The sequence below is a fragment of the Eleginops maclovinus genome, chromosome 6 (assembly GCF_036324505.1).
Source record: "Eleginops maclovinus isolate JMC-PN-2008 ecotype Puerto Natales chromosome 6, JC_Emac_rtc_rv5, whole genome shotgun sequence".
In the NCBI taxonomy this organism is placed as follows: Eukaryota; Metazoa; Chordata; class Actinopteri; order Perciformes; family Eleginopidae; genus Eleginops; species Eleginops maclovinus.
In genome coordinates, this window is record NC_086354.1 from 13,897,270 (window position 1) to 14,018,942 (window position 121,673).

The following is a 121,673-nucleotide window of genomic DNA, read 5'->3' on the forward strand; positions in this document are numbered from 1 at the left end:
CACGTTACGAGTACAAGTCTCCTCCCTCCCAAACAGGGTGAATTGAGTGATTGAGTCCTGCCATTAAAAGACACAGTAACAGTCAAATAACAAGTAGTGTGGCAAAACAATTATAAAGATCTTCCTTTCAGTCTTGCTGTCAAACAGATGACATCTTCCAGTGTGTGAGTTCCAGTGTGTGAGTTTTTCTCAAAGCAATGAGGTCCTATTGAGGGAATTTCCCAAAAAGGATTAAGAAAATAACACAAAACAATAAACAATAAAAACCAACATGCTGAGTCATGGTTTAAATCACTTGTCTTTATTTGGACACAATGTACAAAAGAGCCGATGAGAAGAGTGTAGTATTGTGAAACAGCACCAAGGCTTTTGATTGGTCAGTGAGCTGATGAATTAGTTGTCCAGTGTTTTGCTGCACTCTGATTGGTTATTGAGGTGATGCCACTCTATCTCCGTGGGAGCTAGATCTCCATCAGCTGGTCCGTTCCAACAATCACCTCGTTAGTCCTCTCAGCTGAAGAACACAGAAATGTATACATTTTACAACCTAGATATTATATATAAATGTTCATGCTGATCTGAGGGTTTAGAAATCCGTATGACTCACACTTATGAATCATTATAATATAAATAACACATTTAAGTTGTGGTCAACAATAGTTAAGTGAACAAGCATGTTGTGGAATAAATGATCCTGTCTTTTAGCAACCTGTTTTTGGGACTCTTGATGTCAAATTTTTCCAAGTAAATCCACAAGTATTCAAGAAAGACCTTTTCTTTCAATTTGCTTAAAATATACAGATGACTAACTTTGTGAACTTTAAGGCACTAAAGTGTTTACTCTTTTGAGACACCCTTTAGGTAATTTCATACTTTATCGAAAGGTAATCAATGGTTGCCCTGACCGTCACCCCTGAACCTCACAGAAATAAAAAGATGATGCTTTACACTGAGTCTGCCAGCATTTCTCGCACTCGCCCTCAACCCAAAGCTAGTTCAGCATGAGGAGAGCAGCCGCCGCTCCTCCCTCCATCTCCGAGCATCGTTGCTGGTCCAAAGCAAATGGTGGCAGGGAGAAATGTTCCATCCACACAGACAGGTTTTAGTGTGAAGGAATCTGCAGCTCAGAGCGAGTTTATGCTCTGCTGCGTGGAGGGAAGGACAAATGGAGCATGGGACAGCAGGAGAGGGAAGGGGAAGGAGAAGGAGCGACTGGAGAGAAAGGGAGGAAGGGTTACACATTTTCTGTCTGTCGATCCATCAGCTACCTATACAGTGTTTAAATGTATAAGGATGATATGGGTGGAATGGAATTTATAGTTTAAGTCTCAACTTTCAGGTATTCTGGCTCTTTCACCACCATGTTATTTTTGATTGATTGGTTTTGTCTGGCTCCATCCACAGAACATAGGATATTATTGAGACACCGGATTGAAATAGTCTTTTTTTTGTCTTTACTGGAGGATTTTGTGTGTTTTGTGTTGATGTTGTCTGTTGTGTAACTCTAGCTCCCGCCCAAATGAACACTAAATTAGAAATTGAGCTAACAAAATACATTTGATGGTCAAGAGACATTGTAAAGAAGTGGAGGGACTGTGTAATAATCTCTTCTATACATCTCTAATGTATGCGCACTGTTTTTAACACATGCATGTGTGTATCATCAAATATCATCAAACCACCCAGAGGAGAGGTATGTATCCTTTAAAAATCAACACCTGACAGACCTGTATTTTAGTATAGCGTGCGTGCGTGGCTAACTAGCAGGGTGGTCTTAGTTGCTAACAGCTTCAGCAGTTGAGTGGGTGTGTAATGTCTTTCGCAGCTTATGGTCAGCCATCTAGATTAGTAGCGAGAGACAATCCCATGCTTTCTTACAATACCGTGTAAAGTCAACAGCAGGGCAGGTTTGTGTCATTAGAGAAATATATTACCTAGATTCATCTGACCTTACCTGTGAAAAACCTGCTCTACTGTTGATGGACAAACTGTCAGATGGTGGTTCCAAAACAAACTGATGAGGCCTGATTGGGAGAAGTTCAATTTTTTTTCATCTCGTCAACTAATCATAATTGTATCAAAATAGAAACTGTAATTATCATTTGCTGACAAGAACAATTACATCTATTCTGCAGGCACATGACAGCTGCCATACAGGATCTACGATCCAACATTATCGTAAAGGGTGAAAAGTTTCAAATGTTTTCTTATTTTGACTTCCCTCTTCCTGTGCTCAAGGTGAAATTTATTTTGATATCCTCCATATGTGTTGGTATGCGCCAGAAAGTGATTGCCAAAACCACATTTCTATAATTATGAACAACTCAGCGATTCATGAACCTTTATGGTATATCCTCTCTTCGGGCGTGGAATTAAGGTTGTTCTTCTATTGCTCTTTCTGAGGTGCCTTTTTTCTTTCCTGTATCCAATTTGAGAATAAAAGACTGCTGTATGCTTTACATAGTGCAAAGCCCTCCGGAAAAAAACCTGTGGGTTTTGCTTTTTTAAATAAACTTGACTTGACTCATATATTATATACAGCAGATCCCTTTTAAAATGTATATTTAGGGGACAACAGCTTTTTATAAAATATAATCAAGGAGAGAAAAACAAACAGAGTGTGTGTGTGTGTGTGTGTGTGTGTGTGTGTGTGTGTGTGTGTGTGTGTGTGTGTGTGTGTGCATGAGACAGAGACTTCCTGTCTGTAAGAAACACAGAGGATGGAACATTGCAATTGTGTAACTGAACTTTGGCTGTACAGTGTAAGAAAAACAATTATTCAACCAGGGTTCAATTGTTCAATAACATGAAGTAAGCATCTTGTGGCTGGCCAGCGGGAAAACAATTGCCAAAAAAAGCTAAAACGAGATCCGTTTTGATGGAGTGTTCGCACACTGAGCGCTGCAAAAGGTTTCAAACATTTTTGGAGGTGAGTTTAGCTCAAATTCACACTGTTGCTACTTAGAGCACCCTGTTGTTCACTCAATTAGGCTGCTCAGTCTGGTAGCTGAGTCTTTCTCTATATGTGTGTGTGTGTGTGTGTGTGTGTGTGTGTGTGTGTGTGTGTGTGTGTGTGTGTGTGTGTGTGTGTGTGTGTGTGTGTGTGTGTGCGTGCGGGTGTTAGATGTGGCTGGAGGCTGCGGCTGTTGAATTCCGGGTGGTCCTGTTCTGGCCCTGCTCTCTAACCTCTCCATCAATGTGACACACACACACACACACACGCACGCACGCAAACACACGGACACAGCTAGCTTTGGGGACAAGAGGATTAAGGGAAATAAAAAAAATCTCTGACAAATCTCTCTATCACACAGACTTCAGAATTAAGGAACTCTCCTGGTTGGCCTGAACACTTGGCACTTCCAGACAGATCCCACACACATACATGAACACCTTATCTGATTCAGCCGAGGAGAAGTGCCAGGGGGGGCTTTAACATACAGTTAAATACGGTTTATGTGTTAAGTTGTTGTGCTGAATGGTGTTATAACACGAGGTGTTTCTGTTTCTTTGCTTATTCTGTCCTTTTTTCAGTCTCCACTTAATTTAATTTGGCAATGCAGAACTGTTAACAGCTGTTTGTTTTTTTAGATTTAAATGCCTAAACCTAATACTGGAGCATAACACTCACTTTTTACATTTTACATTGTGCATTTATATTTCTTTTAATATTCCAATCTATATTTTTATTTCTATTTCTTCTTTGAGATGTCTACACTTTAGCAATGTTTATTTCTTCGTTTTTTTTAAATTAATTTGTATGCATGTTTTGTATTATGCTGCTGCGAAACAAACATTTCCCAGTTTGGGATTAATAAAGTAATTCTTATCTTATCTTAAAATGCACTTTCAGCTTCCCTGGAGACACAATAGTTGAGCAAAGCATCATGTACTTACCTTTTCTGCAAGAAGAAATTAAAAGAATAAACGTAACTAAATATTTTGGGGGCATTATTGTGTGTGTGTGTGTGTGTGTGTGTGTGTGTGTGTGTGTGTGTGTGTGTGTTTGTGCATGTCTGTCTATGATAATGGACCCACCCTCTGGTTCGATCCGCTGTCCATTCCCCACCAGACAGTATTTGAGGTCTGCTCCTCGGCCGATGACAGCATTACTGCAGATCACACTGCCCTGGATATTACACCTGGAAAACACAAATTACATTATTATAATTCACCACTTCTAGTATCGGGACTCCCCATGGAGTCAAAAATTATAAAATGGAATAGAAAGTTATCAGCTTATGTGCCTTTGAGCCGTGTGTATGAATGTCTACGTCGGTGTTCCTTTTATTTATTTTTTCTATGAAACGTTGTGTTGACTACCTGCTCTGTTCTGTACAGCACTTTTGTCAACGTGGGTCTCTCATTACTGCTCAGAACACACATCAACATTATGGCCACAACCGGTGAGGGGAGATCACAAGAAGGCATTGTTTCATTCATAGGCGTCACACCTTAAAGGTTAGGAATCGCTGTGCTGCAATAAACCCGTCCTTCATAACGTTTTGATGTTCAGTGTTTGTTTTTATTTGATGGTGTTAAATAAACACATTAATCAAAGTGAGTCATTCACTGCCACTCAACAGTTTTTTAAACCTTGCATTGCTGAATATGAGCCTGTGGCACATTTCTGAAAGTTCACAAACCTTTGAGTAGTTTAAGATGAATGTTTTGCTGGGAGAGGTTTGCTAGTTTCAAAACGGGATTTTCCGACTGCTGTTTGCTCTTTTAGCCCACTGGATATTCAAAGATGTTTACGGTTCAAAAACTGTTTTCTTCTGCGTGCTTATGCACACAAACAAATGGGCCTGTACACAAAGTGATGAACATCCATACTGGGAGCTTCCCAGCACAGCCACAGCCTTCTACTGTTGGCAGGTGCCATACTGGGGGTCACAGGGACAGTAGGAATACACTTCCACCTGCTCTGAATACTCAAACATCTCGAATCTACTGACCTAAATGATAATAGATTAGCATGTATATTATAGAACAAATGCAGCTGATGGTGTGTGCACATGTGTGTGTTCAGACATTGTTGGCCCTGTGCTGCAGTCCCACCTGAGCTGGCAGTGCCAGCCCACGGTGCATACTCGCATTCAGCCAAACCATCACCATAAAATTCTTGGAGGGGAGACACAGACAGTCCTGTGTGTCCTGTGTCAGCTAACCGTGGAGGTTGTGTGTGTCTGTGTGTGTGTGTGTGTACGTTGGTTAGAGAATGTGTGCTTCAGTAGCTCAGGGAGCCCGGTGGAGAACACATGTTGGTCTTGCCCAGGCAGTGACGCACACACACTTGGCCCTCTACACCTCACACACAGACAGGTTTGTATTGGCCCATTCTATTCAGGTGGTTAGGCCTGGAGGGAGAGGCAGAAAAGAGTGTGTGTGTGTGTGTAAGTGACTACCTAGGAGGTGGTGGTGGTAGTTGGTGATGGGAGATTACACGATTCAGAGTTTTGTAACATTAGAGAGAGAGAGAGAGGGAGAGAGAGACCACCAAAGAAGCCTCGGAGCAGAAACACCACTAATTACTAACACCAGGGCTCCTCCTTGCCATGACCCCCCCATCCTCCCTCTCACTCACACACACACAAACACACATACACACACACGTCAACCCCCACCTCCTGTGCGAACCCCCCTGTAAAGTTGACCCTTACTATCCCCCTTCCCAAACACGCAGCGCTTTGTCAACAAGTTCTGGTCAGCTCCAAACAAAGAGAGCAGAAATACGAGGGGTTTCTGCGACATGGCCGGGGTCTGCTAATCCCCTCACACTGGCTCTTTCTTTCCTTCTTTCTCCTTCCTTCTTATGTCCTCAAAAAAAGAAGAAGAAAAGAAAGAATTGCAATTTCTTTCTTGCGTGCTAGCTTGCTTTCCCCTCGCTTCTTTCTTCCCCTCTCCCATCTCTCTCATTCTTTCATGCCTTTGTGCGTGCACCTACATGGACATGATGAGGGTCCCCATGCTGGCTGGCTGGGGTCCCTGAAAGGCTTAAGAAGAAATGCAGAGAGACAGAAAGAGAGAGAAGAGATGGCGTTGAGGCCTTGATGGAGAGAAAAGAGAGGGAGGAGTAAGAAATTGAGATAAAAGAAAAGGAGCCCGTGAGTGAGTGCATTAAAATCCAGACTCGAGGCCAAGATGAGTCTCTTTCCTCCGGGGTTTCTGGCTCAGACACCGAGCAGATCAATCTACATGCTAATTCTACAGTGGCTACTGTGCTTTCTGTGCAAATCCTCTTTAGTAGTAACAAAACAGTCAATTTGGACCGCTTTAAGTACTTGCTACATTCGACAATCGTGATGTGCGATAACGCGGCGGATCATGATGCGTCACGATTCAGACCGGGGCTTTTTGTCCTTCCTATGTGAAATCATTATTTGGCAACATATGTGCCATGACTTGCCCAGGTTTCCTCACCAAATTTGGAGTTGATTTTCTGTTTAAAATACGATGCAATGAGGTAGATAAGTCTTAGTGCTGATTTAAGAAAAGGAAAGCAGCAGGTTTGTAGAACTTTAAGCAGATCATTTCTTAGCTGGTTTTCTGTATAGCAACATTCACAAAGCGCCAGAACATTTTAACTTTAATATGTACACTAAAACAAAGGCAATATTTTCTGAAATCTGCTTTATTTCCAATAAAAAGAAAACCCAAAGGATACTAGAATACCAAGTATGTTTAGTACAAAAGGATGTACAAGAACATTTCCATTTGATTGAATGCTGCAGCCATAATGTAAAAACATCTTGGGTTTGAATAGTTTGATCTAAATATGATGTAGCCAACCTTGAAGCAAATGAAAAAAGGAAAAAGCAGGAAACTAAACTGCATGCAAACGTAATAAAGGACTTCATAGATTGAAATTGAAACATTCTCTGATGTTTGATTGACGATCACGTTGATGAAGTGGATATCTTTATCAGTCCAATGCTGTTTACTTCCTTCCTAATGATCAAATAACCCGGATATTGGATGTTGGAAATCACCTGTCAAACCCCCATGGTGTTCAGCGAATGTCATAACCAGTGGGAACTTTGGTATAGGCGAGTAAATTAGCGGCTAAATAAAATATATTGATGTTCTGTGTTTCAGTTCAACAGCTCCATGTTTGTTTGGAACTGGTCTCTGGCTGGTTGCACACCAATAGATGCATTGTTAACTCAGCGCTCCCTGTTTGACCCCATAGAGCACGGAAAACAAAACCTGTTACACCTCCCGTCAACGGACGCACACATCCACAAGCATCTGCCTAACGAACATCAACGTTTGCACATAGAAGCATCTAGAAGTTCAATGGAAAGCTATGCAGGGAGTAGAGAATGAGGCATACCACTGCTTTTATATGTGAGACCAAACAGTGTTAACAAAGAGGGAAAGGTTTATGGTGTTTAGGAGAGCGAAGGGACACGTTCTTTTTCCTGGAAATACTATCACTTTTCTCATTTTAAATCTTCGTTTACTGAATTCCTGCTTCGTCACACAACCGCAACTGAACACCTAACAAAAGATCAAAAGTGAGGATCACAACTTTAATTCATAAACATGCCTCGAAGGTGAAATTCTTTTGCACTTCAAAGAACATGTTATCAACGAGTGTGTGCAAGTGTGTGTGTGTGTACAGATGCGTGTGTTCTCACCCCTCCTCGATGGTAACCCCGTGCATGATGATAGAGTTGGTGACTTTGACCTTTTCTTTGACAGTGGTGGAGTTTCCGATGGTCGACCTCTTTATGGAAGTCTTGTCTGCTACCTGGCACATTGCTCCGATGATGGTCTCGGATCCCATCTGCGGACACACACAAACAGAAACATTACTCAGACATGATTACATACACAGGGCTTCTGTAAAGAGGATCAAGTGTGACTTAGAAAACGAGATAAATAATGAGCTCTAATACAGGACAATTAGGAAAACTGCTTATTAAATTGGAAATGTGCATCGACTGTGATACTTCTACTGTATTATACTAACCTGACATCTCTCCGAAAGGACAGCGGTGGAGTGGACGGCTGGCTCCTCAAACAGCTTGGGGGCCTTAAAAAATACAAAAGACAGGGAAGCATGGGATTAAAATAAAGAAAGGTGATTAAATAACCTCTATGATCCATCAGTAGTAATTGAGTTACATACACAGCATTCAAATAAGCATACGATTAATTAGAAATGGCAAAAGCGGCATTAGGTGAAATAAGAAAAACTGTGACATCTGCAACAATGAAAGGAATAATGTTCAGTATTTGTGGAAAAATGGCATTCACTGCAACCAGAGAATGTTTGGTTTATTTGTCTATTTGAAAAAATACTCCCTCAACCAAACTCAACTTTCAATATGAACTTAGTATCAACATTATAAACAATATCCTGTTGTAGGGGCAAGCTTATGTCGGACTCACCAATCGGTTTGCCTCTATGTAAGCAGCTAAAGTGTTGACGCGGTAACAGAGTCCCTCGTCTATAATGTGAACGTAGCAGCGGAGCTTTCCTCCGTGGTAAGCATCGCTCATGTCGCCGCGGTGGTCGTTCCAACAGGAGCGCTCCTGGGCCAGCTCCAGGAGAGGCTCGTCTCGGGAGGAGATGAGGAGCTCTGGACAGGAAGAGTGGGTCAGGAGTTTATATGATGACACATACACACTGTTTGTGGGATTTTGCATGCAAGTTTTATGGTATATACATAGCTGTTAGCTAACATGACAACGCTGAAGACCAGTGAACAAGTCCCAGAGCTATTACGTTGTACTTGTGTGGCTGCTAAACTGGTTTTCCCTCTGATGTTGACATATGCACTTCCTTTTTCTTTTTCCAATGTTTTTTATTGAAGAACAGGCACAATCATACAGACATACTTGAGACAATGAACTTCATCCATTTTCATTTTTTTTGGAACAACCCATCACCACCCCCTATCCCAACCCCACCTTGAAAACCTGTAAGAATACAAGTTGGATCAAAGAAACACATTGATTCCACGTTCAAATATAAAAAAAAGACAAAAACAGTGACAAAAAATGATTTTAATATAAATAAATAAATAAAATAGCAAGCAACAGATGAGTAAAAAAAGCTATGAATAAGAAAATATATAAAAATAAATAGAATCAAGAAAGTTATATTTTGTTAGGTTGGGAATGTTTAGAGGTTGTTAAAATAAACTATCACGCATGGCCATTTCTTATAGAAACGTTCTACCTCTTAGGGTATATTTTACATTCTCAAGTTTCAGAAAAAATACTACATCTTTAAGCCACATAGAGGAAGACGGGGGCTTAGGGGTGACGTATGCATTTCTGATGGGTAACTCACCATGGTTTGTAGAGCCGTCATTTGTTTTCAGACTCTGATCCTCTGAGTCATCTTTGTTATGTTGACAGTTTATTGTTTTGGAAAACTGCTTCCGCACTAAATAAGGTACCAGCTCTCCACGGATTGAAGAGATGGACCTACGATCCAAGAAGAGGAAAGATTAAATACGATTTCAATATGATGTCAAGCATCCTACACAACAGAGCTACAACACACAAGCCATACCACAGGCCATGATCCTGGTTTAATGTGCTGTCATTGGATACAGGTATGCTTCCAGTTCATCAATAGGTGAAGAGAGTGCAACGGTAAGTGAAATACTAAATGAGATAGTGAGAAAATGAGTTTGTGAGGAAGCTACTTCCTGTGTCCTTAGGTAGAAAATAGGAAAAGACAGCTGAGATAGTTAACACATTTTCTGTAACCTTGCAATTACGTGGCTCCGCAATTTCCGTGCAGTCACATAATTGCATGATATAGCGAATGCGATCGGTAATCACTTCCTCTTGCTTTGCTGCCATTTGTGCTCAGCATCAGAGGGAAGGGCCAAGGTTGTGCCAGAAACTGAAAATAATCCTACAAACATTCATATGTTCAACTAGCACAGTTCAACTTCACACTACATGTCAAATCCACAGGACACTAATGACTTTAGGAGGGGAATTTAACTGCATCAGACTTGGTAAAAAAAAAAACGTATGGTAATTAAGTCTGAGCATTTATCTGGGGGACAATATAAGTAGGATTATCTTTACAGCAGTGATTGTGAAATCTTAACGACTGTTGGTTTATTGCAAACAGGAAGTCAACTACTGCATACATATCATTACTATAATTGAGTTGATTGTTAGAATGGCTACATTTAAAACGCAGTAATGGAAACAAATAAGAGTGAATGTATAATGCCGTTATTGTTGCTGAACTAAATTCTAGTAAAAAAACAGGAAATTAAAATTAGCACTTCAGCTTATGATGACTTCAAGTCTCTCCCTGCGTAAACCATGAGGTAACTTCCCCGTCTTCATTTATTTTTCCTCCTCTTTGCAATGTGCTGTGCTCAGTGTTCCTCCCCACCATCCCACACCCCTCCTTTCACTTGCCCTCGCTTACTTTCTTTTAAAAAGGGAGATTAGAATTTCCATCTGAATGACAGGAGAAAAACAACAGTTACTCTGTCCATTTCTCTCCTTGAGCAAGAGACGGAGAAAGAGCATGGAAGAGAGAGAGAGGAGCTGTTAAAAGAAAGTCCAAGAAAAGAGCTGAAGAAAGAAATGAGTCATCTAACAAGAGAGATGATATATGGCGGCGGCGGAGGGCGCATTAGTGATGTAATGACGTAAGATTTACATCTACATCTCTTTGGTAAATTACAATATCGAAGTTTACCATGAAGCGTTAACCATGAGCAGAGGAGAGTGTTGAGGGAGTGTATTCGTTGGCTTGGATTTTTGATTTATTTATGTGTCAACCTAAATGAGACATCTTAAACCAGCCTTTTAAAATGTTTCATAGACACCACAAGGCAATGCCAGATTTCTACAAATCAACCTTTAGCCAAGTATTCACTTTTTAAAATGGGACCATTTCCCAAAAAATGTCCAGGATACACATGTTGGCAAAGTCTCATCACCACCCTGTTTTAAGGAGCTTGGTGCCATGCTGTTTCTTAGCTCACAGCCTTGTCTGTTATGAATCTTTATCTACACCCGTCATTATCAAGAATGCTTTACATCAGGCTTTTAATGCTGCCTCAGATCTCCTCCTCAAGTGTGCCGAAAAACCTTTTATTATTAACGCTAAGGAAAAGATAAGTAAGAAATCCTCAGGCAGAACATGTGACTGCTTAATGTGGGTGTGGCACAAGGTTTCACGATACATCTTTGTATAAATACACAGTGCAGTATTTTAGCAATATCAATGTATGTCTTATTAGTGGCCATGGAGAGAAGTTGCTCCATTAATGTTCCTTAAACACTCATGCTCCCTTCAAACACTGCATCATCATTTTTACTTTGGAGAATAATGGCTGTTTTAAGCATTGTTATTATCATATAGATCCTGTGATTCTTCTAACCAGTGTAACCATGCCTGTATTGCCCAGGCGGCTGCAGAGGGCTTTCTGTGACACTGCTTCACTTCAGAGGCTAAAGGCCTAACAGCCTGTCTCTGTGGCACATAGTAAAACAAATTAACACCTCGCTAGAATACCCTGCTAACAGGTCCTTTCAAAGCCTTACGCACCATGTTACCACGTTTAACACTCGCTACAGATTACGCAGCGAATGTGAATCTCAGTTGGACCGTGAGGGTTCATGTACACACATTGAGTAGACATTAACGCAGAAAAAGAGAACACTTGGATAGGCAATTGTGTAATTGTAAGGTTGTTTAATCACTCACTTGTTGTCAGCGAGAAAGTCCACCACGGCTTTTTTCAGGCAGTAGAGGTGAGCGTCCACGAGGCCAGTTTTGATGTGCATCCTGGGATGTCTGCAGGTAAGAGGAACAAAAACACAAGTTTAGAAAGACAGGAAAATTAAATCAAATGTCACTTTTGATAAATTCATCAGGTTACATTGCTTGGCAAAAGATCCCAGCATCAAAAAAGTTATTTTAAACACTAAGCTAGAGAAATCCAACAGTATTTTCCTCAGATTATTATTAGAGTTCCAATGCACTGCAAACTTATATAGTACCAACTTCATGGCAAACAGTCAAACAGCCTGTTACTACTTTGAGGACAATTTCCTTTATTTCTTTTCATCACCTGCTGTTTTTATGTTTTGCTTCTCATTTACTGAAAGCTTTTATTTACCTCTGCTTTGCACATAAGACAGGAACATTTGATGAAAAGCAGACACAGCCATGGGCTCACATAAAAGTCAGAGAATAGTGACATCTGTCTATTGTCCTCTGTCAGCTACCGTAGATGTGGCTGCTGCCATGAGACAGGTTTATGTTGGGGGGCCACATGCGCACAGACACAGTCACCTACCATGCATTCAGTCATTCACACACATACACACACACACACACACACACACACACACACACACACACACACACACACACACACACACACACAGTTTGAACATGTGACATTTACGAAGCGAGAGCCAAAGAAAACCATTTCATGGTCGAGGTTTCAATAAACAAATCCACACTCACCCCTTCATCCTCTCTGACCTATCCTCCTTTTCCTCTTCCCTTTCAATTATTACATAATAAAAACTGCAGGGAGCATTGTGCCTAAAAGGATCATAACAGTGCTTCTACGTGTTTTAGTCCATTTACCACATATCATACACCTTCCATTACTGCCAAACATTTTTACAGCATGCTGCGGTGATTTAGACTCTCTGAGTTGTTAAAGCTGATTAATATGAACAGTCTGTGTCTCATTACCACACAAATACATAGTGACTTTGACAAGATAAAGGCAGTGGTCTTCATATCCGAGCACACTCATTCATAATTTCATACTGACATCCCTAGACATCTACATCTGAAATGCATTCAATGTGACGGTAAAGACAATCTTTGGGTTAGCCAAACGGTCTACATTGTTCTACGAAATCTTGTATGGGTGTTTGACAAGGTTAGTTTCTGGTACATGTTCAGATCATTTGAAGCTTTGAATAGAAGCATCTGCATTTATGTTTTCCCTCTAAAATAAAAAGTTTTACATTCATTTGTGACCTGTTTGTGACCTATACTTAATGTTAAGTTCCAGAAACCTCTCTAATGTTCCTGTGTTTCTTTCCTGTCACCAGCACTGGTGTAACAAAGTTACTTGATGTAGAATTGTCTACCATTATACAAACAGCTGATATTGAAGAAAAAACATGTTATACTGTACGTAAACTTCAATATATCTGCAGGGATTCAAGATAGGATATCAAAAATGGCATGATATTTTATAAAAAGTGAATGATGCCTAACATTTTTTATTTCCGCTCCTCTAGCTGTACTCTGCTCATTTCCTTCCTCTATCTTTCATCAAAAGCGATTTTTCTACAATTCTTCTTTCTACTCTGTGGCCTCTCTTTCCCGAGCCTGCCGTATAACCAGAGTGACTCAGAGGATTGCCTGGTCACACATATTTTACAGCCAGATGCTGAAAGCAATAAATCAAACGGTGTGTGTCCGTCTGTGTTAAGCTATTTTATTAAAAAGCATAAAAACACATGTGCCTGCACGCACAGACACGCTCTGTGGGTGTTTGTCAAATGTATTTATTCATACAACATTTTCCAGGTGTGTGCCTGCGTCTGTGTATCGTGGGCTTAAAGTGGAATTTATGGGAACACCCAGCATGTGACATGTGACTGTTAGGCACCTGCGGGTGGGCAGGAGAGAGAACCGGGGAGAGAAAGAGCGAGCAAGAGTAGGAACAGGTGCCCTTATGAGTGCAGGGGTGAACTGTTGAAGACAGGTATAAGGGAAGTAAAAGACTCTTTCATTTGGATGTCAGCAGAAGCCCTGGTTATTTCAAGCTAGGCAGGCGCAGAGAAATGGCAACCAAAACTATTAATGGGACATTTTGATGCAGAAAAAAATGCAAACCAACATTTAAAAAAAAATGTCTTATTCTAAACTATGCCACACCCTGTTTTTATGGTGTCAAAGGACTTCTTTTAAGTGGAGTGAAAATTGCTAGGTGACATGCACGAGGACAATGATGGAATCTCAAAGTATAGGTGCTGAACCCTTTGAGAAAAGGGTTAGGGCAAGGTGGGAGGTCCCCCAGAGGTTGTGGTGATTAGACATGATCTAACTCAGTCAAATTACTCATTAAATACCTTTAATGAGTAAGTATAAGTATAACAGATTCTGAAAAAAAAAAAAACGGACCACATTTTTCTCCAAAATAGCATTACATCCACATTGCAGCCATCCCCAGACTTAGCATGGAACACACTGTCTGAGGTCAGGAACACACCAACACTGGCCCTACTTGCACTGACATAAACTATTTTATTCACTGTAATACTAGGAAACCCTACGCCCTTTTATTTTACAGAAATATTAATCAAGAACATACGAGTCAACTAGTAAAACCAAAAACCAAAACATTTTTTCATTGAATAAAATGATTAAGCTTATTAAAAAGAAAGGGATCACAACTTAAAATTCAATGTATCACTTCTAGCATGGGTGATGGATGTTTCTTATAAAAATCCATACCCTTCTTATCAACAATCCTAAACTACCTGAACCAACGTGATGAAATAGGATTTTTATATCAGGAATCTATTCACTATTGGAACATGTCCTTGTGTTTCCAAACACTGAACACTGGCCACATGCAACTTTATTAGTGTATACTTGCAGAATCCAACAACAGCAAACATCTTGCATTTCCCAAACAAGGGTAAACATCGTTCCTTTCCAGCAGCCTCATGTGATTTCTGGTTGCTGTGAGTGCTATAGAGCTCTGTGTCGATGTGAGCAGGAATTTAGTGCCTCTGCAGGCAAGATGATTCAACCGTTGGATTAATGACGGACTACTAAAGTACCACCACAGTCCTCAGTGGGAGAGAGGAGTCTCATCTCTCTCGCTCTCTAACACAGACACAGCATAATGTGTTATTTAGTTACAACTAAAAGCCCACAGCGGATGATGACTCAGACGCAGCAGATTGACTGTTAATACCCTCATTAGTCCGGTTTCCACTACAGAGCCAATCGGGCTCAAGAGCTTAGGACTTATTCAAGGCCTGCAACTATTGCTTCCAAAATACAATGTGTGGGATTTCCTAATATCATGCTAGTCTGAGAGAAGATTCTTTAATTGAGCTGACTCACATATTTGAATCTGCTTGTGTATTATGGTTAGTCTTGACTGACCAGCACAAGTATTTAACATTCAGAAAATGTGTTTCTTTCCTAAAATCAGATCTTAAATTGCATTAATGTCAAACAAATATTCAGCATGTATATGCAATTGACGATGATACAACATTTAAAAATCTACAATTTCTCATATTTGAATAGCTCTAACCAGCATGTGCATCCTTTTTTGTTTGACAATTGGTTGTTATAATCAACGTTTTAATTGGGTAATCCTTTATGTTAGCATTCTGAAATATCCCAAAAGTTTATGACAGGCCTACGAAAAACGGAAAATTAAAACCAGACTGACACGTGTGCCAGCATTTAGATCAACGTCTGCCTAAAGCCAAATGATTTAGAGGTTCTGACATTTTCCCAAAACTATAACCAACCAGCAAGTAAACAAATATTATTGAAAAGCAGATGCACACACTCTATATTATAATATCAAATAATAGTCACCATCTTATGCCTTGGCTATATGGGCATTATATATGTATATTGGTGGTACTTGTAACATTTAGTGCAAGGTGCAGTACATCCTTTATTCTATAAAACACTGATGTAATTTGTTTCTAAAATAAATTGTCCTTTTGTTGAACTGCAACGGAAGTTATTACATTTTTGGAAGGCATTACATGTGGATTTGTGTTGATTAGGTGGGTTTTATCCACTTCGTCTTGTGCCATCATTGCTAACAGATGCAAGTCAACTCCTGGTCCAATATCTTAAAAAGGTCAAGGAAGTTAAGATATGCGACTCAAATATGTGAGGCAAGCATTTCTAGCTGCACTGCTTGGATGTTTAAATAATGATGGGAAAAGAATGGATATGGTTTATAATTGCTAACTAATTACACTAGACGAACAATGACTTTAATTGAATATTGCTCATGATGCTTTTCATTCTGATTTTGTCTATCAACATGCAGTCAACTATTCCTCCAGGCCGGCGTCCACGAGCCCGACAGGTGAATCTGTAATATACGAGGGGAAGCTCTGCTGGAGACCTTTCACCCGGGAAAGAGATTTCCAGGTCAGTCTATATCTCACATGTGCAGAATATTTTTCAGCTAACAAATCTCAACCATATGGATACAGTAAAGAAAGACGAGAAAAAAATACACAGGAATGATGGAATGAACAAGGAGGAAAAAAAAAAGATGGACTGTTCGAAGGGTGCTCAGTAGAAGGGAAAAATGGCTAAGGGAAATAAGCTAGGACGAAATAAAAATAAGAAACAATATTTTGAAGGGTTTGTGCTATGGACGCTTCGTAAGTACAAAATAAAAAAGTGCTGAGGAGAATGGAAAATAGTATTATTTAAAATGTAAAGCAAAAAATATTGTTTGGAGATTTAATTTCAGGATGATACAATGGACGGAAGCTCAAAACAGTTTCTGACAAAATAAAATGAAACGCTCTTATTTACACTTTTAGCGAAATATCAAATGAAACTGGTGAGCACATGGAAAATACAAATTATAAAAGAGACACCTGCAGTGCACGCCATGTGCCTTGACGAGGTGACCTTTGACTGGATGATACTGATGTGCAAAACAGTCAAATCCTGTAAAATCTACCCAGCGGTGGGTTGTAAAAATCCAGGAATTTATTCGGGTATTACCTTGGGCGGTAATCAAGTATGTGAAGAGAGATTTTATTTTTTAAAATCTGTTTCATATGGTAGAGTGACATGTGTTTGTATAAGTGATCAGAGGATATATAAACGTCATATGTCCTTCAATGTAAGCAATAAATGTTTAGTTGCGGGCTCGTGTTTCCATAACACCGAAGACAATGTGTCAGTGTTTTCTCTCCATCAATGTCTACCTCAAGGTCGCGTTACGTCTTTCTGTTAATATAAGCATTTGTGTGTTTATATATATATATATATATATATATATTTATATCTATATCTGTGTGTGTGTGTGTGTGTGTGTGTGTGTGTGTGTGTGTCTGAAGATTTCTCTGTGCAGGGAAGCATGCAAGCAGCTGCTCGGGCCCCACTCTTATTGGCCAGAATTTACAGTGGCTTTGGCTCCATGAAGTATTTACGAGCTTCTAAAACACCCGCTCTCACACATACATGCACTTTAGGACTCAGAAACAAAAAACCTACCTACAAAACAGAAACAAAAATACTTATTTCTTTTCAATTTCTATATATCAATGTTATTAGCACAACCGAAAAATAAGTTTACCTACAATGTACTGGGGTTGAGAAACATGCCTTAGAGATGGATATCTAAAAGCCTGTAGACATTAATCCATTTATCTGCATGGATATAAACTAAAATAAATAAATATTATGATTTAATTTGGATAAACCCACTCTCTAAACTTTTTTTAAATGACTTACTTCCTCATGATAGACTTCCTGATGGAGAGTCCGTCCTCCAGATCTGCCTCATTGGCCATGAACAGCAGCCTCTTCCCTGAATCATCCACTCCCACAAAGTCTCTCTGTTCAGCTGGGAAATGAATACAATATTTAATGTCAACTAAAAAATGGTATATGTAAATAAGTAGTCTAACAGTTATGACACATTTAAACATTTTAAACAACATTTGTGTTACTTTTTAAGAAGACCGTTTCCTTTATTTATTTTTCTGAACTAAGCATTACTCACTGAAATAAAATATATAAACATATCAGAAACATGTCACATATGTCTTGTTTACAGTAATTAGGTTTTCCTGTTACCTGTCTTTTTCTTGCCCTTCTGGCCTGGGACGGTCTCTGTGAACTCATGGGCTTTGCTCATCAGCATGGCCAGTGTTGCATTGTGGGCTCTGAAAAGATCAACTACCTCGTGAAGCGCCACGTCCGTTATCAGGTCACAGCTCACCACCAGGACGTCCGTCTGAAGAAGGAAGTGGAAAAACACATAGAAAGTCTAGTTAGACTGACATTCAGCCCACTTATTTCCCTCTATGAGACGTCAGAATCAATATTTTATACTGGATATTTCAAGGAGTTTCCAATGTAATCCCTGCTTGCACGCATGCACCATAGAGTGAACGCACACACAAGCCCCTAAAACACCAAAATGTATGAAATGCAGTTTGAAGAGCTAGTCCTGTTTACAAAGTGAGGTTTTTTCACTCACAACAGTCATCTTGGCATGCACCTAGACTACACAGAAATATATGTGGCGACAATGCTCCACATAAAAACCTCAGGACACGAGAGGTTGTCTGTGTTGTTTTTAATATTCACAACAGAAACTGGCTCAGAGCAGCATTTTGAGACAAAAGACATAAAAGAGAGACGGACAGAGAGAGGGGGGGATGAAAAATATCTGTTCTTGGTCAACAGTGAACTCTTCCAACCTTAGCATTGCCTGTGTACAAGCCAAAGACACGCACGCACACACAGTCTCTCTCCCTCTCCCTCTCTCTCTCTCTCTCTCTCGTGCGTTAAAATGACTTATACGCTGATGACAGCGAGTAATAAATCCTGCTTTGTTTCAATAGTTTTGTTTAAAAATCTATCCTCAGCTGATCCATTCTTTTAAGGTGCTTTATAAAAGGTTTGAATATGAGTTGCATTATCATCCTTTAGCTGCATAAATATCGCTATATACCGAGTGACATCACAGAAATGATTGCAAACAAACCCTCATCATTTGTCAGAGAAGAGAATATTTCTTAGCCTTTTACCCCCCAGAGACATCATGAACTCAAAGTCAAAACTATTCACAGCATCCCAGCTATGCAATAATATGTAAACCAATCTAGGTTTTAAAAAGTATCTCAGTGTACAGCTTGGGAATTCCATAGACATATCCCTTTCTTTACCACCAACGACACAGACCACAAAACAGACATCAATCCTATTAACTGGCCTCCATGGACAATACATGTGTGTATGTGTGTTTCTGCATGAGGGTGCGCCCACATTTGTGTGTCTGTGCGCAACATCCATCTGTCTGTCCCGTGATGAAGGCTGTCAGCATAAGAACTAATCCCTCCATTAGCACCACAGTAGTGACAGAGACATCTTTACTCTGTCTTTGACAGCGGAGACAAGGAAAAGAAAGAGTGAGAGAATCACGAAAAAAATCACAGGAGCGAAAAGTCAACAACCACTTTCAGAAACAAAGAAAAAAAAGGATAATTGGAGGTATAAAAAAAACAAAGATAGAAGTGATGAAGGAAAGACTCAAGAGAAAAAGGGATGATGGGAGGCAACGCAATCAACAAAGTACTGGCAAACACTGAATGCACCTCATTAACCGAAACAACAAACAAACAAAACAAATACTCAGTTTTCTAGATTCATAATCTAGATTCTTAAAAGTTCTGATAATTACATAAAAAAGAATCAGGAGCAGTTTGTACACTTGTAAAGCAGGATTAAGGGTTGGGGATACTACGATGTATTAAAACACTGATTTGTAAGTAATGAGCACTGTGAAGGTTGAAGAGCTGTGTAGAGTTTTGTGAGTCTGTGTGGATAGGGCTGGTATCAGTGGGGTCAGGGGTCATGTAGTTGACCTCCAGGTAACTCCCAGCATAACCTGGTCTGGACCCGGCGACAGGAAGCTGCCACGGCAGAGCTGGAGGTGTCTGCCGGGGATCTGCTGACACTGAGGCAGAGACCTTTCAACTCTCTCCTCCCTCTATCACACACAGGCAGGCTCGCACACATGTTCAGAAACAGAGCACACAAGTATGCGCGCACACACACACACACACACACACACACACACACACACACACACACACACACACACACACACACACACACACACACACACACACACACACACACACACACACACACACACACACACACACACACACACACACACACACACACACACACACACACACACACACACACACACACACACACACACACGACAGCAGAGTGGAGTCAGCTGGAGAGACACTTTGGCCTTTCAGCAGCCAGAGTCTCTGGACAGGTCAGGACCACACACACTGATGCACGCAACCACACACAGAGAGACACACACATTTCCCACTGGTCCAGAACTACTGCTTACACACCCACTATAATACTTATAAATTCTGGATGTGTGGTGTTTGTATCATCTTTTGTTGTTTTACCTGTTTTACAACGGTAACATATCCCCTTGTATAAAACCTGTTTCATATACAGCTCCGGAAAAAATTAAGAGACCTCTCCACATTTTGCTCAAATCTTTATCTCTACATGTATGGCAGCCATTCCAGTGTGTGTTGAATTCCAACACAGAGAAAAATTGTCAGCGGTTTATAGAATACAATACATTTAAAAAATCATTCAACTCAAAGACATACCTATAAATAATAAAATAAGAGAAAATGATAATGTTGAAGTGGTCTCTTCATTTTTTCCGCGGCTGTATATCAACTCACATCAACCACAGAGAAATAAACAAATAAACTGGCCATGTATATTAAGAGATTTTTAGATGGTTTTACATGTTCCAGTAAGGCGCCCATACAACTCATATTTTATTATTTTTAAGACCGTAGTGCATTCTCACAACCATCTGATCCTTTGTGTAATGCAGATCACTTTTACAACAGTGTCCAAACTGTCTCCTGTCACAACACGAGTAGGAAATTTAAAATATTGTGCGTCACAGGAAGGAGAAAAGGATGGATGGGCTTGGAGAGCAAGATGGTTAAAAGGAAAGAAATCAAAAGAAAACATGTCTCATCAGAGTCTGTTTGCTGAGTCCCTCTCATATGAAAAGCTCCATCTCTCAGTCCTCTCTCTCTCTTCACCTTTTGTCTGGAGTCTTACGGGCTGACTAACACATGTAGACCGAAGGTGTACCTTTGAATCTGCAGCACTATTCAACATGCGGTAATTCTAGCCTGCATGCACTCATTCCGCCAGGTGATTAAGCCTGAATAATAAAACAAATGTCAGAGTGGCTTTAAGCATACAAAGCAAAACGTGTGTGTGAAGTACTCTTTTCACTAGTGAGGCTTATTGTGAAAGACCTGAGATATAAATCAGGCACATCCCCGCACTTTTGTGAAACGTATCTGTTTGAAGAGTGAACAAAATAAAATATGCTGCTTGTAATCTCTCTTTTCAATAATCAAGAGGGATGACCTGCTCTGCTCACCCACAGAGTACGCAGGTTCCTGTAAGCATTTTGTTTGATAGGTTACACCAAATCCCCTCATGGGAGGTGGTTTGTGTAAAGAGATGAGTGAGTGTGTGTGTCTATACTGTACTCATGCTTCAGTTTGACAGTTTGAGTGATCTCTGTGCTGGGATTTGGCAGACCATGGTTATAGTTCCTCACTCAGCACCCTCCAGTGTGTGAGTGTGTGTAACTCAATGCCTCTAATCTAGCTGGCTGCTCAAAGGATTAGGGACTCGACTATTCTCAATGGGAGCATGCTAGAGCTAGTCCTGTTTGAGTGTTTGTGTGTGTGTGTGTGTGTGTGTGTGTGTGTGTGTGTGTGTGTGTGTGTGTGTGTGTGTGTGTCTGTGTGTGTGTGTGTGTGTGTGTGTGTGTGTGGTTATACTATGCATCCATCAAAATACTCTTGAGCAGAGTAGCAAAGAGAATAATGAATCTGTACAGGCACATTCAAATGCCAGGTTAAAAAACATTAAACTCACTTGTCAAAACAAAATTTGGATTTAAGTTTCTGATATATCTGCATTCAAAAGCAAAGCCCACAGAATTTTCTGTGAAGAATGTAATGAGATGCCGTGTCAGGAAACTCGTGTTTTCAAATGAACGTTTGATGTGGTACGCTGGAAATAGACCAGCTATCTGGAAGCACATTTCAGAGATTATTCAACTGAGATGTTGGGTGTGGGAATCCATTAGAATTTTAGGATTTGTTTTTGAAATGTTTAGTTTTGACAAAAAATCATCTTTACCTGGTTTTATCTGAGGACTGTACATTTAATGAACCTTTAGAAAACTGCCTTAAAACATCTCCCCAGGAGATTATTAAATAGAATCGACTTTCTTGACTAGACTTGTCTTTCTTCTTTACTAAATATGGGATATTAAATGCACACCATTTTAAAAAATATCTGAACATACATAGCGGGTATAATTGTGATTCTCAAGGTCATTTTTGGGCCTAGTAATTTTACTATTAATTAGAGAGCTATAAAAAGTCAATATAACTCAGCCAACTCTAGGCAATCATTAATAGCTAAACAATAAACAAGAGCAACCCCTTCAGAAATACATCACCTGTTTTAAACTACAATAAAACCTTGTACAAACATGTCTCCGTGCTCTCAGGAGGAGGTCGGTCAGAAACATGCCATACACTGAGGGACGATATGAAGGAACAAACCCCGGCACAAATGCTGCACAGATGTGCATGACTACAGGATGAGAATAAATGGTGCACTGGTAAACTGGCAGCACGGGGAGTTTTAAGTCTTAACCATGACCTCATCTGTTTAGAGAGAATCGGATGAAGGGAGGGATCAGCAGGCATGATACAGAGGGGGGTCTGGAAATTGGGGTTGGGGGTCATGGATGCCATGTCGGCATGTGTAAATGCGTGTGCCGGTGCATGTTTGTGTGTATTTTAAAAAGGTGAAATGAGGCACTGCAGCAGCCTTGACCATTCGGGGGAGGGAAAGGCACGGATCAGTGGTCACCCAACAGAACACACAACGCCCACCTGAACCTCCCCCTCACTCTTTGTCATTTTTCTTCTCCTCTAAAATCTCTCCCAATGTTTTTCTAGGGGGTCGACATTACAAAAGAAGAAAGTCCCTATCATTTTGAAACACTGGTTTGCAGATCAGTATCTATTGGTGAATCGGAGAGTAAAATGTATTGTCGGGCTCTTCCCTTCCACCTCATAATGAAGCAAAACTCAGTTGTTGTTCATAATAGAACTTTACAATGATATCTTGTTCAAATTGAAGACATACACATTTACAATAATTAATTAACAATGCTGGAACACTTGAATCTTTTTAAGAACTGCCACAATTTGTACTAATGTTTTCCGTTATCGAGGTAAAACCCGATTAAAACTGACCTGGATGAAAATGGATACAATTAATTCTACAAAAATAAACTTTTTTCTTTACAACGACTTATTTAAACTCAATGTTATAAAAATAAATAACAGATTTTATTCACATCATCAAGCCATGAGAAATTGAAATAAAATGTATTTGGTTCAACACTTAATAATTGTATGTTTAATACAAACACAAGAGATTCAAAATGCCCACTGCCATCCTGAGACTTCACATGGTGAAATAACCTGTTTAAAACTATTCTGTTGCAGAGAATTCGACTGGCATGACGTTTGCTACAAGGCAGTAGATGGTCAAGCCCCCTCGTGTGTTTATACAAAAGATACACACACCTTGATCTTCTGCTGGATGTGTCTGAGAGCGTCTGCCGTGCCCATGTCTCCATCTTCCTGGATGCAAACCACATCCAGTTTCATCTTCACGTCAGGCTTCATTTTAGGGTCTGTGCTCATCATCTTCTGAACCTCTTTGGTGGTGATGACGATCACCTCTGAAAAACAGTTCAGAAAAATAAGTATTAAAAAAGATATACAGAAGATAGCTTCAATATGTGAAATGAATCAAAGCTGCAATGGTATTTATATTTCACGGTGGGGTGATACCTTTCTTTGTTTTTTACATAAAATGTATGTTAAAAAGAAAACGTCTCACTCAATAGCAAACCTTCAAAATAAAATAAAACACATCACATAGCTCACTAATTATGTACACTACATTTAGTTCCAAACACAAATACTTTTTTTTATGATGTTTTGAGTAAAATGATCTTGACCTGCATGTTTAGAGAACTACATTTATTTGTAGAATAACAGTATTTCCCTCGGATCCTTTCATGGAGGAGAGAATTCATCCGGACCAACGTATATTCTTGCAAATAATCTACATTGATCGGTAAACATACTTTAAAAAATCCACAAAAGATGTGTATTTACATCCTGAACTTTAAAATCAAGCTAAGACCCCTGTCCCACTTCTTTTTTTTTAAAACAAAGTTGGTAATAACATTAGCAGACCACTTTATGAATCCAGAACATTGCCGAGTCCGTTTGGTTTTATTGGCTTTGTCTACATAAAATGTTTTCTACCGGGCATTTGTTCACTCTAGCTGTGTCAGCCTAGTAAAAACCAAATTGCAGGGCTTTGGCTAGCTGGCTGCACACAGTAAACTGTTGGCCACACAGGATGATTATGAATAGAAAGATAGTTTTACTTAGGCTAGTGAGGACCTGCAGGCTTTTATAACAAACAGCCCTGTTTACTGGCAAGAACAGCATACTGCAACAAATCCCTTTATAAGCCCAGAGTTTCTGGACCTACTGCATGCTGCAGCACAAGAGGCAAAATCTGGACTGTAAATCTAGGCAGGAAATGCACACCTGACAATGGCTGATGATGTGATGACAAGCTGGTGAAAGTATGAAAGTAAAAGCAGCACAGTTATAAACTTGTTTAATGCAGTGAAAGGAGCAATGCTGCCGGAGGAAATTGGAAAAAGTACTTTCCTTTTTCTCTAAGAACCAAACAGCACAGCCTTTACTGACCATGAATACAATAAAAAATACATTTTTACTTGGGGTTTCAAACCAGTATTTGTACTTATACAATACTTATGTTTGCAATGAAAAACAGTTATATTCCTTATGTTCGAATATGAAATGATCTATTCTCTTAAAAGTACCACTTTCCACATCAATGTAAACACTTTGAGAAGCCCCCATAACTGACACTAGAAGTAGTGGCTTTATTTCTGTTTATTCCAATTTAATTTGGAAAGTAACCATGCATACTGGTTCTCTTCTGTATGACCCCTGTCACAGGATGAAGAGCTAGGAGCTAACAAGGCCGAGACCTTCAGATCAAATTAATGTGAAGCTCTCACAAGGACATTTTACAGTATCAGACCAGGCTGCGTATTTAGTTGAAAGAAAATAACATTCCAGCCATCTTTTATCCTGTTAATCAAGCTCAGGGTAAGATAAAGATCTCACACACATACCATAATGATGACAAAATGAAAGACGGAGAAAGAAAGATCTAAATTATTCCTTAATTTGCTTTTGTTTTCACTTCGAAGTCCTGCAGTGTGAACTCACACATGTGTATTTAATTACTCTGGCTGCTCAGGTGGGAGGAGAGCCGGTCAGTAACAATGTCCCTTCCTTAAGGGTGCCAACTAATAGGAGTGAGGCTGATATCAATCCAAACACAGGCTGTACACACCAACACAGAACCTAATAGACATCATAATTCTTAATGTGGCATTGTAGGGACATTTTTGTTCAAGCATCCGTAGCTATGGTAATCCTTTCAAAAATACTACTATCGTCGTGTTCAGCAGCAGGGGTAATTAAGAAAGGTGTAGCAGTAATGGTAGAAGAACTTTGAGCTCTCACCTTCAAAGCCCACCCTCTCCAGCAGGTTCAGCGGGTACCACATGAGGGGCTTGTTGCCCACAGGGAGCATTGGTTTGGGGGTGTTGTATGTCAGATCAGTCATACGAGACCCCCCACCAGCCGCCATCAAAACCGCCTGGAGCTCCATGATGTCTGCTGAAAACGGCTAACAGAGGGAAACACAGATGGATTCAAGTTCTTCTGATTTGCTTTAAACAGTTTGATCATTCAGAAGTTACATTGCACAATACAACTATGCACACGCATGTGCTGGGAAATGTTACATTAGAAACAAAATACATTTATACATATGAAGGCGTTCAACAATTTGTAATGCCAAGCAAACATTTCCAATCGTGGCCTAAATGATTTCTTTAAAGATGATTTAAATAAAGAAAACAAACTCTTCTGCACTAGAAAACGAATAACGCCATTGTGGCATGTTATATACAGGAGTAGATGGATAAGGATTGCTGAGTGAGGAGTGATGCAAATAGATGTTTTCACATTTTGCTTTATACAGTTAGATCCCAAGTCTTTGGTTCTTATATCAGATCTTTGTTAACTTTGTTCATACAAATATTTATATAAAATAGAAAGTGGGCTAAGAACATATTAAATGAAGGTGTGTCCTACTTGTCAAATGAAACAATGCTGCATTGATTTGGAGTTATTTGGTCACATGATATGAAAACCAGTAAAAAAACCGTTTGAATAAAAATAGTAAATTGAATACCAATATTCATATAACATAGAAGAAGCTCTTCAATCCAATATAAAAGTGTGTGTCTTTCAGAGTTCTTCAGTGTAGTAATAATATTAGGTATGGGTCAAAGGGTTGCGTGATATCCAAACTAATGTAAAGAAATGTAACTGTTCAACCAAAAATGCTGAATTATCAGTAAAATAATTATATATTAGCAGGTGGACTAAAGTTCCTGCTTGGATAGGATATTTAAACAATGCTGCATTGAGTTAGACGTTTTACTTTAAAACTTTTCAATAAAAACAGCTGCATTTTAATAACAATATTGGTATACAATGTAAATATTCAAAATTAAGAAGTGTGTATTACATATAGGCTATAGCGTAGTAACACCATTCTGCATTGACTTGAAGTCATGTGCACACATCACATGGAAGCTATTGGAAACATACAATAGTTAAGTAATACGTTAACACGGAGGTATAGAAAATAACAGTGATTTATTGTAATGTATTGATGGTTCCTCAATTAAAGCCTGTGGTTGAGAGAGGGCTCGGATGTGAGCTAACGGTCCTCTGACTTCTCCATTCTGACTGACATGTATCTGTTACATAGGGTTGATATGTTCAAACCACACTTCTAACTGAATCTTTACCACGTGACATTAACAAACAGGGGAAATTGTCATGCTGCCTCGATTAATAAATTAACAATAAGTTATCTATGTACCTGTCAGTGATTCCTGTAGATCCACAGCGGCAGACGCATGTAAAGTTAGCTGCTGTCACTGTTATTAGCACTTAGCTAACGACTAGCACCGAGCAGCAAACGATACTGCTGCTATAAAGACAGCTACCGAGCAGCTGGACACGTCTTCTGAATAGCAAACACCAACACAGATAAGCGTTGGAAGCAGAAGTAAAATTTCTCGTTAAATTATTTCACAGTTTACGTAAAAAGAGCCAACAGCTAGCTTCGTATGATGACACCTGGGTAGTTTCAGTGAAATGGGTCCGTGTAGGAAACGACTTCTTCTGTAAAGTGGTTCCTACTGAGAGGAGAGGAGCAGATGGTGCAGCGCAGGACAGGTTTGTATTTACAATTATCATTTGCTCTCAGTTTGTACTTTTAATTTCAAAATATTGAAACTACAACAAATAGTGGAAAGAATATTACAGTTGCAGTACCAACTTAAAACAAATTACAAGTCAAATTCATGCATTTGTGCAATTTGAGTAATCATTAGTCAGCATTGTCAGTGTTATATTATTGGATCATAATTAATTATTTAAACATATAAAATAAACAAAGGAAACTAATACCAACATAAAGACACATTTAACAATCTATTTCTTGATACTAGAAAATCGAAATACCTATCACTTACATGCTCACATCATAAACAGTTTAGCATCACAATCTGGCACATCCACACCGCGCTATCACCATCCAACACAATCAGTAACGGATAAAAACATAATTCCCATTAGCACCAGTTATATGGGAGACTAATCAGTTTACACAACTTTACAGTAACAATATAAATATTTTTTTTATGACTTTTACTTATTATTTATAAAACACATAATGATAGAAAAGGTTTTGACTGAATTGGAGTGGAATGTTTTTTTAGGATTTTTTGTTGTCAATGATGATGTTTAGATACATGTTTAATACATCACATCATTTATACATTATTATTATTTTCAGTGAGTATTTGCAACTGAGTGACTGCTATGAAAAAAAAGTACACATGCTTTATTTTGACTCTCGTGACATTAATAGAAGTAATTACTTGGGTGCAACACACACACACACACACACACACACACACACACACACACACACACACACACACACACACACAGATAGATAGAGTGGTGTGAGCTGATTAGCAGCCAGAAGCCACCCAGCTACTCCTTCAGACTTCAAGCTTGAAAACTCCCAATTCACAGAGCTAAGACGTAACAGCAAATTGAGCTTGGGGAATGTGGCTTTGGTTTTGTTTGCTCTGGCCAGGAGATGAGCTTGACTGCTAGTTGCTGCCTGCGTGAAACCAGAAGAGCAGGATAAAGGAGGGAATAGGAGTCATTAAAAAAGGATGAAAGAGACAAACATGCTTGTCTATATGTTTTTTGTCCAAATGTCAGCATATGGAACAAACACAATAATGTTAGAAAGAGCATTGCAGGTTGAAATGTTAAAGGAAGAAGATGAGGAAGTCGAAATACGTTTGAAAAATGGTTTCCTGAAAGGTGGTCCTAAAGTAATTAGGAGTTGGGAGATGAGTGATCAAAGGGTAGACAAACAAAAAGAAAGAATAGAGCAACATACATGGAGATAGATCGAGACAGAAAAAGAGAGTTAGGTTTTATTATAACATTACACGAACAGCTGATGATTTTAAGCTGCCGGCTCAGTTATGGTAAAGACGCATACTCAGCTTGAATTATTTTAGGAGTGAACCATTCAGGCAACTTATAGCTCTTTCTAAACGATGTGGTGTACCCAGCATATTTAGCACAGAGATAGTATACATCCATTTTCAGCTGCTCATCATAGACTGTAGCAGTCCGTACAAAAACATACCCTGGAAGAACAAACGTTCTGCTGTTCAGTAGATTTATCATTAAATGTGTTTTTTTTCAGTGTAAAAATCATTGAAACTCATTAGACTCTAAGACATTTTCCGGGTTATTTTGATTTACATACATTTTCTAAATGGTTCTTTATAAATTGTCCTTATGAAGTTCACCAGGAGATTTTTTCATAAAAATGTAAGCTCATAACAAAGTGAAACAAAAACCAGATGAATACATTTCATTGATAAATAATTTATAAATGAACCTACAATACATTTTTATGTAACAGGTTATACTTTCCAACATACTCAAGCTACAAAAGGTCCTTTATTGTGCTGGACTGGGTTTATTTTACAAGTAATTAATGTGCATTTCCTACTCCTGCCACTAGGTGGTGTCTTTGCTTTGGGGTTGGGTTTAACATTTGGGCAGTCATATTGAAATTCATGATAGTCATGTGACACTTACAGGAAGTCACCTGGAATGCTTTGTTTATCAGACCAGTTTTGGCATGGTAGTGTGAGCAGCAGCTACATCTTATTCCATCCTCTTTTGAATTCACTTTATAGGAGCATCGCCTGTGAGTATCTTTGCAGGATATTGTTAGTGTAATTACTTGATGTGTTTATTTCTGCATATTTTTGTAATTTCAGCGAAGTAAGAGCAATTAATGTTTGACATGCGGTTTCATATATCCAGCTAGTCACTGTAGTAACTTTCTAGGCTTGTTGTAGGCCTTATCTTTGGGGATGTGTATCTGATATCTTAGTTATTACATATTTTATGCTGATTGTGTATTTTCTTTCTTTCTTCATTTTAGTTTTACACCTTTTACATGCTGTCAGTTTGAATAAATCTACCAAATCTGACCGGTGTGTGATGGGAGTCATCTGTCTGTCTAATTGAAGAAGGGGAACTCTTTAGTGAGGGCAGAACAGTAAAAAGACGGACTCAACAGTGATTTCTACCGCAGTGAGTAAGATATCCAGCCTGTTCTGCATCTACCAGTATCAAGATGTCATTAAGAGAAGAAAAGAACTATGAAACAAGGTCAGAGTGCTCACGCACATCAAAATTATCAAAGCGCTCTGTGAGATCTTCAGCTAGCTTGCAGGCTGCATTGGAAGCACGCGCAAAGGCAGAAGGTGCACGGGCGAGAACGTTACATGCACAAAGGGAGATTGATGTTAAAGTAAAAAAGGCTCAGCTGAAAGTGGAGGAGACACGTCTTGATGCCACATTGGAAGCCATACAGCAAGAGAAGGATGCCGACGCCGCTTTTGCTGAAGCTAATGTATGGGAATCGGCAGTGGATCTGGCAGCTTTAGGGGAGCTCACTGTTCATGATGAATACCAAGGCTCATCCTATCATTCAGTTGAGAGAACAGAGAAATATGTTCAAGAACAGTATGCCTATGTGAAATCTAATGAGCGCACAGACGATCCAGAGCAGGATAAAAAGGTTGATTTTACTCCCTCAGCAGCTGTTAACCTCAACTCTAATGATGATTCTCAGAGACATCATGAGCTACCTAGGCAAAGTGAGAAGCAACGTTTATCTGTGACAGCCACAATGCCAACTGCAACAGCTGCTCATTCAAAACGGCCGCCAGTGCAATTCACACCAAAAAGAGAAAGTGAATTTATTGCACCACAACCAGCATCTGAACCAAGGAACCAATGGACACCCAGACACGATACAGCAGGTTACAGCTATCCATGGGGAGGAGAATCCACTTCTAATGTATCAGTGCTAGCAAGGTTCTTAGCTCGCCGTGACCTACTCACAGCTGGACTCACGAAGTTCAATGACAAACCCGAAAACTACTGGGCCTGGAGGTCCGCCTTCTCTAACGCTACTGAAGATCTGGGTCTGAAGCCTAGTGAGGAACTTGACCTGCTGATTAAGTGGCTTGGACCGGAATCTGCAGAGCATGCAAGGAGAGTGAGGTCGGTTCGAATCAACTACCCTGGTGAGGCCCTCAGCATGGTCTGGAGAAGACTAGAGGAGGTTTATGGATCGCCAGAGGCCATGGAGACAGCACTCTTTAACAAGCTCGAACGGTTCCCCAAGTTCTCCAATAAAGAACCCAAGCGGCTACGTGAACTAGGTGATCTTCTCCTGGAGATACAGGCAGGCAAGGAGGATGGGTTCCTGCCTGGTTTGGCTTATCTGGACACGGCGCGAGGCATTCATCCGATCCTGGAGAAATTGCCATTCAACCTGCAGGAGAAGTGGATGGTGCAAGGTACAAGGTATAAAGAAAGACACCACACCATCTTCCCACCCTTCTCAGTGTTCGCCGACTTCATTCGTGCAGAAGCAAAGATGAGAAATGATCCAAGCTTCGCTGCTGCAGCGCCCAGCAACACGCCCAGCAACACGCCACCTAAGTGGGAGAAATTCCCAACAAAATCAGCTAAAACCCCTATAGCTGTGCATAAAACAGAGGTTGACAATCCTGCCAAGGGTGATGAGACCAAGGGTTCAGACAACCCGAAGAAAGAGTGTCCCATACACAAAAAGCCCCACCCCCTACCTAAGTGTAGAGCCTTTCGAGCCAAACTGCTGGACGAACGTAAGGCCTTGCTAAAGGAGAATGGCATATGCTTCCGTTGTTGTTCCTCAACCTCCCACCAAGCTAAGGACTGCAAGGCTATCATCCAGTGCTCTGAGTGCAACAGCGATAGGCACATTGCAGCCCTTCATGCCGGCCCTGCACCATGGACAACAAAGCCAGCTAGCGGCCCCTCTGAAGAGCATGGCGGGGAGGGAGAGGAATCTACTCCGGCTTCAGTCACTACCTCAATCTGCACTGAGGTCTGTGGCGACAGCGCGGCAACCAAATCCTGTGCCAAAATCTGTCTCGTCTATGTGTATCCTAAAACCAACCCGAGAGGAAGACAAGAGCATACGCCATCCTAGATGACCAGAGCAATAGGTCACTAGCCAGGTCAGCATTCTTTGAGCTGTTCAGCATAGCTGACAACACTTCTCCCTACACACTCAAAACCTGTGCGGGTGTGTCAGAGGCTGCAGGCCGCAGGGCAAGGGGGTTCATAGTGGAGTCAGCTGATGAAAAGACCAGTCTAGCTCTGCCTACACTCATCGAGTGTGATCAACTGCCTGATAACAGGGCAGAGATTCCTACGCCAGCTGCTGTGAAGTACCATCCACACCTGAAATCCCTAACCTCCAAGATACCTCCCCTTGACCCGAGGGCCGAGATCTTACTTCTTTTAGGGAGAGACATTATTCAGGTCCACAAGGTCCTTGAACAGCGCAATGGCCCCCCACACGCTCCTTTCGCCCAGCGGCTAGCCCTCGGCTGGGTGATCGTAGGGGATGTGTGTATTAACGGTGCACACGTACCCTCACCTGTGAACACATACAGAACCTACATTCATGAGAATGGGCGTCCCAGCGTTCTGTGTCCCTGCCTCAACAAAATTGAAATCAAAGAAAAGCTCAACCACACTTGTCAGTTCCAAAGTCCTTCAGCCTCAGAGCGGCAGTCCTTACCAAGTGACAAAACGCGACTCATGGGGGAGTCCATCTTCTGCCACACAAAGGACGACGACAAGACAGCACCTTCTATGGAGGATCTTGCCTTCCTGAGGATTATGGACAAGGAACTGAAACAGGGTGAAGACAACAGCTGGCAGGCTCCACTCCCCTTCCGAAGCCCACGCCAGCGTCTGCCAAACAACCGTGAGCAGGCTAGGACCCGTCTCGCTATGGTCACCAAGACACTCAGGAAACACCCTGAGAGGAGAGAGCATTTCACTGAGTTCATGAGCAAGCTCTTCGAGAATGGACATGCTGAAGTGGCACCACCCTTACCACCAGATGAGGAGCGCTGGTATCTACCGTTCTTTGGGGTATACCACCCTCAGAAGCCTGGACAGGTGAGGGTGGTATTCGACTCCAGTGCACAACACCAAGGGGTGTCCCTCAATGATGTCCTCCTCACAGGCCCAAACATGAACAACAGTTTGCTCGGGGTACTGCTGCGCTTCAGAAGGGAGCCAGTGGCCGTGACGACTGACATCCAGCAGATGTTCCATTGCTTTGTCGTACGTGAGGACCATCGGAACTTTCTGCGCTTCCTCTGGCATCGCAATAATGACCTGGATGACGACGTCATTGAGTACAGGATGTGCGTACATGTCTTCGGAAATAGCCCGTCACCGTCCGTAGCCACATACGGGCTCCGAAGAGCTGCTGCAGAGGGAGAGAGGGAGTACGGCGTAGAGGCGAGGCTGTTCGTTGAGAGAAACTTCTATGTTGACGATGGCCTTCTGTCTGTCCCTTCAGAACAGGAAGCCATCACTCTTCTTCACAACACTCAAGGTATGCTGGCCCTCTCCAACCTCCGGCTTCACAAGATCTTGTCGAACAGGGTGGCTGTGATGAGAGCCTTCCCTCCTGAAGATCTGGCTAAGGGGATGAAAGATCTGGATCTCAGCACAGACCCCATTCCCATGCAGAGAAGTTTAGGGGTGAGCTGGGATGTTTCGGAAGACGTATTCACCTTCCAAGTTGCTGATGCAGAGAAGCCTTACACAAGACGTGGGGTCCTGTCAACTGTTAACAGTCTGTTCGACCCACTAGGTTTCGCTGCCCCTGTAAGCGTTCAAGGAAGGTCCATACTGAGGGAGCTCACCACAGAGTCATGCGACTGGGACGCCCCTCTCCCTGAGGAAAAGTACAGAGAATGGAAGCTGTGGAGGGACTCTCTGAAGGAGCTTGAACAGCTCAAGATTCCGCGCCAATACACCTCCATCTCTCTCCGTCAAGCATGCAGTGAGGAGCTGTGTGTATTCTGTGACGCTTCCACCATTGCTATAGCTGCTGTCGCCTACGTGAGAACAACCGATGCAAGCAGTAATGTTGAGGTTGGCTTCATGTTTGGCAAGGCAAAGCTTGCTCCACGTCCAGAAACAACAATTCCAAGGCTCGAGCTGTGCGCTGCGGTCCTGGCTGTAGAGATTGCAGACGTGATTGTGGATGAGATGGACACCATCTTTGACGCTGTGACCTTCTACTCAGACAGCAAGGTGGTCCTAGGCTACATTCACAATGAGTCAAGACGATTCTACGTCTACGTGAGCAACAGGGTGCAGCGCATCAGGAGGTCAACAAGCCCTAAACAATGGAAGCACGTGCCCTCCAGCCAAAACCCTGCAGACCACGGCTCACGATCAGTCCCAGCAGGCAGCCTAACTCACACCTCATGGCTGTGCGGACCACCATTCCTGTTGACACCAGCGACACTTCTCACACAGAAGGTCAGTGCCCTTCCTCCTCCCAAGGGTGAGTTTGACGAGAAGGACCTCTACGGCAAGCAGTGGAGGCAGGTCCAAAGCCTCGCCAACACCTTTTGGCATCGATGGAGGACAGAGTACCTCCCCACCCTGCAGAAACGCAGGAAGTGGGAAAAAGAGAAACGCAATCTGAAAGAAGGTGACGTCATCCTCCTGAAAAACGACCAGTTGCAGAGAAACGACTGGCCCATGGGCGTCATCGTCAAGACCTTCCCCGGCACCGACGGGAGGGTAAGAAAGGTGGAGATCAAGACTGCGAGGGATGGGTCAAGCAAGACCTTTCTGCGACCTGTCTCAGAGGTCGTCCTACTCCTCTCCCCAGAGACTGACTAGAGTTACCGTTCTTAGCTCCCCTTGTTAAAGGTGGCATCTTTTTAGATACCAGGCGGGGAGTGTGCTGGACTGGGTTTATTTTACAAGTAATTAATGTGCATTTCCTACTCCTGCCACTAGGTGGTGTCTTTGCTTTGGGGTTGGGTTTAACATTTGGGCAGTCATATTGAAATTCATGATAGTCATGTGACACTTACAGGAAGTCACCTGGAATGCTTTGTTTATCAGACCAGTTTTGGCATGGTAGTGTGAGCAGCAGCTACATCTTATTCCATCCTCTTTTGAATTCACTTTATAGGAGCATCGCCTGTGAGTATCTTTGCAGGATATTGTTAGTGTAATTACTTGATGTGTTTATTTCTGCATATTTTTGTAATTTCAGCGAAGTAAGAGCAATTAATGTTTGACATGCGGTTTCATATATCCAGCTAGTCACTGTAGTAACTTTCTAGGCTTGTTGTAGGCCTTATCTTTGGGGATGTGTATCTGATATCTTAGTTATTACATATTTTATGCTGATTGTGTATTTTCTTTCTTTCTTCATTTTAGTTTTACACCTTTTACATGCTGTCAGTTTGAATAAATCTACCAAATCTGACCGGTGTGTGATGGGAGTCATCTGTCTGTCTAATTGAAGAAGGGGAACTCTTTAGTGAGGGCAGAACATTTATGTTTTCCTGTTCCTCCTCTTTACCCACCAAGTTTACAAGGTGTTGTCAGTGTGCAGGTGGCATCCCTCTCTCTTCATAAAAAGGGGGATCTGGCAAAAAAAATGAAGCTCCAATAAAAGTCAATCCAAACCACTGACACTCACAGAGATTACTGCTTGACTGGTTTACCACAGAGCGCTGATGTGTGCAAGACATTCCACATAACTAAACTGGAGAACTGGGCTGCAGTTTATTGGTGTCACTGAAAGCCCACATGACAAGGACGCAAATCTCTGCTCAAGATTAAAAAAAGGGTGGATGTTAGTGTCTTTTGTAATCTACTAGGAAACAGGCCATGCCAACAGTATAGTCATATCCTTTTTTTCTTGAAAGACAATAATATTGCTTTATCTTTTACTGCGAATGGCTTGACAGATTGTTATCAAGGTTTTCTTTTTCACTTTTCTGTGGAAACTAAATGCTGAGAATGAGGGTGAGAGACTTCACAGGCAATTGAAAATCCACCGATAATTTGCATATCGTCAAAGCCCAGCTAATTTGTCAAATGAAGACATCCCTCTAAGTGATGAGCATGGGCTAAAAGAAAAAGACACAAACACAGAAAGCCGCAGCTCTGAGACAGAAACAGATGGATGTAGACATAGGAGCCGGAGACAAGTGTGCAGGTCTAGTCACAGAGTCACTTGAAATGGAGCCCTAAGATTTCCTCTGATTTCCTCCTCCCTCCTTTTGGCCCTGTTGCTGCATCTTGTAAATCATTCTCAATTCACTGAAACAAGCCAGTTGGATTAGCTTGGTTTAGATCATAAACATTTGCAGCACAGACCACCCAGCGAGAGAGCACAGCCAAGACGAGAGTGTGTTGGCTTGCATACATGGGTGTGTGTGTGTTTGTGTGTGTGTGTGTGTGTGTGTGTGTGTGTGTATGAAGCCTCCCTCTGAGTTAAGAGGTGGGCACTACTGCACATACACACTTGAATGTGGTCTCACACATACATATGCGCACACACACAGACATACTTTTACTGTGGTTTGTGTTTGCGCCACTTCCAGGGCCAGTTCACTGTGGGGCCCTCACCGCTGCCGTGGAAACCAAAACAGGCCCGAGATTAACACTCACACAAACACAGACACACACACAACAGTGCTACAGATATTTGTTTAACTGTAAAAGAAAGATTTTACATTTGTAGACATCAATTCATTTCTTCTTTATGCTTTCAGTTACAGTGAAGGTTTTTTCCCAAATTTTTCGGTTAGAGTCAAGCCCCTAAAACGGATTTGTTAATCGTCACTTCTCGAAAGCAGCTGCAAAGCGTCAAGTGTCATCGACCCAAACAACTGTGATACGAGGCATGTTTTCCAAATAATCGAACAAATAAATGCATTATTTTCTTATGAAAGTTCAACAGTCTGCGTCATCGGACCATGAAAATATTTTTTTCTCACTTGAACGCAGTTGGAATAATTCCTCTCTTGTTTCTCTGCACATGCACAAGGCATCTGAGAGCCAAGCTGGAGTCAGAACCAGGAAATATCTGGGCTGGGTTTTGCAGAGCTAGAGAGCAAAGCTGGGCAACTCCCTGCCGCAAGGATCTGGCACTTTTTTCTGTATGCTGCTTCTCTGTCTAACTGACTCTCTAACTGTGTGTAATGTCTCTTAATTGAACTTACTCTCTACTTGCAATAGTTGCCAGTCTTATCTGTCCCCGCCATTTTCTTCTGTTACCTGTTTTAATCGTATTGGCCCAAATATAAGCTCGTTTTTTCAAGAAAATATAGGGCCATCTTGTGTTCAAGGATTGCACATCTGGGTATTAAAAGCAGGTGTTTGAGTGCATGGCCCTAATGAAACATTTTTTTGGTATTTTTGTGTGTATCCATTATCATTATCAAAGATTTACATTGTTATATGGTGAATACATCATACAGTCCATTTAATTAACATTCAATTTCATCAATAATGTTCACTTTATCATTACATAGCATTATATGCAATAGAGTAAATGTTTTGATTTCAAGAATTGTGCTGTTGCTTACCTCATTTATTTGAAAGGTAAACACGTTAGAAAGAATATAAGATGAAGGATTATAAAGGACTCCCATCGTGGTTTGACCAAACATTTCCAACAGCAGCTTACCTGTTTTCAGTGTTTGTGTGTGTGTGTGTGTGTCTGTGTGTTTGTGTGTGTGTCTATGTTTAGCCTGTATGGTTGGGGGACCTCCCAGTCAGTGGACAGTCCGTCAGACAGTGTGGCCACAGAAAGAGACACGCAGACAAGCATTTTAAGCTTTGTATTTATAGTTTGATATATTAAATGGGATTAAACATGTCTTTCCTTTGGGAAATAACACAGGATGTGTTGAGAAAACAAAACATGTCCAGCATAGTGCTATAAATGATCATGAATTGCTACTAAAAAAGGGCTGTTGAGTATTTTACCATTATTATACATAATATTATACATGAAAAATAATCTAGAGTACAGTACAAACCATTTTCCACACGGTTCAAGGGTGAGCAATGACTCAGCAATACCTTTAGCTTTTCTATGTATAAACCTGCCCTGCTTTATGGACAACACACCCAAAATATTTGGTCATGTTTGATCTCTTTCTATCTGCTGGCCTACATGTGTAGTTAAACTTTCCTTCTCTTTCAGCAAAAACAGAGTGATTGCACGTACACACACAGACAAGGACAAAGCACGCGCCTACACTTCACACAAAAAAGTCTTCTTTCAAACCGAAATAAATGTTTATGGCATTCCAAACATTTTGTGTGAGAGACAGTATGTGTGGTCCTGTCTGCACCTAGCATGAGGTTTGAGGTTAAGGTGTTTGTCTGCTAGCGTGTTGTGAGCTCTGGTGTGTGCATATGTGTGCATGTCAGTGATCTGTGTAAATGAGAGGGAGAGAGAGAAGTGAGTATGGAACCACCATGCTTCTAAAATCTTTTAGAAAGAAATTAAGAAATAAGAAACAAAATCATGTATAGATGGAAGAATTGTTTGGAACATTGCGAAAGAGTTTTACAGGTACAAATGTAGAGGGGCCAGTAGAAAAAGAGGATGTTATTTGATGGAGCAGTGTTGGATGACGATCTTCATATAAATTGTTGTAAAAAAAGAAAATATATACAATATAACACATTGAACTGTATTTCAAGTGCAATATTTGGTGTTATCTTTCATATACTAGTAATCCAAACACTCCTTTGACAGCTTAATTGTTTACAGTATGTTTCACAAGTATTTTGATAAATGTGTGCCATTGTGGTTGGACTAAAGCAGTAATGTTTTAATATATTTAAATCATGGGAGTCTAAAGTTGACGTTCTAAATCTGTAAAGGATTGGATCATATGTCTGCTGGGCCTTAAAAAACACTCTTTCTGTTCACATTTGAAACGCATGAAATTAGTTTATATGCAAGATTAGATTTAACCAAATATACATTTGAGCACTTAAACTTTAACAACATTAAAAACTACTGCTACAGCAAAACAAAGGCCCTAAAAGAGGACACACACACACACACACACACACACACACACACACACACACACACACACACACACACACACACACACACACACACACACACACACACACACACACACACACACACACACACACACACACACACACACACACACACACACACACACACACACACATGCTGTATAGCAATATTGATTACACAGAGCCATTTACCAGTGTTTATTTTGCAGTCACTTGGAACAAATGCAATTACTGCAGTGAAATTAAAGCTTGACAGTTAGTTTTAACCTCGAGAAGTTAACATAAAATATCAGCTTGAGGTCCACTTACTCACTTGTTATGCCACCTTTGACCTCATCAAATGTCTTGTCCAGCAGTGGCTCAGTCAGTCATTGGAGGTGTCCGGCGACCCTACGATTCCCAGTCCAAGCCCCTGAACAGACTTGAAAAAATATGGAAAGTGGACTGCTACTTGGAGAGGTCCCAGTTCACCTCCTTGGCCCTGCTGTGGTGCCCTTGAGCAAGGCACCGGACACCTCCAATCCCCCCTCCCCATTGCTCCCCGGGCGCTGCACAATAGCTGCCCACTGCTCCCAGCACTAGGATGGGTTAAATACAGAGGACCAATTTCCCTGTGTGTGCTCTGCTGTGTGCATGTATGTGACAAATAAAGAGGGTTTCATCCTCTGATTCTATTCCAGTCAGCAGGTGAAGCTTCCTTGGTTGTCATAGAGTTTGAGAAATTAACACCTGAAAGTTTCATGACGTACAGTGACAAACACGGATGATTTTGACGTGCAGAAAAATGTCTCAATGCGTTCCCCATCAGATGATCTAACATTCTGAAGAAGAATTAAATATGCTAACTACATCTTCACCGTGCATGAACCAGAAGAGTCAGACACTGGCTTTGTTTCTTTCTTTGGCATTTGAAACAGTCTCATGCTGTAAAACCAACAAGAATCTAGCCTCAATAACAGCCAAGTAATTTAGTAACAAATAGCACAGCCTTTTTCCAGCATTTTACAAATCTCTGTGTTATTTCCCAAAGGACTGTTAGGCCAGCATTGTAAAATACATGGAAATAGTTGTTAGCATTTATAGACCATTGTACAAGTAAAAGTAAATAGCACAACACAGACACATACACACATCTAGAAAAACAATATTTACACATACACATGACCACACATTTGTCAAGGACACTTGAATAATGATATAAACGAGACCACTAGAGCTATCATCATCTGATTGCCTGAGGTTATAGCTGGTTGAAAGAAGTCAACTCCTGACCCAGTATGCTGTTAATGCTATGAATTCAAATGTATTTCTGTTTCAACTTGATTTACTATGTCTTACATAAGAGAACGTAATTTTTTTCAAGTATTGACATTTCACTGTCAATAGAGAAGTTTAAACATGAGTGTCCGTTCTCTCGCCTCATATTTATTTTTGGCTGAAAGATGTGTGTTTCTAATTATTTACCACATTCACCACTGAAATGTTTACGCCTTTTGGCTGGTTTGCCATGAACTTTTGTGCAGCAATTCATGGTCCCCAAACAATAAGACTCCATATATTTTTGGAACCTATGATTTTCCTGCCATCATCGTTTAAAAATTTCGATATTTTCAACATTTTAGTTCATGACCAAATACCTTAGAAACTTGACACGTATGCCTCTGTACTATATGTGTAGTGCTTTTAGCAAATGTAAGCATGCTAACACTAAACTTATATGGGGAACAGGGTAAACATTATATACCATTCAAACAATGTAGGTATACTTCAACATTTTAGCATTATCCCTGTTATAATGTTAGCATGCTTACCTTGGCATTTAGCTCCATGCACCACTGTGCTAAATTTCAGAATCAAAGAATTGCTAGTGTGGCTATTAACTCTTAGTCTAGAGAATTTTCTTGAGAAGAGATGTATTTGGAAGTTTACTTCAACATATTATGCCATATTTATTCGGTCTGTCGTATCAGAGGAAATGTTCATTGACAAAAAAGGACAAAACCCTTTTAATGACGTGATGTTGGGTGGATACCATTTAGCCATCAAAGTCTCAAAATGTTTCAGCCCACACATGCACAAAAATAAAAGTATGTCTTAAAGACAGTAACAAACAAAGGAAGGAAAGAACATGGCTGAATAACTTCTTGTTTCCTGTGAAATATATTTTGAGTAGGAGGCAGAGTAACTCAAGGATTTCTGTATCAAAAGGAAAATGTCATTTATATGATTACTCTTACACACACACACACACACACACACACACACACACACACACACACACACACACACACACACACACACACACACACACACACACACACACACACACACACACACACACACACACACACACACACACACATACACACACACACAGATGTATGCATATACTCCAGATGTTGAGAGTATTACGTTTCAGTGCAGGTAGTGCAGCCTCTCATCGGAGAGGAGATAAATCATAGGACCTGGACAGCAGTGAAGACACTTTTAGAGGCGTTCGTAAACCCACCGCAGTCACTTTGTTCCCATATGGCAATATTCACAGATGCCGTTTGGAATGACACTCATATATACAGGAGCAGTAGGACAGGAGTAGTCATACACAGGTTCAATTATTTTCAATGCTTCACATCAAATTTTATTTTCTTCTCTGGAGGAGAATGGAAATGTTGCACCACATAAAATACAAGATTCTCATGCTGTCTCTGGCATCAGACGTACTGTACATGATAAGTGACAAGTATAAGGTTGCAGACATCCAAGCAAAGTTTCCTCCTAAGAGCAAAACCAAGTAACTTTTACCCATACTTCCAACCAAGCATGAAGGTTTTTAAACCTGCATTTCAATATAACCGACAGGGAATTCAATACATTACCTGCTGTAGATGGAGATGGGAGTCTGCTAAATAATTGACAACATTTGAGTGTAAGGCAATGTTTCAATAAGATGCCATTAAACTTTTGTTATCACACTATGTCATTTTAGTAGTTAGTTAAGTAAATTTGTCAAAGACGTTAGGAGAAATTAACAAAATGTAATGCAGCGGAAAACTGCTAAGTCATACTAGATCAAAAAAGGCATGCCTGTCAAGCTTATAACACCATATTTGAGTCAAAAAGCCAGATGTATAATTAGAAAAATGCATCTTATCTGTGAAATCACACAGACTCCTGTTATTCATGGCCACAAAGTATCATTTTATCCTTGTGACTAAATCAAAAGAAATCAGCACGTTTTCAACTTTGTTCTAATTCTCCTCTTATGGCATTTGTGGAATAGTCTCAGACTTGTGTTCATGTGGGGGATTCAAAATCACCATTTGTGGTTTATGTGAATGACAGCTATGTCTTGGCCTTGACCACTTAAGTTGTCATCTTTTCTCTGAACTTGATATGAACACTTTATGAACAGGCCTCGGTGCGCTTACAGTCAACATATAGAAACACACTTTTCATGCAATATATTAAATTCATAAGTAATTGATTAGTCCTTAGATCATACAATTAAAAAGTCGACTGAAAACTCTGCTGTTGGCCTCTGAAGATATTCTGTTGCTGCAACAGCTAGTGAAAGAGCACTATCTGCTGGTCTAGTGAAAGTATTGCGTGTCAGATGTGACACTGATTTCAAAGAATATGAGAGTATTGGTCATAGAGATGGTAAAACTGGTAATCTTAAACAAGGTAAGTGCTTTAATAACTGCTATTGATGAACATAATGTAACTGTAATAGTAACCTTTTCTTTTCTTATCATAATTATCTGTCAGGGAATTGTAGCCATCTTTCAAGCAATACAGTTTATTTACTGTTGCAATATAGATGTTTAAAAGAAATTTTTCTTAGCTCTACTACTGATGTAGCTACACCGGCAATCATTTAAAAAATATATTAGGTTCATCAATATTTTTGAATTTCTACCTTTCCTTGTGCACTGTGTGAAGAGTTGATTTCTTTATGAATATAGGACAAACAAAAAGCTTTCTCAGTGACAAACTGTTGATGATGAAACAAAATAGGAAGTACCTTCGAGTTTTCTTTGTGTCAAAGGAGTCATAATGTACAATCCTAGATTTTACAATATCTCTTAAGCCTCAATTCGATTTCCCCAAAATATCATGATTCAGACAAAATCCCTCTTTACGTCTGACATAAACGTTGGATCTAAACACGGCAAGGAAATTTGCCGCTTAATTATGAAAAGTGTGTGCTGTCTGCTCAGAGGGGGAGATATTCTCTGGACATGATGTGACTGACCTTGTTGCTTTCAACCCATTCACACTCCTGCTTTGCTTCACTGGTGGATGTCACAGTGTCACCCACAGCGATGACGGAGCGGGAGAAAGAGAGAGCTGGTCAGTGGACTTTCCTACACTGGTTGCTACTTACAAGTTCTGCATTTACACACACACAATACACCCCCCCCCCCCCAAACACACACACGCACGGCAAGTCACAGCACCCTCACGTAGATCTCTGGCAAAGCCAAAGCGATGCAACTGCTCCTCCATTGTGGACCCCCTTAACGCCCTCCTTCTCCCACTCTTTCTCCCAACTCCCCCCAATCTCTACCCCAATCCCTGCTAGATGGCCCCGCTCTTTTCTCCTGGTTGTCATGGAGACGGCTAACAAAGCCATCACTTTTACCAATTTCCTCAGAGACAGGTGCTGGCACAATGACTGCTTCCTCGCCGGCTGAAAGGGGAAGGGGCAAGAGGGGTCCATGGGAACTCCAGGCGGACACTCTGAGGGCTGTCCAAGTGTCCTCCTCCCCAGGCCTTGCTGAGAAAAGAAGGCTAATTTGTTGTCCCTGTTTTCCCAGGGAGGGGGGATGCAGGACGAAGGAGGAGGGGGGAGAGAGAGAGGCTGTGGGTGGAAGGAAGGCTAGCAAGCAAGCAAGAATGAGGCAGAGAGAGAGGGAGTGAGAGCATGCAAAGGGGTCTCCCCCAGTTTTCAAAACAGACCGCCTAATATCACTCTCTTCTCGTTTTCTCCTGCCAATGGGTGGCAAGGTCCTCCTTTCTCCCGTTGTTTCTTCATCTCCTCTCTCTTCTCCTATTCTCCTGCTACAGGTCTTTGGGCCACAAAACAATGGCGAGTCATGGCATCATGACTGCAAGATGTTTCAATTTAGCTTTCAGCAAGCGTTCATTAGCCCCTTTGTGAGTGCCTTGTATTTGTGTGTGTGCTGCGAATACAAGGTTCACATTACAGTGTGTGTGAACTGTAATGTTTAGTGACAAATAAGCTGAGCAGTAAACATAAACGTTTTTTCAACTTCTTCCAGTGTCAGCAAGAACCAGTATGACCATTTCAGATCTGTTGTTGGTTTTGTTAAAGCTAATATATATCTTTTTTTACCATAACATTCTAATTTTCGAAATAATAGTCTTACTAAAGGTATTCACAAGAAGATAATAAGGTAATTTAGGAAATACTGTGAAAATCATAAATAGTATTATACAGCCTTGGACAGACAGTATGTTCATGAAACATTAAATACATATTTTTAAATATCAAACAGGTGTTGAACATTGTTCACTCCACTTTGATATTATCTGTGCCATTATCTAAGTTAGTATTAAGTCAATAAAATATGTATATTTTTAGGGAACATTTCATGTGAGTATACTTGATAAGCTAATGTTTTTCTTTTTATTCCTTGTTTACTGCTTTCTTTCAGAGCCTGGCTGACACTCTGAAGGAAGGGCTGTCTGTTGGCAAAGCTACAAAGTGTTTACTGCCCTTCTTAAGAGAGATGCCCTGGGCTACCAGTTTGATGGAGCTGTATGTGTGTGTCTGTCTGTACATGTGTGTCTGCTTATTAAGATGTGTGACTTTGTTCATGCGTGTGTGGGAGCTCTTGTTTGAATAGACCATACAAACTTTTTGTCGGTGGCACAAAACTCTTTGAGGCAGCATATAAAGCACTTACCTTCTGTTAAGGACGAGCCATTCAGCTGCAAAAGACCCTAACGGCTGTTGTATTGGCCTGTGCGTGTGTGTGTGTGTGTTGGTGCATCTGTGCATGTGTCTGTCTGTGCGTGTGTGCATTCATGTGTTTGTGTGTGATTTATAAGTGCCATTAAAATCTAAAATCCAATTTATCCCCTGTGTTGTTTACAAAAGCTCTTTCCGTTCATGGTGTTCGCGGATCAACTTTGACCCATGATTTAACTCAGTCAAAATAAAATAATGACTATCACCCAATATTGTTTTTATTACATCATAACTAACTTATTATGTATTCATAACCATGCAATCCTGTTGTAATTTTATTTTATGGCCCTAAAACACATTACACCACATGTTTAAGTAAAAAATGGGATTAAATTCACTTATTAAATGATAGTGTAGACAGTGGATAATTATGTTATCTGACTATAATAGAGTAATATTAGAAACAATATTTTAGAAAGTTTTTAGAAATTATTTTCCTATTTGTGAAATCGACAGATAGTGAAATATCTTGGCAGCGATAATTATATATGTTTATGCGAGACAATGCTGTTCATGCCACGCCCCCCACAAGATGATGATGCCAAATTTGACCCAGGGTCACCCACAACAATGCACTGCTGGTTCTTCCCAGAACCGAACATCAGAAAATACACTTTTTTTGGGGAGATCTTCAGACTTGGCTAAAATTGTCAAAATCAGATTTGTAGTGTTTATACAGCTGTTGTGGAGGATATCAAGAAGGCTTGATCCGATAGAAAAATACAGTGGGTAGTAATAATTTTAACTTCAAACTGGTCATTGGAGACCCGAACACAACATAAGGGATATCAAGCAAAGATTGCTTTCTAATGGCCTGAAAACCCTGCATTGTTAGGGTTTGGGCTACCTTTTAATTTATTTTATCTACCAAAACAAATCTCTACTTGTATGCGGGCATATCTCAACAACCATGAAGGCGATTTACTTTCCCCCTCGATACGCAGGTTTATTGAAAGTCCAATATTCTAAAATGTGAATAAACATCTAAAGAGCAATCTTACAGCTACATCAAGTTGCAAAGTTAAGTCGAAAAAATGTCAGGAGGTAAACAAAGGTGGGTTTTATTTTTCAGTACAGCCAAAATAGGCAGACTGGGACAGTGTGTTAATAACTATAGGCTGAACTGACTCACTGTCCGGTCATGGGCTGGCATTGTTTGGCTAACACCTTGATGGAAGGTGCACCCTTTGATAGGTAAACACTTTGAATCACGCTATTGTGGGATGACCCATGCCACACAGATATAATACTCATGCAAGAAGAGCTATCATATATTAAAGATCATTCATTGAAACCAAAACTCGGAAGATTGTGAATCAACAAACGCTGTATCAACTTTCTCCTTCACACTGGACTTTACAAAATGAACTCAATAAATGGAGTTCTATACATTACCTGTGGAGAGCAGTAATGTGGCTTTGCTGCGTCTTGTCTGCTGACATTTCATCAGCAGAAGAAGAGCTTCGTGGAGGCGGGGCTTCAGCCGGGCATTACACTGCTCCTCATGTGGCGCAGAGACTGTAGTCTAGTTGTGTGGCTGCGTGCTGGAAAGACTCACTTTGCATGAATAGCTAACGTTACAGCCATAATCTGCATGGTTACAAAGAAACTCTTCATCCTCTGGTGTTAATGACAACACGCAGATCAAATCGTGAGTAACAGTTTACTGTCGGCAGACAAAGGAAGGTCAGCTCCCCCCACACACACGCTCTTAACCATCAATAAATGACTGTTTGAATGTCACTAAAACAAAGTTATTTTCAATACCTCTTTGCTAACTTGTCTAATGTGGCATATCTTTTTTGATTAATTGAATTGATAAAATGTATATATTTTAATATAAGATAATTTCAAGTTTTTTTTCAATAGCTTTCATTACATGTGTGACCCAGTGAATCCACATCCATACCAGAGATCATTTACATACTGTCCATCAATATTGTTCTTAAATTTAGCTACTTCTTTAATGAGTCCAAATCATTGTGGAATAGTATAACTACACTTGACAAATAGGACAGATGTTTTTTATAATTAGTTGTGGGTACACATATTCAAATGATTTCTAATTATTATTAATAAGAGCTTAATGTGCCAAAGAGTCAAAATCAGTAAACCATGGCGTAGTCTATGGGTTGTAGTAAAATCATTCATTCCCAGAGTTCTTGAGTTAGATTTGCACATTACTAAATTTGTTTTGCTGTCTGTTTTATATTCAGACTATCACTGGGTGGCGCCAAAATGTCGAACTCCACACAGTGGCTTTAGTGTCCTGCATTCAAAAACGTTCATTCCTGCACACATTTATTTTGAAGTGTCATTATGTATGTAGAGGTCTTTTATTTGGCTTTTGGTAATTGTATAGTTAGCTTGGGGCAATATTCAGGTTGACATGGTGACACTTGCTTTTGATTTGAATAATGATGACTTAATTAAGAATGACAAATGTTCAGATGTGATGTTTAAGCATGGCGCCATGAAGTTTGCATCTTGGTTGCCATAACACTCGTCAGTTGACCTGCAGGAAGTTTATCAGCTGTCATGGGAATCCTCATGTGTCACTCTCAGATCTATGTTTAGCATTCATTCCCCAGCTACCATGTGAGTGAGGAGGGGGGTGAAACAGGGCTAGGGTGAGTTCAACATGGGCAAACAGATTTTGCAACAGACACTACCCAGACCTGTCCATTAACACAAGTCAAGTTTTAGTGATATTAATGTTTATTTACATACTTTTTGTTAATGTGGACTACAGTAAATTGTAAAGCACAATATATAACCCAAATTAGGATTGACCTCAAATGTAAACTACATCTATCAGAAGAAACTATTCAAATTAAAGTTTATTTTATCAAATCAGGTGATACTTAATTGGTTAATCTGAAATCCTCAGTCATGGACCCCTAAATGATTCCCGTGACTCATTCTGCAACCTGCTGCTAGGAAGTTAGTTTGTTTGGCAGTGTTGCCTCATTCCCAAAAGTGTGAATAGTGCAAATAGTCATGTGTAACTAATCTGTTGTGCTGTCATTTCCCTTTCTAAATTATCTACCGGTATATGTGTGAGAAATGTGTCATTTAAGCAGCATATCCTGTATATTATGAATTGGAACAGAGTTTACTCTTTATGTGTACATGAAGAACACATGAATTGTATACAATAACTCGGACAGTAACCATATTCAACCAATTATTTATCTGACTCAGTGTAACACATTATTCACATAGTATCACATGAAATATCATGCAGCTTACATTTTTATGTGACCTGAAGTAAGTCTTAAAATAAACTACAAGATAAAATCAGTTCAGTATGAGATTTCTCAAATGCTATAAATTCATATCTTTTTGGACCTATAGAGTCTAAATCTGGACCTTGAATCATTTTAGAGAAAACGTTTCAATTGTGTCCACCAGATGTCAGCAACATACCAAGAAAGAAAAGTCCATGATTTAAAATCAGCTTGGCCAAGTGTGTGGACATACTGTACAAGGAATTGGATTCGGTTTTTTCTTACTCTCAAATGATGTGCACAGAAACACAATTGACTTCAATGTATGACCTCACAGTAAATTCGTTTAACATTAAGTGCAGCATTTTGAGTTAAAACCGTGGTATTTTCATGCATTAAGATTCATCAACATAACATACAATCTGATGATATCATTTTTTCTAAAGTGGTGTGGTTTAAATCTAAATTGAAGATCAGTCTGTTCACTTGTTGTGTCAGCCTGTTTGACTGGTGGTAACTGGACACTTCTGCAGCTTCTTCAATATATCCGAAATATGTGTTGAATGCCTTTGCTATTGTCATCAAAAAATACCACAATTGTTTTTATGAAACTTAGTTTTCACTAATTTCCTGTTTGTAGAGACTTAAATGATAGTAAAATGATAGACGGCAGGAAACACTTTGTTTGGGATCATTTTCAATGGAACTGCTTTAGGCTTTTCATAATGTCAATGTTGACTATCCTGTTCAGAATAACATGTTGTTTAATCCATCAGGGGGAAGCATTGTTATTTCCCTCTCTGCCCAAGTGTATTTTGTAAGTGCAGCTGTGCTGCTTGACCCTCGCCATCCATCTCCTCCTGTCCCCCCCCCATATCGAACAGTACATTGATCTGTTTATTAGCTTTTCAAATGAGAATAGGGTAGTGACAGTGAGATGGATTGCTTTGAGGAGAATACAGTGTTGCATTTGTGAACGACAATAGACTTGTGTGCAAAACCTGACTCTTTTGACTGGTTTACATCCTCTGCTCCTCTGCAGCTCTCTTACAAACATGTTTTATTTGCTCCAGTGATCTGGAACGTGAAATGGCCAAACAGTGACAGCTTTGGACCTTTTTGATGCTGTTGATCATCCTGAATCAGCTGGGGAGCAACCTGCACTGAAGTATGTACTGTAAATCATCACACCACCAGATCATACCTCATGTATATCCTCTGCTCTTTCTCCTGTAGTTAAATGAGAGTCTAATAAATGATGCTGGTGCAAAGGGCCTACATACACAGTTAGCCTTGCATGCTTAATCACTCTCAGGAAATAAATATCCAACAGTTCTCATTTTTCACTGGCTAACAAAAAATAAATGCTGAGAAGAAAAATTCATTGTAAAATATATTTAAAAAATATTAGACTATTTTACATAATATTCTGGGAGAAATACATCTTCCATATTTTAATATTGTATGGAGATTAGTATCTTATTCAACACAAAACTGAAGAAGAGGGATAGAAAGTACAAATGCTTATTGCAGGTGTTCTGCATAATGTTTGTAGTTGCGAGATTATCCGGGTCTCCTCTTGTGCTTCTCCAATCAGCTATTCAAATACAAACTATCTCTATTTCACTTTGAGGAGTTACACATTGTTGCATTATTGAGTCTCAAAATGAGACGTTTTATTTTTCTCTAAATATTTTTCTTTAACGTACTGTTTGCAAAATCTATTACTCTTCTGACTCATTATGTCATACTGTCATTATGTCTCAAATATTAAAAAGGCATCATGTTATGTCATCAAAAACGGGATTGTGTTGGCAGATTGAAAGTGCTTGACGTTAAGAAAGGCTGCAGTCTATTTATATCAAATTGGCAGTTTGGTAAATCCAGATGCGTTTAAGCCTGCAGTTTAATCTGCAGACTTACTGTGCCTTCTGGTGATGCAATCAGGGTGTTATTCTGTTTCCAACCCTTTTAATGTGAACTTTGTAAGTCAAATTCATCTTCTCTTTTTTGCTTTTAATCTATTCATAACCTGTGTCAACGTCCTACTTTTAGTTTTGCATTGTTCTATTCTGGTTGGATACACAGCAAGACAGGGATCCAAAGAGAGGAGACCTATAAACACTCAAATAGACTCTCTTAATACTTAATGATGCAGATTTACAGGCAGAAATAGTAAAAGAGGGATAAAAAGGAACACAACGTACAGTTATCTTTTAGATACAGTAGGGTTGCATCGAATGAAAAGTGATAGACATAATAAGAGAGGGCCAAGTGCTACTTGAACTATAATTGGAGGTGGAGGTTGATGTTTATGTCATAGAGAGGAAGGAAGAGAACGTAGAGTAAAGAACAGATGTGATTAATGCAGGTAAAACCGCAAGAGTGATCAACAAGTGACTGCAAATGCCGGGTGGGTCTACATGAAGACATAGTGAGACTCTCATGACAAATAATAGGTTCAAATGAATCTAGCTTTTTTTTATGTACTGCAACAAAAGAAAACAAACACATGTCTGATCTGATTGCAGAGTCAAACAATGCAGGGTGACAAAGCATAATGATTTCATAATATTAACCAATGTAATCATGTAGGGAGAATGACATATGACAAATAAGTCGTATTGGTTCTTAACACTTCAGTGATATGTGTTATAAATAGCTGTTTTTGGAGTATAGGAACAAGGACTGTGACAACATTGGCATCATGTTTTAAAACTACAATGACACTCCGACTGTCACTGTACTTATAACATAGTGTTATGCCATTGCACAAAGTTGTGTTCTAGCAACAGTCTCATGTGAATCATTGATATTTCATTTGATAAGACAATGTTTCCATAATTTATAGAAACAATCATGTATAATTACTTATTTTGAAGGGATGACTGCTCATTTAGAAATGTCCAAAATAATATGCATGTTTGTGCTGCTAGCAATAAGAGTTGAGCTTATGAACAAAAATACTTTTATCCTATAATATATCAAAGTGATGTCACTTGGTTTGTTAGCTAACTTCTGCTAATGGGGGTTTGGCCTCTTGAAGGAATTATAAAAAATAAATGTTTTACCCTATGGTCTCAGCGTTGTAAGACATTCAACTTAAATCTCAAGTGTTGCCCAAGAAAAAAGCACACATGAATAGCATATCTACTGTAAACAAACATTGATGAGTACATAAATATTATTGACGCAATTCCAATCTCTGTTTAGTTTGTATCAACAGGATGCCGATGATGTTGCTGCTGAAGGGCACAAAAACAAACAGGAAGTCAGTGTTGTGCTTCATGGAAATTACAGAGAATTTCACTGCTTTATGGTTTTTATCACATGACGCTGTCATTTGTGGATTCCCCTCTTGCGTTCATGCATGTTATGTTTTTCATCTCTATTTACTTTACCCTAGAACTTAATATTATTGTTTAGTGGTTAGTGTTACTTCCCTTATGTGTGATATTTGATATTGTTATAGATTATAGATTTTGTCTTATTAGATGGTTTTATTTTCACCTATTATACAACACAATTCTGCTTCTTTGAGCACTATCCTTAGCTCCATTATAAACACACACACACACAAACACACACATTGCAATCGGGCTGCAGTTGTTGGATTGAACACTCTACTGGCTGTGCTCCAACCTGCTCTCTTTTCTATTATCCCTTGACTGCAGCAGTGTGATAGGGATAGAGACTGTTTATGTGGGGATTCATCGAGAACAGTATGTTGTGATGTTCCTCTTTTCCCCATTGTTAAACACAGCCGTAATGAGTGCTTCACAAAAGCTGCAGATTTGGTCTGACTACATAAGAGCTGTTGCTCGTTATTCACTTATTGTGATATTACAAAATGTCAAATCAGCTGCTGGAATACATACCGCCAAATCCTTTGTTGGGTGATATATTTAGACTTCTCAGAAACAAGGATAATATGGGTTTTAATACAGGAAATAAAAAATAGGCTACAGTGCTCTCATGCTAGTCTTACATCCACTTCATGTGGACTCATTTTTCTCTTAAGTGTGATTATATAACACATCATACCGGGTTTTTGTCTTATGTCTTTATACAGTTTTAGTAAAGATATTTTTGCAATGCTCAGGAGATGGTTCAGTCAGCCAATGTGCCTGAACTGGTGTTAGTCAAGAAGAATGGCTTTAATAATGCACCATCTGCTTTTGTTTAGAGGCACTGTTCAGATGTTGAACATTGTAGCTCATTATGACGATCCATGTTTTGTAATACAATGTTTAAAAATATTGTATCCACTTCTTAAAGGTGAAAAGGGGTGGCTGTGAGATTTGACAAGAAGAAAAAACCTGTTATAGCACCAGAAAATCATTTCAGAATGTCTGGCGTCACAGATATTCAGATACGTTGGATATTTAAATCTTTACTTAGGCTACTTCAAATTGGCACTGACTTTATCTTGGACTTTTTTTTCTATGCACTGAAAATAAAGTTACTAACCCTCACAATGCTACTTGAACTCTTGTTAGTTTATTTTTCCTCTATCTCCAATCTTTGATCTCTTCCTGAACTCCCTGTGTGCCACTGCCAGGAATAATATCATTACGACCGCTGGGGAGTGGGATTCCCAATTGAATAGGATGTATTTTAAATTGTGTTGTGAAAACATTTTGATTTTCTTTGTTCTTAAAATGAGGACTGAGTGTCAAAACAGTTCTGATGCACCCTAAAAAAATGTTCATCACATCTAACAGTTTCTATTGGTTGCTTCTGCGTAGGTGTCTTTGTCGCAACAATTAATTATAACGATTAGAGAAGACTGCAATTTCTTTTTTATGTCCGTTGTGTAAGACAGGACTGAGTCTGTTGTGCTCTGCTGAAAGGTAACTCGAGTTGAAATAATGGACCTTGTAAAAGCCTCTCCATCAGTTCTGTAATGAAAGCAGTGTTGTCACTTCAGTGCACACTCAAGCAGCAGCTCTAAGGCTACACTCTCAGAAACATGTGCGCACACACATGCACACTGTCACAGTACATGTGTCCACACATAAACAGACATGCACCTGGTGTGCAATGTGTTTAAGCCTCTGCTGCCACAAAATGAGTAGTTTTCTCTGATGTTATTTAAAAGTAATTCTTCCTCGTCTCAACAATAAATAAGGGGGAAATTTGCATTTGCTTTACCAACGCTGCTTTTGCAAAACACTCCAACACCTATGTTTCCAGCCTTTATGCACTAACACACACAACAATTACCATTCATAAAGCTGACTTTTATCCAAAGCCATTTTCAATAAGCTCAATCAACCACACACAATCACACACTCAACTCTAGATTATGGTTGTGTTACATTTGCCTGTTTTTACAGACATGTCTTTTTGGAATACAATGTACTCCACATAGTGTTTCATTGAAATTGCCGGGTTTCTTGAAAAGCAACAAACTCTTGGCAGCATTTTATAAACTAACTTGAAAGCCACGTTTCTATTTTAGATTACAGAACAGCCCCTTCTTTGCATCTGTAAGTGCAATTATAGCAATTCACTGAAAAAATTGGAGTGGATTTATAGGTTTTGCAGAACTGAAGATGAGATTATTTAGATGAAAAACATGTGTCTGTATTTTTGAGATGAATACTAAAGTCACAGATGAAGAGTTGTACATCTATAACATTGTTGAACACACTCTCGACAATTTAAAAACCGGACGGAAATTGATGCAGCAGAGCCAGCGATGTTTTTATTTCGCATTCTTTTCTTAAAGTGTAAGATGCTGGTACCTCATCTGTCTTTGCAACACTTCTTGATACACATATCTAAAACACAATTCTCCCCTATTTGTCGATGAGATTTTTACATTGATACTTGTATAATAGAGTACATTTAATAATAACTACATTTATTATGTCGTAGACTGTTTTGAAACAAAAAGCGTATCTTTCTCGTGTCTAATACATTTCGATTTTGTCAACCACACTCACATTTAACAGTGAAGTTTGAACCCTCAAAGATGAAAACTTTTCTTCATCCTGCTATGAAAAAAACGCCGAACTCACAGTGTTATGCCTCCTCAACAAGATTATTATGTGTGGTCTATCAAAGCATCAAATAAACAACACAAAATATATCTGCACGCAACATCTCTTAAAATCTCCTTTTCTAACAAACACACCTCAAAGCTCACCGGGATGTTTACAACTCGATTTTGGGCGGTTGCTCTCTGTTTCCCTTCTAATCGCATTGTGTCTCTGCTGGCCTCTGATCTCTGGTATTTTCAACATTCCAGCCATCTGCTGGTCTCTCATTTGCCTGGCAGCACCCCAGCAGCACGAAACTAAACAGACTGCTCGCAACCTCGGCTTGTATTTCTCTGTCTGCCTGTCTCCTCAGTCACAATGATAGAGAAAGGGAACAGAAAAAGAAATAACATTCCTGTTCAAACCCACTCTTGATAGTGTATGATAAGGAAGTTTTATCAACACATTCCATTACGTGTTGTGAAAACCACAGAAAGTGAGGAACAATCGCGAGCTGGGCACGATGACATGTCACACTGGAGATTTATTTTGCATGTCTGGAACCTAAGGCCGGTTGTGTCATGGCAGCATGACAAATGTTTTCTACATAAATCTGAAAGTGAGAGTCAGTGGGAGATGTTTTGAAGCTGAAGCAAAAAAAAATTGAATATCACTTTTAATGGGTCACCACTACACAAATTAACACCATAGAAAAAGTGTTGAGCAATAAAATGCTGCGGTAAAGTCAGACATTTTCCATGGAGAAAGGTTCTGTTTATTTCCTCTCTGTTTTGTGTGCACTGCAATGCTGTGGTTTAACAGACAGGATGTTAGAAGGTCATACAGTGGTTCTGCCACTTTCGCTTTTTTTCCAAGTTAAAACTACTGCAGAGCAGTTTCTTGAATGTTAAAAGTAAATTGAAATTGGCCTAAGTAACAAAAGATGGAATACACCGAAGTGGCGTGATTATCAAACATCAACATTCTACAATGCTAAAACTGTGAATGTGGGCTGAGATTTAGCAAATATCTCCTTAGCTTTGAGGAGTGTCTTAGGTTCATTCAGTCCATTGATTTGTTTTACAGCCCCCTCAGCTCTTTCATCAAACTGTTTTATAGTGTTTTTAAGCCCCTTTGGGGAGTTGGTTTCAAAGAAACACCTCTGTTTTTGTTTAGTACTGGTAGGTTGTCAGGTGACCCAAAGTATGATTTTCAAATAAATGGTAATCTCGCTCCAGGACTTGTATATTTTAAAATAATTTGCTAATGTGTTTGCCATAACATCTTAACAATGTGACAGCATGTCAGTGTTGTGTTTACAGCTTGTAAATATCTTTCCTAGTAATAAATACATTTATTCAGCTTAAGGTAAAGTTCTGCTTTTGCTACAAAATGTTTAAACATTTCAATGACTTATTCTGTGTAATCAAAACCACAAAATACATCTTATTTTTCAAATGAATTAAAATGAATTAATGAAAAATCCGGTTAGTTTCCTACATTTTCACTAAATATCCATTCATATACATCAGCTTATCCGTAGGCTGAGCTGTCTGATTATATTATCTGGCAATAATTACCAGAAGGGCTTTCAAAGGTCAGTCATTAGGGGAGTTTTATGGTGTTGAAATATTCTAATGAGACATGTTTGTGTCAGTGACAGGTTAGAAACAACAGCCACGCCGACTTTCACAAACACGCACACACACATGAATCCTTGCACAGTTGTTAAATCAGACCACAGAGAGTCTGAAGGGGCAGAGTTGATGACTTCCTTTGTGCTGATTACAGCAGCCTGCAAAACTCCAACAGTCTATCAAGGTGCATTTTTTTTTTGCATATCCAGTTTGGGGTTCCTTTTTTTCATATGAAACTAAATTTCAAGCAGTCTGACATTTTAGTTTTTTAGAGAAGAATGACACTTGGGGCCAACACCAACTTCCTATGATGTAAAATGAAGTGTGAGACTGAGAGAAAAACAAAGTGGAGGAGGGAGAGAAAGAGAAAGAGGAGAAAGAAAGAGCTGGAGTTTCCTTGCCTGTCCCTTATGCAGTCTAATCACGGTAATGACGCAGGCCCAGGAGATGATATGACACAAACACACACACACAAACACACACACACAATGCTGATGTTTAGATACATGTTTAATACATCACATCATTTATACATTATTATTATTTTCAGTGAGTATTTGCAACTGAATGACTGCTATGAAAACATAGCTTAAAGTACACATGCTTTATTTTGACTCTCGTGACATTAATAGAAGTAATTACTTGGGTGCACCACACACACACACACACACACACACACACACACACACACACACACACACACACACCATCACCCAGCATTTTGCAAACCGCCCACGGCTGCTAGACTGCATCACTCTCTCCCCTGCTTTCTTCTTCTCTCTGGGCAAGTTCCCTCACATCTGTCTCTTTAGTCATCCTCTCTCTCTCTCTTGCTCTCTTTCTTTCTTTCTTTCTTTTTCTTCTCTTTCCCTGCTTCTCCCTATCTAATGCTTCTTTAATTGCTTCCTTCTCTTTCCTTTTATCACTGTAGTCATTTATTTTTTATCAGCTCAGCCCTCTGTAAAACCATTTCCGGAAAAAAGGTTGTGGGGTGTGTGTGTGTGTGTGTGTGTGTGTGTGTGTGTGTGTGTGTGTGTGTGTGTGTGTGTGTGTGTGTGTGTGTGTACACTCACTCCCTATTGTTCTGAGATAAAATATATTCATTACAGATTAGTCATCCAGTTTCAGAGTAGCATGTGTGCCAACATGCCTTGTTTGCAAACATGCACACCTCAACCATTGTTGCCATTTTATCGTGACCTTAAGGCATTAGCAGAAGAATTATTCCCTAGTTTCTAATAATTGACCATTTAATAAACCCTTCACCTTAACAGTGATTGTCCTGTCATCAGCCGTGTAAGGATTAGCATGCATGTTGACAAAGTTTCATGCACTTCTAAGAGTCTGCATTAAGCTTTGGGGAGTTGTAGGGTTTTTTACCTTTCCAAAAACACAAGAGCAAATGTTAGGGAGTAACGATACTATACACAATGTTAATCTTCTCCTTTGTAAGATGCTAACATTACCATAGCAAGTTAAATTGCTTATATTCAGTAAATAGCTTACATTCATTAATTACGATAAACTGAGATTGAATTTCTTTGGTTATATGTTGACATACAGTTGATATTATTTAGATTTATTGACACATGGAAAATAATTGCCTCCGATCCACAGGTGGACATTTTTTTAAGGGTGACAGACAGGTCATGTTAGATCACAAGAACAATTCTAATGGTGTGTGTTTGTAATGTTGCGTAAACTGTCTGTGTAACCACATGCAGCATGCCCTGTAAGGTGTTGGGTGTGTCAAGTTTTTTATGGTATGCCTCATAATCTTGCTCATATCATTTACTGGTTACCAGATGAGTAAGGAGAACACCCCAGAACGACATCTACTGTATGATAAAACTCTCTTCCTCATAAAGCCTTTAGCTAGCAAGCATACAGCTAGCTTCATTTGGGAAAGATTATTTTCCAAATGAAGTTCTTGAGCAGACAGAATTTGCTACATTGTCACTAGTAAGATGATAACAGATGGTTGTTTCATGTACAAGTAATGTTTTCTTAGGAAACCTCACATTTTTATCAAATTTCCACACGGCAAGTGGACAAAGCATTTTTGTTTGGTTGACATTTGTTATTTAATTTAAAGTGGGTTAGACTATTGAAACATCCTGCCCCCGCAACTTATTAGACTTCAAATTGTTTAATAATTATTAGTGTTTGTTGACCTACTGCACTTTTGCTTACTTGGTACCCCTGTGGCTCTAATATCTTGTATTTAATCCGCTAGTCTATTCTAACAGGGCTTTATACAGAAGATTATGTATGGTGACCTAGGTAAACACACAGAAAACACCTTTGTTTTCTCATTAATCCTGTTTACACAACTTTAATGCTTTGGTCTAAATCTCTCTCTCTCTTTGTCTCACAGTCTCACAATTCCTTTGTCACAATGTAAACCTGTGTGTGCCTGTCAAGAGTTGTATTATCCTGCTGACATTTTTTTGCACTATACTACTTGGAATGAATTCAAAGTATAATCTTCAGCATTGATAAGATCTGAAGTCTGCAAATCTGCCGCAGTAGCGTTATATAGTTGCACATATCATAATTCTAGAGGAATGTTTAGACGTTTATGCTGTAAAATAGTGTGGAAAGGAAGGGAATTTCCAACCTTTAATAAAGAAACAAGACATTAATATATAAAAAGGGACTTTATGATTACTGAGAAACTGAACTTCCTCAGATGTATCGGTCAACTTTTCCTAAGAACAATGGTGTTTGAGGTTTCATGCCAAACTGGAAGGTCATATCCAACCATAGTGGACATCCTAGCACACAATCACAACATTTATTTTCAGAGATCCTTGAAAATCAAATATTATCCCAGCATGTTTTTTGAAGTTGTCAAACAATCCTAATAAAGACATTTAAATAACTTTACATTTAGTTGTGTTTTGAGTAGTAAAACGCCCCCCCTATCTGATAACTACACAGTATATGTAGTGCTCATTTCAATATGGGCCAACAGGGGGAGCGCTTTAAGAATTAGAGTACAGTGTTTGAGTCTGAGGACCCTCTTTCAATTGTCAACTGTGGAGTTGAGATTTTGATAAAACATAGTGAGCTGCATTGTTATAGCCTGAACATAATAATTTCATGTTTCAGGTTTTGTTTGTTTAATTCATATTTGACATTTATTGTGGTAATCTAAAATTGACCTGAATGAGGATCTGCTCTTACATCATTAAGCTGATTACCATAATGAATTATTGATTCACTTTTAAACAAATAAAAAATAGTGAGGCTTTTAACTGTATTGAATCTAATTGGGGTGTTCAAAGACCAGTATCACGCAACAAACATTTAGGCCTCTTAAAGAGAAAAGAGTCTGAATAAATCTGTGACTATGCAGCCAGAGATACAAAAAGATCACTAGAATGAATAATAGGCCAAGTGTTGAATATGCACTAACACTGTATTGTGTATGAAGGTGGAGCAGTATGTGAAGTACGTGACAATCATACAAGAACACGTTCACCTTCAAACAAGTGAGTCCATACATAAACACACTAAACACACCAGACATTGACACGAGGGGTGTCTGCATTTAAAGCAGCATATTCGTCAGAAGTGTGCCAGAGACGGCGATAGAGAACAACAGCAGAGATTAACCGAGTGAAAAGAAGCTTCCCCCCTCTCTCCCTCCCTCCCTCACAGACACACACACACACACACACACACACACACACACAGCCCTGAGCCCTGACCTTTGAAGGAAGGCGACAGATGGGTCTTTCTCTTTGGCCAGGTCCCTGCAGACAGCTGTCCAGGATATAAGCAGTAGAGGTGGGGTTTGTGTGTGTTGGGGGTGTAGGGAGACAGTCATTGGTCAAACATTCACTGGTAAGAAGAATTGAAGCATAAGCAAATTTATATAGGCACGCACAAAGCGCACACGTGCAAGCAGCCGGCAGCTCGCGCCTAATCTGCATTCATGTAGACACATACATATTCATAAATGTTGCTGTCTGCTGCTCTCTGTTTGTCTGTCCATCTGCCTGCCTCTGACCCGTCATTATTTATCTCCCTCTCTAATCAGGCTATTGTTTTGACCTGATTAGTCCGGCCTTCCCCCGTCAGCTCACAAAACGCAGTGCTGATTATCACATTTAAACCTTCTAACTACAATAACCTAAATCCAAATTATTGTACTTTACAGGTCAGTCCCGTGATTCAGGATGTGCTTCCCCATCACGTGCAGGGGTTTCCCTTCTCACCAGTCTGGACATGTCCGTGCATGTTTGAAAGCGAGAGAGAGGGGGAGAGAGATCAAAGAGGGAGGAATGCAAGCCTTTTTGGGATTGCAGCCATACTTTAGTTATTATAGTTAAGTTGTTTCCCAATCATGCCATGCTTAGCTGTCAGGAACCGTTTTCACACTTTCTTCTGTGGATTTAGGTCTTATTAAATGGCAGCTTCTGTTCAGCCCAGCTTTTATGGAAGTTTGACACGGACAGTGACTACATATCGAAATGAAAATTGCTTTAGTTGTTAAAGGGACATGTGATAACACTTTCTATACAGTATGTTACATTTTCTGTATAATGGAGATTATACTACTTTGCAATGTTAACAGATGTAAATTAAATCCTGTTTATGGAAAATCTGGCTTAAATCATTTTTTCGACAAGTGGCCCAGAAGGTTAATGGCACTTTGCTATCTGTTTCTTACATGTTGTCATTAAACTGGAAATATTGCTGGTGCAATAGTTACATCGTAAGAAACGTATACTGCTTAACAGTTAAGTAGAGAAAATGTTAATTGTGGAGGGACTTTTTTATTTTTCTATGGTGTAAGTGTTTCTTTTTTAACTGGTAACAAAGATACTTCTTAAAAAATTAACTTAAATTGAATGTATAAAAAAAGCACTTCATTATTTATTGAACATGAATATATCTAAACTTAATCTTTGTACACCCTCTCCAAACATCCTTGATTTAAAGGTATCCTATTATGCTCTTTTATAGCATATATTATAGGTCTCAAATATATATTAAAAAAACATGTCTCTGACGTGTTTTGCTCAAAATACCAAACAGATCATGCATTTTAGCATGTACCGCTATCCCTCTGTTTCAGCCCGGTTTTCTAAAGTGCTGATTCTGTGACTTTCCCTTTCATGCAAATGAGCTGAAGCTGACCACGCCCCTTTGGAGCACTTGCAGCTCTCTGTCTGAAGAGAGAAGTTTCTAACGGAGAAACTCAGCTAAACGCTGCCGTGATTTAACACCATATTATGTTCCGAACCACATCAAGCATTATTTCTGAAAGACTTCTCAGTGTTTAACACTAGAACAGTGACATTATATGTATTATATATAAGTCCCTCCTGCAGACATCCTGCACAGAGACACAGAGCTGCTGCAGAGGGGATTTATCTCGCGACTGTATATTGCGGACGATAGGTTGGGACGTGTCACGTGAGCGGGACGTTGCCCGTAGTTCAATGTAAAGCCAGCCCACATTTCCAATATGAAGTCATATCGGCAGCAAATCTGGATCAGCTCGTTTGTACCCCCGTTTTTAGAGATGTGGGTAAGGAGGAGAAGAGAGAGGGTTGTATTTTCTGACACTTTAGGAGTGTCGTTACACCGGGGACACATAGTTATGTTTAAAAGACAGCAACAAGTGCATTTTGCATAATAGGGGACCTTTAAGAAATTTCTGTAGACGTTTTGAAGTTATTTTTTTGAATTTATTTGTGGAGCTGCCACTAGTTAATGGAAACCCACACAGATAAAATGTGCTGGACAGCAGGAAGCGGTGCTTCGGGAGACCCACATGCTCAATATGAAGTGTTTTTTAAAGACTCAGGAATAACACAAAAACACACTTAAATAAACATGTATATACTGTATATATTTTATTTTTTTATTCTGTGCCCTGTTTATTTACGGTTCTAAATACAGCTCAGGCCACAGCTCTTTTCTATTTCTGTTCTGTTTGGATACACCAAACCACAAAGTGTTTTAATGTTGAACTTTCCGTCTCACATGGTTACATCAGCAAGGTTTTTTTCCAACAGGAAAAAAAGCTCATAAACATGCGCAATGACTTGTTTAGTATAAACCTCCATTAATCATTGTTTTTTACACAAACAAAGTTCCCATGAATCAACCAGCAGAATTATATTTTATTCTGCATATAAACGTGTTTCCTTTAAAAAATAAAAAGCTTGTTAGGCAGAGACTTGTCGTGGATATTGATTAACCTTGGAATTGCCAATAGCATTGGATGTGCGATATGATAATATTGCTGACAACCAGGAAAATGTACATTTGCCAAGTAAGAAAAGTGAACCTTGCCCAACCATTGTTGCAATGCAAGGCACCATTATCTGCCAATAAACTGCATTTGCCAATTGTACATGTAGCACAGATTTCAGGTTCAATTAGTTTGTCATTAGGAAGATTAACAAATCTATGTGTTGTGTGTGTAAGCAATATAACATTTTGCACTAGCCATAAGACCTTAAGCAAAAATAAGTCTGGGTGAGTTAAGTAAGAACACAAAGTCATAGACACACTTTGCATCAGATTAACAATATTAACACGAGTTTCGCATAAGAATATCTCCCCAGGTGGTTTCAGTAGTGTCTCATAATAAAGTAGTTTAGGACTTAGAGTATGCATGTTTCTGTTAAGTGTGATCATGTGGTGTAAAGGTGTGTGAATGTGTGCTCTGTAGGTGTGTCTATTTACCCACAGAACTGGATTTCTAGTTAAGGGGAAATCATAGAACAGTGTGTTTACATAATATTAAAACAATGCCAGAGACAGACCCAACCAAGAAGTTCAAACTAGTTTCAAGGTGAAATTCTCTCAACACAAGGTTGATACTGGAACACTGACAAAGGAGTTACTGATAAAACCTCTGAGATAAGAAGGGAGACGATAACTACATCACCAACATTTTAAGCTCCAGCGTCCACACATAACTTCACATAAACTTTGAGGTTAAAAGTAACAACTTCAAAACAATTAAAAGTATCAGTTACATAGAACACACAATTTAGATATTTGTTTACACCCTTTACTGACAGATGACACACTAGTGTGTGTCCCTATCTGATCTCACTAACTGACTATAATAAGCCCAATCTAATCTTCTCTTTTATGTTGTTCCAATTCAGCTCAGTTTAAGAGTCTTCTCATGTATTCTAATGACAACCATAACCCCCACAACCCTTCAAGTGCAGCAAAAACCCTGCATGCAAAAAGTTAACTGCACTGAAGCAATAAACACTGAAAACTTTTAAAGGTAATTAAAATAACACAACTAATCATTTTGAGAAGCAGTGAAAAATCTGACTTTGAGGATAAACTGTGAGGTAGGCTATTTCAACTTGGTTGTCAGTTACAATTCAGGTCTATGAATTGTATGATGACAACAAAACAACCTCTGCAGCTCCCTTAGTAGAGATATACATCCAGTGATGTTTACTTTGTGAAGATAACTTGTCACTTTCACCTCACGTGAGTGTGGGAAGCCGACTTGTTTTTGTCAATCCTTTGTTAGATGTGTTTTACCGATGTCTATCAGACAAGCACTACGTATCGATTGGCCTTGATCCTGTGTGAACCCCTTAAGGCTTGTCCCAACCTGGAAATCAATATCAGTCTCCATGTGTACCAACGTTGGAGCACACAGAGATGAATGGGATGTGTATCATGATTAGTAGGCCCTTTGAAGAATCTGTTGATATTGAAAACAACAGAAAAAAAGTTTCCCTTCGGGATGCTTTTTTATTTAAACAGGTGGTTTCTTATCCAGTGTTGAGCAAACATACTCTTTTAAGTCTGGTAGGTGGGACGGGGATTCACATAAGCACAGACCTTAGAGAGACAATAATCACACATAAATCTCTGGGCCTGGAAGTGCAGAGTAACAGATGGGAAACTACAGACTTCTCTTTACAGGCACAGATGAAAGTGACAATTGATACATCGTAGACACACACATGCAAACGCACACAGCAAACACTGCTTCAGTCTGCACCGACAACAATAAAGTATTTACCAAATTACTCAAGTTCTTTTCACATGTGCTTTCATAGAAATACAGATATTTTCATATCACACACACATGCTTTAAGTTGACCAATAGGACGATACGATTGTCAAATTCTTCCTCTATTTAAACACAGCATTCCAGCCAAGGAACAGGGGGTTTTTTAGCCGTCTAGCAGTTAAAACATTGACCGATCTCTGCCCCTCAAACTGAAAGGTAGTATAAAAACATAGCTTTTATATTGCCAATTTCCTGGTCTGGCCTATATAGTTAATATAGCTTTATTGGCCCCTTTTAATTCAATTGCATGATGTTGTTTCAGGTTTCAAGCTAGTTTTTCGTAGGTTGCCACAATTTTGTTTAAGTCTGCCCAAGCCTTTGATGTTAAGAGCAAGAATATTTAAATGAGATGTAGGCTGCTTATGGACTAAATGTGGGGTAACATTCGATTTTACTGCAACTATTGTAGAACTACATATATTTATCTGTGAGTTTCATAATCCGAATATTAAAAACATCATTGCAATGGAAGCAGAAGATCCGCACTTGGCACAGAAGCATAAGACGTAATTTTGAAACTGCTCAGGGAAAACAGCTGGTTTGGTAGTGCATCCACACATTCCACTGACCCCCCCCCCTATCTTGTCTTCTCGGACAGGCATGCTAAGAGGACAGGTGTGAGCCTATTGCCTGCACATATGCACACAGCCGGGATTGGGATTTCAATAATGTCATTCACTGGAGCTGAATAGAAGTCAGTAGGGGCCCCGCTCTGTCCTGTGCTTCTGGTTGACAGACGAGCAGCCGTGTCTTTGTGCTGAGCTGAGGGGCCCCGGATCACTAGGCAGAAAGGCGGAGGTGGAGGAGGAGACGGTTGGTGGATTTATGGGGGTTTTAGCTGTGGCAATCATTGGACTCTGTAGTCACTTAGGGAAGAGAGGAGGAGCAGTGGAGGTTACGGTTTTGAAGGGCTGAAATAGTGGCAGCCGTCAAAGCTTAAGGTCATGTGTCAAGTCAGCGCTCGCTTCTTTCATCATAGCAGATGGAGTTTTTGTGTGCCTCAGTTTATTCTTCCTATTGTGTCTTTTGGCTGTGCATTGACTTAACTGTTTGAACTTCTTTACTTTACTGTTCCAATCAGTAGTGTAAGCATGTTAGATTGTTTTCTGGCATGCAGGCAAATATACTGTAAATGTTTAAGTATACCCATGTGTGTGTGTGTGCAGGGCAGAGTGGGGTGTGAGTGGAGGGCCTGGTTGATCCCACCTGCTGAGGTCCATGAAAAGCTTTGCAGTGTCGACCTGCCACAATACCCCAAAGCTGTTGCTCCTGCTGCTGCCTTGCAGTCTGCTCTTCAAGGGTCTTTTCTTCTCTCAGCCTATGTGCTGCGACCATAATAAACACTTCCCCAAAAGGATCTGTACATCCAGTCTGCCAGGGGTCGTATGAATATGAATGCATGGCACACGCAACTGCTGCTGCTCCAATGCATCCCCCTTTACAAAGCTTAGACTGGTTTCCCAAATCCTTTACAGCTTGAAGCAGTCATCCATCTAGTTAAAAGGTCAATCTATTGAAATCCCTACAGCTTTAGAAGCTCTAGTCGCCAGTGTTTTCTGACAGTATGTTAAATGACCTAAGTTTGCCAGGCATGTACGATGCCAGCTACTAAGAAACATTGAGCATATTTTCAATATATCATAGGGTAAAACAATGTATGTCTGTTTTGCTTGCTTCATTGTAGATGTGTTTTTTCACTCTCAGATTTTTTCTGTGCTTAGTCTAGCTTGAATTAGATGTGTAGCCTTTGTTGTGGCTGTTAGCTTAACGTCTAGCTTAGCATAGCTAACTTGCTTAGCCTGTAGTCATCCACAGTTAGCCTCTTCAACTTAATTATGGTTTGTCTCTTCTAGAGACACATGTCCGCAATAGCTGGGTTTCAGTCACGTGATTATGATGTCGCCCGAAGGTGGCGCGATTTGAGATGGAGGGCAGGAAGTAAAAATGGAGAATACGTCTATGGAGGAAACCGTTGCAGAGAGTCCGTATTGTACGGATTTAGATCCAGTTTCAAGACAAAGATACAAGCAATTAATTAACAAATCTGTTGGACCTGACCCATATCTCATGAAGATGAGTGAGTTTTCGACAGAAACCTAAAGATTTGCCGACAATCGAGGCTGTTGATATCACAAAGTATCTGGTCCTTCAGACATCCTACTACACCAAACTGCAGATGAAAGTCTATAAAAGTCTGGAGGCATATCACTTTTTTGTCAGCGGTTGGGTCCACAGCCTCGGTACCAAACGTCTCCACGATGATTATCGTTTTGTCTTCGCCAGGGTGAGTGTTTGTTGGAAGACATCCGCCATGACGTCTGTCAGTTCGTGCGTGGCAACAGGATATTTATGGAGACAGGGACAGTGTTGGATGAAGGGAGGAGGGGACAACCAAGAACATCTGAGGAAAACATCCATTGTGTAAGACAAGCCTTTGATCGTTCTCTCTCATCCATCAGTACTACTGCAATTGTACGCGTACGTGCTTGAAAATCGAATTCGAGGTTTGCATAGATTTTCAGACGATCACATTTGTAATAATTAATAATAATGCTGGTTACACATCTTAGTACAATAATTGACCTTGATCATTTAATGTCCCATTCCCACTGATGCCCTCTGGTTGTGGGTTGTCAGCTGGCTGCTTCGGTTCGGAGCTCTCAGCAGTCTGTTGGAGATCCAACATAGCCTCAGCACATTCTGACTGTCTCTGTTGGTGTTCCTATAGCTTCATCCTCTGCTGTCGTTGAAGAGATGCCTCTGATTTGGACTTAGTTTTTTGGTAACCGAGTTTGACCATCGTAGCCCAGTCTACCGACTCAACGTCACTCAAAGCGCTAGGGCAGCCTAAAAAGTCCCAATGAAGTCCCTATTAGACTACCGGCAACTTAATAATCATTACTAAGTAACAGAGCATTTGACGACAACCAAATGCTACATAAACACAGCCACAAAAACCAAGTAAGCTAGCTAACATACCTCTGACGAAGTGGTCGCTGCAGACACGGCATTAGCAGACTCTGCTCCTCCCAATCGCAGAAGTAGGTTTAAAATCCACTTTTTACGGCGTAGTTCTGAGAGCTTTTTACATTTCTCACCTTTGGCAACGACAATCTTTGGTACTCTGTAAAACACCTTTTCCTTTTCTCGGTTAGAACGATTGGAGCCGCCGTAAACTACACAAAACATTAGCATTTTTTCGGACGGCAGATCCTCAGAAGCTACTTCATTTCCTGCCCTCCATCTGAATTTCGCGCTCTCGGGATGCAGCAGTGTGACGTCACGTGAAACCAACCTATAGGGAACAGTTTATTTTGTGTCTAACATAACTACTGCCTAGCACTCAATCTAGATTGAGCCTACACTCACAGAAATATTTAACCCTAATTTATAGGATTTATGTAATTGAATTACATGACAAAGTTCCATTTAATTTTTTGACCATAAACCTACCTAATAAACTTTACATGATGCATATACATCAGTGTAATAAAGCCTATTCATTTGAAATGCATAATCACCAGGTTTATGTATTCAGTATTAGTATAATTTATTGAATTTAAATGCATATTCATCAGATTATGTATTCAGAATGCATTAAGTATATTTGTTTGAATTACATAGTAATTAAGTTACTTATTCAAGATGAATAATGTTTGTTTGAAATGCATAACAATTAAGCTTAAATTAAATTACAATGCATTAGATTTATGTATTTTTGTGATTAATATCTAATTAATTTTTCTATTTTCCATTCAACAATATCTCAATGATGCATACAATCAGAGCACCTTGTTGATTCAACAAATTTATTAACATTAAAGCACACCTCTTCTTTTCACACATGGCACAGACACAGTACTCTGCAGGTAGTGTAGCTCTTCAACTTAGTCAACTACTGCTGCAGATGGAACATGTCAAATGTTTTCCAACTTTGATAGAACAGAGGCAAGTTAGGAAGGCTAAACAAAGTTTTAACTCATCACCTGACAGGAACATAGTTAACTGAGCACCTGCCGTTTCTAACTTTCTGTGTGTTCGTTATGTGTGAATCACAAAAGCAATTTGAGTTTGAGTGCTTGTACTTTGGGGGAAAGCTTGGACGATTCCAGGTCCATCAGGATCTTCTGGTAAACTTCAAAAGTATTCTTCAAGCTTTTTGGATAGCTTAATTAAGTGCGTAGATCAACCCATAAAGCATCACGCATGCATGGTTGATACTCTGGAGGTTGTGGAGAACTTCGACCCCTTCCAGGACCAAACCGACATCTGCAAAGCGTCCACCAGGACCATCAGGATCATCACTCTCAGCTTGAACGGTGTAGATTGCCATGGTCGGGAAGATGGAGGGAACAGAGAACAATGAGCTGTGTCACCCTAACCTTGACGTTTGACCACCACATTCTAAGCAGCTTATTATTGAGGCCAAGTGCGTGTTAATTTGAAGAAATTCCCTTAAGGCACTGTAGATATAGCATTCATGAGAATGAGATGGACACAAGTTCAAGGTCACAACGACCTCAAGATCTTTGACTCCCTAATAGCCTGAAACAAAACAAAAAGTCCAAAAGTTACATTACGTATAAATGGAGTTGTACATTCAATGATCACCAACTATTTAAATATGATAAAAAGTGGTCACAATGAGGGTCGCGTTAAAGAATTTCAATACCATTTTTACCGTGTTTGTGGGTCTGTGCCATAATGAACAGCATGCCGTGTCACATTGCATAAAAGTAATACTCTTAATCCTTTAATTTTGTGAATTGTTTATGGTGCAAATGAAACATAAGATAGTAACTTACATGTTCATAGGTTAGTCCTCCTCTGAGGGTAAGTTTCCGAGCTTCTTTAGGATGTAAGGATTTCTGGGGAGACAAAAGAGACTGCACTTTATCCGATGAAGCCTTTGACCTGCCACAATAAAAATTGAGTCAACAAAACATCCCAACTTAAAATGTAAAAAAAGGAAAAATACAGGACCAGGAACCCATTTTATTCAGAGATATGTGAACTAATTGAAAACATTCTCATCAGTAACCAATATATGAAAGAGCCAAATAAGAAACTGTTCTTTGATACAATGTAGGGGAGAAAGGACAGTAGGACAGAGGCAAACCTCTTCTGTCCACCCCCCGCTCCCTCACTCCTATCCTACTGAGTATCTTTACTACTACACTTACCTCTTGACATCCGGCTTTGGCTTTACTGACTGCCTCAGATCCTCAGCTGCCTTTTGACAGAGAAAAACAATAATTATCTCATTATTTCTCTCCACTGACATAATGCGCAAACACATAGTTCGAATATCTGTGTTTTTTTTTAGGGAATATTCGAATGTCATTTTTGAGCAATTTTGACAGCCCTAATTGATATCAGCCCTAAATACACTACAAGGTAGGGTAAAGGAGGAATACAGGAATGGCATTATCTTTGTAAACTATGGGCCAATCACAGAAAGAGGGAGGGAGAGAGACAGAAAGGAGAGAGTAGGGGGAGAGAGACAAAGTGTGATAGGATAGAGAGAGAGAGAGACCAGTTGATCAGTCTTGTGCTGGTTAGAGTTCCAGTCAACATGTCCACTTACTGGCAATAACTTCAAGGAAGACAAGAAAGCTTCCCTCTCTCTGATGTTCTCAAGGCGTTTGAGTTCGTAAGCAGACAGTCCACAACATGCATCCTAGTGACACACACACACCCATAAGAATCAAGCTGTTCAGAATCAAGAATCAAAATCAACCTGACATAATCTGAAAGGCCTTTCTTACTAAATAACATTTCCAAAACAGGTGTCAATTACATAACTGCTACTTTATCAGAACTGTCAAGTTTATGTGTCCTTACCTTCTTGTTTGGGGCAGAATTATCGTCACTGGCATATTGGAGACGCTTAGGTGCCAGGACCTGACCCTTAACCTCAAGCTCTTCCGGACCATGTGGATTTACTTCCTACAAGTCACAGCAGTACCACCATTGCCTTGATGGAGTTTCTTTCTCAAAACAAACAACCCATTGGACTCAATGACAAACTATTGGTGGTCAAGGTCAATGTGACCTAATGTCCATCCCATTGTCATGAATGCCACATGTTATCAGGCACACCTGGAGGGAAATTAATTACATCTGGCACAAAGGACAGAAGGATGACATACTTACCACATATTCTTTGACCAGTGTCTCTAGGTCTTCATTGAGATAGATGCTCAGACAGCTCAGCACACAATCACGCCTCACGTTGATGTCTTCACTCTGAAACAAATGTTAAATGTGTCCGAGACGCATATTGAGGCCAGCCAAGCCACTGACATTTCCCACCTTGACCATCCTGAACTCGCCTGATTTCACCCCACTCAGTCGAACTCACACAGGTCTGAGCCCGCTCACTACACAGTAATTTTGAAAGTGCCTATCCTTTTCCAAACCGTTAACAAAGGAGTTTCCCATATGGCTGAGTCAAACAAACCATATGTGTATTAGGTTAGACCAAAAAATACTTATATCATCCGTTTTTGCCATCACAGCTCTGATCTTTCTTCCTGCAGCTCCACCTTTGGTATGGAAAACTCTGATCAGGTCGTCGGTCAGGCGGTCCAGTTCTCCAAGGAATTTGGAGGTCAGAGGTATAGTCGTCAGCCGCATAAACTCCAAGTTGATCTGTAAAAGACAGCACAGACAGGATACACACTTAAACAGGGGCAAATGTTGCTCAGTTGGTAGAGAGGTCATTCATACACCGAAGGTCCGTGGTTTTGAATCCCGGCTCTGACGTGAGTTACTTCAGATTCACACTTACCTCACTGACGTCAAAGAGTGCTGGCCATTTGTTCAGGAACTCCGGAATCTTCGGCTCCTGGAGAATCTCCTGCCTCCTAAGCGAGAAGGTACGCTGCATCTTCTCCTTGATCACGGCCTCGTCCTTTTTCTTCTTTTTTACCTGAAATGGAATGAAACTTCATTGTCATTATACAGCACAGATACTTGTAAAATGAGATTTGGTTAGAAACTCTCCTCAAGGGTACACAATAAATTGAGAAACAGATAATACAAAGGGAAACGCTAAGCTAGATGCTAGACAATATGATTAGGGAGTAAGAATATTATACAAACAGTTGTGCAAAGTAACCAGAAAACAGCTGAGGTGTCCAGTCCTGTGCAAATTGAACTGTTGGGCTGTTTGAGCTGAGCTGGACAGGAAGTATAGTGCCAAAAACATGACGGGTACAAAGCTGTGATCATCATGTGATCATGTACATACTGGCCATGCTGTGAACAGAGTGAAATCATGGATAGGTAAGATACAAAGTATTGCACATTATACCTCTGTCAGTAGAGCCACCCTTTCCACCTCCAACCCGTCTCTTGTTTCACCACTAGGGATGTTTGAACAGAAATTGACATCTCCCTTCCTGGGCTTCTTGATGTTGGCCGCTGGAGTCTGCTGGCCACTTCGCTTGTTTTTTAGAGAGTTGGTGGTAACCTCGGGGTGTCCAGCTCGGCTGAGGAGAATAATTATATTTTATTAGCAGTTTTCACTGACCAGGATCACAAATTGCTTCACAATTTAAACACAATGGGCTCTATTTTGGTTTTGTCCTAAACGCCATGTCTTTAATACATTTATGCTGGCGCAATGTGGTACAAGACCTTCAATTCAACTGGCATTTAATATCTTGCACCACCTTGCACCGGCACAAATATATGTTAAAGAATAAGCCTTAGCACAGCAACAAAAAAAGAACCCATTAAATAAAACACAAACCTCAGCTTGGTGCGGAAGTTCATCATTTTTATCTTCAGGTAATGCTTCCAGCCACAGTATCCAGTTCGTGTTGCTTTTTCCAGTAAACATGGAAGTGACTGTGTCAGAGCCTTTGCCACTTCTTCTAACTGCTGGTCACATGGGTAAGCTGTGTACTTTATTATTTCCTCAGCAGGGCCTTCAAGAATATCTGAGCGTACTTTTGGCGTAGGAGACAAGAAAGTTCTGTGTGCCTTGAACTCATCATTTCCTGTCTGGAGCATAATCTCGGCCCAGAATGAGAAGCGTGGCACGACAAATGGTTTAGGCCAGGAGCAGGACCGGGTCTCGGGCGATGACAAGATGATGGTATCATGGCTGGAGAAGGAGTCTGAATCACTCGGTTCTTGTGATGAAGAGCTGGCATTGGAAGGAGTACCTGGGATTGTGCAGAAGGCATCTTCCATTAGTTGTGCTGACCTGGTTGTCTCATTAATTATGTACACCACTTTCGAAGTCCCTTTATCTTCAAGTTCTGATATTGACAAGAGATTCATGAACTGATCATCCATGTCTTTGTCTTTGTACTGAAGTCTGAACTGCTTAGTCACTTGAAAGAAAGTCTGGATTTCAAGAGCCAAGTCCTCTACAGTTCTTGGTATTCCGGATTCAATGGTGAGTTTTCTTGCATCGTCTTCACCTCCAAAGAGGACTCTGAAGGTTACTCGTCCTGCCATCCTGCCTTGCTAATCTAAGGTGGAGACACAAATACAGAGTAGACAGGTATTAGTCTTGGTATTCAATAATCACATGGTCAGGACACAGTCATTGCCTAGATCTGATGAGGCTAGGACAGTAAAGAGGAGGGTAAGAGAGGTTAGTAGAGCAAGGGCTCAGAGAGCAAGGAGGGTAACAGAGGAAGTTTGTAGAGAGAGGCTAGAGGAGACTAGGGTAGTGAGGAGTTTAGTAGAGAGCGGAGACTAGGGAAGTGAGAAGTTTAGTAGAAAGCAGAGACTATGAGAGGTCAGTAGAAAGCAGGCATGAGTACAGAGGTATCCACAAAGTTTATGTGGTGGACAAAAACCACATTTGTTACTGAAGAATTGTACACCACACTGTGAATTATAAAAATCAAACCTCTGATGACGATGTGTCTCTTCAGGGTCACCATACGTCTGGATCCGACTGTGTAGGCCACAACTGGATAGCAATCTGTCAGCTCCTCAAGCGGAACAAGGGCAACCTCTCTTCCTGGTGACAACGTCAACTGAAAGGCCCTAAAATGGTCCTGATACCAAGCAAAATATACACGAACTATGAAGCTCAACTCATCTCTGACTATACATATTTGTAGGATCTCTGCAAATTCAGGCATTCCAGCAGTTGAACCACATGCCAAAATCATCCCTTTTCTGTAGTTGATCCCTCTAGTGGTGACATTCTTTGTGAGATGTACTTGACTAATGTCTGGATACTTCTTTCTGAGAGCCATTACAACTTCCTCATTCAGAACATCAACAAGGACTATGGAGACATTCTTAACTTCCACATTTGATGCACTGAGACTGGATGAATGCAAGTGATAACTGATCAAATGCTGGTGTTGTTTGCCAGAGTGAGTGCAATATTCCTGAAATTGTTTGAGCTACTTGTTTAAAAAAACAGTTTTGCCTCAAATCTTATCGTCCATACACCCACAAGAGGGACAATGCACCTGATCAAGTGTGAGTAGTGCTCAAGATAGTGGTGTTTAGGTTTCAGCGTCTGACCTGGGATAAGCTCAAGTAATCTGTGTCTGTGCTCAGACACTTTGACATCAAGATAAGCAATTGTCTCGTGGGTGTGAACAGGTGCCACAACCAACTCTACGATTTCCTTCAGGTCTAGTATCACTTGCCAAGCAGGCTCACCTTCTGGTATAAGGTCTCCTATGAGAAATGGTAGGAAACGTATTAGGCACCAATTCTCATGGGCGTTGCCACCTACCGTCTTCCTACTGGAATAGCTCAGTGGTATGATGTGAGGTCGGTTTTTTTTGTCACTCCACTTGTAAGGAAATTTCAGTATACGCGTGTTAAGAGAATCCAAACTGAAATACTTCTTGGAGATCAGAATGCTCAAACACAGTGCTAGTTCAAATGGGACAATACCCTCAAACAAATCGTGCACTATATCTAGGGGGTAGCCTGTGCTGACGTGAAAATGTTGAAGATGTTCAGTTAAAGGGCAAGCTCTCTTCACTCCAAAGCAACTCGTTTCAGTATCCTGGGCTATCTTCAGATGTGCGTCATGTATTTCTTTGGTTAGTAGAGAAAAAGCACCTGAATTAACGTCCTTTGACTGTATCTCTACTTTCTGAGCAGTACAAAAAATCGACAAATATATTTCCCAGAAAAGCTCTCTATAAAACCAGCCAAACCGTGGGCACCCAAATTGTCAGCAATTACACTATGCACTGTTCCTTTGACAAAAGTTCCAAGCTTTGGAATGAACACACCGTGTTCTTCTAATGTAACAAGATCATGTAAAAGTAGCTCTAATATTTTTCCATATCCATATGCCTTTACATCATCACTCTTGCACAAAACTGCCAAATAAATGGAGGTGAGTGCTGAGTGAGAGCCTGGTGCCAAGTTATTCAGAATCCAATATAAACTACACAACTTGTGCTTCTTCTGTGATGTGCCCAAAGGATTACACAATTCAAAGTCATCAATGTATAAGGTTAAACAAAGTTTTAACTCATCACCTGACAGGAACGGGTTTTCCTTGAAGTATACACCATCTCTTATGGAGCGATACTGCTGGTTTTCAAGCTGGTCAGTGTTACTGCCCTGTGTTCTGTGGTTATCAATAACTCTATTCAACACTTCAGTAGAATCAAGTATCTGCTGCAACAATCGCAATAATGGGATATATTGAAAGGACCTGCTCTTTTTTTGATCTAGAACAAACTCTACAGGCTCAACAACATTTAACACTTTTTTAAAGTATTCTTTTCTTTTATACGCTGTAGCAAGTGCACCATCTTTCCCCAGTGCATTCACCAAAGGATTAGATTTACACAGTAAATCAGCTAATTCATTAACAACGACACCATCAACCTCAATGTTTTTGTTTTGGAAAAAATCTGAAAGACTGCTACAAGTTATTGGCACAGACACAGTACTCAGAAGGTAGTGTAGCTCTTCAACCAATGCATCTACTGCTGTAGATGGAACATGAAAAATGTTTTCTAACTTCAATAGAACAGAGGCAAGTCTTTTTTCTACAACTTCAGGAAGGTCCTCTGAATTATCAATATCTTCATCTGACAGACTATCATCTATGTCTGCAGAGGATGGGGGCCCATCATCAGGACTAGCAGACTGAACAGTGACCTTAACTACACCTGCCTTAAAATCTGATAGACTGTGGGGACTATGTTTACGATTTTTATGTGACTTAAAAGTACCATATATTTTTGTCTGAAATGCACATCCCTCAAACATACAAGTTACATTTCCATATTGTCTAAGATGTTGATAAGTATGACTAAAGTAATCCTTCCCAGTTGAAAGTTCTTCACACTCACACGGTCTGACATGTGAAAGTAGTTGACTGAGCTCCTGCTGTTTCTAGCTTCCTGTGTGATATATGTGACTCAAAAGGTTCTTCCAGGTTGTGAATGTGCAAGGACACTCTACATATGGACATGGATAACGGCATGTGCGGCCATGGTGGAAATGTCTCAGCCTAAAATGTTTTATCAACTCATACCTGGAAGATAGTGAACTGTCACACAATTTGCACGGCCACATTCACATAGCACCTGTGAATGAATACAAAGAACAATTGTCAGTTATGTTATTAACACACAAACAACAAGCTACAAAAACATCAGTTTTCAAAGTGCATGTATAATCTGCAACACTACTGAAAAACCCTCACATAATCGGTCAACTTGGGCCAAAAGAAAAAAATAAAGGCCACTTAAACTGATGCAAAGAGATTACAAACTGAAAAAGTGCATTCCAGAAGTTTAAAAAAAACAACAACTATATATATATAAAATGAATGCACTGACACAAGTTAGATTCAAACATTTCTATTGAAACAAACAAAAAAAACACATCTTTCTATAATAAACTGTTTTGGAGATATTCACAGACATGTAAAACTTTAGACTTTTTGTCTAAATCTAAAAAAGTCTCTAAAAAAATGCACCCCTACCCGAATATTCATATGTCATGATTCATATCTGTGAGTGTCCTGCTATTGTTTAACCTTTAAGTCATTACATTTAATATATTTTAGAATTGACCGGAATTATACAGAGTCTAATTAATTTTAATACATATATTTAAAAAAAATGAGTATTTAAATAAAATCAAATAGATTTATATGCTTAAAAATCAACTCTACCATGATTCATTTCTGTGAGTGCATGCTAAATAACAGGGTTTGTTAGCGGCAACCCAAACCCTTTCAGTCTCCGTTTACTCTGTGAACATTGTAGTTTTCTTTACCTAAACTGAGGGTCTACCATGGAGGGTGTCATATTCTCTGCAGAAGCCCTGTGGCAAATGTGTAATATCAGATTCTAGGTTATATAAATACACCTGATTTATCTCACTTGCCTTTTTTTGGGGTAATGAGCAGTTTTTAATTTCAAAATGTCCACTGCATTCCAATTGCTATACCATAAAGATATTATTGAGAGTAAGGCCTTATCTGAATTCTTGACTTGTGGGAATGTAAGCTTATAGCTGAAATAGTTTGATGTATTATTATACAAATGTGCAGAATCTCTCAATCTGACTTTGATGAGTCATTGTTCTCGCAGGGAGTGACTAAAAGCAATGAAACGCACCAGCTACAAAGGTCTCACGTAGCAGGCTTTGTTTTATTTAACATATGAAATATTTAGTTTCCCTGTAAGTGTGATATTGTCAGAGCTTAGCTTACTCAGAAAGAATAAAGATGAAGACAATCATGAAGATAATGCATTCTGGTTAATTTTGGGAACAGGAAAAGGTAATATCAGTCATCCTACTCAGTGTATTTGCAAAAGGATGCACACACAGTTAGGCAGAAATCTATAATATCGTAATAATCATCTTTCCATTCATGTTTATTTTCTGCAAGGTATTACCTTAAGTGTCTGAAGCATGAATGAATCAAACGCATAAAAAATACAATGAGCCACTATTTGAGGATGATGATAGTGAGGATGACAGGCGGTAACCCTGTTATGCAGGCAGATCACGTCTGAGCCGTGACATCATTGCGCTTTCTCTCTCTCTCTGTCTCATTTTCTCTTTCTCTCTCTCTTCCTCACTTTTCCTGTCTCCATGTATCACCCTCTATTTGGTATTCTGCAGCAGCCTCTACTCCCAAAGAAAACACTCTATTCCCAGCCTGGTTTGAGCAAGGGAGGGGATAACGAAAGAGAGGGAGAGAGGAAGTGCAGGAATAAAAAAGTAAATTTGGGGGTGGAATAAAAGTCAAAGCAAAAAAAGGAAAGAGCGAAAAATTGAAGTATATAAACGATTAAAATGAAGGAAGGAGACGGGCTGAGAGGGGGGGACAAGGAATAGATAGGGAGTAAGATATGCAAAGCGAGACAAAAGGGAGGGCTAAGGATAAGAGACAGAGCGAAATGGTGCACCCCTCTCATTTTTATTTGCCAAAGGAGAACCTCTGGGAACTACCTGTCTCTGTCTGAATGCATGGATGGTCGGCTGGCTGCGTGCAAAGGAAGCTATTGTAGTGTGTCTGTGTTGCTTTCACTCATTTGGCAAGGCAGATTCTCTGTGCTGAGAGAGGCATGATGCACACTGTCACACTGTCCTACTCCATCATTTATGCACTCCTTCTTGCTGTCTCCCCTTCTAAGTCTACAGTCTGCTTTTACAATATGCACATTCTACCAAATACAGACTCGCCAAAGGACCTCCACATGCATCTAATAAGATTTAATTGACCTTGGTGTGAAGAAATGCTGATCCCACTCCAGTTCAAGGCACAGAAATACATGCATCTTTCTTTCATTGTACCCCTAGAAAATATGCACACATTTACATTTGCAACACTTTTCTGTGGAAATATGTATTCATTCAGGAATGAGAGGCCACTCTGTAGAAAATATCAGCTTATTCAGAAATGCAAGGACATTATTACCTATTCATTTTGAGATGTAGAAAAACGCTGCTGTGCTATCTCCTGTGAAAGTGTGTTGGCCATGACTCATTCTAACCTGATTTTCATCTCACGCGGATTCACTCTGATAACAGATGCATGATATATATCCTTCTAGAGCTTGTATTGATTACTTGTCTGTCACTCTCCCTGACTATTGATCAGGGTGGGAACCTCATAGCTTTGCTAAATTAACAATTGTCTTTTGGTTACTTAAAAGGTTTGGAATAATTAACATTTGAAATGCAACTTACTTTAAGATGCTAGAATAACAATATATACTGTATATGATAACAATGGAATAAATAGTTATGTAAAGGAATGGTTGGAAATCATAAGCCGATTTAATGGAATTATTGTTGAATTCTCATTGCTCTTATTGTGCTGAAGCTTGTTGAATTCAGGTACATTTTTCGGTGTTGGAGGAGATCCAAACCGAACAGAGAGGGAATATTTGATTTGCATTCATCTGGTGTTGAGAAACACTATCCCAAATTATTATTATTATTATTATTATTATTATTATTATTATTATTATTATTATTATTATTATTATTATTATTATTATTATTATTATTATTATTATTGTTATTATTATTATTATTATTATTATTATTATTATTATTATTATTATTATTATTATTATTATCTATTTTATGGTTAAATAACAGTTCGCTCACAAGTTATGAAATTCATTTGGTGATAATTAATCAATGCTGTGTTCACTGCTCCCATGTTGCCAAACACATGTTATAACAGGTTTAATACATTGGTAGAGGTTAATGGCAATGAGTGGATTGTTGCATACATATAATAAGACATAACACATGTAAAACTACAAAAAGTATCAAACTTAAGACACATTGTAAAACGTCTGGAATTCTTCTGCGCTTTCTAAAAAGAATGCTAAATATCTTGCACTGAACTTCTTGATACATTCACAAAGTGTAAAGATTAAGGATTAAAAGTTTAACTGTGAGGAAAGGTTTGATCAATCAAGCATAGCTAACAAAGTCATAGAAGATAAAACAATTAGTGATTCATAGCGAATTAACCTTAATGGCACGCCAGGTTTGAGATTAATTAGACATTCCTCATAAGCAATGAAATGAGCTGAACCTCATGGTACCATGGCTACCCTTTTGTTCTCTAAATCTAAAACACGTGCAAGCTGACTTTTTAAAGATATGTGCTTTGATCTTGTAATATTTTGGCAGTTTTGACTTAAGAACCATGTGGACAGTTAACAACCACAACTCATAAGTCACTGTGGGCTCAAGATGAAAATGCAAAGATATGAGGTTTGAAAATGTTTCAACCAACATGTTAATCATTGCTATGACGCTTGCCATATTTCAGGTGTAGAACACGTTTAATACTAAGTACAACGTGTACCCTCCCTAACAAAAAATCAATAAGAATGGTGTTTCATCTAAAAAAGTATAAAGTAAATGTCCCTTTATTGATGCTTAAGCTATATGTGATGGTTAACCATCAGTGCATGGCAATGTCTACGTACAAGGCCTACGTCACTTGGGTCTGGATACATTATGTAGAGTCATGCTGCGCACATACTCCCATCCTACTGACCAAGTTACAGCTGCTATGGCAACTGGATCATAATCCTCCTTTTCCTTTTATCTTTTTCTATGAACGAGCTGTGGGCATGGAGAAATTAAGCAGCAGATGTTCACAATTATGTTTTCTTATTTTCCCATTTGAAGTACATTCAGTAGTTTTTCTCATCCTATTTTCATTCAAGGGTATAGAGGTCTTTTTAAAATGACCGGATTTCATTTAGTCAGTCCTGTTGTGCAGCCATGATGATTCTATTTGTGAAAGACATTTCATAAATTCAGTAGGACCACTCCAGTTATTTAGAACAGATTTTGAACACTCATACAGTCCTTGGGAATAAATATCCTTCTCTGCTCCTAGAAGCAGGATATTGAGCATAGGCTACACGTTTTGAAAACAAAGGCACTGTATTATGTGCATCAATTCTCAACTGACACACTATGACATATTTTTGCAATTTTTTTTTTCTAACTTACAACAATTCGGTCTAAACAATTGAGTTAAATTGTGTTCTTCAGACTCCTCCACTTTGTTCCCAAAGCATACATTCATTACAATGTAAATACAGGAACTTAAACTCATGACATTTACTGAGCCATTACTTCACAAGATAACTGCAGCAGCTGTAACAGCTGGAGTGTAAAATCCCAAATCTGGCTCAGGAATTCCATGTAAATGTTAGCAGACAGTTTTCCCCTATGAGCTGCTTCGCCTTTTACTGTATCTGAAAAGTGCATGGAGCTGGGCAAGAATTGCCATTTATAGACATAACTATATCATGTAGTTTCCAGCTCAAACCCCCATCATTACAAAGTGAAAAGCGGCCTGAGAGAGTCTCTGTCAAGTGTTCACACCAGCCTGCCGTAGATCACCAGCCCAGCATGAGGCCCATGATTCACCCAGGAAGTGTTAAAAACAAACACAGATAACACAAACCCTAGCAACACACACCCATATACTCGCCTTCTTCAATATTACATCAAATAGGGGTCAAAGACTGCAGGGCTTTGGTTTCAAGGAGAAATCAACTTTAAATATTGAACCTATTATTATATTTACACAACTAAATGTTCTGAATAATTAGATTGAAACTGGTCAAATTAGAATCCCAGGAATAAACAAGTCACACAGCTAAGGAATTGCATGCTAAAATATAACATTGCTGCCTTAATCCATTTATTCAAACATACATTAATGGGTATTTTTTCAACACAACATGATAGAGCTGAAATGCATCTGTGAAGGGAGCAAAAGCCTAGCACCATATTAAAACAGATATAGCCATTATATAAGAAAAACTTGATGAACAACAAGTGTATAGATGGATTAACAGCAATAAAAAAAGTTGTTTTGGTGCCTTAAACTGCACAAATTAGTGAAAAATGGTAAGAATAATTAGCTGTTTAGGGCTCTGAATTTCATATAGTGCTTGAAGTACTTTAATGTGTTTTGAAAATAACCTGGTGGGGATAAACACTTGTTTAAGGCAATACAGCTGATACTGTTATTCTGTTTAATGAAATGTGCACATTGTTTTCAGGTATTGTGTTCAATGCTTTAGAATTTACGGAATTAGAGTTTCTGTCTGGGGCTTGGGGACAACTCATAACATTGCAGACGGGAAGGACTTTAGTTTGTTATAAGTCAAAAGGGAGCATCTAAGAAAAGGTTTTTATGATTGCATTCTGGAATAAAAAACAGGATCTTCCAAACTATTGATTTTAGCTTTACATCTGGGACTTTACAAGACTCAGCAAGGGGGAGGATCCTCAGAATGAATAGTGGAGACCTATTTTCTGGAAAATACATCAGAGAAAGAGAAACAAAGAGAGGGGGAGAGGGAGAGGAGCAGGTGGTCACTGGAGAAAGCATTAGGGACACTTCTCAGCAAAGTAAATAGCCTATCTTCTCCCTCACATCACTGACAAACACAACAATCCATGAGCTGAATGGAAGAAACAGTCTTCAGGTGTCCAAATACTGACTAATAAACTTTAGTGATTAGATGAAATATTTGCATTCAATGTTCATATTCATATGGACAATAAACACACCCAGCACAAAACAGAACTGCACAAATAAGGGCAATTGTAAGAAAAATTAGCACTCAGAGGACATGAATATGGATTAACACTGTGTGACTCACCAAGGCACACTCGGAGTGTGATTATGGGTTGTCAGATTACCATGGCAACACATCCTGTAGTGCTAATGGCTCATTTCTATGTGTGTGAGTCTGTTTGTGTGTTAGTGGGTGGAAGGTGACAGTGATGCCACACTTGCCCTTAATTGAGTCAAACAGCACAGATATTTTAAATGTGACGGGGGGCTATATTGTGTGAGGTCCATTGGGAAGAAATAGCTGAAATTTGGAACATGTACAGAGTGTTGCTAATTTTAAAGGTGATGGTGACTATCAAGCATTTCTGACAAACACATGTTATCATATTTGAATATGGGCTTACATATGTAGATATGCAAACTTGCAGCTCTCTGGATACAAGACTGAACTGTCTTTTAGTTTGACTTGTTTTCATGTTGAATAGCGAAGGAGGTGAATACAATGAGCATATGTCATTTAAAGAGTTGTTATCCGGCTTAGACATACTTTGCTTGGTCGATCTAGTCCATGCTTTTCACCATGTTTCTCTTGCTTTATTACTTCACCAAGAAGGTTATTATTTCTGTTTGGTCCATTTGTTTGTCTTTTGATCAGCAAGATTACTGAACATTTACAGGTCCAATTTTCTATAAACGTGTTAGAAGGTTGTAGGCAGCCAAAAAAAGACACCATTATGTCTTGGAGCTTCTGATTTTATTGATGCATCCAGGATGCTAGCCAGCTATGTATAAAGATGAAGCCTTTTTCTTTAACCAGCTTACTAAGCTGTATATGGTCAGTTGTTTCTTCATCAGTCGTCAGTATTCCCAACACCAGCTGCTGATTTAGGCTTCGCCCCATATGTTTGAAGCCAGAAATAACTTGCAGTAACTTAACTTTCATTCAGAGGCCTTATTGGTATTCCCTTATCTGTTTTTCATTGAAAGGTAAATGTATCTTCTAACATCACTTGTGATCAACTGTTTACAACAGTTCAGTCATTATTTACATTATTTATGAGTGTGTGTATGCACAGTCTGCTTTCTCAGGCTCAGCTTTTGTAAATGCAGACAGCCTGTGTAGGCAGGTGTGTGTGTATGGTCATACTGTATCAGTAAACATGTGTGATTAATACATGTGTCATAAGTGATGAAGACAGGCTGTGCTGACACAATATGGAGCTATATATTCCACAAGCAGCAGAGAACAGATTAATAATGAGAAACTGAGAGCACACACTCACAAACACATACATCCAATTATGCAGGAACATATACCAGTCTTATATGAATATTCCTATTTGTGTTGAATATTGATATACGGCTGTTATAACAAAACAACATGTTCACAACAGCTTAGAATAACTTTTTGTCATGCAGGACTGAGCAAAGTTTTGCTTGGAATGTGTGCAGCCTCTTAGAGTGGGAGTGCTGACTGCATACAGGAAATGTGCAAGAGAACATTTTACAGCTTGACACAGCCTGATACAGACTCCCTGACCTGAGCTCGATCCAAACCTACTTTCACATCAGGGTTAATTTATAACACTTTTATAGAGAGGTACATTATCTGTGTGCTCGTAAATACCAAGCTTTGTACACCAACCATAAAGGCTGTTTATAACATGATTTACTCAAGTATCATTTCAGTTGATAAACACAGTTACCATGACAGTCTCTTTCAGAGTTGTACCGACAACGATGATAATAATTATGTAAACCTTTGTGTATGTGAATGTGTGCGTTTGTGTGTAATGGTGTATGTGAACAGGCAGTATTGCAGATCCACAACATGTTGATCTGTGGCCCTTTAGAACAACCTGAAACCGTTTTCTCTGCTGTTCCTACAAAATTGTTATTCTTTAGCATACCAGCTAATCCAGTGAAAACTCATTTTTTTCTAAGCTAGTTTATATAAACTGTACTAATGTCAGAGTCAGTTAGATGAAACTATTGTGTGGCATTTCTTTAAAGGTTTTTTTTTTTGGGGGGGGGAATATTATTATACTGCAGATTTTGTGATTAGGAGGTCATTTCAATCTGATGACCTTCAAAGTTCCCTTAAAGTTTTCATAGTTTAACAGCGTGACCAACTTGGTCTTTTTGCACTCACCGTTCTTTCACTTCCCACTTTTCCTCTCTGTAATCTCCAAAAATGCGTCTTTATGAAGTGCATGAGTGGGATGTATAACACATGAGCTAAAACTGTAAGAAACAAAAATGTAAAACTTAATCAGAAAGGACTAAACACATGACCAACATTGGGTGAGATAAGTCATATATGAACCCATGTGAGAATATGTTGATGAAGTAGATGAAAACAGACCATAAAATTTCATGAGCAAACAACATCAGCAGACATTTATAGATTTAAATACAATGCTTATCTCTCAGCTCTCATAAAATACACTCCTGCCAACTATTGCAGCTATTTACAGCCAGCTGTATTTTAGCCCGACATCCATATAGTCATGTGTTGAGCGGTTTCGATTGACTTTGAATATGCTTTTCTTCTGGCGGTGCTAATTGTCTTTAAAGTGTTATACCATGATCTTGCAGTATCTATCCTTCAGGCCCACTGTTTTGTTTAAACAGGGAAATGCATGTGGGTAAACCCTGAAAAGATTACTGGAAAAGTCAAGCAGGGGAAAAGTCTTTTATGATAATATACTTTACTTCTGTCTTCAGTTTCACCCAAACGCCTCCATACACTCCTCCACAAGCACATACACACAGATTAAATGTGAGGCAGGGTTTTCTAGGATCCCCTTATTAAAAGATTTATTATGAATACACACAGTTTGTCGTTCTGACGAAGGTGGCACCCGTGGGACAGCCCCGCATTTTTAAAAAATACATCAAAGACAGTTATAAAAACGCAGAGGAGGCTGTGGTGGGGGGATCTGGCTGGGTGTATTTCCGATTAAAAGAACCATTGTTGTCCCTCCTCCACACTCACTTTTTTATTTGACAGCTGTTTACCTTATGATTGAATGACAGAGTGACTTCTCTTTTACTTCCTCTTTACAAAATGTCCTGGTTCCAATGATGCTTGTGCTGGCAGAAATTAAATACAATAAGTTACAGAATCTAAGCGCATACCTGCCTATAAAATGCCTTAAGCTGTTAGACACATCACATTTTAAAGGATTTATGAACAAAAAACAAATAGATCTTTGTTTTGTAAACCAGCCCCCTTGCTAAAACCATGTTAATTGCTCATGTGATGGTCATGGGTAGTCATCCTTGTAAAGATGAGCATTCTGAGTTGCCTTCTCATTTTGGCCTTGCTTCATTCAACTTATTCTAAAAACCAAACAACACCCACAAGGTGAGTCAGTGGTACTGTAATTAATCATTTAATGTAAAATAGTAAAGTGTCTGCTCAAAGGTGTGATGATAGAATCAGATTTGGCCTGGTGTTTACTATGACTAATGACCCAACAATAACTCATTGAAAAAAAATAGCAATCATTAATATCCTTATGATAAGTGACAATTAAGATAACAAAGAGATAATTCTTCAACACAATCCCTAACAATTAAAGTGTATCAAAGTAATCCTTATTTCCCCACAGCAAATATATATTGCTTGCTTCCTGTCATTCATCATTCATTGTGATTTCAAATCTAGGGACTCACAGGGTCCAAGTAGTAACAAAAAGTCATTCAACTCCCCTAGCTGTCGGCACAGGACAGCTTGAAATATAGCACAATAATCCCATTATCACTGCTCGCTGAGTTTGCTTCCACACAGTCAGTCATATTGTGGATTTTACCTTCAGTCCTCATGAATTAGATTAAATGTGTTGTATTTCTTTATTTGTATTGTCAGCTTGCTTTACTTTTTATTCGTAGACAGGGAAGAAGCCTAATGTGCTTTTATAGTGTAAAGAATTGTGTAAAGTTAACACAATTCTGGTAAAGCTTTCTTTGTACTCTATGACATGACATTGATTGCTGGGCCTTATTAATAGCTGGCTTACCTTTAATTAGAAAAGAGAGTCGATTGCTGCAATCTTTCTATGTAAATTAATATAAATAAAATGGGGACTTTATTGGCAGAAGTTCTATCTTATAAACAAGCCTTCTATCTTTATTCTGAGTACATGATATGTAGGGGAATCACATTGCAGGTACTTCCCGTGTTGTAAATCAAAGAAAAATTCCCCTCGTGTTTCCAAAAATTAAAGCTAAAGCAGAAATAAATCTTTGCTGAACTCAAAGTCTCAACATGTGCTTTTCTTCTGAGCTGAACTTTGTGTCATGGTAAAACTTGCCTCTTTCCTGTGGCTCCGTGTGAAAATATGTGTGTCAAATAATCCACAGTATGGGAATTCCCCTCTTATCAGTCTGGTCTGGTCTGGTCTGGAATCTCTCCTCAGAGTTAATGTTTGTTTGGGTTTGTGGGGAGCCAAAAGAGAAGCGGTGAAAGGGAAGAGAGAGGAAGAGAAACAGTCTGAGAGAAAAAGAAATTAAAATGGAAATATCATGTTAGTTGTTCTGTAAATCTTTACAATTTATCTGGATCTTTATTTCTTAATCGCTTCTTCCACATCATTCCAAGTATTACTATTATTTAAAACATTTGGATCTTATTCTTTTTGCCAGGCGTTATTTTTTCTACCAAGTCTGGACTTTGTATTAGGAGCTAATAAAGCCTCCTGGGGGTGTTTTCAGACAACCCCCACATAGACATGGACACAGCACAAAGTGTCCCATTGAGATGTGAGAGGGCCCAGGGTGCCTTGTCCTACAACAAGCTCTTATTCTACAACAGACCGAGTTGTAACTCAAACATACTTGTAGTAGGAGGCTTTCAGTGTCTTGATTGTCCAACAGAGAAAGTAGCCTTCAGACTTTGGATGGGGAAAAAAAGGGTATTTTCTTGAGGTCCACAAAAACACTTTTCAGTGAAAAGAGCAATATTTAGCTGAAAGAGGCTGAGCCTATAAATCTGACTTCATGATCTTCAGAGCTGCAGATCAAAGACGTAATTACATCCATACAGAGATTAAATGGATTTTTTTTTGTAGGTAATCTAACAAAATTCCCATGTGATGAAAATGTTCCAAAACCAAATGTTTCATGATAAAGGTCATATATTTAGCATGTGATTGTACCACATGATCATCACGTAGAGTTTTTCACACAGGAATCACATGGTATTTTCCACACTGAGCTAAGCAAAAATGAAAGTACAATTTTACCTTGGAAACAGTAGTGTGAACAGTGCCATCTCAGGAGAGTGGTTTCACTTTATTTAAACAGTATAATTGGACCCTGTGTTGGGATTAGTTTGTTAAACTACTATTTCCAAAATCAGGAAAAACATTTTTAAATCATCATAGACAATAAATCTGAAAAGCTCAAATGTGTCCTTCTTCTTTAAGACAACCAATGAAAGTAAATCAGCTGATAACTCATTTTAAATAAACTCACAAAAGCCAAACAGTCTGAGTCTAATGCTATGTTCACAGTTCAAATGTTGCCAATATCATATTCTAGTAGGAACTGGTCACAGTCTTGAAGTGGCCACATCGGCAAGTAAACTTGAACAAACATGTCACACGCAGCATGCTGTTTCTAAAATGTTTTGTTTATGTGTTGATTTCAAAACTTTTTTTTTGTCACTTTCATCTTTAGTCTGAGCACAGCCCAAGTCTCACAAGTAAAACAGCTTTTATTTTTTCCTGAAAGTTCCGTTTCTGAGGTCAAATGTATCAGAGACAAATTTACTCTTGGACTAAAAACTCATGATCATGACGTCTGGATGACTTAAATGTTTCCATTGTCAGACCAGGAGGATTATGATGATGATTATATCTGTAGGAAATCAGGTCAATGCAAACAAAATTGCTGCCTTGCTTTTTGTGCTGCTGCCATGTGAGGATGACCTGTCTGCTGTATGACCTTGATCAGCTGTCATATGAGTGGAGGAGCTGCTGATCTGTCCATTGTCAATGATCTCATTCAGCCAGGGAATGAGCTATCACATGAGTGTTGTTGACCACAGCTCTGAACTCTTGCTTGTACTTGTCTTTCACTACATTAATTTAGCAGTTGTTATTGGGATGAGTCACATATCTACAAACTGTCACTGTGAGATACTGCTGCCGCTTTTGAAAATAATCTATCTTTTACTTGAGCTCGTACCCAATAATTGATTTACTGTAAATTGCCTTTACAGACAGAATTAATCACCAGTTTAAAGTGCAAGCTCTTTGAAATCCCTTTAGAAAAGTTAATCTGGAGACTCAGTGCATCCTCTGCATCAGTGTGTTCTGGCCATCTGTTTCCAGGCTCTGTGTGTTTCTGTCTTGTCAGCACAGTCTCTTGCTAGCAAAGACATTAGTGGATTAACAGTGTCTCGCACAAGGTGTCTCCACAGTATTCAAGGGTGTTGACATGCTGTTTCCAAAAAGATGAAAAATGCTGTGTCATGGTAAACTGATGAATAGAAATAAACTATTAAAGTAGTCCAGTGCTAAATATGTATAGTAAGTATATTTTCAGGTAAAGTACTAATACCTTAAAGATTAAACAAGTAAAATGTAAAAGAGAATTGTAAACAAATTGCAGACTGTTTTATAAAAATCATTTTACAGCTCCCTTCCCAGGAGATATTTATATATTTACAATCTTGCAAAGTCACTTTCCATGTGGTTCAGCAGCCAAGTGTGAATAACAGTGTGCCACCAGAGTCAGATACATTTCTGACTCATCTCCCGGAACAAAGGTTAGATATTTTAGATCACTATAAACCTGTCTGCAATACATCTTTACATACTAAAATATAGCCAAATGTCCTGCTCAAAAAGAAATCACAAAATGTGTTAACTGATAGTATCATAGGTGGAAATAGTGTAAGAAACACCTGTGTTGTGACAACAGATGTAAACTGAAATCTTCAAACTGCAACAGATTTCATCTTTTGTATTCACAACTGTTGGAAAAAGTAGTGGAGTTTTTATTTAGCACACAATTTTGTTGTTGTGTGGGCACCGTATCTGGCTTCCTCTGCACCTGACAAACAGGAAAGTGTTATGTGCATTTGTATTACAGTGTGTGTCTGTGTGTGTGTGTTAGTGAGTGTGTGTTTACCACAGGATGTAAGATAATCATAGTTGATCTTTCCACTAAGCACAACACACCCACCGTAGCCCCCCCATGACTTTTCAACTCTAAGAATAGTTTCTATCTGTTTCCATGTGTTCGCATGGCCATTTGTGTGTATCTCTAGTATACCCACACACACTGACAAGCACACACACACACACACACACACACACACACACACACACACACACACACACACACACACACACACACACACACACACACACACACACACACACACACACACACACACACACACACACACACACACATACACACATACATAAAGGACAGTCAGAGTTTTGGCTTGGCTCGGTGCTCAAAGGGCTGAAAGCCATCTGGACAGTTATGTTGTCATTAACAGCACACTTGTATCAGATATCAAAGCAGTAAAGAGCTGCACTGATGTAGGCTTACATGTAATCTGTTCCCACTAAACTGTTTCATGCCATGTTCTGGTGTTACTGTGAGCTTATAAGTGCACTAAAAAGTATATAGCACCTCTATAGCAAATCTAGGTGTTTCCGATACTTGTTTAGGTTTGTTAATGTTAAAGGTTATCAATACAATGTCCAGACCATTGATATAGAGGCAATAATTATATTATTATAAAGTGGTGTAATGCTCCCTCTGTGTGTGTTGTAAACTAAGCTTGTGTGTGATTTGTTCAGATAGTGTCCATGTTTGTTTTTCCTACTGGCTAGCTGTTAGCCCCCTGTACAGCACAAAACAGCCATATTTCTTTTCCATACAGTTTTAGCTCTGTCAGCACTAATTTTCACTGTTGGCACCATTAGCTATCTCATGCTCAGAATTTCGTATAGAGTAACACATTTTTATCTAAATAAATGTAAAATATTGGCTCTAATTTCATTTACTTTAATTGATTACAAAGTGTGTTCAACATAATTAACCCAAATAGAAAATATATGTGAATAAAACAGAAGTGGTGAATAAGTTTAACCACCAAGGTTTTCTGATAAGATTACAGTATGAACTATGAGTGACTGATAGTTATTTTGTCGGCAGATGGAGGTAACAGGCACATCAAGCCAGCATGAAACTAGGGATAAAACCTGCAGCACATTTTTAAAAGAAACACTTTAATTATGATGAACCCTTTCATGTAAAAAACTGAGATATTTTTGTGTGAACAGATGATTCCTCCTGAGGGAAATATCCTATCATTTCTAAGTTAAGGATGTGGAATTGAAAAGCCATAAACATAATAAATGTACCTGGGAAAGGAAGGTGCAGATCTGAACAATGCATTAGGATGTACCAGGTCCAAACGTAAACTCGTGGGAAGGGAAAGAGTTTTGAAAAACTGAGGCAAATGATTCAGAAAGGCTTGTTCCTGAAAGGAAACGCGTGTTAACCCTTCAAAAGCAAAAAATCCACCCACACACTCATACAGGCTTTAGCTTGTGGCCTTGGGTGGAATTCATATGAGGAAAGAGCATTACAATGGCCTTACACACATAGACACACACACACACACACACACACACACACACACACACACACACTGGAGGGGGCTGGGTGAAGAGAAAGCTCTTGAGAAAACAGAAGTTACTAATTAGGTAAAATTGTCCCTCTGCAGTTTGATGTCTGGCTGAATTCTTTCTCTCTCTTTCCCCCTCATCTGTCTCCCTCCAGATGTTTGACTTCCTGATGCAGAGACTATGGTTTTAGTGCTGTTTCATGTTCTGTCACAGCAGGATATAGTGTGGCTGATCATTAGCGGGGATGAATAATGAGCCCAGCTGAAACACCAAAGAATAAGGAGAACGACGCTGCATTAAAACAATATGTTAAAGAGGGAACTTTAGATACATGATATGGGTTTTAATATATTTCAAGGCCTCCATCTGCAAAATATATCTTGTAATACGACTAAGAAGTCTCTAGTAGACAAAAAACATGACACGCATATTTCATTTCTATACATGGTATTTTCTCTGAGTCTCCAAGTGTTACTTATCCTACTTAGCCTTTAGGTATATATGTGAGATCTTATTTACGGGTTCTTGTTCTACAAATGAGCAGGAACTAAGTCAGGAAACAGGAAATCAGAAAGTTATCCAGGGACAGACCCAATTCCTGTGTGACCCCTTCACCCTCCCACTCTGTTAGAGTAAACTCTGAATTCAAACTCACAGCTGAAGGAAGCAGTTTTCTTTAAGTTGTAGGGTATTTCTGTAGAATAGCGGCAAGTTTTCTCTCTACAGCAGAGATAGGAACTGTCATGACTTTTCATAACTGTTGTTTCATATCAGCATTTTCTAGAAGAAAATAAAACCCCAAAGGTTCTTTGGTTGCATTTCTCATTTTTAACTCTGAATGAACACATCTAACGTTTTCTACTCAAGCAAAGATATATTTGATCCTAAATTAAATTAAATCTTTAAGTTGTAATGTCTGTATGATAATATGAAACCATCATCTATCTTTGTTTTAAGCAGTTTATGATTGAATGTTTGAAGATCACAAGGAACTACTTCTCCACAGCTTGGTCAATAACACACACAAAATGCCATGGCTAGTGGTCATTGAGGGCAGTTTTCTAAGTCAGCGTTGATGTAGACCTGCTGCTGGAGGGTTTAAAAACCCCTTTAACTCCCCACTAATTGGTTTGGAATGACACCTAATATGGTGGACTGGAAGTGGGAAGGGATATGATTGAGGGGCCGGATTGGAATTAGGCCAAAGTGTTGTCCGCCAAGTTGTGGATTTTAGAAATGACATTAGCTTATGCTAGCTTACTGCAGCTGACAAAATCGACTTGCAATGGCTATAATTTCAGTCCAGAAAATTAAAAGTCGGCAACTGTTTTTGTTCACTTTGTGTTTTAAAGTTCCATAATGTCGGCTAAAATGACTTTCTGAAAAGTCCCAGTATTATAGTTCAACTATAAGAATCAGAATCAACTTCTTTTCTTTTCTGAGTCACTGTGGTCCTTACTGATTCACTGAAACATGGACCGGAAAGTTTAGTCTGGCAGCCGGGTGGATGACATTCTCCTCTGTGCTCTTAATGGGAAGCAGAGGGAGAATCGTAAAAGGAAACACACATTTCCTGTAGGGTGTGTGACGTACATAAGTGTGTGTGATGTCTTAACAGGCAGGAATGTGACATCAGCAGAAGGATCCCGCATGAAGGATGTGCCGCAGCCAACATAAACACACTCACACACACCGCAGCCAGAAAAAGATGTGGCCAAGGGTCACAGAGGAAGGGAAGGATGTCCCCTCCTTTGTCTCCTTTTCCATGCCACCCACTCTGTTTTGCCCTTCCCTTTTTTAAGGATTTTACGGATCACAGCAGTATTGATTGTTTTTCTCTGTGATTTCCACAGTTAGCAATCGTCACAGGGAACATAATCACTTCAACGTTTCGTTTGAAGGATACAAAGAGAAGAAGAAAATCTTTGTCGAAATACAGGCAACTAAAACATCATACAGTACATGTAACCTATGATGGATAGTCAGTGGTCTAAAAGAAAGGATTATTTTACGTTTTGAAAAGATATAAAAATAACATACAACAAAAGGAATCATTAGGTCTGTCTGATTTTAACAGCATTAACACTGATTTGATTGACTGAGAGTGAATAGAAGAAGCATGCCTGCATACTGGGTGACTAAACAAACATTGAACGTTGATAAATCCGAAACACCAAGACGGGAGCTGAAGTAATATATGAAGATGTACTGTATCTGCTCTTATCACAGGCCAGATCCTTATGCTGATTGGCTGCTGCTGATGTCACCCACCATTCAAGACAGGCAGACCAAGGAGAGGGGTTTAGGTATTAGGCAACTATTCCCCATATTCCCATAATCCCATTTGCTTTGTACAGGCCATGAAAGTGATATATTATTGTAAGTGTTTTTAATGCATGGTATGCCTTCTGCTGGCGTATTTTTGTTTCAAGTGTATCCTTCTACAGGAAATCATTTCAGACATGGGAGGGAGCGGGTGACCTCACCATATAATGATGTCATATCAGACACTAAGTGAAATTATCATCTTGTAAATGTTTGAAAAGTATGACAAAAAGACACTTCCAGGGAACTCTACACTGAAGGGAGGAGGTGAATACGGGACATGTTTTTAATACTTCTCTCTCTCTCTTTCCCTCTTTAAGTTGCACACACACACACACACACACACACACACACACACACACACACACACACACACACACACACACACACACACACACACACACACACACACACACACTCATGTATTAGAAAGGATTCCCTGTAACATCTGCTTAAGGACTTGCTATTTCATCACTTACAGTAAGAAAGTGAGAGGAGTTTCGCATTTCTGGGAACCTTTACTACAGTAACTATCAGCCTGTATTTCAACATTATAGCTCTTTTTAAAGATTACTGTTATCATTTATTAACTCATAAAATCCAAACAACATTTCTTATCTTAGATTATTTACGATTAGCAATAAAGCCCAGTTTCTGTTGCCGTCAGTCTGTAACAGAGACAGATTCATGTGGCTAAGCCGATCCAGACATGTCCTGTCATGTCACTGGCTGCCTCCCTACACTGCACAATCACTTTCCAATGACAAAGTGACCTCATTTAGATAAACAGATTTGAAAAGCTGGGTTGTAATTGCTCTTCACTAATAATTGATTACTTATTCAATTATGTTAATCATTTTGTGAAGTATTTACAGACATGAAAACGAAAGAAAAAACAAAGAGACTGAAAAGCAATCACTTTGTTGAAGGGATTTTGTGTATTCCCTTTGAGGTGCAGTAGGTATACTGGTAATCAAATGATTTAATGCTGAAATATCTGTACAGTATCTAAAGAGCTTACTGATAGTGTGTTTTCTGCTGTGGAGGTTATGCAGTATATTTCAAGGATGTTTACCGGACTCCATATCCAAATTATAATCGTCTGAGTTTAACCAGTTTTCAGTAAAGTTTTGTTTTGCCTTTGATTAAGTGTTTTTTCTGGGGGGGTTTCTGTTGTGTCCTCTCACTGTTATCTACTGAGATCTTGTGTTTATAGCAAACAATACTGTTATTGCTGGGAAACTAAAAACATAATTCTTCTTAACAATCTGTAGACTCCTGGAAAAAGTAACACACACTTTTAATACTAAATGGTGGCATTACATAATGTAAAGAAGAGGAAGACAGGCATTTTGCCACAGTATTGAATCCTTTAACACTATTTTAAACAAACATTAGAGTGCGTGAATGATCTTATTTGCAGACCAATGTCTTGGTTTAACTCTGACCTACCCCAACTGCAATATTTAGTCTCTCATTCTTTTTTTTGTGCGATGACATCGTTACAATTATTTTGGGTGCATTCGCTTTCAGTTTATTTTTCCATGACATACATCTACAACATCTACACAAGTAAGACCAAGGTTAATCAGTAAAATAACAGCAACCATCTTTTTTTTCCATCTACAATGAGGTTTTTTATTTGTTCCTGAATATGGGGCAACTTTGGGCCACATCCTGAGGTGGACAGTTCTGAAGAAAGGCGTTACAGAGCTTAAAAGAAGATAATGAGGCCAAAATTCAGAATACAGCCACCTTCCTTCCTCCATTTGTACCTGCCAGCATAGGCAGATAGCATCAGTAACCTCGGGGAAGACTGCTGTTTCTTTTGTGAAACTCAAATATTCCTCTTCATCCCTCTCATAAACACACTGAAACACATCTCTTTCTGTATCTGCTCATCTCTCTGTGACTTGATGCGAGCAGATTGCTAAATAAATAAAACACATACACCTATGAGGTCAGTGGCTGAGTGAAGAGAACTTCTCAGGCCGCAATTCAAAATGAGAAATCAGCACATTTTGGCCCAAGAGTCACAGCAGAGGAGCCTGTTGTCTTGCTGCTGGCCTAGTTTCGAACAATCCGTAGGGTGTTTTGACAACATTTTCCTCCCTCTGTCCCTCTCTTTTGCTCTCTATGGAGTTTCGTAGAGAGCTGCCAAATAAGTTCTATCTATAAAGGCATTTTATTTTGTATACACATAGACACACTTACAGTAAACAACAAAAAAACACCCGCTGACAAGGCTGTGTTTGCTCTTATCGCCTGACCGTGTTATGGTTAACATGGTTAAAGTATTGCATCATTACATCAGCTGAGACTTGCAAGTTCTTGTTGTTTTCTCATATTTCAACCTTTCTGCACCCCAATAATTCTGCCGTCCAATGAAATCATAAAATAAAAGCCTTTGTCGCTTGTAATAACAAAAACTGCTCCGGGCTATTCAAGGTATTCATGTGAACTATTAACCGAGAACATAGCAGAAAAATGTGTCCCTTTGTTGGGAAGATAATTAAACTGGTTCCACAAGTTTGAAACAGTGATGTGTGATTTTTATTGACGTCATCCTTGACAACTATGTTATCCTTTTATGAAGACAGAAAGTCTCAGCTGAAACTGGTTGCAGATTAAGAACGATAAAGAAAAACACCAGCTGCCATTCAAATCTTACCGTTTCTTTGAAAAAATAAAGCATGTACCATTAAAGTTTGAAACTGGCCTGTTCAAGCCAATTTTGTTAAAATCAAACATAAATATTGGAAAATTAATCCCTAACCAGGTTTATAACTTAATAAGGCATTATATCTTCTTATATTGGTTACAGATATGATTGTATACAACAATAACACAGTATGAATACCAGGAAAGGTTTTGTCATGGTGGGTTCCAGTAACACTGTTTAATGAACTCACACTCAACACTGACCCTGAACTGTGTCCCATAAGCTGTATAGTTCTTCATTTTTCAAGTCTTTATCAAAGCGGTTCAGGAGGAACCATTGTGCTTTAGATTGCACACACTGTTTAGTTTATTAAGTATTTTGAGAGTGTGTTGATGCTTTGATGAGGAACTCACTTGGGGGGATGTTACTGCTCATGGCTGCAGGGCAACAAGAAAGAGGTCATGTTTGAAGTTCCTCTACTGTTTACGACTCAATTGTCTCACATTTACATGTTTTCCTCGTAGAAAAACTGCATAATCCTTGAGGTTAGACTCAGATGATCTGTATAGGGCACAAAAGAGCAGTGTGGTGTCAATCGATGCTTGTCATTTGGTGCCTGTAGCAGACCACATGTTTACAGTGACAATAGGTGAACAATACAGCAGTCGGGAAGTGCTGTATGCAGATTCATCCCGAAGCACATGATATGAAATTGGTCAGCACGTACATTATAATTCTTTCACTTTTTCTGTGAGAAAACCACAGCATTCAGAGAGCATTGGTGTCTGCTTCATTGTTGAAGCGTGGCAGCATAGAAATGTTTCCGGTTTTCTCTGCGTTTCTGTTCTTCCAGGAGTTCAGAATGAAACCTGACTCAAAGTATGCAAGTCAAGACTGAACAATCATGGCATGCCAAGTTCAGGTCTTTATTAGGCATGCCAAGGCTGCCTTTGAGTTAGCACAGTCACTTCTCAAAGTCTTTTCATATGCATCCTACTATGGGGAGGAGATTAAATACACTTCGTCACGGTTAAAGCTATACCATGATGTGCATTGAAATAGAATAGAAAAGGATACAGAAGTCAGGTGAGGACATTTATTTGATATGGTATGATTTTTACAAGGGGCAGCTCATCCTAGTTTTCTATAAACTAAATGTTACCAGAGTCAACTTTAAACATGGCGGTAAAGCTTTGGAAAGCGCAAGTACTCTAAATAGCACTAGCCGTTGGGTACACATGCACCACCAAATCAATTTGATATGTGTCATCAAGAAATATATACATAAAAAGACTGAATGCTGAAAAGTGCATTTAGGCACGTAACTTCTCAGCATGGTATAGTCAATAAGTTCAAACACTATTCTTTAAACCCATGATGTGAATGACAGTCTAAGTTCCCTTTAAAACAAAGAGAAATTATGCAACAAGGGTAGCATGATACTGTTAAATGGTGCATGGTCGTTCTTATCAAATTGGTAAACAAAATACTGTATACAACTGGCAGGAGCACCTGCACCATATGCTGGTCGACCCTGGGTTCGATTCCCGACCCGTGGTCCTTTCCAGATCCCATCCCGACACCCCCTCCCACTTTCCTGTCACTCTCCTATCCGATTAAAGACAAAAAGCCCCCCAAAAAATATCTTAAAAAGTAAAGTAGTAAAATAATAAAGCTACAGCAGATGCAGCAATTTCATTTTCAATAAACTTTATTTTTGTCCCATTTCCCCCCCAAATATGTTACATACAAAAGGTGATCGGAATTGAACATTTCCGTGTCAAGACCATAACATTTACACAATAAATAAAAAACATGTATAAATAAAAAAATAAATAAACAGGACATTATGTGCCACAAAATAAAGACTCTTCTGAATTGGCAGATGGCTTTCACAATGTTGAGTTTTTTGAAAACACATGTAGGTAATACTTGCATTCCAGGTCACAGTTTTTAGGATACAACTCTGGGTCGAGAAAGCAATGTAAACCAAGAGGATTACAGTACAACAGAGTACAATGTTTTTTTCCATAATAGATATTACTGGGATATATACTTATGATACCAGTTGTTCTAAAAGCTTATACCAGGTAGTGAGATTGTAGTGCTAATGGATTTACTTTTAAGTTTTGCTTAAAGTATAAAAGTATATGTTACCTGTAAAACCCATCTCTCAAATCTTGTTTGTATCCAGCTTGACATTCACAAAGGGTTGTGTTATTGCACTATACAGACATCCCTCAGAAAGGCACTTTTAACCCCCTCCCGACCCTCATTTGCCAACCAGCAGTCTTGTTTACCAGCACATGTGTGGAACACACACATTCACTTTCTGTATTGTGAATTTAAAACTCAATTATATATATTAAAAAAAAAAAGGCCTTTTGGTATCTTGTTAAAAACAAATAAAACAAGTGGGAGTAAAATGCTTCGCTATCCAGATGAAAGAATATAATAAAGAGTGCAAAATTGTGTTGCTCCCATAGCCCCTTTAGTATGCCGTGTACCAGTGACATTTCTTTCAAACAAATATAACAAAAAAGATAAAGTGATGTTGGATGAGAAGACGCATCAGCCTTCTCCAAACCTTAGCATGATCAAATAAGGCCAGGAATGTTACTTGTGCGTGTGAGGTCATGATGGTAGTGTGATCCTAGTTGGCTCTATGTTTCCTTTTACTAAAACAAGAAAAAAATGAGTGTGCACCATAGTCCAAAAAGGCCAGAAACCAACAGAGGGTAGGAGGCTCTCTCTCCCCCCCCGAATCAAACCACAGTTCTTCCCAAAGCATCTTTCAGTGCTCGACAACAGTGCATGTGACATTGCTGCTAAAATACTTTTAGAAAAGAGTCTAAAAGAATTCAAGCTGCAAGATTGACCATGTGCCATTGCAAGCAAATAAGACTATTTTAGTGTTAAGCTACCTTTGAGAAACCATGCCTGGATTATTTTCAATCAGGGGAAGCTGAAAGCTGCAGGGTTGATTGTTGGTTTTGAAAGATCCAGGCAAAAAGCAGTGTTTTTTTGAGTGAGTGAGGGAAGGTAATTGGGAGTTTGAATGTTAATTTAGGCATCTGCCTGTAGGGATCCATCATATCCAGCCAGGTAAGAGTCTCTTATTTTAGGCAACAATACCTTCCTGGTGGATACCTTTTAGGCATACAGGACAGGCACAACCCCTTGAGGAAGATGCTGCATTGGTAAACCTCCCTACTGCTTGATGGTCATCAAGGTCAATACATTGAAAATCAGCTGCCTAAATACCAGTTCAGACAAGAATATATGCTCAACTCCTAGTAGTCTTCCTTCCGTCAACTAAACAGGCGTTAGCTTGTCCCGGCACTGAGAAATTATGTCAACCAGTCAGGCTGCCTAAAAGTGAGGCTTTAACCAGTCAGATCACTCTATGGCATCTGCCAGTTAGGCAGCCTGGGAGGCAATGAGGCTCTCAGGCATCAGCGTGGTGTTGGAGCAGCTGGACTACATATCGCAGTCGGTGTCTCAGTTCTGCGGTGCAGCCCATCTCATTCAGCATGCTGAGGAGGTAAGTGTACGAGACGCGCTCCCGGCTGATGTAGGTGAGCAGGTAGGCGTCGTCTGATGACTTGCACAGGATGATCTTGGTATGGTCAGCATAGAAATTAACCTGGAAGGGTTTAAGAACAGAGCATGATTTTTAGAATAAGAGATCCATAATCCAATTGTTACCAGCGTTGGTAACTGACATTTTGGCTATAAGAAAAATACAAGACTCAAAAGAATAAGTAATGAATTTTATAGTATTAATGAGCTTTTTCAAACCTGTAGAGTGCCATTGTTGAAGAGCATGACAAGAGCATGGTCAGTCTTTACCCACTGGAGCAGGAAAGGAGGGCAACCTGATACTTGATCGTCACAATGCAGATCTGCGCCCTTGAAGAAGATTTAAAATAATTAGTTCACAGGATAGAGAAAACCATTGTAAAACAAAAAATAATTTTAATTTAAAAAAAATGTGTGTAGGCAGAAACTAATTGAGTATTTGTGGATGAACCACTTTGCTCATACCTCCATAAGGTTCTGCTCCATGTAGTTGGCCATGAGCTCTACAATTTGTTTCTGGCTGCGAAGCTGCTCAGGTAGAGCGTTAGTGGGGAAGGTGAAGTGTTTGTTGTTGGGCAAACAGTAGTGGACCGTCCTTGTTAAAAAATAGGGAAGAAATTTATAATAAATTAGAGACAATTTGTAAATTCATACATCCATTTGAAGTAATGGGGATCAGAATTGCAGACGTGAAAACTGGTAAGTGTAGTTTTAACAGATATGACCCAATCGTTTACTTTAGTCAAGTGGTTCTGAGCTCACTGTAAATGTTTCCATAAGACTAAGTAAATACTGTAGCTTTAAAAAGGTACTTACTTGCGTTGGTCACAAAGACTGAGGCGTGTTCCCTCATTGAAGAGGACTCCGATGCTTTGGTTCGAGAGCTGGTAGCCAAAACCATACTTGTTTGAGTAGTCGACCCACTTTGTCACCCACAGGAAGGACTGGGGCCGGGACAAACAGGGTGGGTTCCTAGTGGCTGGAGAGATTACAAATAAAGATATTTAGAGACTATGAAAAAAAAACCACATAAGCTACAAATGTAATTAAACCTTGTATCTTAAAAAGTGCTCTAGTCTACAAGACTGATTTTGCTCATTTCCAATTAACACAACCAAAACTAAGATGGTTCAGCATTTTTTGAGTGCTCAGATGCAAAAATTATTCTCAGACTTTCCACTTATCGTCTTGTGTTTTGACACGTTGATCTGACTTGTCAAACATTAGTGATAATATTATGCTGTGGGCTAAAAGTGCTTTACATGTCTTGTAGCCGAGTGTTTTGTGCCCTCTTACCTGCAGGCATGGTAGCCAGGCAGCTGTTGAGAACTTTCAAGGCCGATTCAGAAACAGATGCTGGAGTAGGGATGTCTTCACATGCTGGAGAAAAAACAAAGTGTTAAAAAAGTGTTGTTGACAAGGATCAGAAAAAAATAAAGCAACAAAGAAAAAGCATTGGGGCTTACGTTCAGTGCTGCTGGCTGTGGTGCCCTTGAAAGAGTTAGAGAGCGACTTCCTGGATTCCTCCTCAGCAGGAGTCGGTTCTAGAGGCACAGGGCTGACTACGTGACCAATGGGACAAGGCACCTGAGCAGCAACAAAAAATATACATGTATCACTCATCTGTAAAGGAAACAGATTGCAAATACAGAGGTAGGGGGGGAAAAAAAAAAAAGGCATCAAGAATAACCGCATGAATTTGGTTAATGCTTGCAGACACACTTCGTGTTTGTGGTTCTATCGGCAAGAGATGTTACTTGTTTCTATATTCTGCTACAGCTGTACTATTTCTTCAGAGGTTTTAATTGTGCTAATGTTATGCATCGCACAGGGGTTAGACTACTTTAATGTCAGTTTCCATAGGTGCTTTGAAAACATGCTGCAGTTACCATGTGCATTAAACATTTTGATTACTTTATGCATCAGAGAATCCTTCCCAAGTATAACCTGGTTACTCTGCACAGACACATCATCAAGCTGACAAAGAAACATTCACACCAAAGAGCAAACTATGAGTTACTATGACTTATTGGGCTCTAAAAATAGCAAATAGACCAGCCTGAAAAGGGCTTGGCCAACTTTGCTTCCTACTGCTGTGGCATTTAGTCGAAGCTCTGGTTCTGAAAGTTTTTATAATGAATGTACAGGCTGTTGTAGGATTAATATTGTGTAGAACAGAAAAAAGTAAAGGATGGATTTGACAATCCTTCAAGTATGCAGTAACAGTTTCAGAAAATGGAAACAAAAATCTGGCTTCAATAAGTCTAATTTGAAGGACTTCTTGGAAAATATAGACATCTAGATCCTTTTAAAACGAGGAACTGAGATCTACATAAAAATCATAATTCATTGCTTAAACAATACGACTGCCCTATATTCAGTTAGTCAGTCTAAGCTGTGCTTCCTGTTCTTGTGATGCTATTCTAAGCAGAATCAGAAAACAGAAATAACCTGCCTCACAAGTAACATTTCCATGCCATTTAAAAAGATAGCTTAACTGCTCAAATAAGCACACAGAAAATGTGTTAAGCTTGCTTCAAAACACTGGATGCAAAGCAATTATCAGACAAAAGGTGCAATGGAATATTTATTTACATGTACTAGTTCCTGGATGAACATTTAGGTAAAAAAAGGACAATCTTTCTTGCAGATTTAGGACAAAAAATAAATAAATAGATTACCTCATTGGGTCCCACTGTCTTGTAGCTGATCTGCCTATTGATTGAACATTTTACGATGCCAGACACCAGCTTGGAAATGTCTTTGTCATCTTTTTCCTCGCAGGGAATCTTCTCCACTGCAAAAAAAAAGAAAAAAAAGATTCCGTCATTGTAGTCACAACAAACATTTTTAACTACAGGAACGATGCGCAAGGTAGATCTAGAGACAACTTTGAGGCAACCAAAGTATCAAGATGACAGGGGTTGCGCAAACATTTTTTTTACATCTGCTTACAAAAGACATTATCTATTCTGATATTGTATCCGTCAAGTCACTGCTGTTGCTTACCTTTTGCCTTCTTCTTGCTAAAGAAGCTCTTTGCCATCTTAGTGAAGAATTTCTTGGCAGGGCTGGGTGGGTGGAGCTCTGGCACCATCACACAGCTGCTAGGGGGAAGTTTATCAGGGGTGAAACCCTAGAGGAAGAAAAAAGGCAGAGAGGATAAGGAGGATGTAAGGAGGAACAAAGTGGTGATACGTCAAGCGCTGACACGCGATATTCAGTTCTTGTTGCAAGCACCGTTGTCTCCACTCCCAAAAATGCATTATGATCTTTAGCCAAAAGAAAAGACCCATCCAGAAATGGATAAATGCATCAGATCCCATTATTGTTCTTTAAACTGACTGAGCGTGACTTTTTACGTACTTTGGTGAAAAATTCATGGTTGAGGATTTGATCCAGTGCGAGTCTGTCGCTGGGGTTTTTCTGCAGGATGCCTGAGATGAGTTTCTGTGCAGCGGGGGAAAGCGAGGAAGGCAAGTTGTACCGAACGTCTTTTATACATTTGTAAGTCTCCTTTAAGTCAAGTGTCTCAAAGGGTGGGTTGCCGCACATCAGTGTGTACCTGAGTGTGATAAAGCAAGGAAACCATTGGTCAACTCAAGACACAAAATGATCATCCAGAGTAATAAACATTCTTATTGATTGGATAAAATGTCCCTCTGTCTCACACTGACTAAGACGAAACAAAAATGTTATTTTGCACATGACTGGAGTATATAACTTACATGACACACCCGAGGGACCAAACATCAGACTCTGTGCCATGGCCCTGTCTGTTGAGCACCTCAGGGGCCAAGTAATTGGGAGTCCCACAGATTGTTCTGAGAAAAAACAAGTACAGGACAGATGTTAAATTATGCATTAAACTACTTTCTTTTCGGTATGCATCATGCAGACTATGAACATGGTGGTTGCCACTCATTCTTCTGGTATTCTACAGGAAGGTGTCAAACCAAACTGTTATTTAAACTCTGCTCTCAGCCCTACATTCAACTGCTTCCTGGAAACCGGTTTAGTTAGGGACTTACTGGGGGGGGGGTTTATGTGCACATGCGAAACCGCATGTGCACATAAAAAAAGTCTAAGAATGTAATGTTCCGTTTTGGGTTATCATTATGTACATCAACTACTCATGACATTCAAATGATTTCAACTTGATAAATCTACAGCCATGTTGAATTTTGAAATTTCTATTTTGTTTTGTCTTAATTCAGACAAAGACTTGAAAATATCCAACTACATAAAAATAGTAGTGGGCCGTTAAAATCCTACTTTTTCCTCTGCTCGGCTGTCTCCAGTTTGGCAGCGAGACCAAAATCTCCCAGCCGCAACTCCATGTTCTCGTTGACAAAGAAGTTGCCTGAAAAAAGACAAAAACATTTGTCCAGTCAGCATTCCAGAGATAGCATGTGGCTGCCCAAAGTCAGAGCAGATTCCTGGGATGCTTGTGTGCTTGCTTTGTCATATGTTCACATACCTAGTTTGAGATCTCTGTGTAGGATCCCTCTGCTGTGGAGGTACTTGAGGCCAGATATGATCTGTCTGAGGTAATATCGCACTTCTGGCTCTGTGAGTGTGTGTCTTGCCTTCCAAATGTGTGCTAGGGACTGCAGAGACAGAGCAATGAAGGAAATGTCAACCCTGCTTTCGTCATTGGGGCTGTACAACACTGCTGCATAAACACCACACAGTCGCAGTAGAATGATCAAGATTAGGATGATTGTGTGCTATGTATACTTTAATCCAGGTTAAATAAATAAGTGTGTAGGGGCTCTAGTGTGCCACTGAGCAATGATACAAGACAAAAAGTCACACTGCGCACACTGTTGAGATGTTTGAAGTCTTACCTTCCGACTGCAGAGCTCAAGGAATATGTAGATGTTATCTTGGTCTTCAAAATGATGGGAGAATTTCACCACATGTTTGTGCGACAGGGTTTTGTGGAGCTCGATCTCATTGGTGATCTGTTAACAATTGGACATCAGTCAGTCTGAGCGCAAAGCTAAATTCCGGTTACTATTAGGACTGTGCATACTGAGACATAAACAAGCTGAGTCACACCTTGTCCCTTTGGTGTGGTTTGGAAACCCTGCTCTGTGGAATCACCTTCACGGCATACATTTTGTTGCTGGTGAGATCTGTCATCTCATAGCATCGAGCAAAGCCACCCTTCGGGAAGACAAAAAAAAAAGGATGATCAGTTGAGAAAGCAGCAGGTTAAAAAAAACTGAACTGGCCATAAATAATCTGAGTCAATGGAGATCAATAGCTGTACAGCAACCAAAACTATCAAAAAGGATTAAGCTAATGCTGGGTTGGGAGAATGAATTACAAACAATAACCAATACATGTTCATATTTATTCAAATGCATCATTTTATGATCAAAATTATTAATGTATAGGCATCTCTCTTTGCCTTGGATGTTCTGATATGCCTCCAAAAACCGACGAGCAACCCTGATACCATCTTAACTGCTGTTTATCAACGCATTTTTCTGGAAGCAACCAAGACTACATGCTTGAGGACGTGAAGGCTGGGGCAGACAGAGCTGCTGCATTCATTAACCGTGAAATTGACGGAGACGCTTCCAGCTCTGCGGCAGGAGGCAGCGGAGGAAAAGAGATTTGGCTGGCTGCCCGACGCAGCGTATCGATGACGAGCAACATGTTGATAGATGAACTTCATTCATACATGGATCATATGTGTTAAATCATTAAAGACGCAATAGTATTAGGAAAGGAGAGATGCCTAGTCAGACAGGCAAATCACTGGGTTAACTGTCGCCTGAAATGTCATTCAAATACGATGATTCTGGCGTACAATTATTGGCTTTTATAGAAGGTGTTGCCAATCATGTGTGCGCACATGAGCTGGGCACACCTTGCCCCTGATTCATTCAGCAATGATTCGCAAAGCAGGGAGAGATTGGCCTAATCCAGCACGAGGTAATTTTGTATTCCCGCATTAGTGTCACAGCTGGAGATGATTAATAATGAAGACAACTACCGTATCGACCTCAGCTAGCAATTATTTCACAACAATTCTAGATAAAGTGCCTTGGGTCAGAAGCCTCTAAAAAGATCTGTGGTGAAGCGAAACACACGAAACAGTTAAATTGTCTTACCTTTCCCAAAAGCTTCCCTTTACTGTATGATCTTCCCGTTTTGGAGTCTGTCACCACCTGGGCCAGCTCTGGTTTGGTTTGTTCGGGTTTATTCCTGCTGGCTTTCAACGAGGCAGAGGATTGTGGGGGTCCACGCTCCGGAGCAGGCTTAAATAAATCAGCATTCATGGCGTGGCACGAAATACGCTGCGCCGCGGTGAAACAACCGGTATCCATTTCACACGGTGGCGTAAAAAATAAACTCGTGTTAAAATCCCTTTCGATTGTTTTATCGGTAGTTGGTCTGGTGCGTAAAGTATCGTCCACCTCGTTGCACTGTATCCATCTGGCGTCTCCGGGAACGGTGCTCGGAGCATATATAGGCGAGCAGCGACGTCACGGAGAGGGGCGGGGCGAGCTGCTTCACTGGTGGAGAAAGTCCAGACGGTTTGCTCAGACAAAATCTCAATAAAAAAAAACATGATCCGGTATGTAAGAAAAATATGAATGAAACAGCTTATTTGAAAGTTTAACTCATGTTGTTCTGATAAATATCATGTGTCAGTGACGCTGTAAGGCCAATGACACGCTGTAACCCAAGCAGGAGGGGTTTCCACAGGTTCAATCTGAAACTGAACGGGTGCCTAGGACTGGTGGATGATACACAGCGTGACCAATAGGGTATTTTATTCTTATTCTAATTACTTTTTTTTAATAAATAAATTGTCTGTGATATATCTGAGTTTTTAAAATACCACATCATTTAGTTATATAAACTAAGTGTGCAATTTAGTAGTTTATCAAGCTTGGTATTGTTATGGCTTTATTACCAAAACAATTATTTATTAAATAAAGAGTCATCTGTTCCATAAAATGAATTTTGATTGATTACTTCTAGTTCACAACATACGCTAATGCGTCGCTGGGACATTAGACTGTCAATTGTTTGACATACTAACCATAGGGCCTACTATCATGGAAATATTACAACAGCTGATAAATATTTATGACTCACAAATGATCGTCAAAAAATGCACCTTTATTTAATATAGCGAAATAGCTGGAAGGGAACAGTCTGGTTTTCTGCCCAAACCTTCAGAATCCTACAAAATATATAAACTATAATTTCTACATTGGCTGCGTTTATAATGGGTGTGTATAATCCCAGAGGAAACTCAGGCGAACTACTGATCGCAGCCTCCACCTGCTGGACGAAACGTGCAGATTGTTTGTTCTTGCAATGCAAAACCTTATATGTATAGACATACTGTTAAACGCCATTTAGTCACTACTCTACGTGCTGTGACTGTCTGTAAAGAAAGGACAAGTCATGTTCCAGTTAAGACTTTGCTGCACTACAAACAAACCAGGTGAACATGTTTGTCAGATTATGGACCTTAGTTTATCTAACCATAGTATTGTTCTTTAAAATATATAAATGTAATGGTTAAGATTAACTCAAGTTAGTCATTATCTTTAACTAAACTAGCACCTTGTCTGAGATCAGAAATGCCTCTGTGAAGTAATATCTAAATGATGAAAACAATGTAACCATTTAGCCAAGACAGAAGCTTAATAAATGCTGACAAATAAAACAGGCTAAAATAGTATGACCTCAAAACTAGAAGAAAAAAACAGACCAAAGTTGACCCAGTTCCAATATCTGTATTTGTGAGAACATTTTTGAACAACCTGAGGGAGAGCAACAACACATGCAAGACTGTTACAAAGCCAAAAGTAAAATCAACAGAATCAATACATACATTTTAGATATTCGCAAACACTGGAAGGAAATAAGAAACTCCAACAGTGATTCTGTAAATAGGATTAAAGTAGGAAACAGTCGCACACCATGAAAAAGCAACAATATTAATGAATTAAAATAGAATGTGTTTATAGCATTATGTTATGCAACAGGAATGGGTCAAATTCATTAGACACCTATAGACCTAGGCATTTATATTTTCTATTACATTGGATTGATGTGTAAGCAGTACTCTCTTTGCAGGTTTTAATTGAAACATATTTGGAATGACAAAAATAAAATGTGCATGTGAAGAAGACATTGAAACGAAGCACATAGTTGAAGGAGCCATCTTGTTGTCTTCTTTAAAGGAATATGAGCATGACTTTGGCAGATGTACGCTACACTTGGAATATCTTAACTATCAGCTCAGTTTAGCAGCACAGGAACAAAAATGAAGATGTGACTTGCCACCACCCGTCTCACATATTTTATTTACCCATGTCCAATTAAAACTTTGAATTACCAACACATATGAATCTGAAGAAAAACTGTTTGACTACTCAGGACATTGGGTGACGAAAGCTAGGCCAAAAGTGGGACAACCAAGAGCTTGGACATTGTTCCCAGACCTTATTTATGAGCTGTACACATTTTTCTTTTCGTTGGAATATGAATTATATGTTGGACTTCACTCAATAACATTTAGTATTCAAGTCATGTCAGGTGCTTCTCTGGCTGCTCTCACTTGATCCTGGTGTGGAAATGCAGTGAATCATTTCAGAAGTCCATCATGTCTTCTCCGGCTCCTCGAACTTTCTTCTCTTGGGACTCTGACCAGGCTTTGTTGATGGTTCTCTTCATCTCATCATCTCCATCTGAGTAAATCTTCTTCAGCATGCTCATCAGGCCATCGCTAGGGTCTGCATTTGCTTCAACATTGGGTTTACTGTTGAGGGACAATAGTGTAACAGTTTTTATGTGTTTATCCGAATAGCTGGGGCTTTCATCATGCAGCCTGCACTCATGCTACATCGTAAACAGTGACACCTGGCTCATAGATATGGTACTACACTGCAGAAGTGTATGAGATAGTCATTATGTCATTTCTTACACAACTGGTATTGCCAATATGCCCTTAGCTACTCACAACACACTGTGGTATTAATCAAATTGATCATCATATATATTGCACAATACCTTTCACAAGTTAATTCATTGGAAGCATGCAGTGGACTTAAGCCACCTAATGTGTGCAAATCACTTGAACTAAAAGAGACAAATATCCATTTTTCATTGAACTTACTCTTTGTCTTTTGTCTGCTTTTCCAACTTCGTTAGGCACTCCCAATTATTTGTTGTTTGCTTCTTGCACATAACCAGGAGCATGTCTGTTTTTATCTGTTGAACGGAAGAAAGAGGGTACAAAAAGGATTTTGATATTCTATTTTTCCCTCAGAAATAAGCAAATTAAATGGGTGCAAGTCAACACTGAGTCTCAATTCAGCAGTTGTCAGGAAATGGGACTACTATCTTTCTTTGATTTTGCGCAATCTGTAAGAAAGATTAAACTATTGTACTTTGCCCTAAGAAATACAATAAAATAATAATAAAAAACGCAGTAATAGTAAATAAATTGGTTTTAGATTCCACTTTCTGGTTTGTAGTGGAGACAAACTGTAGATTAAGCACACAAAGGAAGACATCTTGCAATTCTCATGTAGACAAAACAGTGTCAGAACAGATTGTAGTGTAACTATTTTATACAAACTCTATTACTATAACTAATGAATATAGGCTTTATTCACCTTTTTGTAGCTGTCCTTCTCATTGATTGGACATAACATGTTGACCATTGTCATCTGATGATTTTTCCCATCGAGATCCTTTACCAACACCGAAAATGACCTGCAAAAGAAAAGATGAGAAAATGCAATTAAATGTATGTTGTATTAGATATGATGTATGTATTAGTATGTATGGTTGGTATGTGATGCAAATATACTGTATGATACGTTGACTATCACTGAACCTTTCTGTAAAGTTGACCTCCACATTCTCTGGTGGGATTTTGTGCAGATCCTTCAATGTAAGGTAGATTTTGACAAATTTGTCTGACTGGTCCCATGCTGTATAAAAGAGGCAAAGGAGTGAACATTAAAATATTTGCACTCTCACAAAGGGTTGTTGTCTTACTCAAAGGCACCGTACCATAGTTGGTGATCTTGACTGTGTATGCTGCTTTGGAGGCAGCAGTTGGGTCTGCCTCTCTCCTGGCTTGTTTCTCCTTCTGTTGTCTTTTCACAGCAAGCTCTTTCTCCACTTTCTTCTGCTCCTGCTGTAGCAGCTCCTGCACTGTTTTCCTCTCCGCCTTCTCCAGGAGTGACCCCAGCTCCACCAAATCTGCCTCCAACTGGTTGATCTGTATTGGTAAAAGAATTAGACCACTGACATATCTCTTAAAAATACTTTCTTTCTTTTTTTTTTTTTTAATTGAAGAACGTTTCTCCATGGATTTATCAATATGTCACCTCATATCTCAAATAAAAAATAGTTAACATATGCTTCAAAGAGGTTGTATATACTGTTCACTATATGTATATGTATGTGTATATATATATATATATATATATATATATATATATATACAAAAGAAAATAGGGAAAAAATTAAGAGACCACTAAAGTTAAATTAATTTTAATTTTATTGTCTAAACTACTGATCATTTTTCTCTGTGTTGGAATATATATGCACACACACACGGTATTTTTTCTTCCTGGATCTCTGACACTATCAGCTAAAACACTGCTAACACTACACATGAACAATGCCACGTAACTTTTATGAGAGTAGTCATGAACCCTAACTATGTAATGTTTTGTTGAGATTGCGTTTGTAGAATGTTCTAGTAACAAAACTCCAGTTCAAAGCTAGCTTCCTGCTAGCTAGCTTTCTAAAACATGCCGCCCGTCAGGACAAGGTAATGTTATTATCATTGCAAATAACGTGAAGCATCTAAGTCAGGTTCAAATTCAGATATTGCATAACAACAGATAAAAACAGAGACACCACTTTCCCGGGTCGCAGTAGCTTGCTAACTAGTTCCTAAATGAAATATTGCTAGCTAACGTAGCATTGCTTTATCAAGAGTCATATACAGCAGTTATAACTTAATCCAGGAACCTGACCTAGCTAATGTCCCACAAACTCTTTGTTTTCCATGTAGGTGCATATACAACTGATTAAAACATGCTGTTCACCTGTTCAGTTAGATCCATTTATGCTTTTATCAGTTATGCTAGCTACGTTGAAAGTGTCCTCTTCCAGTTTCAGTCACTCTGCGGTGCTCTCCTTCTCCTTCTCCTTGTTCTGTTGGTAGACAGCCTTTACGAGCACTACCGCCACCTATTGGACCGGAGTGTTGGCATTCATAACATGTTCAATTGTTCACCAAATGCTCTTTTAAGTAATTACATGACTATAATTCTTGTTATTCCTTATGCCGTTGAATGATTCAGTCTTCAATTTAATTTATTAATTACTTTGCATCAATACAGTTATCCTTATTAACACATACACAATTGTAGTTTGATCAAATATGTATTTTTTAATTATATTATTTTAATAAAGGGTTGAGGTTTAATGCAATATCAATGGAAATCTTGAAATGTGTCAAGTGTCTTGTCCATTGTGGATAGAATTGGAGATTTTCCCACATGTATTCTTATAACCCAAGGCTAGTCTCTTTATCAACCTATATGCATTCTTCAACAAACAAAGACACATGTGAAAAAGGTTATCAATGTACAACAATATTTATTCATCAGTTATTTGCAAGTTACAAGAACAGTTGCTTCTTTTGGGGTTCAAATTTTAACTCTTTAAATATAACATAAATTGTAGTTTTTTCTTATTCTGAAGAGCCATAAGGAAAACCAATTCCGAGATAGGGGGAAAAACTATCAGAGAAAAGGAAATATTTAGGACAGCCTCGGCATTTACAAAGACTCGAAATGTGCTCTAGTCATCTGAATGGATTCAGTTTATATCTTAACAACTTCCAGGCTTTAATCAATACCTCCAAAGACTCCACACACTAACAGACCAAATCACATTCGTATTGAATGCAAAAGTTCTGCTCATGACAATAAACAATTATACAGCTTGCTTTTCATGATCCAATTTGACTGTAGAGTCCAATGGATCCCAAGTCACCACCTAGCCCTAAAAATCCCAGACATCTGGCTGTGGTCAGCTAAGTGACGGAAGACGATTCGGCTCAACCTCCACCTTCGTTTCACTCCCCGGGGTCTGGAAGTCATCACACATCGGTTGCGTATTCTCACAGGGCAGCTGTCCCTAGGTAATGCTGCAATCTCTTTATCTGCCACTTCCTGCAAATATTTTTAAACTGTTTAGTAATTCAATGTGCAATTGTACATACTGTATAAATAACTTGTGATCATCTTGACGATGTTCATTTTTTCATAATTCATCTCCTATAATGACAAAATATTTGATTATAATGAACTGATAAAAAAATGATAAAGTTACAGTTTGATTAGAAATTGCTTTGTACCTGGAGTTCTTTTGGTAGGATGGTGTTCTTTCTCAATGCATTGATCCGCAGCCTCTCATCAGCAAAGTCAAATGCCATCTGTCTTCTCTTGACGTCCCTCAGCATCCTCCAGTTAACATAGTAACCCCTCACCTGCTCCATCGTCCCCCAGCAGCTCCTCAGGGCCTGTGTTACAGCAGATGTGATTGGCAGCTAATGTTATGTTACTGGGTAACACACAGAGTAAATGGCCCAAACTGAGTTTTTTTTGAAGATCCAAGCCTTAAGGTACAGGCTGTTCTTAAAGCTTTACTTTGAAAAGAGTAGATTGAAAACACTTTCCAATGACACCAAAGCTTACATTTGCATAGAGGTCAAATGAGGGCAATTCCACCAACTCACAACAATCTATAGTATATTTAAAAGCTTGCCATTTGGATTATTTTAAACTGTTAGTGCCACAGACATGTAAAGAGCAAGCATGGGCCCAGGGACTCACTCAATATCACCATGTGTCCCTAATATAACCCATATTGACAGAAATGAGATGGCAGACAGACAGTTGCAAAAAAAAAAAAAAATCAATTAATTTATCAATATCACCTTAAAACGACATAAAGTGGCAAAACTGATTCATTCTTATGGCCATTGGATAACAATATTCATTTTTTTGTAAGGTGATAATTGGTTTATTCCAAATTCATATCATGGGGGGGGGGGAAATACGTGTTTGTTTGTAGACTTTTTACACACTTCAATAAGCACTCTTCATAATAGCAAGATTTATTTTACCGATTTACTTTACCCTAACCTCTGATCTACTTTCGTTCATGGCATATTCCAACCCGACTTGAGTGCTTATAACTTCAAACATGTTTCCCTCTCAGGGCTACCCCTATGCGCTAACATTTCAATATTTAATGACATCAGACTCCTTTTTGAGAGTTTATAAATGGGCGGAAAAGATCTGCTTTATTTGTTCCCCTTCGCCAACAGAATGACATAACAATGAGTGTCGTGTGAAAGGTAAGGATATCAACACACCGTTAGCTTCAGAAATGATTGAACATAAGTTTCACTTATCTCTCACGAGTTTTGTCTGTGGCAAGAAAATAAAACGTTACGATTTGAATCCAAATCAATTATCTTGCTTGAGCTCTTATGCTAAATATAGTTATTTAGAAACCCTATAAAAAGGCGTTTGTCCCTTAGCAGTCCAACTAGCCACGAAGCTATCGTCAGAAAGCTAGCAGTTAATACTGAAACGCCGCTGTCTCCACGTTTCTGTGATAAATAGGCAAAGCAGACATTTAAACAACTGTTATACCACAACATACAGCCTTATAATAATTAAGTTACCTCCTTTGGGGCGCAGACACTGGAATAAAGGGCATTCAACCCTAAACATGTTATCCTGTGGGCTGCCATATTGGATGGTTTGGCTTTGAAAAACCACCGAAAGAGGAGGACAACACATTGACAATATCGCCACCTATGATCAGGAGTGTGTAATGACAATGAGTTTAATGGATCAATCTTATCCACCTTTACCATTAACTTTGCAATCATCTTATGATTGTTAACTGATATGTGGGCCACATCATTAGGAATGCTTTTTATGAGGATGTGCACAACCTGTCTTGTCTTCTTTCTTATGTATACATCAGTCCGTAATATCATCAGTGTATTGACTGTCTTGCAACAGTCAATACACTGATGTGTAACAATGAGTCCTTGTTAAAGCGCACTGCTCTCCACTTTATACAGCCTGTGTATGGTGCAGCTTCAGTAATCCAAAAAAAGCTTCCAAGTGGCATTTCATGATGCATTCAGAATTTGGCTGAAGCTGTACACAAGTGCAAGTTCTATTTTTAAGAAACAGACTTATATAACTTCTTTATAAAGAGTTATTTTGACTTGCAAAATTCGTAGTCTGTGAATATTTTCTCTTTATGAAGGTTTGACATTTCAGCTAGGCTAATGAATAATCGTGAAGGTACTATCTTTTGCTAGTTGTTACTACAAGTTGTTTTTGTGACAGTTGAAGATTGCAAGAATAGATAGAGGGATGTATACATTAGTTCAACAACAGCTTCCCCCATTTTCAGTTTCACTTGACTAACAGGAATCAAGCCAAAGATGGAACTGTTTTACTCTACTTATTTTCTGGACCGTTGTAGTACTACTTAATAACCAACGAGTGGCAGTGTTGTTCTTTGAATTTAATCTCTTACTCTCTCACCAAACTCGTGCTAAATCTAAACTTTATGTCTGACTGAAATGTTATTCTTCAATCTTTTGAAACCCAGACACATCTTTCTCTCCTGACACCAGTAACAATAAAACTCTTGTGGAAGTACATAATATAAAACAAAAAAAAAACCTTTAAAACCTTTTTTAACATTTGTTTCTATCCTAACACTTTTTTTTTTAATAGAAAATACATTTAACAATCACTGCCGATTCCATTAAAGTTGTGTTAAACAATCCCCATTATTTTAGAGCCTTAAGCGGATGCGTTGTTGGATAAATATTAACACATGACAAACTGCAGGCCCTGCTTCCTCTATAAAGAGCAACATTTTGAAGCAGGCTGGAAAATCTCACAGGCTTAAATTAACTAAAAAATTAGAAAACCGATGTAGCTTAAACATCAGATAATGGTAATTAAATATATGGCATCATAACAACCCCAAAACCATTATAATAAAACGTTTTAAAGTGTCTTTGTTGTTGCATGAACTAACTTGAGGTCAACACATTTAACTCTCCTTTCATTTGGTATTTGTAGGCAACAAATCTTTTCAAAACACTGTAATTTTACCAATACATGTGTCAAGCAAGAAAAATAAAGTTCTTTTTCAGTCTTTTAGATCTGGAAAACACAGCATTGTCATTTGACAGCAGTAATATATCAGAGTTAAACTTCTTTTTCGCCCTTAGTTTGTTTTGGCTTATATTTCAGAGGTATCTTTTCCAAGATCACCAAGAAGGCAAAATCATGCATTATGTAATATACTTTATTTTACTCTCATAGCATAGAGATGTCCAGGCTTGAAAGGATTTGAAAAGTAACCTTCTACTTTTACCGTATATTGTAAAATGTATAATAAAAGGTTCTGCCAGCAAGAGCAAAGCTTGTTGTTGGCTGCTGGAAGAGTTTAAAGATTGTTTTATCAGACAGTATAAACAACATTCAGAAAGTAAAGAAGGAGCCTCTTTGCAATTAAATTACCTTGAATTGTTAAGTGCTACCATGGCTTCCTTGATCAAAGTAAAGGATTGTCAATATGAACAGCTCTGCGGCCTGTTTCACAGTGTAATGCAGGGGCTCTCAAATTGTCATAGGGGGACCTTGAGGGAATCAGTTATTTTCACTACAATTCTATCCATTAGCAACACAATTTGAGAGAGTAACACTCCATCTTTTGTAAAAAACAAAACAAAAAAACACCTGAAAGCAGACGTCCTATCCTTAGTAGGGACCCTGGTACAAATAAAACAAATATATACATAAAATTTGGGTCTGTCATCTGATCTATATAAGTTTAGTGGTCCTTGATGTGAAAGAGTTAGGGAACCACTGGCTTAATGTGACTTATCAGATGTATTAATAATGGCTATCAGCAACATTTGAGCAGTTCTGTGTAACTCTGAGTGCTTTGTGTTGAGGGACAAATAGAGTTGAAAGAAATCCTTGAAACCTGGATTTTTTTTACATAAGAATTGGGTAATACAAGTGACAGTAAAATAACAATACAGTCTCTTGTCAGCGGGCATCAGAGGAGCAATTCACTATAAAGGTCACAAATAGACAGGTGCCTCAACAGCAGTGAAGTCACATACCTGACGGGGGATCAAGACCTCAGGCTGGAACATGGCAAAGACTTGAGAGATTTGGGAACAAAGCCATGCAATATAAACCTGATGTGTTTCTAAGATAGGTGACAGCAGACGAGTGGAATCATCCATAAAGATGACAGCAGTGCAGCGAACATTGCATTGGGAGCACTTTAGAATTGAAGCACTGTGTAGAATTTAAAAGAACTTGAAGCACTATGAAATCATACTGTGTAATAATGTGCTGTAATAATGTGCTATATAATAGCTTACATTTCTTATTTGTTAGACTACCAAATTTAAAATGTGCACAAATACAACATTATACAAAATAGAAAACGAAAAAGTGGCAAGCTTGCAAAGAAAATTCTAAGCAATCGTATTGATTAAAACAAATTCACAGGTCAAATATAAAATTCAAATAATATTATACATACAAGCAGTACTGTCAGCTTTGCTCTTGGACAGAAGTGTTTGGTGGGGGTCAGATGTGTTCTTCAAAAAGGTAAAATAAATGCAAATAAAAACAACAATTACTTGTATTTTTATTTTACCTCATGAAAATGTGTGATATCAATGCGTGTGTCGGAGAGCATTTGACACGTAATTTGCATTTGTGGTGGGGAGATGGCATATTTTTTAACATGGCTGATGTCTATTTTTTCTTATATGCTAAAATATTCAGGCAGAAACATACCATGTCAACGGAAAGAAGTCTAAACTCCAGGGTAAACATGACTGTGTCACCTCTGATCAGGATGACATCTTTATAGAAATGACTCACTTTGTAAACACGCTGCTGTGTTTCTAAGTGGGTGGGCTTTCCCAATTTCAGCTCAACTGTCTAAAACAAGATCTTCCTGGGAGCATAAATCATGCCCACATTATCAGACTGTTCCAATCAGGAGCAAAACAGTAGAGACATATATATTTGTAATACTTAACAAAGCTGAACTTTGGCTCCTGGGGGAGGTGTTGATCTCAGTTTAGACTGCTCAAGGCATCACATTGCACTCGCAGCATGTGATCCGATGTTTCTTCAAATATTTGAAAATCAGTTTTGGGTGCAGTCATCTTCAGCTGCCAAAAGAAAATGCTTGTTTTATTTCTATAGCTTAGTATAATAGTATTGGGGGCCATTATATCATGAAGGTTGGCACAGAAAACAGAGGTTTCATGCTACTTTGAAACACTTTGGACTACCTAATCTTTGCCCTATAGACAGGTGGAGATTAAGGTATGTAAAATTGAATAACCAAGTCATAATTTCTAAGACAAGCAAATGTTTGTACACATTACACATTTCTTTTGCTTTTTAATTTGCTAGTTGGGAAAATTTAATTACATTTTTTATTGGTTAAAGGGTGAACTTCTAACCTATTGAAAGATATACTTTTCAATACTGTAAATGAGCACATTCTTCCAGTGTTGAATCAATCTAACAAAAGTGTTTATTATTTTTCACCTAATATATCTTGCTTTAGTGCAGTGGTTTCCTATTTTTATCTATATATTACACATAAGTCACTTAATGTCAAGAAAGTGTTATGTCCTGACAGACCAGTCTATACAAATGTGGTGAAGTGATTACAGTCCATTATAAATATTCCACTCTTTCTATGAAAGCATAATCAAATGCATACGGTACCTAGTGCAGAGGAAAAACATAACCGTGAGACATTTCCTGTTCTTCACTCCCCGGGTAAAATAAATAACCTTCGCTCTCCTAGAGATGTTGTAAAACTTCATATGCGAAGCCACAGTTTCTAGCCTTCAACTGGACCATTGTTTTATTCCGGACGCCTCTGACAAACCTTTTTTTGCCCAATGAAGGAAGCAAGCACATGTTACAGTATTTAAAGGTGAATTCATGAATCAAGGACAAAGCAAACCATTCAGACTGGATTTCTGAACATGGAAAAGTCTTTTAGTCAGGCAACTATTAAATGTGTAGCTATGGAAAAAAAGGGTGGAAGAATATATATTTGGCCTCCCAGCACTATTAACTAAACACACTATTGAAACAAATAATGTCAGAAGTTAGCTCTGCAGTGTTTGACGTGATTGATTGAACCTCGGTTTGTAATTGAAACTGATCTTTATTTCTTCAGATTTATTACTAAGACTGCATATTAATTTAATTTAATTTAACATCCCACTCCTTGCACTCAACTATATATATTTCTATTTTGAGATGTTTGTGATGTTTTAATTTCTAATCATGTGCAATGCCTAGTTTTTTTTTATGCTGCTGCAACCTAAACGTTTGCCATTTTGGGATCAATAAAGTACCTCTTATCTTATCTTATCTTATATTACTGAACCAACATTATTTGGTATATCCAGTGCATACACATTGACTTTAGGGTTAGGGACTGAATCAGCAGTCTAACGATGCCTTCAGAGACCTGACTGCAGGAGAACTCCTTCTTCCCTTAGTAATCAGTGTCCATTTGAAACAGATACAGCTCATTTAGTCTGAGGCCATGACCTGACTGACTCTGAGGTCTCTGCTTTCCAGACCTCAGGAATGTCTAGCCTTCCCTGAGGAGAGAGAGAAAGAAAGGGAAAGATAAATTAATTCATGGCAAGCATACAATCAGGTAAATGTTCTCACATCCAAAACTTAACATTTTAAGGCAATGAATCACACAAACACAGACTTTTCACTGCCTTCAAAACCCTTTTCAAAGCATGTGGACACCTGCAAAGATAAGACAGCGTCTTTCCTTCGAAATAGGATTGTGACACCTGATGAATAAACAGTTTAAGGGAAGTTTAAGTTACAATGACACAAGGGGGTTTTATACCAATTGACCAAATGGATTTTGTAGGGAAATTCATTATATTATCATTTATTGTGATTAAAGTAACTAATATGTATAAGTTAATGACATCCTATTCCACGCACAAAACTTTAGGGTAACTTACAGAAAGCTAGATTTCCTCTATTCCAAGACTGCAGTAATGGATCTATTTGATAATTGTTCGTGGCTTTTGAAAGGTTTTGTATATAATTGATGTTTCCAAAAATGCATGGATACAAAGTTATTTTATTTTGTTTGGTTTATTGTGCCCATCAAACACAATTATACTTCACAACAAAATAATAATGCATGCAATTATTAACAATAAATCAATTATTTACTTGTCTCATAGCACATATTTTATAATTTTGTTGTCCTGAAAAAATAGATCCATGGATCTGCAGATATGCTTCATCCAAGTATGCTCTGTTGACATGAGGATTTATAAAACATACAACTCTTCCGCTTATATTCAAGAGCTGCTCCAATATTTCTCTCAATAATATCATTGTGACATAACCTCATGAAGAAAAAACAAACTGGTTTTTGTTTTTCTAGCTTCTGTTTCCCCACTTTCAGAGGATGTAAAGGTGCTTTTGTAAAAGCAAAAACTGTCTTCTCTATTTATGGTTTGGTGTTGATGTCATTGATGTCAAGAAGAAGAAAAGAAGCTCCTTAAGATGCTGTGATCAGAATTCAGATGAATCTCAGTTTCTTTGGAGGGTAGAGAAAAAGAGAATGACTCAGAGAGGGGGGTGGTGTACATCTGGGATTATACTTAGTTACAGGACCACCAATGCTTTAGGAAGCGTCGGCTCAACCTTTGAAAACAAATATTTCTTGACCCAAGAGAATCAGGTGAAGGGTAACTCCTGGTGCAAACATTCACATGACCTCCCTTTTTCCATGTTTATGTTTAAATCATATGAAGACAGGAAGGATAAAAGTTATTTTGAACCCCCTTCAAAGTGCAAAATTACATGAATGGTGTGTTATATGTCATCGCCAATCTGCCTGTTACTGGGAATCTCAAGTTTCCAATGCTGACCCTAAAGGTCTTGGCCTATCAGTCAAAGGCTATCCTAACTTTGTTTTTTTACTGTCAGCTGTAATCAGATATCTTTACCAGAGGTGATTTTTTTTGTCACAAATCCAGGAGTGATCACATGATTGATGATACACGATTTTCAAGTCTATAGTTAATGGTATTGATGGTTTCTTTTGGGAATTTGTCCCCAGATCTACACCCCTCCTTTGTTTCGTAACCATTGGTTCCATTAAAATCAGTGTTGAAACACAGCACTAAATATCCCCTCCTTTTTCTTCTGTGAAGCAAAATAAACCACCGGTAAGAACCTGAGATCAAAAAGCATGAGCGTTGCCAGGTTATGTGGAGGACCAAGGGGTCAGGTCTCCACACAGCGTCTGACAGGATGACCCGACCCAGGGGACTGGTGTCCACATGAACCCAAGCAGGAAGCTCTGTAACAGCTGTTGACACCGCCTCATCTGTCAGACTGCTACTTGACTTGACTTGTCTGTTCTCATTAACTCATTTGCTAATGTGCTTCCACTGAATCCATGCACATGAATAATGACTCATTAATCATCATTCTAACGGGTAGTTCATCACATTTTATGAATTTTAGCATATATAAATGCCTCATTTAGTGCCTCAGGTTTTTACTGAAGGCAAACAGCTCCCAGTTTCTAAAGTTTTGATCTAAACCAAATGCGCATGGTACTTTTGACGTCAGGTCTGAGGAAAGACCCCAGCCGCTGGGCCGTATCATTGCTAGATCATTTCTGTTGGTTTCTACCATGTGCTGCAAAGCCATATTAAAAATAATCTTTAAATCTGAAAGCCGGATGTTTTGACCTCTCACAGTAGTTCCACAACATTAGCAGATACTTATGATGAAGACTAACTATTACTGCTCATATGTTGCCATTTTTATACTATGTGGTTGAAGAAAACGCATACAACTCAAATGTGGTGTACATTAAAGATAACTGGGAACCGGGGAATAATGTATGAACATGTATATGTGGGTTTTGTATGTGAGTGCTTATGTGTGCCCACAAGTTTGTTCGATTTGCATATTGTGGTAGGCATCAAAGAGAGTTAATCAAACACAACAAGGGGTTTCAAAGGAACATATTCACCCAAACTACATATGGCATTAATTTGTTTTACTTGAAAGACTAAGGCTTTATCTACACTGCGTCCTCTAATCTGATCTGCTTTCAACCAAGGTCACACATCAGTTTACACCGGTAACAAATCAAAACAATCTCCTGACGTTTCACGAAGTGTAAACATGCAGAATGTGACATTGAGGATTGCTCTGGCTCAACCTCCTCTGATCTGATCTTGTCATTGCCACATAAACAATGACAAAACGTGTTATCCCAATTTTTTTATGCTTAAACATGAATAGAACAATCTACTATTTACCATAATGATGGAAACACGTCAGCTTTGAGCTGTGCTGTGTTAATCTAGCCTAAAACCCCAAGACAAGCCAGACATGTAGTCAAGCTTTAAACATATTTCATGTTTAGAAATCTGCGGGGGCTATTTGGATCTGTCTCTCAGTTCCCATTTCCAACAGAGCCTCTCATGTCTAGCGCCCCATCTGATCAAATCGGCCCTCTCAATCAACAGTTTCCAGATCCACAAGGAAACACGCAATCAGTGAAGTTTCATTTCCCTCAACACAGTTAGCCTGTGGGTGATTAAATATATAGTTCAAAGAGTAATTTGGTTTTGCTTTTTTTATTTACTTGAAAGGATACAATGAAGATTCAGGGTTAGGTTTCTAAAAGTAGTTGTTTGAGCACATATAGACATCAAGTAGTTATAAATGGTTGATGCCATCAACATTTATTTACACTAACGTAGTCTAGACACTGGACTGGAGGGTCCATCTGAAACAGGCCAAGTGTTTCATCATTGGGGCTAATCTTTGATTGAAACGCTACTGTGCCAGGTTTTGAACTTCAGCGTAACTTTATAATAATTTAACATTTTAGGGTGAAGAAATGTTGTTTTCCTCCAAATAGATAAGAAGAAAATGAATACTATTTTGTCATATGTTAAGCTACAGCCAGGCAGTTATATTAGTTGAGCTTGTGGAAGAGGCAACCTCACAGTAATAATACAAAATGACTGCTCTAGGCCAAGCATTATGTGAGTACATACCTTAAGCCTTTATCGTTCAGTTTTGTAAGAATTACACAAACAAGATATTGCGTTATTTATTTTTTATCCAGGAAAGCGTCTTTTATTGAGATTAAAAAGCTTTTCCTTAAGAGGTGCCTGGCCCTAGACAAGAAACATCACAATAAACATTGTTGCAGACACAAATACTATAATTAAAAAGGAAAACAGTTAATAAATTACAGAAACTTAAAATATCAAAAACATTCATCAACATTCTTCAAAGTCGTCAACATAAGGGACTGATCATTGAAAACATCTACTGCCAGGTGAGCCTTCATCTAAATAATTTAAATTTCCTTAAAATGCATCCAGATAAACCAGCACCTTATTGTTCGGGTAGCTTTGTAACTGATCAAGACAGACCAGAGAAAAACAATAGTCAGCAAGGGCTGAAACTATTTTTAAAAAATCTGTTTGCTTCATCTTATATGGCATCAAGCGTGTGTAAGCATGTTAAAGATGAAAGGCAAGGCAGGGCAAGTGTATTTATTTAGCACCTTTCAACACAAGGCAATTTAAAGTGCTTCACAAAAATGACAAACATTAAGAAATAGTGCAGCCAAAACACATTTTAAAAACAGTCATTCAAAAGCAACGAGAATAAAATAAACATGAAACAAGCTAATGTAGAATAACACAGGTATAAAATAAATGAATAAAAACGACAGCCCAATGTAAGATATCCTCCTATAAAAGCAGCGGAAAGTATGTTTACAGCATTGCCAGAACAGACAGAAGGGTAGTGGCAAAGTTTTGTTTTGGCCTTGAACAAAAAGTAAGACTTTTGTCTAATGAAAAATAAATAGATAAACCACAATATTCAACAAGTGTTTTATGAAAGGCCTAAATGAGACAGAATCATGAATTGAGATACTTGTGTTCCAGACTCGCTCTCAGAACCCTAAAGAGATTTAGACATCGTGGTAGGTGGATTTTGTTACAGTACCTTAGGACAGAGCCATGTAGATTTTTACAAGAGACATTCAAA

General features: G+C 39.1%; 5 protein-coding genes and 1 long non-coding RNA gene across 8 annotated transcripts; 1 reads left to right on the plus strand and 5 right to left on the minus strand.

The window, feature by feature from the left end:
* Nucleotides 1-279: 279 nt before the first annotated feature.
* On the minus strand, nucleotides 280-27,268 carry eif2b3 (eukaryotic translation initiation factor 2B, subunit 3 gamma). Its single transcript, XM_063884991.1, has 12 exons — nucleotides 26,975-27,268; nucleotides 25,540-25,705; nucleotides 23,479-23,636; nucleotides 17,849-18,008; nucleotides 17,504-17,615; nucleotides 11,708-11,797; nucleotides 9,308-9,444; nucleotides 8,401-8,591; nucleotides 7,979-8,041; nucleotides 7,644-7,792; nucleotides 4,039-4,142; nucleotides 280-514 (listed from the first exon to the last, which is right to left on the minus strand). Exons 2-12 carry the CDS (start codon nucleotides 25,685-25,687, stop codon nucleotides 462-464), a joined length of 1,365 nt encoding a protein of 454 aa, XP_063741061.1. The 5' UTR covers nucleotides 25,688-25,705; nucleotides 26,975-27,268; the 3' UTR covers nucleotides 280-461.
* Nucleotides 27,269-46,171: 18,903 nt separating this feature from the next.
* Nucleotides 46,172-60,106, plus strand: LOC134866508 (uncharacterized). The gene is made up of 3 exons (XR_010166048.1): nucleotides 46,172-46,331; nucleotides 48,984-49,078; nucleotides 59,703-60,106. It is a non-coding gene; the product is annotated as an uncharacterized LOC134866508 (long non-coding RNA).
* Nucleotides 60,107-67,413: 7,307 nt separating this feature from the next.
* LOC134866404 (uncharacterized) lies at nucleotides 67,414-72,552 on the minus strand. Of its 3 annotated transcripts, none has more exons than XM_063886557.1 (10): nucleotides 72,490-72,552; nucleotides 71,374-72,103; nucleotides 70,933-71,110; nucleotides 70,408-70,548; nucleotides 69,771-70,268; nucleotides 69,459-69,563; nucleotides 69,202-69,294; nucleotides 68,798-68,847; nucleotides 68,420-68,482; nucleotides 67,414-68,159 (listed from the first exon to the last, which is right to left on the minus strand). In XM_063886557.1, exons 2-5 carry the CDS (start codon nucleotides 72,087-72,089, stop codon nucleotides 70,068-70,070), a joined length of 1,236 nt encoding a protein of 411 aa, XP_063742627.1. In that variant the 5' UTR covers nucleotides 72,090-72,103; nucleotides 72,490-72,552; the 3' UTR covers nucleotides 67,414-68,159; nucleotides 68,420-68,482; nucleotides 68,798-68,847; nucleotides 69,202-69,294; nucleotides 69,459-69,563; nucleotides 69,771-70,067. The 3 variants fall into 3 exon arrangements, with proteins under 3 accessions (XP_063742627.1, XP_063742625.1, XP_063742626.1); XM_063886555.1 differs by having other exon boundaries at nucleotides 68,420-68,528; XM_063886556.1 differs by lacking the exons at nucleotides 67,414-68,159; nucleotides 69,459-69,563 and having other exon boundaries at nucleotides 68,187-68,528.
* A 23,962-nt stretch (nucleotides 72,553-96,514) lies between these two features.
* plk3 (polo-like kinase 3 (Drosophila)) lies at nucleotides 96,515-104,851 on the minus strand. Its single transcript, XM_063886731.1, has 15 exons — nucleotides 104,532-104,851; nucleotides 103,468-103,575; nucleotides 103,254-103,370; nucleotides 102,884-103,013; nucleotides 102,679-102,766; nucleotides 102,132-102,227; nucleotides 101,770-101,968; nucleotides 101,413-101,539; nucleotides 101,085-101,200; nucleotides 99,870-99,990; nucleotides 99,700-99,783; nucleotides 99,220-99,382; nucleotides 98,869-98,998; nucleotides 98,623-98,733; nucleotides 96,515-98,467 (listed from the first exon to the last, which is right to left on the minus strand). Exons 1-15 carry the CDS (start codon nucleotides 104,745-104,747, stop codon nucleotides 98,270-98,272), a joined length of 2,004 nt encoding a protein of 667 aa, XP_063742801.1. The 5' UTR covers nucleotides 104,748-104,851; the 3' UTR covers nucleotides 96,515-98,269.
* A 1,309-nt stretch (nucleotides 104,852-106,160) lies between these two features.
* Nucleotides 106,161-109,678, minus strand: cacybp (calcyclin binding protein). The gene is made up of 6 exons (XM_063886732.1): nucleotides 109,515-109,678; nucleotides 108,466-108,676; nucleotides 108,287-108,383; nucleotides 108,063-108,162; nucleotides 107,561-107,655; nucleotides 106,161-107,203 (listed from the first exon to the last, which is right to left on the minus strand). Exons 1-6 carry the CDS (start codon nucleotides 109,530-109,532, stop codon nucleotides 107,035-107,037), a joined length of 690 nt encoding a protein of 229 aa, XP_063742802.1. The 5' UTR covers nucleotides 109,533-109,678; the 3' UTR covers nucleotides 106,161-107,034.
* A 372-nt stretch (nucleotides 109,679-110,050) lies between these two features.
* Nucleotides 110,051-112,311, minus strand: mrps14 (mitochondrial ribosomal protein S14). The gene is made up of 3 exons (XM_063886733.1): nucleotides 112,172-112,311; nucleotides 110,834-110,998; nucleotides 110,051-110,648 (listed from the first exon to the last, which is right to left on the minus strand). The coding sequence occupies exons 1-3, from the start codon at nucleotides 112,238-112,240 to the stop codon at nucleotides 110,466-110,468; spliced, it is 417 nt and encodes a 138-aa protein (XP_063742803.1). The 5' UTR covers nucleotides 112,241-112,311; the 3' UTR covers nucleotides 110,051-110,465.
* Between the last annotated feature and the right edge of the window lie 9,362 nt (nucleotides 112,312-121,673).

Excerpts from the sequence above, each read along its gene's own strand:
- mrps14 (XM_063886733.1), bottom strand. The coding sequence starts at position 112,240 with ATGGCAGCCCACAGGATAACATGTTTAGGGTTGAATGCCCTTTATTCC. Across the intron at positions 110,999-112,171 it reads GTGTCTGCGCCCCAAAGGAG|GCCCTGAGGAGCTGCTGGGG; the intron begins GTAACTTAATTA and ends GCTGTAACACAG. Across the intron at positions 110,649-110,833 it reads TCCTACCAAAAGAACTCCAG|GAAGTGGCAGATAAAGAGAT; the intron begins GTACAAAGCAAT and ends AAATATTTGCAG.
- plk3 (XM_063886731.1), bottom strand. The coding sequence starts at position 104,747 with ATGGATACCGGTTGTTTCACCGCGGCGCAGCGTATTTCGTGCCACGCC. Across the intron at positions 102,767-102,883 it reads ACACAGAGATCTCAAACTAG|GCAACTTCTTTGTCAACGAG; the intron begins GTATGTGAACAT and ends GTCTTTTTTCAG. Across the intron at positions 102,228-102,678 it reads ACAGCCGAGCAGAGGAAAAA|AACAATCTGTGGGACTCCCA; the intron begins GTAGGATTTTAA and ends GTTTTTTCTCAG.
- eif2b3 (XM_063884991.1), bottom strand. The coding sequence starts at position 25,687 with ATGGAGCTCCAGGCGGTTTTGATGGCGGCTGGTGGGGGGTCTCGTATG. Across the intron at positions 17,616-17,848 it reads GAAGGGCAAGAAAAAGACAG|CTGAACAGAGAGACTTTGTG; the intron begins GTAACAGGAAAA and ends TTCATTTCCCAG. Across the intron at positions 515-4,038 it reads ACAGCGGATCGAACCAGAGG|CTGAGAGGACTAACGAGGTG; the intron begins GTGGGTCCATTA and ends TGTGTTCTTCAG.
- cacybp (XM_063886732.1), bottom strand. Across the intron at positions 108,163-108,286 it reads GAGGTCAACTTTACAGAAAG|GTCATTTTCGGTGTTGGTAA; the intron begins GTTCAGTGATAG and ends TTTCTTTTGCAG. Across the intron at positions 107,204-107,560 it reads AAGCAGACAAAAGACAAAGA|TAAACCCAATGTTGAAGCAA; the intron begins GTAAGTTCAATG and ends GTCCCTCAACAG.
- LOC134866404 (XM_063886557.1), bottom strand. The coding sequence starts at position 72,089 with ATGGCAGGACGAGTAACCTTCAGAGTCCTCTTTGGAGGTGAAGACGAT. Across the intron at positions 70,549-70,932 it reads GGGTGGCTCTACTGACAGAG|GTAAAAAAGAAGAAAAAGGA; the intron begins GTATAATGTGCA and ends ATTCCATTTCAG. Across the intron at positions 70,269-70,407 it reads CACTCTTTGACGTCAGTGAG|ATCAACTTGGAGTTTATGCG; the intron begins GTAAGTGTGAAT and ends TGTCTTTTACAG.